The sequence below is a fragment of the Mustela erminea genome, chromosome 3 (genome assembly GCF_009829155.1).
Source record: "Mustela erminea isolate mMusErm1 chromosome 3, mMusErm1.Pri, whole genome shotgun sequence".
Classification (NCBI taxonomy): Eukaryota; Metazoa; Chordata; class Mammalia; order Carnivora; family Mustelidae; genus Mustela; species Mustela erminea.
Genome location: NC_045616.1, coordinates 129,637,684 through 129,781,862, shown reverse-complemented (window position 1 = coordinate 129,781,862; position 144,179 = coordinate 129,637,684). Strand labels below are relative to the sequence as shown.

The following is a 144,179-nucleotide window of genomic DNA, read 5'->3' as shown; positions in this document are numbered from 1 at the left end:
TTTTTTTGTGGTGAGTTTTTCCGCCTTGTCATTTTGTCCAGATAAGAGTATATGAAGGAGCAAGTAAAATACTAAATGAGTGGCAAAGACCCCAGGAAAATGCGCTTTAACCAAATCAGAAGAGACCCCAAATTGTGGGGGGATAGGGGGATAAAAAGAAGTTCAGAAAAAAAAAATTAAAAAAGAAAACAAAGAAAAAATATAAAAAAGAAATATATATATATATATATATATATATATATATATATATATATTAGATAAACTAGTTAAAAAACCTTAAAAAAGAAAAGGGTAAAAGTTTAAAACATTTAGCAGAAGAAAAAAAATAAAATTAAAAAAAATTAAATTAACCGCAAGATTAAAGAATCATGGGGAAAAAGCCATGAGTTCTGTGCTTTGCTTTCTCCTTCTCTGGAATTCTGCTGCTCTCCTTGGTAGGTGAACTTGGTCTTGGCTTGATTTCTTATTGATCTTCTGGGTAAGGGGGCTGTTGTAGTGATTCTCAAGTGTCTTTGCCTGAGGTGGAATTGCACCGCCCTTACCAGGGGCTGGGCTAAGTAATCTGCTCGGGTTCACTTTCGGGAGCTTTTGTCCCCTGAACGCCTTCCGTAGAGTTCCGGAGGACAGAAATGAAAATGGCGGCCTCCAAGTCTCCGGCCGGGTGGAGCCGAGAGCTCGGACCGCACTCCTCTGTGCGCCCTCAGAGAAAAGAGCCCAATCACTCCTGTCTCCCTGGCCTCTGGCCATGCTCCGAGCTCAGCCAGCTTGCGACTAGTTCAAGGTAACCCTGAGCTACGAGCTCACTCCTCACTCTGTCTCTGTAGCCAGCTTCCCTGCTCTAATACCTGCGAGCTCTGAGACACTCAGAGACCCCTGGTCCTTCCGTGACCCTGTAGGACCTGGGGCCACGCTGACTCTGCATGGGCTTCACCCCAGTTTAGCCTCTGGATGATGTCCCTCAGTGGAGCAGACTTAAAAGTCCTGATTTAGTGCTCCATTGCTCCGCCACTTGCCAGGATCCAGCCCCTCGCCCCACGGTCTATCTTCCCTTTGCTTTGGATTCACTTCTCCCTTGGTCCTACCTTTCAGAAAGTGGTGGATTTTCTGTTTCTAGAATTGCTGTTCTTCTTGTCTTTGATCTCCTGTTGGATTTTTAGGTGTTTGCAATGGTTTGATAAGCTATCTAGCTGATCTCCTGCTACCTGATGTAGTCTCAGCCTGCTACTTCTCTGCCATCTTGACTCCTCCCCCGCAAAATGTAATTCTTGAAATGATTTTTATATCTTGAACACTTCTCCTTAACTGTCCGTACAGACCTCTAAAATGTGCCTTATAAAGAAAATTACACCTGACAATAAGCTCTCCAAGAACCATAGATGTCTTAAAAGGTCCAAGAAAATAGGGATTGAAATTTGTAAGTGATGTTATTTAAAAAAAAAAAATGAGTGAAACTGACATCTTGTGACATTATAGAATTGTGAGATATTTTGTACCTTGGAAACTAGAGAAATGAAAATCTCAAGATAAAAAGATGAGAGATAGAAATCTGAAAGAGTCCAGTATTCTACAAATGTATGAAAAAGTTCTCTTGTGATGAGTTAGCATGGAACTAGAATTCCTAATAGTTGCAATGAGAATACTTGCTTGAAGATGTTTAAATATACAATACAGTTGCTATGACTTTGTAAGTGTGAAAATATTCTCAGCCCTTCTTATTAATCAGAACCTTTCATGGAACTTTAAAGAAAATGCAGAGGTCAGTGTTCTGTACCAGACCTACTGAAGGTCCTGAGCTAAGGCTCTTGAATCCATATTTTAAAAAATACTTGATGAACAGCTATGAATTAAGAGATTACTAAATTAGATGGCAGTCTGGTTTAGAACTACAGACCAGTAGCATTGGTATCACCTGGGAGCTTGTTAGAAATGCAGAATCCTAGGTCCCACCCTAGAACTACTACATTAGAATCTATAATTCAGCAAGATTCCTAGTGATTTGTTTTCAAGTTCCAGAAGCATGGTCTGGGTGAAACCAGCCATACTGGGATTCAGGGTTCTTGCATGCCATAGCTCTGTTCCTTACCAGCTTATCCAGGCCATTTATTCCTTGTGAGTCTACTTCTCCAGCTAAAGGAACAGATATAATTATACCTATCCAGCTTACTCTAAGACTGTTGCCAGGATATAAGATGGAATATGGAAAAATATGTGGAAGTACTTCAAAAGATTAAAAGTGCCCTGTTTATATAAATTGATACTCTCATGTGGTCAATAGAACCACAGATTTGTAGAGCTACTTGGCTCTTCAATTTATTCCACCTCTATATTTTGAGCCACATCCTTGATTGCTACATGTTTAAACCCCACTCACATTTGTTTAGCCTCCTACTAAAAATGCCCAAAGGTAGCATTACTTTTTTCTTACATTTTTTAAGTCCAAAGGAAGTAAGAAATTCGAGCGAAAGAATAGCCTATTTAGTATCCTTGGAGTGTCTGGTAATTTGCTGCATATATGAATGTAACTCCATATACAGAATTTTGCAAATTAAGGATTTCAGTAAAGCCACCTTGGCATTATGAGTCTTGCAGTCTCTTGTGTCATGGATAATTAGTGTTTGACTCATGGTTTCTTGATTAATGGGTCATCTTCTTGTGACAAGCTGCTCTGTGCCATTAGGTGATTTTAGTACTGGTGCTCTGTCATTTGTGTCTAGGAAAATAAACTACCAAGAGTATAATCTCCAGAACTTGTCTGGGTCCTGTTCTCCAACCTCCTTTGCTCCGTTGTGACACCTGATGCCATTTGGAATCTCCTGACTTTTTGCCACATTTTTACCCCGAGCTCCTCCCAACCTCCTCCTACCCTTACCCTCAATACAGACCTATACGATGCCTTTTTCTATGAGGCTGAGCATTCGCTAAATATAAACCTAGATTTGTCTCTAACTGCAGTCCTCATGTCTGGCTAGAGAGCCAGCTGCAGTCCGGAGAGTTTCTTCTGTTGTGTCTGCACGGGTCAGAGTATCTTTGCTTGTACTTGATGCTTCTGGCCATATCCTGTGCTTGATGCTAATTCTAATAAAGCTTTTCTTTGTCTCTTCTCCCATTCCCTTGATTTTCTTTTTTCTCTTTCTTTTCTCCGTTTTTTTCTTTGCTTTGTTTTGTTTTATTTTTTTTTCTTTCTTTTTTTTATTGTTTTATTTTACTTATACAATATAATGTTTGTGATTTTTTTTTTTTTATTTCCAGCATACCACCTGAAGTTGCGTAATACAATCCTTGCTCCATGTACACTCAGCTTATCCTTTCTGTTGTTTCTCTTCTCCTTCAGCCCATTTGCTGCTGCTCCTATTTCTTTTTATTTTTCTTCCTCTTCCTCTTCTTCTTTCTCCTCATCCTCCCCTTCCTCCTCCTCCCCTTCTTCTTCTTCTTCTTTTTCTTCTTCTTCTTCTTCCTACTGTCCTCACTTACCACTTGTGTGGAAACACTTGTGTTTCCCTTCTGGCTAATGTCTATCTCTAATTTAAGATCTTCTGGCCATTTGTTACTATAGGCAAACATGAGCAAATAAAGTGTTTGACCTCACTATTGATAAGTTTCTCTCTGTCATTTCCTGGATGGTGGGGGACACTATTGAACTCCATTAGGAGTTCATCGTCAATCTGGAGGATATATGTCCTTGAGTGCAACTGGGAAGTCAGTAATGAGGAAATAAAGCCAATCCAGGTTACATGATGTTTCCTTTGAAGATTTCTTGTCAAAAAAGTAGGACCAATGAGTCAGTCATCCAATAGGACTTTGAGAAACTGCAAAAATCCTTTTTGTTTATACCTCTGTATGGTCTTTATTACATGTAGGTTTACACATAGGATACACATATGGCATTTCCAGCAGAGATTTCCTTTATATATGTACAAAGTCAGATTATAGTTTACAAATCTTACTTTTTAGTTACATAGCCACAGGCTGATAACAACCAATGGTGTCAGCTTACAAGTTAAATGGTAACAAATTATTATTTATATCATTTGATTTAAATTTCTGTTGGCAAAATTTCATGGTGTCCTTGTTATACATGTTATTCTCTGTCTTCTTAGTGCTTAGAGGGAGTGGTAAATCCAAGCAGCAATCATAATAAGTATCAATTACTGAAAGATTTGAGAATTGAAATTAAAATAATTGAATAAAAGGCAGGTACATGTCTAGAATCCCACAAAGTTTTGGTTACTTGCATTTGTATTTTATTTTAAAGTGTGAGTAGATTTTGTGCAGCTATTTCCCAGAAATTTTTGTTTGTTTGTTTGTTTGTTTTTAAAGATTTTATTTATTTATTTGACAGAGCAAGAGAGCACAAGCCACAGAGCAGCAGATGGAGAAGAGGCAGGCTCCCCACTGAGCAAGGGCTTGATCCCAGGACTCTGGGATCATGACCTGAGCTGAAAGCAGTCGCTTAATCAACTGAACCACCCAGGCAGCCCCCAGAAATGTTTTAATACTAAAAATGTGCCAACTAGTCATGCTTTGAAGTTCTTATTGTCTATGACTTTGCAGTCCATCTTTCATGTTTATGGGGATTTTTCTTTTTGTTGTCTTGTTGCTGTTGTTCTTTTTTTTCCTCTTCCTTCCTCCCTTTCTCTTTTTTTCTTCTTTCCTTATCCTTTTCTTCTTCTTCCTTCTTCTTTTCTGGACTCAATTGGTATAGCTCATCTGAACCATGTCTGCCTCCTGGTAATCACATCCTGGTATAGTTTCCTACCACATGGAACAGAGATAACTTGTGTAACCTATAGAATACTGGGGAAATGGTGGAATGTGACTTCTGAAACTAGGTTATAAGACATTGTGGTTTCCTGCTTTCTTAATATGACTTGCTCTGGGGGAAGCCAGCTGCCATTTTGTAAGGACACTCAAGAAGCCCCATGGAAAAACCTATGTGTAAGGACCTGATGCTTTCTGTCAACAACCATCGAGGAACTGAGGCCTCTTGCCAGTAAGCATGAAAGAGTGAGCAATTTTGGAAACTGATCCCCCAGCCCCAGCCAAGCAGTCAGATGACTGCAGCCCTGACTGTCATCTTCGCTGTAATCTCATGAGGGAACCTGAGCCAGAATTCCTCAGTGAAGCCACCCCTGAATTTCTGGCTCCCTAAAACTGGAAAAAAATAAATGTTTGTTGTTTAAAGCAGCCACATTTAGGAGTAATTCATTATATAGCAATATATAACTATTGAATATGTACTCCACCACCAATGGGAAGATCTCTGACCCAAATGATACTAAATTAATACAAGTCCCGAAACAACTTGCTAAAGAAATTAGATCTAGTTTATATTTTTATGTGTCTCAAATAAAATCACTTTTCCTTCATTTTATATTTGAAGATAATTTAAGTTAAAAATAAATGATAATGCTATAAATTGGATATAATGCTATAAATTGAAAAGTTTTAAATACAGAGGCTATTATTTGAAGGCTTTAATAATAGAAATAGTTATTCTATCTCTAAATAACCAGAAATTAATAATCTCCACTTGGGTTGGCAATTTTTATATATATTAAAGAAACTAGAATAACATAATTAAGTGCCACTCGCCAGTATTTTCCAGTTCTGTGTAAAGTTAACTGAACATATAAAACATATTTTCTCCTGCTGTTGACTTTTTATTGTCCTGGGCCTGTAGTAAATGTAAGGCTGCTTTGCTTAAGGGTATAATTTTGTGCAGGAAACCACAATAAGGTCTGGGAATAATTGCCACAAAGACTAAGATTAAAAGATAAAGTTAACAAAAATCTTTTGACAATTCTATCAAAGTCTGTACTCTAGTAGAAAAATTCCAATTATTTCTTCAATGATGAACTCATTATTAGAGGAAATGCTGTTGCAGATTTCATTTTGTTACATAGTCCAGCAACTTTTCTACCTTCATATTTGTTCTTACTTTAGAAAAAAATAGAATATTAAATCTTTTTGGAACCAAGTCCCATTTAATTTTAAAATGAAGTAGCCATATCCTTAAGAGAGAAAAAAATTTAGATTTCCAGTTTTCTATAGCTTTAAATATTTTTATCATGCTTGCCCCTTCCCCTTGGTCTTCTCACAAAATCAATTTCCTCATTCCATTTTTCTTGATAACATTATGGGAAATAAAATAAATTTGGTTCAAATAGTGTGTTATAATTATTGGAAATATTCTGGTTCTTTCTTGGGGTGTCACAGAGTGGTCCTGAAGGCAGCCCTGCATTGGTTTTTGTGATCCCAGACCTCCCTAAATCAAAGTCCTTGGGGTCCAGAGAGAGCATATACATCCCCAGAGTACATCTTTTTGCATTTTACTCTAGAGTGTTGAAGTTAGTGTAAGGATTTTTTGTAACATACCTAAAAGTGGTCTGTAGTTAACAGCTTTAACTCAACTCTGCTGGAGTTCGTTGAGGAATTATGCTGTGGTCTTTTCCCCATCTGTATCTTTAGTTCAGTATAAACCCCTAGTCAAAGTGGGGAATGAACTCTTCCCATACCCTTCTAGACAGTGTGCTCCTTACTCCCTCACATGCCTGGTCTTGGGACAGTTCCCTAGAACACTGTCAACACTTTTATTTGAAGGTTTTATTGGAAATATTGCAGGGAGACAAGTTCTGAAGACAGTCCCTGTGGCTAGTTTCTTATCAGAAAACCATCACTGGATATGGCTGAACATGTTAATGTGAGAGATAGGAGGGAAGAGAGACTGATTTCACAATAAAAACAAAGCATTGTTCTTTCCCCCAAATATTTATTGAACACGTTACAGGCATGGAGCTCATGCCACATGCAGAGAAGGCATTTTAAGACTTATTTTAAGTAGACATTCAACTTCCTGAACTAATACAGGCATAAATGGTAAATAAAAGGCAGTATATTATGACATTTTTTGTTTGTTTTTCCAGAGGAGCCCTCAGTCTTTATTGGGAAATTATTACTAGAAAGATATCTTGCTCTTAATATGCAAAGTCAATGACAAAGATCCAAATTACTGGGTTCTATTTCAATATGTGAATCCATAGTTACTTGAATAGTTCTGCAAGTAGATGATGACTTAGATCACCATCTTGAAAATTCACTTTCCTTGTTCTGACTTTGTACAGAACAATGTTGGTGCTGAATAGAGAAATAGCAAACAGTAACTTCAGCTGGTTGAATTCCAAAGCTCTGTTTTCCACAGACACATAAAATTAGTTGAGAGTAGCCAACATTCTGGCCTGTACTGCGGTCTGGGTTTGCTGTGTCGGCTTCTGTTACTACATCCCGTCTGCAAACCAGGTGCACAAAATATCGTAAGGAAGTGAAGTCTGGTTGCTGGTAATTAATGGAGTTATTTGGTGAATGAAAGTCAAAGCAGTAGCAATGTATTATGCTAGAGAGTGTTAGAGAAGTTTTCCTGAAGCCAGGATGAATCTTATAAATGGGAGCTTCTAATCTTGGTGAACTGGGATATTCTTATACTTATTAAAATTCAATTTCTGATTATCAACCCTTGCTTAAATAGGGGAGGGGAAAAAGATTTTTATGGGGTGAATAAAATGTTCTCTGTAAAGCAAATATGGCAAAGCTACTCATTGTGATGAACTGTGAAAATAATGACCCACTAAACATCTTACTGTGCTTAGGGACTAAAATTAAGGCTGTGTCACATATCGCTTCTCAAACTATGTGTCTTTTGGTTAAGCAGGGTTCATGATTGGTGCAGGAATCTAGATTTTATTTTCTTCCATATTTGATACAGTATCTAGATAAAATCATGATTTAAATGATGTTTAATGATGAAAATGTGACTGTTTATTTAGAAAAAATGGAAAGAAACAGTAGTAGAAGTCATAGATGACAAATAATCATGATGTATGCTGAATAACTATGAATAAATAATTATTTTATAAAAAGGAAAATATTCTACAAGCTAATGAGAATTTTTAGAGGGTTTGTAGATCATGCGTTCATATAATAACACTAAGCTTCTTATTTCAAAGAAAATTGTGGGATAATAATCCCATTAATGCGAGAAAATTATCCTATTTGCATCCAATGTGAAATTGCTAAAGAAGAAATAAAAGCCAAAGCAAAGCCAAACAACAAAATAACTGTCTTACCTATTAGAAAGCTGTCATCTTTTTCTATATATTAAGTTTGGAGTCAAATTTCTAGCAGTTTTGGGTAGACCTCAATCAATTAACAAGTATTAGTCACCACTAGGTCTTCAACATTGGACTAGACTGAGCTACTGTGGTTTGTAACAGAATCATCTGGGCAATTTATAAATGCAGGTGGTGATAGGCACTAGAAATGTTGCTAACCCAGTTTCATTATTCTGAAAGAATTATCCTAAAGAAGTGAAACACCTAAGTTTTTATGCAAAGGGAGAGGAAATTATTATATAGTTCAGAAGACTAGACCTTTATACAGAAAATAAAAGCAAGTAATTGTTGGCAATTATAATTCTCCTCAGAAGACAAATATTACTTCTTATATTTGCATTGGAGCAGTATGTTGATGATTAAAATTCGGTTGATCAGTTAGAAATGACATATCCCTTGCCTAGACTACTAATACTAATTTTTTTTTTTTTTTTAGTGGTAGGCTCTTGTTGAATTTGATGGCTATTTGAAACTTTTTTTTTCAAAAGGAATAGTTTTTAAATTATTGTATGTAATTGAAAAATGAAAATGATTCCAACTATGCACCTTCAAATATGATATATATAAATTATATACAACCAAAGTAGTATAGATACCTACTTTTAAATGTGTTTTCTTAGAGAAAGTAGAGGCATACTTCTTTGGTTTCATCGATGGATGATAATTGAAGCCAAAAATGTTGATAAAATTACCCATGGGAAGGGTTTAGAAAATGAAGAATGGAGAAAGAGCAATGCTGGAAGACACACAAAATTGGGGGGGGGGGGATGAAAGAAGAAAAGCTCATGAAGGAGAAGAAGAAGCAATAGCCAAAGAGAAGAGCTGCCAAAAGTATTATGACAGGAATGGGGGGAATGTATTATCATGCACAGAGTGAGCAACATTGCTAAGTGTTATTGAGGTAAGGTAAGGTAAAAAAGGCAATCATAGTTGGCTATTTAAGAGAAATATAAGTAAAGTTCTCAGGACTTCAGGAAGTCATGGATCTATAAGACTAGAAACTATGTTTTGTTTTGGTTTGTTTTTTTTGTATGGATTTTGAAGTTCTCTAGGATAATAGCAAGGCTCAGTGTGTAAAAGGTAACTGATCAGGAGTCATTTGTCCTAGATGTGAGTGTGTTTTTAAGGAGTGATAGATGATCGTACTAAGTAAAAGTGGAAGATTGGTACTGAAATGCAAGATTAAGTCCAGAGGTGCCACAGTTGTGCTCTCACATTGTACAATGATCATCACAGAAACATGCTATTAAATGAATATGCCATGTAACATTTGTCAGGAAGAACATTATAAATAGGTTATTTCACATTATTTCTTATTAAGTGACTTAAATTATGATATAATTTAGAAATGTTTTAAGATATAAAGAACTAAGGAAGTGGCTGTTAATACTGGCTACACATCATATCCATTCAGGGAAGTAGAAAAAAAAAAAACAAAACCCAAAAAACAAAAAACAACCCCCCCCCCGCAAAACAAAAAACAAAAAACAAAAAAAAAAAACAAATTCCTGGTAACAGCCTAATCCAACTGGATTTTAAAAGCCCCCTAAGACTTCTGGCTTCAGCTCTGACATATAAAGAGCCTAGAAGTCATAATTCCTGTCCTTTTAACAAGAAAAGATCAGAACAAACTAAAAATCATTGATTTTTGTTGAACCTACCAAAGACTAAAGTCATAGGGAAAAACCACGGTCTCCAAATGTAGAGAGATTGATGATTCCAGATAATTACAGCCAAGCAGAATAAAAAAAATATCTAGATATATACTCCTAGGATATATTCTTTTCAAGCTGCAGAAAATCAAAGCTAAGAGAAAATTTTGAGGTAATGAAAAAGTCAGAGGGAATGAAACCCCTTACCTATAGAGAAACAGGATAAGAATTACAGCAGACTTCTCATCAGAAATCATGCCAACAAGGAGAAAGGAGACTGAATTATTTAAAATTTGAAAGAAAAATTCACTAACCTAGAATTCTATATCCAGCAAAATTATCCTTCTGTAGTGAAGGAGAAATTAAAGTCCCTTAAATGTTTTATTTTTTTTATCATTATTTTTTCAAATATTTTATTTATTTGACCAAAAGAGCATGCATGAGCAAAAGGAAGGAGCAGAGGGAGAGGGAGAAGCAGACTTTCCACCAGCCAGGGAGACCAATGTGGGACTCAATCCGATAGCCCTGGGATCATGACCTGAAGACAGATACTTAACCAACTGAGACACCCAGATGCCCAAGTCAGCCTTTTAACAAAATCAGACAAAGACATTACAGGAAAAGAAAACCGTAGGCTGGTATTTCTCATGAAAACAGATAAAGAGATCCTTAGTAAAATATAATGAAATTAGGATCAACAATTTTAAGAAAATGTTATGACACCAAGATTGAGGGGAATTTATCCTGGAAAAACAAGGCTGGTTCAGCACTCAAAATCAATGCAGTTAGGATATCAATAATTAAAGAAGAAAATCCATGTGATCATATTTATACAGAAGAAACGTTAGACAAAATTCATCATCCATTCATGATAAAATTCTTGACAAACTAAAAACTGAAGATTACTTTCTCAACCCAATAAAAAGGTCTTCTTCCCTCCTCCCAACCTCTCAAATAGAGTAACATAATACTTCACTGTGAAAGACCAAATTCTTTCCCCTTAAGGGAGAAAGTAGGAAAGAAGAGGGAGAGAAAGATGTGAAAATGTGAAAATGTGAAAAGGGAGAGAAGAAAATATGCCCAGTCTCATTTCACTTCAATTTTACATTATGTTGGAAGTCCTAACCAGTGCAACAAGGGAAGTAAATAGGTAAATAAATAAATGCCGTACAGAATGGAGAGAAAGGATTAAAACGTACTCTACTTATAGATTGCATAATTGTTTATGAAGAATGTACACAGAACCTACAAAAAGGTATTAGGCTTAAAAACTGAGTGTAGCAAGGTCAGAGGAAACTAGGTGAAAATGTAAAAATCAATTGTATTGCTATGTACTAGTATAAAGAATTTGAAATTGAACAAAATTCTAAAGTGGAGTTTAATGACTGGACACTCATTAATTTAGTAAAGTTAACTTATTTTTCCACATATAGGATGCTATTTAGAAGCTTGGTCAGGATTTGATTTCGATTTTCAGAGCCCTTCAAAGAAAATAATGTAGTCATTGGTTTGGACTTCTCATGGTTCAACATACTCTTGGTGTTATTTCAAATCTCTGATGGTGCACTCACAACTCAGCAGTTGTTATATGCAACACAGATTGACAAGAACTGTTGTTTTCAACAATAGATCTGAAATAGTTTTGGTTGAGTTCAAATAATTTGTGGACAGAAAAGGCATGTCATCTGCATCATGGCATCTCATCACCCAAAAACATGTGCTTAATAAGCTCTAAGGAAGGGACCAGAAAAAAAAAAAAAAAAAAGGAAGATTTCTTGAACAAGCCTGTTGAAGGTGACAGTTGAAAAGGCTTTCAGATCTCTTGGAACCCAGTGTGTCACTGTGAATTTCATTAAAAAAAAAAAAGAAAAAAAAAAGAAAAAAAGAAAATGTCTGTCTTTCTGAATTGCTTACAGGGTGAACCTATTTATAGATAATAACTTGAAAGTGAAGTGTAGATGTGGTCTGGATATGGTTCAGCTTTTATTTACTTTTAACTTAAATGTTAAATTTTCTTCAAAACATTGACTTGAAACATGGTGGATTCCTCTCTCCTTAATAAAAGATTTTTGGCCTCTGTTTTACAAGGCACATTATATGATATGGCCTTGCTATGTTCATAGGTGCCAAGCTATGTTCATAGCTGCCTTGATGATAGATGTATCATTAAGGGTGTCTCCACCAGAGCTATGAGGCATTGAGTATTTTTTCTCTGCCACATGTCTGCAAGGCCCTCAAAAGCGGAAATAATTATTTTCAGGCCACCACAGTGACCTAAGTAAAAACATCTGGTATTTCTGCAGTCAGTATCGTAGAAAGGTAAACACACTAAAAGCGACCCATTTGCAGGTTAAGTAGTTATTTTAGAGGGACATTATATATTCCATCAGGGTGTGGTTTTTGTTTTTCCCTAACGATTTTTCAATATACACTATTCGTTTGTTCAAATATTTGTCTCAAATATTCTTCAAATGTTTGAGAAGGTGGTACACTTGAGACAGTGAACCAAGATACTTAAGTAATTGTGTAGGAAGCAAAGTGAAGCAAATTACATGGAATTATTTCTAAGAACTAGTCAGTCCAGAAGAAACAGAATCTTCAAATACAGGGGCAATAAAGTACTCAGATTAGTTCTCTAGGTACAAGTAAGGTTGCCTTTTCATTGTGCCGTCAGAGACAGAATCTACATAAAAGACAGTTGTCTTCACATGGCCTACGGCTATCATTGTTCTATGAATGTCATGCACAATTTTATTTCCTACTTCTTTGTTTCAGTTAAGAATATAAATATGTAAAAACATTTAAAATATGAAATGTTGCCAGAAAGGTAAAAGGATATGTCAGCTCCTACTGTTCTCTTCTGTCAAAATAACTTTAAAATGTACTTGAGCTGGAAGAAAATGAGATTGGCCTTAAACGTTTCTATTACATATGTTGTTACTGTCTGGAGGGGTAGCATCATTTTAGAAACAAGTGAAAGTGAGGATTCTGTAAGTGAAGTCTAAGAACTTTATGTCAGCATTGGTATTCTTGTCCTTGAGTTCTGTTTACCCAAAGGAAAAAGAGGGCCAAAAAGCCCAGAAACATTTTGTGGGAAGCTTTTATAGTTCAAAACCAGTTTATTTGCTTTGGTGGCTAATTCTTTGTAAGCAAATTCTCCTATTTTCCCAGCCTCCGTAGCCACACCATTGTTCGGAGAAGTATACTTTCTGTATTATGATATTAATAACTAGGAGTGAATAGCTACCACAAATGTGGAAAAGAGGGAAGAACTTGAAACAAACATATTTCTTTTATATGAATGATGCCATTGGAAAACTTAATTTTATAAAATCGAAGGCAAGAGTTAGGACACATAAATGGCATCTATTAGTTTTTACAAGCTTGTTTTGAACTCACAGTTTAAGCTTGGGGATCTAGTTAGCAGAGTGCATTTTTTTTTTAAAACCCACAATCTCGTGCTCTCCATTCAGATAAAACCAAAAGAAATATATGTAAGTCCTTATGGGTTTTTACAGATGAATTTAAGTATTTGAACCATCTAGCAGATTTAAGGGAAACTATCACTTTAAAATTATTTCTTTGGACTGAAGGCTCTTGTGTGGCCGAAGAGGGATGCCGCTTAACTGCCCAAGGCCTTGTAATAGCTATGGGAACATACTCCTTTTGAGTTCATTGCCTCTTCAGTTAAACAGTTTTTGAATCAGCTTCAGTGGTGCCTTAGATTTCCATAACCCAACAGCAGTTTTGCATTTCTTAAAACACAGAATATGAGGTCACTGTATCAAATTACATGGTTTCATTTATAATGAAAATGATGAGAAGATGACAAGAAATTTTAAGACTCTAAAAACATCTTACCTAAGCTTGTCTTATCTAAGCTTGGATAATTATGTATTTCTTTTACCTCATGCCAGGGGATCAGAGAAGGAGGGGTAGCAAAGAGACAGATGGAAGAGACAATATACTATGGGGTAATCAATATTCTGGAGTGTAATGGGAGTTGGGGAGTGAGGTACAACTTGTAGTATAGGGTAGTCAACACAATGAAGGATGGATCCAGGGATAACTGTTTTGGGAAGATGTTCTGTTTCTGCGCACAGAGAATCCTCAGATTTAACATTAGGTATTACAGAACCTAACTTGCAAGATCATGGAAAGTCATAGAATAATTCTTGATCCTAAGTTTGGAACACAGTTGGTTCCCAATAATATCTGGCTTCTCTGCTTCCTACTATAGCATTTATTATTCAGTATGGGAGTTACATTTTAACCATACTGGATTTTGAGGTCCTTGAGCAATGAGCCATGTCTCATTCATTTTATACTCTCAGCACTTTATCACACTTAGTGATGATGGAGTGCAAAAATATTAAATGGAAATAATAGAATTTTTGTGCACAGGAAGCCCACAAGGGGAAGTATTTCAAAAATAAGCATGTTAAAAGTTACCTAAATATCACTGGTAGCAGTATAGTAGTAGTAGTGCTGGTAGAAGAAGAAATGGTTTTCAACTGTGGTATAGGATTCGGATGTCAGTGGAGTATGGTTGAGAAGTATTCTTTATTGGTCGCTACAAATGTTCATTAGTTCCGAGTTAATGGCTCTGTAAGTATCAAAGATGCACTTGATTGTTTAGATTCTGCTTGTTCCAAGGAGTCTTTCCAAGCATTCCAGGTCAAATGAACTCTCCTTTTCTCTTTTCTTTTCTTTTTTTTTTTTTTTTTTTACATGCTGCCACATTCACAGTCGAGGTGATAATCAGTGACAGTCCAGACCGCAGAGTTGGTTGTTACTGTGTACCAGGTACTGTTTCAGGCCCTGAGGATAGAGTGGAGTAAGATAGCCAAGGCCCCTGTTGGCATGCCATGTGTATTCTAGTTGGGGTACCAACACTGGGCTGAGACCTGATTCACTTCTAAATTTCTGTTTCACAGCTGTAGATTTTGTCTCCAATTCTTTTATTCCCAGGAAGACCACTAGTTCCATTAAAATAGAAAATTGTCATATACTTCCTTCATAGTATTATCCTTGCTAGGAATAAATGTTGAAAAATCAAAACCAAACAAAAACTAGTGGCTGGGATGAGACCATAGGTTTTCAATTTGCTGCTCTCAGTCCTAACATTCTTAATGCCCCTTAGATCAAGTTTGGGAAATGGAAGTGGGTTATTTAGGCATATTCCTAAATAGAAATGACTGGAGAACCTCTTAAAAGAGAAATGGTTGATCATCAGACAAAAATACTTACTGTCAGATCCACAAGTGATATTTGCCTCACAATAGTGGGTTGTCTTAATTTTGGTCAAAGATGGACTGTATTGTATTCACCTCATATCACAGTGTGAGAGAAGTTACAAGAAAAATAACATTTTTGAATTCTGAGTAGTGAATGGAATTGATTAGGTGTAATTCCAAACCTAAGGGTCCTAATTATTCTACAAGCTGTTGAGACGAAGCTGAATTATGTTTTCCCCTAGGATTCACAGGCCCAAGTTATGCTGGAATGGCTTATAGCTAGACTTTTGCATTCATTTTATAGGCTACTCATCCATGATAAGAGTGTTGTCCAGTACAGACACAAAAACACAAAGTTATATGCTAGCCACCAAAGTTATTTGATAACTTGAAGTAATAAAATTAATAAAATTACTTACAGAATTTGCAAAACACCCGCATTGTAAAATAAAATCTTAGAAAATCCAAGAAATATTTAAAATTAATTCAGTTCATTCAGTGGGAATTATTATAGAACATGCAAAAGATTAGATTTCTTCCAATTCATAGGATTTGCTTCCTTATGCAAGTGTGGGTGTGTAAATTGCTTTAATTGACACACAAAGGAAGATTCAGGGTGGAGTGACAAAACAATCTCTTTAACAAGGTGTACTGACCTAATATAAGAGAGTACAAAGAATATTGTTTCTTTAGTATCTATACTCATATTATCAAATGTTAAATCAAAACTAATTCTAAATCAAGCTCTAATTGGTAGTTTTCAGTAATACTGAATGAAATACAAAACATTCAAACATCTGAGAAAAATGACAAGAATCAGACTTAAAGAGATTGTTTCACTAAATTAAATGTAAGGAAGATATCAAATGGGTTAGTGTTTTGAGAGGAGGATATAAGGATGGCCAATCTGAAGAGCCTTCTGTACAGCTCTCAGCACATCACATTATGACTCCAGGAAAGAAAGCTAGACTCCTTGTCTCTGTGTCTTTATAATATCCCTTTATTCATGGGATAACATACTGTGTTTTTGAAATACCTAAGTTATTCATCACGGAAGGAACACTAGAGGGTGAGGGAAGAGCTTGACATTCTTGGAACAGAATTGAAATGCTTGTTCAACTCCTTGTATAGAATGACAGTATCTCAGAGAAGGCAACCCCAATAATTCCTCAACGTCATGGGAAACTTTCCTTGCAAAAGGAGGCAGGTGGTGGTGAAGTACCCAGAGGTTTTCCATCCTTCCTTACAGTGTAGGGGAAGAATTTGAATGTTGGGAGTAGGAGGATTGAATTTGAAACATTTCTGCCTCGTGTGTGCAGAACTGATCTTTTATGTCTAGAAAAATGTTTAGAGGGCGCCTGGGTGGCTCAGTGGGTTAAGCCCCTGCCTTCGGCTCAGGTCATGATCCCAGAGTCCTGGGATTGAGTCCCGCATCAGGCTCTCTGCTCAGCAGGGAGCCTGCTTCCTCCTCTCTTTCTCTCTGCCTGCTTCTCTGCCTACTTGTGATCTCTCTGTCAAATAAATAAATAAATAAAATCTTAAAAAAAAAAAAAGAAAGAAAAATGCTTAGAGCATAAAGTTGAAAATACTATATACATACCCTTCCAAAATATCATGTTTCTAATATTAAACACTACAAACATAGATGAATAGGAATGTCTGAAACCTGGGAAAATGGCACACTCTTTCAAGGGGAAGCCAATAGAAAACCAAAACAAAATGGGAAGTTCTAAGAAATAATCTCACACTCTGCATTTTATGGAAGGGAAAGGAAAGGGTTCACCAAGAAAGTTGTTTTGGCTTCAGGAAAGAAACTTCATTTTCTTATATAGAATGATATCATCATACTTGGATAAGTGAAAAAAAAAAAAAACATTTTTGGTGTCTGCTTGATTCCATTGACTTGATTCTTTTACTTCTTTTCTGGAAATTATTTAGTTTTTACTACCCTTATAGGAATGGTGAATTAAGCATTTTCTTCTTTATTTAAACTATTTTATTAAGTGGAAAATCCCAAATGGGATTATCTCAAATAGTTACTATATATTTATGAAAATAGTCATAGATATATAAAATTTATACTGGCAAGAATGTAACTGTTCACAAATGTTAAAGGTGTAAAGAACAAACAAAAGATTCTGATGGCTGCACCATTAATTTTATTTTAACATATGTCTTGAATAAGAAAAATACCCATTGGCTTCTTGGACTCTGTGCATATTGTTAAAACATGTACAGATTATCTGAAAAATATTATTTTTAAATAATAGCTTTCTACATGATTTTTACCTGTTCAAAGAACAATAAGGAAGAATGATAAAGTAGAATATGATTGTGTGAAAAGGGGAAGGAGGAAATGATTGTGAGCCATCTGCCACAGTGGGTTAATGTCAATATTAAAAAAGGTGATTTTTTGATATGCAGAGTCCAAGAAATCATGGGCCCAGAAACTGGTGGAGGAATTAATAACAGAACTGCATATTTAAAGACCTGGAGGCACAAAGGTCATGGCACATTCAGAAACCTGAAATAAGGTCATCATGGCTGGACCCTATGTTTAAGAGCATTAAGGGTGCTTCTAGAGTGGATGTAGAGCAGGCAATTACAACTGATCTGTGGTCATGATTTTTAAATATTCCTGTGATCTGTAACTACAGATCTGTTAAATAATGATTAGCAAGTCTAATTTTAAATTGCCTATCAAACAATTTGAGAAATTTAAGGGCAAGCTAATGTTTTGGGAGCATTACTCTAATTAGAAACAAATAGTCTTATAGATCCAGCTCAAATGATAAGAAAAATTGGAGTTAAATAAGAAACATACCATTCTACTTTGTTTGTACGGAATCAGCTATAACCCTCAAAGATATATAGCAACACTTGCCAAATAACATGGGTTTGGTTTTCAAAATTCTTGGTTCCCTCAGAAAAACAATTGGGTCTTGCTGTAATACTATTCATGATTTTGATAGAATTCACATAATGCTATTTGATTTTTCTTTATTCATTAATTTAAGAAACAGTTACCTAGGACATATCTTTTTTTTTTTTTTAACATTTTATTTATTTATTTGACAGAGAGAGAAATCACAAGTAGGCAGAGAGTTAGGCAGAGAGAGAGGGGGAAGCAGGCTCTCCGCTCAGCAGGGATGCTGAGGCAGATGTGGGGCTCCATCCCAGGATCCTGAGACTACAACCTGAGCCGAAGGCAGCGGCTTAGTCCACTGAGCCACCCAGGTGCCCTGCCTAGGACATATCTAATGCTAGGAATGACCTACAAACCTATGAAACACTCATCTTTGTTAACTAACTTTTACTTTCAAGAGTATTAATGGTAACAGTGAGTTACCATTTCACACCACCAGGTCACTAAAATATTTTTTTAAAGTTTTAAAAATACACCGTGTTGGTGAGAATGTGTTGGAATGGGAACATTGTGCAACTGTAACGATTACCGTTACTGTGAAAAACGATTTCATAATACCTGGTAAGGTAATAAATGCACACATACCATCAATTTTACTCCTGTGCGTGCATGTACTAGATGATGTGTTGTACCAGCAAAACTACGAAACAAAATAACCAAACAAAAGCTAGATTCTTTAATACTAGAACAATTAATTACTGATACCTTTATAGAACTGCAAACATAAATATGAATTAACTGCAGCCAATTTTTCAACATGGATGAGTCTCAAACCCACATTTGGGAAAAATTTACAAAATACATAGTTTGGTTTTTTCATATGAGGTTCATAAGTAAGTTAAACTAAACAGTAAGTTGCTTAGGAGTACATCCATATGTGATAAAACTATTAATGAAAAACCAGGCATTGGTTATCTCAGCACCCTCTTCCCTTAGTATCCTTTTTCTCCCTTTGATGGTAGGATTTATTTGGCTTTCTGCTTCTCCTCTTTCTCTTTACCTAATATCACCTGCTTAAACCTTACCCTATTTTGAAAAGCCAAATTTGATACATTTTCTCCATAATCCAGAATTTACACAGTCTTTTGTGTAATATATTACTATATTATTACATTATATTTTGTGAAAGATTATCTACTCGTCCAGGATTCCTTTTAGATTGCTACCATCTCAGAGATTATACGTCCTTAATTGTTTACAACCTCACAGCCTTTAGTAAAGCACCTAGAATATGTACAAATGTACTTTTTAATGGAATTGTATATTTAGACCAAAATTCACTTTATTATAAAACCCATAAAAGCCTTATAATGAGGTTGTAAGAGGGGAGAACACTTTGCTCTGCATTTTCAAATTTTAAACAAGATATAAAGAGGAGGATTGTTTTAGTGGCAAAGCTGTGAAAATGGAATTAGAAGAAAAGATTCACCGTTTGTGTGTTTGCGTGTGTGCTCATGTGTATGCACAGGCACAGATACTTGAGTTTTTAAAAGTAATAAATGTATCAAATTTCAATATAAAATCATGTAACAGTAGAAACATTTCCAAGCCTCTGTTTCCAAATTACCCTCACCACCCAATGAGTGTACTTTTTAATAAAGCCTTATTTTGAAGTTTACTGATAAAATTTTACTTTGGAGAAATGGACTGTTCATATTTTCAACAACTGTGCCATCTTTCCATGTCAGATTGGGTTGCATAGTTACTGTTTGAAACTTGTGATGAAGTTAAAGCTTGGTCTTGGAATAGAAATATTTCTATTATTGTTTGCTTGTGCATCTATCAGGAAGGTTATCTTTTTTCTGCATGTTTATGGAAAGCTTTTATGGTCTTTTGTTTATTTCATCTTATTAGGGCTAGTTGAATTACAGCTGGCTAATATAACCTAGTAAATCCGCTTAGCTGGCCACATGTAAAGTCCACTATATGCTAACATGCTGAAAACAAATAAGTCTTGAGGGTCTCACTGCCTTGATCCTCCCTTAAGGCATCTCACCTTGAGTGAGTATGGCCATCAGCCAAAAGGGCTACAGAGGTCTACAGTGTCCGTACGTTTGTTGGATTTTATGAATGTTTAGCTTCTGTTTACTTTTTCATTTAATATATCTAACAGTTTTTCATGCATCACACAGATAATTTTTACATTCTACTTTTGAGGTCCTATAAATTAATCTACTGATTGTTAAGGCAGTATGATGAAGAGATGAAGAATTCATAAAGAAACTTTTTCACAGTCAATGCACACATACGATTTTCCTCTCTACTATCTTGGGTTGAAGACCATGGTTTTACGATTACAGGAGTCATTTACTTAGGAAAAAAAAAGAAAATTCCAATCAAGTGTGAATATAAATGTGAAGATACTTGGCCAACCAGACTTTGAGACCCTCAACCAACAGTAATTCCCCAAAAGGACTACTCTTTTCCTGGGTTTCTTCATTTCTTCTTCTACTTCTTAAATCTTGGGCTTTAAAAAAAAATACTATAAAATTATATTTAAGTTGTAATTCCAACACAGGACTTCTAAGAAATATCCATATGAAAAGAGGTGAGAGGAAAAACCTCAGAAAAATGAAAGTGATCAGTCATGGAATTGTGAATTTTATTTTTTACATGAATTTTTGTCATTACTCTGAAGTCAGGCTTGGAAAATTTAAGGGTCAGGGGCGCCTGAGTGGCTCAGTGGGTTAAAGCCTCTACCTTCGGCTCAGGTCATGATCTCAGGGTCCTGGGATCACGGGCTCTCTGCTCGGCAGGGAGCCTGCTTCCCCCCTCCTCTCTCTCTACCTGCCTCTCTGCCTACTTGTGATCTCTATCTGTCAAATAAATAAATAAAATCTTTAAAAAAAAAAAAAGGAAAAAAAATTTAGGGGTCAAGTCAGTTTTTTATTTGAAACAAGTATCAGTAAGGACCTTTAAGAATTCAATTGGTTTTGCATTTATTGAGCATTTTCTGTAAACCAGAAGCTGTGCTAGGAGCTTTTTATGCATTGTTTCAGATTGTTATAATAAACTTCGAGGAGAGAATTATAATCCCTATTTTACCATAAGTAAACTTCCTTTAAAGTCAGCTAAATGACTAAGCCAAAATTTGAATACAGATATGTCAGACTCCAATACCCATATTATCTCGACTACACTGATTTTTCAGGCCTGTTCTTTAGTAAACCAGTTAAATCGTTTATGAAGAAGTGTGTTTTCACTTTACCTTGGGCATGGAGGGGGTCAGGAATGAGAAGAGACAAGAAATGATAATGATTTTCATCACTGGACAGTGAATGTACTTTTATACCACTGGAAAGAATGAAAGGTACTTCTTTCTCAAACTTCCTAACTTTGGTTTTAGCCTGACCTGCATAACTACATGTAAAATATTTTCTACAAATGGTTATTTTTTATTTTCTCGTATCTTTGAAAACTGTTGTATATGTATGTAGACACTATCACATGCACTTACTGAATCTGTAACTCTACATACAGGGCAACAAATCTGGTGCAAATTTCATGCTCAATTAAAAAGAAATCTTACAACTTTTCTATGTATTATGGAAAGATCGACATCTGTCCTCCATTTAATTAGGTCCATCCTGATTATGTTAAATGTGTTCTGGCTCCCGTTAAGAAAATTACCTAAATATACATGAAGGAGAACCTTGTTAAAAATGAATTGTCAGCAAGAAACAGGGGAGATTTAAACAAAGAAATTCCAAGTAAAACTTAACAAAAGAAATTATCTCAAACATGAATGCTCAGGCTGAATAATAACCCTTCCCCTTCATCTCTCGTGATTGATCCATACGAAAATGCAAATGCAATTTGAAACCAATAGTTTTGGAGCTTCAAGAGTTTGGTTAATTTTTCCTTCCTGTTGCTTTTCACTTTGGAACACCTTTTGGCTTCTGGGATCTGACTGGAGCCAGGAGGGGAAATGCCAAAATACTATGGGGAAAGGCTGTTCTTGGGGTAATTAAGACGTGATTTGAGGAAACCAACCCCTGCTATAAATTTTATGTCAAAAAAAAGTTCTGTCTATGAAATTTCTAGTGGGCTGAACAGAGGCAAGAATTTCAGATAATAACATTTAGATAATAATGTTAAAGTAGAGACATTTCCAAGCCTCTGTTGAGGGTCAGAATTCATGGGAGAGCTTGGGTTTAAGCTTTGGATCCTGAAAAGATTGTGTTCCCTTCTTTGTTTTGCTATTATTTCTGTGATTTTTTCCCCCATACTTTTTCTTTGAATTCCTGCCTTTAAAATGAGCAGCATTAAGATCTCCCTGTGTCACATCACTAGGGATAGACAAGCATTTGAAGGGGTGGAAATTCCTTTTATCATTTATTTGTTCATTTGCCCCAACAAATGTTTGCTTGCCAAATATGTGCCAGGAGGTAGTCTAAGTTTTGGGATATAACTGTAAACAAAAGGAATCTGTTCTTATGGACCTTAAATGCCAGTGGAGAATAAACACACAAATACTCAATATGTTAAATTATATAAAGGGTCAGGCATAAAAATGAATTCATATACAAAAATATTTTATAGAGAATGGTTAGGAATGGCCTTTCTGAAAAGTGACCTTTAAGCAGAGACCTGATTGAAATGAGTGAATTAGCCATATAGGTGCCCTGGGGAAAGAGTCCCACAAAGGAGACAGCAAGCACAAAGGTCCTGAGGTGCCCTTATGCCTGTGTATTTGAGAAGCAGTGAGAACAATATGTGGAGATTAATGAGCATGGAGGAAACAGTAAAAGTCATGTTCAGAGTTTTAGCAAGAAAGAAGTTCTCAGTTGGAGTCTAGATTATAAGCTGGTGAGTGAAAGAAATAGTAACCACCACATTCACTGAAATATTGGCCAGTCCACCATGATTTAGGAGTATACCTGGAAGGACTCTGCTACATGAGTTTAGAATATCAGACTATTCCTTTCACCAAATTTATCAGAACAGCTGGCAGGGATGCACTTACAAAGGGGGAAACCTAAAAGCTTGAGAAGAAGTAGAAACTGTTTGAAACAAGAGAAGGAGATAACTGGAGAAAAAACAAATTGCCCCTAAATAGGCTATACATTTTTAATAGTTCAGTCAAAATCCCAAAATGATGCTTCCTATTTCTCTTCTCCTCCCCTACCCGCTCTCTTGCTTTTCCTTGCTTCCAAAAGGCTACATGCTATATGATTTCATTATATCACATTCTTAAAATGACAAAACCATAGAAATAGAAAACAGATTAATGGTTGCCAGATGTTAAGGGCAGGGGGTGAGAAGGAAATGGGTGTGGCTATAAACAGCAATATAAAGGATGCTTGTGGTCATGAGAACGTCCTATGTGTTGACTCTCTTCTTCCAGTATCTTGGTTGTGATAATCTATTACAGTTTTGCAGGATGTTACCATGGGGGAAATTAGCCCAAGGATTCACAGGCTTTTGCTCTGTTGTTTTTTACAACTGCCTGTGAAATCTGTAAGTATCACAAAATATAAGTTGTAAGAGCTTAAAAATAATGATCACTGTGATCCCAGAGGACAGCTCGAGGCATCTGAACTCCGTCATTCACGCATGTTCCCCACGCATGTTTCCACCATGGCTGTCATAGTACCATATATTCTACCCATTTGTATCCCTTGGTGTAGTAAAGCACATGTATTTCTTGGTGCATTAAAACAACACTGTCAATCTTTAAATTCACTGATACTCTCCTCTGCAAGCAAACAGTTGAGAGCAGAAAAACTAACTCAGATGAAACCAGTTTTTAGAGGAAAAAGATGAGTTGATTTGAAAACTCCTGTAAACTAAAAAGGGGTATGAAACATTTTGGGACATTTCTGGTGAAGAAGGTAAATAAATTGTTCTCCCTTTTTTCCTCTTTGTTTGACAAGACACTAGCAGTACCTAAGATTATCCATTTCACCAAATCTTCTCCAACACTTAGTGTTACCAGAATTTTCAATTTTTCCTAATTTGATGGATGTGAAGTGGTTTCTTTATTTTCACAGAAATTTATAGGAGTTCTTGATACATTCTGCATATTAATCTTTCTCAGTGTTATGTGCTGAAAATAACTGTTCCCAATCTGAACTTTTTTTTTTTAAGATTTTATTTATTTATTTGAGATAGAGCAAGAGAGAGAGAGAGAGCACACATAAGTAGGGCAGAGTGGCAAAGGGGGAGAAGCAGACTCCCTGCTGATCAGGGAGCCCAGTGTGGGGCTCAATCCCAGGACCCCGGGATCATGACCTGAGCTGAAGACAGATGGTTAACTAACTGAGCCACTGGGGTGCTCCCCACTCAATCTGAATTTTGTATGAAATAGTTTTATACTGTAAGACATGTGTTAACATTTTGTTAAAACTGGCCTGAAACTATCTGGCATTATAAGATCATCACTAAAATTGTGGGTTGCAGCTGTAAGAATAGATAAACTTTAGCAGAGAAACCAAGTAGTCAAAAAATGGACCCACACACACATTTGAATTTGGATTATGAGTAGAATGATTTTATGTCCCAGCTTGCCTGGACAGTTTTTCTTATGCTTGACTAAGCATTATTAGTAACAATTCCCCCTTTAATTTTGAGAACTTTTTGGTTTGGATGAAAAAATGTATATGGTCACTATATATATATATATATGACAAGGATGGACCTAAAACCAAATAGGGATACCAGTTACTGTCCACATAAAATTTTATCCATATCCTACACTGTAAAAAAAAAAAAAAATTCACATGAATTGAAAATCTAAATATGAACAAAATCTTCAAAACTTTTAGAAAAATTATAAGAAAAGCTTTATAACATTAAGTTGGAGGAAGAATCTCTTTAAAATGACATGAAAACATAAACCATGTTAAAATGAAAAGTTTTTCTTTTGGAGAGCAACTGGACAATATGTGAGAAAGTTCAAAGGTGATAAAACCCTAGAATCCATCTCTAATTACACACTGAAAAGGCCTTTTGACCTTGAACACCAAGGGACTTGGATGAGATGTTTCACTGTATCAGTGGTTATAAAAATTTAGAAACAACCTTATATGTGCATCAGTTTGAGGATAGACGAATAAATAAATAATGCTATTTTCATAAAATGGAATGCCATTCAGCAGTTAAAACAAGTGTACCGTGTTAAAATTTCCAAGAAATCATGGAAAGATCTTGGCCTTTTTCTTTCCAAATTGATGGAGTCACCTGCTTCTTGCATTTTGCATAGCAAGGCTGCTGAAGACAAATGCAAATTTCATCAAAGATTATTTTTGTGAAAGTAGACAATGAGGGACACTGTATTCTTTAATATTTTAAGATTTACTAACAGGATCAGAATAAAAAAGTAAACAGAAACAACACCCAACATATACTATATTGTGTTTTAGCTGCCCAGGGATATCTTAGATATAATGAAGAGTGAGGTTTTTGAAAAAGTTGTTTAAGGATATGTTTTAGAACTTAAATACTTCCAAAACTGTCATCTTGTCCTGTGTTGAACTGATACATATTAATACAAATATACTAGTTTATGTAATCCTTGACAGCCTCCAGAAAAGAAACATTGCATATATAAGGTGAATTAAATGGCTTTTATGTTTTCTTGGGTTAAAATTGTTGTACCATATGACTATCTCTAAGATTTATTTTAATCTAAGTTTGTTTTTACATCAAAAGGCTGTGTATTGGGGCGCCTGGGTGGCTCAGTGGGTTAAGCCGCTGCCTTTGGCTCAGGTCATGATCTCAGGGTCCTGGGATCGAGCCCCACATCGGGCTCTCTGCTCAGCGGGGAGCCTGCTTCCTCCTCTCTCTCTCTCTCTCTCTCTCTCTGCCTGTTTCTCTCTGCCTGCTTGTGATCTCTGTCAAATAAATAAATAAAATCAATAAAAAAAAAAAAGGCTGTGTATTCTCTCTACCCAATTTCTGACTTGGGTTATTAAAATATTTTCTCAAATCCATTAAACTAATAAATCCAGTAAACTAATATTTACTGTTGTCTCATGGACATTTAGGTATCTATCTCCATTGGGCTTGAAGAATGTTTCCGCTTTTCATCTTTATTTTCACTACTGGCCACTGCTTTCCCACAGTGTTAAAATTGTATATCAAGAGGCTAAAGGGATATCTGTCCTAAAACCAATCACTCGCTCCCTGAAACTTACAATTTCATGTTAATGTTGAGGCCAGTCCAAGGACTGAGACTTGGGATTAGGACGTAAATAGTATCCAGAGTGGAGGGCAGCATGTTCTTTGGTCTGCTCTAGTTTTGCTTCTTCATCTCTGAGCTGAACATCTGTCTCCTAAATCCCATTTCTTTTAGCCTCTTTTCATGCCTTACAAATGGCAAAGCAGTTAATGGGAGCGTGTTAGGGCAGGGATGATGGTGATAAGGATTTTAGTTGAATGATTATTAACCCACTTCTGTCTACTTCCTTTTTTAATGAGAACCTGGATTTTGTTGTCAATACTATGGGTTGCACTGTTTGAGACTTCTTTGAAAAATTTCTTTAAAAAAGTCTTTCACAGAAATAACCATATTTTATATTCTGTATTTCTTCAGAGGCAATCCAGGGTGGGCTCATCAGAATATAAACTGGCAAATACCAGCATGCTGCAAAACAATGTGGAAGCCCTCTGACTTGTGAGAAGCACTGTACCTCATTTCTTTTGACTGGTTTTGCTATGTGGTAATTGTTAAGGAAACATCTGGTTACTGTCACATATTTGAGTATCCGATCTCATTGCGTGACATTTTGTTCTGTGACATTTAGTTCCCACTTAGGACTTGGAATTGAAAACCTAAAATTAAGTTCCATTTCCAACATAATAATAGGGAATTGTCCTGGATAATGATGTTTGAGGCTCTCCGTAATGGAATTTCAACATAGCACATTGGGGAAAAATAATAGCGAATTGTTATCAGTGATTTTCTTCACAAAAATACAAATACTTAGAAACTGTTTTTGGAGGGGCTGCTCTGGAACTCTTCTTAGTTTTGAAACTAGTATTCTTTGCTTTCTGGACTCATGGTAAATTGAAATGAATTCTCTTACTGTAAAATTCATCTACTTACACATCTCTCATTTTATACTGAATCCTCCCCCCACCCCCCGTTCCCGTAAGGAAACATTTAGGAATATGCCTTTAAAAATGTCTGAGTATACTTTTCTAACCTTTAGGTTGTCTACAACAGAACTGCATCTATCATAGGTTCTCTCAGCTGGTTCTTTCATAAAATAAAAAAGGAAGGATATTTAGACAACTGCCATTTTGCCTCTGCATGATGTTGGCACTTAGCGTAGTGCCCATGGACCTGTAGTTCATATCCTGGAACTAGATCTGCAAACCCATTCTTAATCACTTATGCTGTTAACTCTGTCCAAGCAAGTCCTAAAAATGTCTGCTTTCCTCATCAGTTTGTTCCTAGGAAGTATTCTGTGTGTATCCTTAGGTTTCTCCAGTGGACTTACTATTTATTTGTTATTTGAGTTAAAAACAGAGACAACCATTATTCAGAAGAAGGGCTAGTTGTTTTGCTACAGTTTTATCAAATAGTCCCTACCTTAAAAACAAACTATGCTTAACAGGAAGTCTTAGAACTAGTTCCAAGGGAAATAGACTCTGTGATGGGAGATTTGCATGTAGGAAGTTTATGGGGGTGTGCTCTCAGAATGAACACCTGTGAGAGGTGAAGTAAATAGCTCTAGGCAGAGGGGGAAAATGTTGATCTGAGATGAAATCACAACAGATGTCTCAGCTGATCCCACAGGGATGACCCATCAAATAAGGCATGACCCTTATTCCCAACTGAGCAAGGGGCCAAGGCTTTTATACCTAACGCTGAGTGGTCTTTGGATGTGGCTGCCACAGCAGGGACCAGGGGAAGCATGCAACTTGCCTTTGGCATCTAGAGAATGAGTACCTAGGTCCTGAAAAGGGGACCTGGGCAGTGTACCACCCAATAAGTATGCAGGATTCTAAAAGCTAAGCAGTTTGCTTGGAAACAGAGGATAGATAGGCATAGTTTCCCTCTTTTCCCAATTTACTTGCAAAAGGATGAAACATATAACAGAAAGAAGGTGGCTACACAGTGGAGATATGAAAAAAAATTTTTTTTTGTGTGTGTGTGGGGGTTGTTTGTACTCGCTATTCACTGTGGGTTGGATAGTTATCACTTTCACTTTCTAGGAAAGTGAGGCTTGCTTTCTGTCGACAAAAAACTGAAAAGCTGCTAAAACATTGCTATACTAAAGCATCTAGAATTTGACTAGAAACCCTTGTGCTCAAGGTATTTATTCTTCCAAGTGAACATCAATCCCTCTTCGTTATCAAACCAGACTTTCCATAGACGATGCATCGCCATATCTGAAGTAAGGAAGCTATGTCCATGCATATGTTCTTTTTATATTTTCTGTGCCTCCTTCATTCTGATGCCTCAGAAAGCCCATTTCCCCCCCTCCCAGAGGAGAAAATTATACTTTAGAACCAAAGTTCCTCCTCATGAGCTGGCCCACAGCCCAGTAATCAACAGTGCCGAGAGAAGCATGATTTTAATATACATTGATGATCTAGTCAGTGGTCAGAAAAAGGTTTTCTGGAGAAGAAAGAAATAATACATGAATTAAACCTGAAATCTGTGTAATGAAGTAATCTTCTTGAGAAATGTGGAGATTTTGAAAGTGACCCAGTCATTATTTTAGCACATTAGGAAATGTTCTATAAATATTAACAATTGACCAATGAGAGGGCAGAAAGTCAACTTGTATTGAGCACTTACTGCTTGCCAGTCGTTGCAGAAAACAGTTAGCAGATACAAATATTCAATCTTTACCACTGTCCCAAATATTAGGAATTATTATTCACATTTTTTCACTCATTTTTATCTTAAATGGGATAACTTTTGTAAGTTTACACTGCCAGAGAGTGGAAGAGCTAGGATTAAAAATGATCTCTCTCTGATTCAAAAGTGTATGCTATTCCTCTCAAACAACTTCCATTAAGAGAGATGCATCAGTAAAGGAAACACCTTCATTATCCTTAGAAGTACACTGAAACAAAATATAAACTTTGGACTATAAATGGTGTGGTCTTCATTTCTTTCTTTCTTTCTTGGCCAAGTGTCCATATAATGGAGGGAACAGTGATTTTGGAGTTAGGAGACCTGTATTCATTACCTCGCACTGAGCTCTAGTAAAGAAACTGAACCTCGGTCTTGTCATTTCTAAAATAAGGGCATAAAAGCAGAACGAGATAGCTCAACCTGTCAGCTGATTTACTGCATTTGATAGAGGAGACAGATTTTGAACAAGTTTTCCTGTGATGGGGCTACGTTGTATCCTGGAACCAAACTGTGATACTTTGAACATTGAATGCTCCTGTGGTTGTATGAAGCACTGACAGCACTGGGTTATCTGGGAGTCATTTTGTTTCCATAGCAGATGTCTATTTTGATGCTGACTTCTTGCTTATTTGATTACTAGTTGTACATAAGAAGATGGAAGTTCAGATGGTAAATGATCAAAGGAGGAGGAATAAACAAATTAGGAGAAACGGTTTGGCAAATGCGACTATATTTACAAAAGATCCTTGTAGTTTTGGGTACTTAACACAAACATTTCCTCGTTTATACATTGTTGGTTCCGGATGGATTTACTAAGGTTTTTGGAGAAGGGGGGTGGTTGAACTACTGTGGGATCATAGGAACTGATTCAGTAATATATTTGGAGTCAAAAGCTAATTGTGTAATTCTACTGGGAAAATTAAGTCTACAAAGATGGAAGCTAGGATTGTAAATGAGTGTGAGCACAGGTACCTATCTCTGGTGTAAACCGCTGTGGATGGGACGGGACAGAAAGTCACTTGCATCAGCTCATGCCCCTGAAAGGAGGTAGGAATTGAGAACATTTGATTTTAAGATGAAGAATATCATTAATATAAATATGGTCTCCTAATGTTCTCTGAAGTGGGCAATATTCATTAGATGCATAAATTTCAATATATTAGCCAATTCCATTATTTTAAGTCCTGTCTTTTTTATAGTCTAATTATAAATATTTCACATATGAGATGTTAATTCCTAAAATTGTCATAAATCCTCAGGAATTAATGGGGGCTACCATATGTAGATTTATATTTGTATGTCCGAAATTGATTGTATTTTGTTGTTCTTCTAGTAAACGAGGAAGGTCAAGATTTTAAAATATCAGAACTCCCGAAAGTATGTCTGTTCCTCACTAAGTTTACTTAAAGAGTGAACTCACTAAGTTTTCTGGCTTCCATCAGTTTCATCTAACTAGCATTTTGAGAGCATTTGGTCAAGTGTTGTTTTTTGAATCTATCATATTTGGGGCATTGAGCAAACTACAAAATTTGGGGGAAAAGTGTGACATTGTGGGGATATTTCATCTATGGGTTAAGTAAAGATTTATTGAGCAAAACCATACATTAGACTTTGCAGTGCCACCATGGCTTAGGAGTTGGTTAAGGTGTTTTGATATGATGCTTGGTGCCAAACAGTTCTGTGTATCATATGAAAGCATTATGATTCCAGGTGTGTCAGACATCCTCCTGGGAGTTCCGTGGGTCTTATGTTACAGACTCTCTCTTAGTTTCCCAGGGCTCCCATAACAAAGTACCACAAACTGGCTGCATTAAACAACAGAATTTCATGATCTCATTGTACAGAAGGCTAGAAGTCTGAAATGAAGGTATTGGCAGAGTTGGTTCCTTCTGAGGGCTGTGAGTGAAGAGCTTTTGGTGGTTTGCTGGTGATCATTGTTGTTGCTTGGCTTGCAAATTCCTCACCCCAGTCTCAGTCTTTGTGTTCATATGGTATTCTCCCTTTGTGCATGTCTGTGTCCGAGTTTCCTATTTTTATCAGGACACGAGTCATGCTAGATTAGGGGTCCATTCTGGTTTAACTTGATCTTAACTAATTACATCTGCAAAGGCTGTATTTCCTTTTTAAAAAAAATTTTTTTTTAATTTTTAAAGAAGATTTTGTTTATTTATTTGACAGAGAGAGACACAGCGAGTGAGGGAACATAAGCAGTGGGGAAAGGCAGAGGGAGAAGCAGACTTCCTGCTGAGCAGGGAGCCTGATCCAGGACTTGATTCCAGGATCCTGAGATCATGACCTGAGTGGAAGGTAGATGCTTAATGACTGAGCCACCCAGGTGCCCCAAGGCCTTATTTCCTAATAAGTCTACATTCTAAGATGTGGGGGCTGTTGGACTACAACCCTTAACAGGTCCTATGTTTCAGTTTTGGTTTTCTTTTTTCTCGAAAGTGAGAGTGAATGATTTCAATGATTAGGAAGCACAAATTTTATCACTAGGGAATATTTCTAACCATAGAGAGAAATAGAAATGAAACAATAAATAAAATCAGAAAAGCGAAAATAACAGTTCGAGGTACTCAATATTAGATGCCTCCAACAATCTCTACTAACATTACTATGGAGTCTTTTACTCATTGGAAGCAACTGAAGGCAGGTATGGGTCTAAATAAAATCTATCTTCTTCTGAGTTTAATAAGGAAATAGATTTCACATAGCTATTTAATATCACCTAGAGTTAAGAATGAGGAAAAAGAGAAAACATGGTTGATAATGTGTGATTTGACTATTTCTTAGGAGATTTTAGAGGATGGAGTGCAGAACTTTCTCCTAGGGTAGGATGAAGAGGAAAATTCTCCAATCTGACTTTAAAAATCCTATTAAATTTCATTTGTTTCCTGCATGAGGTTGAGCTTGCATTATAAAATGCATTTTATACTTACTATCAATTTATCAGGGAAATAAATAAGATATTGTTTGTAACTTATTTGCAATGTCATTTTTCAGTGTTTTTCTTTTGTTAGTTGGAAAGCTCCCTAAAAAACAGGTTTTTTTCTTATATCAGTTTCACGGATATTGGCTTAAATATTGTTAATGTCTGAAAATATTCATCATATCACTGAAAACAATGGGTATGGAAAATTCTGGCAGTTAAATACCAGATGTTAAAATATTTTTATTGTTGAATTGAATTGATAAGCGACCTCTAACCCAAATGCCTCCCGTAACCATAAAAGGCAGTTTTTTTTTTTTTTATTTATAATACCTATGAAACACTGATTTTAATTTACTGCTCCTTGAAAGACCTGGGAATATTTGCATTGTCAGCAGCTTAAATTGAGCACAGAAATGATAACTAATTTAGAAAATTATAAGATTATTTAGTCATTTACGATGTGTATAAGGTAATTAAAAACAAACTTTAGGAGGTTAAGACCTCACTGTAGTTGGTTATTCTACAGCTGGGGTCACTGCCTAAGTTGTATGAAGGCATATGTTCAATTTACAGTTGTAATGAGGAACATGGGATGTTTTGATTCTTCATTTGCTGTGCTCATCTCTAGAGGATGCAATTGCCTATATTAAAAAATGAACATAGGCTCTTTTGTAGAGGATAATAAAAATGTGTAAGATAATACATGCCACATGCATATAAGGTTGACATATGGCTTTTCTCTTTGAGTGTAGAATTGTTGCCCTTAGCTGATATCATGGAGCAGCCACATGGAAATATTCATTATGAGCCACTTAGGAATTAAACCAATTCCTTTGATCTCATTAGTTTGATCATGATTATTCCACTTTAACTAAGATGTGGTGTTTGTTAAGGTGTTTTCACTAGGTTATTCACTTGCAGGAGTATTTTGTGTTTTATTCTAATCAGCAAAAGACAGAAAAGAATGTTATGAAGTTTTCTTTTGTCACATAGTGAATGCATACAAGGCATAGTAGAAGACATAAAACAGGTTTTTTTTTCCTTTCTTTTTTATTCTACATTTTAAAAAATGGCATTTGAGTTGCAGATTTTTTCCTACATGTTGATTAACTTGAAAATACTGGTGCATACTTTTGAGGTAAATACTTTTGATGTCATTATGGTAGAGGTTGATATATAGTAGGATTACCTTTTGATTTAGTGAAAAATTGCATTCATCTCAATTATTATTCTGCAAAGTTTGCAGAATTATAATGATTCTGACTATATTCAGGGCCCTTCTCTTGACTTCAAGACAAAAGAAAACAAAACAAAACAAATGTAATCTTTCTCTCATAAAAAAAAAAAACACATAAAAGAAGAACATCTTGAAATGTCTCCAATTTGAACAAATTATATGAAGGCCAATTAGAATTAGTGAAAAATGTAAGATTAAACGATGCATGTTCTGGAAAATGGTATATGTTTGTGTCATTGGTCTCATTTAAACAGGTGTAACTAAGATCCTTTTTTGTTTTTGCCTCTGTCCAGCACTGCCCTTCCCTTGGTAACCCGTTCTTCATTTCTTCCAATTGTGTGGGCTGCCAAAACCTGCACCTTGCAGCTCTCTGATCACGTGACCCAAACCTGGCCAATCCCAATGTCCCTATGCCTTGTCAGACTATTTGCTCTGGAGGTTGGGGTGCTATCCACTCCTGGCCAATAATAGTCATACCTAAGATGTTTCCATTTGGGGATCTTGAGAGAAAGAGGTTTTGGGTTTTAAGAGTTAGAAAAATGTAAATTAGTGGCAACCAGTAGCCTAGCAAATAAAGCCAGTCAGAGGTAAGAGGAAATGAGTGCAGAGTTTAGTTGCTTCGTGTCCTGGTTCTGATGGAACTCAGACCTGACCGTTTCTTTCCAGTATCCTTCCAAAATGCTCCTCTTTTTTTCTTTACTGCTTTGTTTAAGTTGCAAAAGTCCTGTCAAGTGAAACAGACAAGAATTCTTAATCAACACGGTATTTGTTTGTATTACATGGGTTACTTCTAAAGCAATAGGTATTGTAAGTTATTTCATGGTTTCCTACAGATATTTTTATTTAAACAAAGTTTGGACCAGCTAGAAGGTAATTTTTTTTTTTTTTTGGCTGCATAATCATAATTCCTGAATTAACAACATCCAAATTATTGGAATTGTGCAGCATTAATGCTTATCAATTTAGATAGTGTCCATAACCTTGCTTGTGCTCTGGACCCAGCTTGCATAATTATATAGTTTTTTTCTTTCTACTTTTTAAATCAAATTCATTGGCCTACTCTCTCCCCTGGAAATCAGAGTTTGCCGCCTCCTGGCTTTCCTCCAAACGTCTTTCATTGTTTCACAAGCCATCCTTGTTTTCAATTCAGCCTTCTTCATCCGCTGTGTCAACTAGGTGGACCTGAATACTTAGGAAAAATCTAAAGCATTTGGTTGTTATTAGAGTAAGGATAGCTGACTCACACATGTAAAACATTAAAGAAAACTCACAAATGTTTGAATGATTTTTTTTTTCTTTTGTTGTTGTTTGGGACTGTGGGGCATTTCACCACATCCTGCCATGCACAGAACACTTGAATTTCTCTTTTTGTTAGCAGGTAGAGTTCGGTATAGGCTAATAAAACAAACCAGAACAATATTTTTATTTTCTTTTCCCAGCATTTTTATTGATTTATTTAAATGTAACATACGATACACTGTTCAGCCTTTTGGGAGGTAGGAGGAGGGAGGGGTTCTATATCTTTATGAGGCGTCTCCTCAGAACCAACACTCACATGGGCACACATTTGTGGCTGACACACCTTGACATCGTGGCCAGGGACCACACTTCCCACAGAGGTTGAGCTCCCAAAATCATGATGATTTTTTTTTTTTTAAACATACAATATTCAGGGCTGGAAGTGCTTTTTCTTCACTAGCACAAACCAGCTGCGAAGGGGATCAGAATTCTACCTCAATATCAAGCAAAGATGCCATTTTTAAATGCAGGAGAATCTCCTTTCTCCTTACCAAACTGTCCGTGTGTGTGTGTGTGTGTGTGTGTGTGTGTGTGTGTGTGGTGTTGGAGTAAGGGAGATGAGGGAGATGTTTTCTATTTTTGGCTTCTGTAAGCTTTGATATATTTTGCTAGAAGCTGTTTTAGTGTTTGGAGTCCGATAATGATGTCTGTTTACACATAGTCTCCTTGGTAATCTAAGTGGCTGTGTGAAATATGAATCCAGTTTGTTCCCTGTTTGCTGTTCGTGCAGTCATCTATTCCTGTATTTATCTCACCAAACGTTTAATTTTGGTTTTGGGTGGTCTGTGTTCATGTGTCAGGTGCAATTATTATTTTAGAATAAAAGAGCAAAGATAATCTAGTTCTGATAGCAATACATTACATTACAGGTCTCAGACTCAGTTACCAATTATGTTTTCACATACAGATTCCAACTACAAAAATTAAACATTTTTAGAATCTGATTTGTTAAGAAGCAAGTTGGAAGCCAAGTGCTATGAAATGCAACTTTAGCCATGAGCCCAAAACTCTCTGCCTCAAATGCATACCTTTTGAAATCCCAACTTTTTTAAGGAATGAAAAAAATAAGACCTTTTACAGGATGACTTTATGTAAGTTTCTTAATAAAACTAATTCTTAAATGACAGATTAACTGGAAGTGCTGGTTAAGCATTGACGCAATTAAGTTATAAGAGAGGATCACAAAACACCAGCCTTTCTAGAGGTTAAACTTTAGTAAAAAGACACATGTACTGAGTCTTTCCCTTGTACCAGAATACTGTGTCCAAACAATAAAAATAAACAGACCTTTTCAAAACAAGAAATATGAAGATAAAACTGCAGCATCAATATAATCTTATAGTTATCACTTAAAGTATTTAAAACAAATAGTATTTTTCTACACTTTTAAAAAAAATCACTACAGACACTGCAAATAAGGCTTATGTATTTATTTACTGGAATACAATGTGATGATGACTGGTATACTCCTATGTATTGTTTTCTCTACCTGCTCTAACAAAATGAATTTTGATATGATTACATGATGGAGTCTTCCAAAGCTCTTTACATTGACAAGAAGTAAGTTTTATTTGGTTTTGTAAAGACTAGATCATACAGCTCGAACAGATCATACAGCTCGAACAGGCTTCAGTATATGGTTACACATATACCAGGATATAGTTGCTCAGTTTAAGCCCCTGGGAGAGTTACACTTCAAATTCCTTGATAATTTCCTTTGGGGGAGATGCACTATGTGGGACTTATAAAGGGATCTTATATATGCAGACAGCCTCTTCATCTCTAACCACCATGACACATGGCAAAAAATCATTGGGAAATAATGAGGCTGGGCCACTAAAATTTATTTATAACAATTTTCCTTCTTTTAGTATATTCTTGGAGCCCCATTGGTGTATTGAAAGAGAAGACTTTGGCCTTCTGGTCTATTTCTTATGAAAGGAAGCCTTAGGAGTGATAGATGTTTTTAAACGATGGCAGATATCTCTCATCAAGCCGTGCCATGACACTGTCATATTTATTGTTGATGGTTCTTATTGCAGAAGTGATATTAAGTTAACTCATAGCACATGGGGCTCTCACCCTGCTTTCCTATCTCCTCTCCTATTCTTGAAGTGTTTGCCAAGTTTTAAAAACACTTTGTCATGAACATGCATGTGGTGTGCTGAAGAAAAAGAAAAGGTAAATCAGAGGGCAACTGCTGAGGATACTCTTTAAAACCCCAAAAGATATTTAACATCCTATTAAATAAATAACTTAGAACGAAATAGAAAGGGATGAAGGCAGAATGCACAAGCATACCATACTATTTGTTTTGTTAGAACAGTTTTACACTAACATGTTTACATTTTTTAAATCTTATCCAACTCTTCCATGATGCCATGCCCAAAGCGCCTTTGGTTGTGCATATGACGTGACCCAAGTGCTTTCCAGTAAATGCTTGCGTGTCTGACTGCTCATTGAATCGTTAGGCTTGCATGAGCAATGAAAGTCTTTGATATGAGTTCGTATTCCATAAATAACTTTCCCGAAGATCATTCAACAGATTGTTCCATGTCCTTTCAGTCCTATCTCAGAGGTTAAAAAACAACAACAGAAACAAAAACTTCACCAAAAACCCAGCCAACATACAATGTTGTTCGCTTAGGAGTAGTTTCCATCCCATTTAATCTGCCTATTATCTCGGTTATAAGGCATGACATAGAACTAATTAAAAGAACATCATATGTCAGCAGTGAGTACAAAACCTTCAAAGACTTCCTTTCTTTCAAGCGAGCAGACATCTGCAATGTGTCTCTGCCTTTTGAGCTACTGTCTTCGTGAAGAATACCAACTAGTCCTGGCAAAAGAACCTTTGGTTCTGCTGCATCCACAAACATTGCCTTCCTCTATGAATGTACCACCATTGGAAGAAAATGAGCTGAGGTGTTTTTCCTTCGTGTTTTCTGTCCTCTCCTAGGAGCTCCTTTTCCATTCAATGCCACGTACATTTGCCTCCCATTGTGCTGCCAGTTAAAGGATGCATATGTATTGTATCCATTTTCCTCTATCCTCTCCTTGAGCTTGCAGTCATTGTTAAATTCTTTCTGCAAGAGAAAAATAAAATCTTTTATTTATCTGATGATGGTACTTACTTCCATTTGACACACACCATCCAGAGAACTCCAATTCGAGAGTTTTGTTTGCTGTTGCCATTTGTACATTGGTTATGTATTTAATGCACCGTGTCAACAATAGAAGAGTAAAGCTCACAACCACAGAACAGAATCCGTGTTTGAAGGCTCATGATTCATTTTAATTGATCATCATAACCACATGTTAGGGCCCTTTTAAAAAGCTGGTGTGTTTTGACTCTGACATGGCTTAAGTGCCTAGAATGATTATTAAGAAGCAAATGTTTCTCTAACAGTATTTGTGATGAGTCAACGACAAAGAATAATCTTCTAATCCCTTTTTTTTTTCCCCGAGTAATGACCAGCGGTCTCGTGGGAAAAACAGAGTTTAAGAAAAAACTTGAGCTTATCAGCTTTGCAAACTTTACCTATAAATCCATAATAAATACACCCATATAGAAAACAGACCTTATAGCAAAATCATAATCATTCGAGATAACCAAGAGGCCAGGGAGGGGTGGAGGTATGTCTTCCTATTTTACAAATACTAGATTTCTCTATTTTGTAGGTAATATATAATTTTCCATAACTTGGAATTTTAATAGATTTACTCTTAGGTCTAGAAGTAATTGAAAACTAGGACATGGAATTCCTCACTTTGTGAATTACCATATCAAAGAAATTACAAACATGGTGACTATCACTACCTTCATTGTATAAACCTGAGACTTTGATCCTGGGAAATTCCACTCTATAGCCATAGTCCTTTGGCTTTGTTTCAAGTGGCCATGTGTTTTTAAGGGGATCTTGGGACAAGAATTCATGTTTCCTTCATTCCATAAATCCAGTATCTCACTCTGAATTACTGACGAAGAATAACCACTCATCTCAAAACTCTGCCTTTAGAAATGTCATTCTTCTCTTAGAGCCACACTAAAGCAGATAAGATGCTAAGGAATAGGGGCTTTTGCTCTTCTGGTTCTACGTTTCCCAATCCAAACCAAAGGTATTGTAGGGATCTTTAAGTTGGCCTCTCCTGGGCAGTTCAAATAGTTTTTCTCACCTTGGGATTTAATTTTTTTTTTTTTAACTCAATTCTCAATTCCTAAATATCTGTATTTTTAAGTATCTGGGTTTCTGTGAACTAGATCATCATTTTGAACATTATCAGAACCATCACAAACATAGTTTGTCTAAAACTATATGGCTTCGAAACAGAGATGATTTTTTATGTGAATAATTACATTCATTCTAATAAAAGGGATGCAGTTTAGAGACTGGGAGAATTGGGGTTATTTGAAATGATTTTATATTTGCAACAGAGCTATGTATAAAAAAGCAGCAGTACTTATTTTTCCCTCCCCCAAATAAATTTATAGAGCAATTAAGATTTGTTTATTTGAAAGAGAAAGCAAGAGCGTGTGTGCAGGAGACTCAAAAAGATTCCCACTGAGTGTGGAGCCTGATGCCAGGCTGGAACTCAGTACCCTGAGACTGTGACCTGACTTGAAGCCAGAAGTCATTTGCTCAGTTGACTGAACCACCCAGGTGCCCCTAGAACAATGTCTCAAAGTGAGATACACCTCTAGCAGACTCCTAATCGCAGTTGTTTTTTAAATATTTACACCTTAGCTCAAATTTATCAGAATCTCTGGAGGAGGGACCTAGGGATCTACGTGTTTATAGCATGTAGGCAAATCATCAGCATGAAAGTCAAAAGAAAAGAAAAGGTCTTGGGGGTCTGCTCTGGATGGATCTGACTGCTGAGGGTATAGTGTGGGACAAGGCAGCCCCTGTCCAATTTAAGTTCACAATATATCGGGGGAAGACTGTCAACAATAAGCACATTCACGAGAGAATTTCTGTAAATCTCATTGCAGATAACTGCATGGGGGTGCTATGATAGAAAGCAATGGGTCTCTACTTTAGATACAGAAATGGGATGAAACAACTCATACGTCTTAGAGTTCAGTAGGAAGTGTAGGCACAGTATGTGAATTGTGTTGGGACAGAAGAAAAAGGTTATTAAGTATTTTTATGACACTTTTCATTTAAGAATGCTCCATTTCTCTCTGATGTTACCTTTTTAAAGAGGTATACTTTATCAACTGAAAGTTATTTCAATCTTTTATCGCAGTTAAAATTGTTTACCTTTTTTTTCTCTCAATCTAAATTCATGTGATCTGGCTTTACTGTAAAGCTTAAGTTTTGACTTAGTGTTTTAGTATCTCTGCAAAGAGCATAAACCTGGTCCTTCCCCCAGTGATTCCTATAATAGTTAGATTAAGGAGGGACTCAGTCATGTTCATTCAAGAAAATAAAAATAAATGCCTCAAAAGTGATTATGCTATGAACCCCTAAATGGTACCACTTTTTAAAATGGCCCACTACTCTTCTAAGCTTAGGAGCAGAACTGCACATAATGGAAAAATCTTAAATTCCTTTAACCACCTCTCTCGCCCTGCCATGCAAAAGGCAGTTCCCCTAGAGAAAAGGACTGGCCCACAGTGTGTGTGCCTAACTCCCCAGTTATGAGTGGACCAAATGAAATACAAGACTATTCTATAATCAGACCAGTGGTCCTTAAATTGGGTTATCAAAGTGTTGCATTGGGAACACCTGGAACCTTGTTAGAAATGCAAATTCTTAGATCTTGGGACAGCTTTAATATATCAAAAAATCTAGAAGTGTGTTTTAATCTTCCCAATGATTGTGATCTAGTTTGGGAGCCACTGGCTCCGGGTAGGCAGTGCAATTGTTCTTACGCTAATCAACAAAATAAGGTTACTTACACATTTTGAAGTGATATTCCTTAATACTTGCTATGAAACACAGAGGTGTATGTACCCTAATCATGGGCTGGATACCAGTTACATCAGGGAATTAATGACTAGGTAAATAAAATTATGGAGTTGATTGAAGGCACGCAAATAGTGAATTTCTTAATCTGTCTCCCCATCTCATGTTTTAGCAGAATACAAAATACCAAGCCCCTGTTTTATCTTCAGCTTTAAAACACACACAGTGTATGGTTTCCTACTCAACTTAAGATCTTTGTTTTCAATGATTCTTCTCCAAGTTGTCTGTAGCACCCGTGCCAATCTGACCAGATGCTTCCGTGAGAGTCTGACCCATTACTAGTTCAGAGCATTGACTGACGAATGCCAGCAACAGCCTGTGTGGTAGGCTGATGGGTGAACAACAGAGGAAATTACAGAATTGTGAGAGCTGCTTTGCCAGCCCTCGAAACTCTGGTGACCAGCCTGTCGTGGCTCTCTTCACTAGCGATAGAATGATAACAAAGCTCTTCAATGTCTGAGGGAAACTTTCCAAAACTGTGGTAATGATTTACTGCAGTGGACTTGGAAAACTAAGGCAGAATACTTACTGAGCCATAGAGTTTCCCCTTCTTGTTCATGGCTAAATAATAGTTGCTGTTAATGGCTTTGACGGCAACAACTCCGATTTCCACTGACGTTATCTCTAGGATACCTAAAACATACAATTAAAAAAAAAAAAGATAAACTTAAGGGGTCACATACATTTAGGTGAAAGAAAAAATCAGAACTATTGAGTTTTATTTATGATAGTTTTAAAATTAGTAGATTTAAAAAACTGGGGGCACCTGGATGGCTCAGTCAGTTAAGCAAACGGTTCTTGATTTCCACTCAGGTCATAATCTCAGGATGGTGAGATCGAGCCCTGTTTCAGGCTCTGTACCCAGTAGGGAGTCTGCTTGAGATTCTCTTTCTCTTCTCCCTCTGCCCCTTTCCTCCCCCCATGCGGTTTTTTTTTTCTCTCTCTCTCAAATAAATTAATCTTTAAATAAATTTTTAAAAATTAAAAATTAGAAAAAACCCAAATCTCTTTTGGTGTGCCTAAAAACACAACAACTATATTGAAACAGGTAATAAGTCTTTAAAAGAATTCCCTTATATTTTACTCTCAACATATAAGGAAAAATATTGTTTTAATTAAAATGCTTCCTTTGCTAACTCTGCATTTTCAACCCCATAAATATTGAAACAACTCTATCTTAGCCTAGATTTCACAAAAACTTATCAGAGCACACATCTGTACTATGGTATTAAATTAAATCCATAGCATATGTCAATAATATGTCAGATTTGCCTCAATCTGTAAAAACAGTGGTAAACTATTTCTGCTTTGTAGGACACTTAGATAAACTAAATCCCTTGGCTACATTTAACTGATAAATTCAGTTTTGGAAAATGTGTTGACATTCTGTGATACAGAAAGACTAATCCCAACATCCACATTGTCTTTAAAATAACAAAATCACTACTCTGGGTTGGGAGACTATCCAGTATCCATCAGCATTTACAAAGGCCTTTTTTTTTTTTCCCCCTAGAAAGAATTGAAAACTGAGGGAATTTGTAACTGATAGATAGAGAACCTTTTTCCCTAATACACATGTTTGGTTGGTGCATCTAAAGGCAATTTTCTCTGAAAGGTCTATAGGTAACTATAGGGAAAGGATTTGATATTTTACCTTTAAGGTACAAACAAATACATCTGTTTATTTGTATTTTTAAAAACACTTTCTTGGGGCTGCCTGGGTGGCTCAGCAGGTGAAAGCCTCTGCCTTCAGCTCGGGTCATGGTCCCAGGGTCCTGGGATCAAGCCCCACATTGGGCTCTCTGCTCAGCAGGGAGCCTGCTTCCCCCCGCCCCCTGCCCACCCTGTCTCTCTCTGCCTGCCCTCTGCCTACTTGTGATCTCTGCCTGTCAAATAAATAAATAAAATATTAAAAAAAACTTTCTTGTTGTGAAAATAAACTATTATATTATATAAACTATTATAAAATTAAATAAACTATTTAATTTTCACAACAGTCCTCTAAGAAGGCATTGCTCTTCTTAATTACAGATGAAAAACAGGACATGAGATTGTCTAATTCACACATAAGATGTTAAAGTGACAGAGGCCAGGGGTGCCTGGGTGGCTCAGTGGATTAAAGCATCTTCCTTTGGCTCAGGTTATGATCCCAGGGTCATGGGATTGAGCCCCATATTGGGCTCTCTGCTCAGCAACGAGCCTGCTCCCCCACCCCCCCACTCTCTCTGCCTACTTGTGATCTTTGTCTGTCAAATAAATAAATAAAATCCTTTAAAAAAATAAAAAATAAAGTGACAGAGGCCAATAATGATGGATCCAACTCCTGAGCTTTTGGCTTTCAGACTATTTTGCCCTCTATGTCTGTTTGCCTCTCTACCACATCTCCCCACTCCTTCCCACTTTCCCAAGGGAATCCTGTTGGAAAACCATCTGACAAAATGATGCATAGAGATAACAGTCTTTAATAGGCATGCCACAGAGGAAAATGTCTAAGTATCAGGGAAGGGAATCTAATGTACTTTATGTCACAGAGAGAAGACACAGAGCAAGGCAAGAGGTTGAAATCTTGGGCAAAATATTTAGGCCTGTATTTATTTTGCCTAAGAAAAAAGCATTGTCAGGAAATTGCTAGCTGTTCCCTATGTATGCTTTTGTGACCAAAAATTGTTAGGATGAAAAGTCTGAAGGATGGTTTTAGCAAAGATTAAAGCAGGATTTTTGAAGGTGACAAAAGGAAGAATGTGTTACAAATGTTCCTCAGTCCTTGACCAATCATTTTTGAGAGTGCACCACACACGATTTATCATATTTAGTTTGGAAACCCCTGGGTTTTTCTGCTTTGCACAGATTGGGAACTCAGTATTCAAAGAATTCATCCATCAATTAACCAACTCTGCAACCAGTTAAGACTAGTGTGAAAAAGTTCACTATGCTTCAAAATAGAAAGTGGGAAGACCTAAATGATTTAAGGTTTTTTCAAATTCTGAAAAGAATTTTTTGGGTATGTCAGTAAAGTCTAATCTGATAATTTTGTGGTGATGAACAAGGGCTGTCTCTATGATAAACATCTGTTAATGAGAAAGTAACTTTCTGAGGGGCTCAAGTGTAGAGGGCTTGTCAATTCTTTTTTTAATAAAAAATCTCTCCAGTGTTCTCTGCTCTTTGGTAAGGATGATCAAGTTTGCTTATGAAAGTATTTTTGAAAAAGAGAACCAGGATTTTACTTGATGGTTGTTGGGCTAATGACTTAGCATTCTATATTTGTATATTTTGATGCAAAATTAAATGCCAATTGAAGGAAGACCTCCTAGGGGAAAATAAGTGAAAGAAACACAGATTTCTCTGTATTTCTTACCATTTTTGTGAATCTATAATTATCTTAAAAGTTATAAATTATTGTTTTATTACTTGAAGAAACTTATACCTGAAAATTATATTATTAATAGAAGGGAACAAAAATTGTATTTCTCATTCATATAAGTCAGATATTTTCTAAATTTGAAGACACATTCTTGTAGTGAAATTCTATTACTTAAAGTTTTAACCACATCAGTTTTGATGTCTCTTGAAAGATGAATACACCAGGTGGTAATCTAAATCTGTTTGAGAGCTTTTGCACAATTAAAAAACATAGGAAGACCTATGTGGAGAACGGCACTCTTTTAGGAAATGGGAACATAAAGCCAAGCAAGTTATGGCTTTCCTTGAGCAAAATCTATGCTGTATTGGGAGTAAAAGACAAATAGGTAGAGAATTATGATAGAACATATTAAGTGATAGTAAGAGCTAAGATAGAGGACATAAGGGGCAAAAATAAATGTAGTTCATCATATTGGCTGGGGCTCCAAGGCAGACTTACTATGTGGAGATGAGACTTGAATTGGGTTTTGAAGGTTGAATAAGAAGCATCCAGGTGAGAAAGGTGGGAACACATTAAGGGGGAGGACATTAAGGTGCAACAGTGCGGTATTTTCAGAAAAACCATGTTTGACTTACCAACTAGAGAACAGGGGAAAAGGCAGGAAGTCACAAGAAGCGAGGTTAGGGAGTTACGTAAGACTCAAGGTAGCAACCATCTTGTACTGATGCTAAGAATTTTGGCATATAGGAAGTATTTTATCTAAAAATATATAACTTTAAAAAACATACTAGAAAGATCCAATGTTTGGCAAATTTATTTAAGTAAATAATAGCAAACTAGAAAGTTTATTTTCAGTTATATTTGAAATCCTTAATAACAAAGTTTGACTATCAACATTACAAGTGATGTGGCATAAATCAGCTCCTGTTAATGGCACATTCTACGTTAAGAATGCATCATCACCATAGTAATGGGGAGGATTTTGCAAACTGATGAAATGCAAATGGAAATAACCTAGAAGTCACAGTTTTCACATAAATCATTTTTTCTTTTAGCTTGCCAAAGCATGAGTTATGTTTTGATGAATCATTGAGTAGTTAATCTGAGGAGGGCCATTCACAAGTTTCTTTCCCAGTTTATGCTTCTCATCATTCTCCAGAAGAGAAGTATCTGACCCATTTTCTTCCTGGCAATCCAAGACTACTTCTCTCTTTGGGCTATTAGAATAAACAGATTATTGGCCAATGTGATTAACTTTCTCCTGAAACATTTTTTTCATGGAGAAAGTAAAAGGCAAGGAAAACTTTAATAAAATGGTTATAGACAGGAGAAAGCTAGATGTAAAAAACAAATGCAAAATCCCATCATCCTCTCCTAAATGAATAAAATATGAATATTTAAAGAAATCCAAAAGATTCTTTGAGTAAATTAAATAATGTATTAAGCACCAACATGTAGGATTTGTGTTAACTCTTACTGTGGAGGATACAGACAAACAAGACACAGTCCTTACCTTCAAGAAGTTTTAAAACTGGGTAGAATAAGGACATGTATAATTAAAGTAATTACAATACAAAGAAAATATTCTGAGAGGTACATGAGAGAGAAAATACATTGTCTTGGTTTTTAATAGTAAAGTTGTTGTCCTGAAGAAGATGATTGATGTTCAAGGTGAACCTGTCAGGGGTAGGATTTTAGTAGGTGAGAATTTGAAAAGTTGGGAGGAATAGTCTATACAAAGAAAAATGAAGGAGTAAAGAAAGATAGGTATGGGGGAGGGAAAAGAATTCAGTGTTTATTTGAGCTATGGTTGGCTCTCCATACCAGCTGTTCTTCAAGGGGACCACTCAGTAAAAGTGTAGATTCTACTTCATTGAGGAGTGGTAGTGCTGTCCTGGGTGAGGAATGTACTTTTCAGAACCTGTTGTGAAACATCGAAGCAGCTCAAGAAATGTCAGAGCCTCATGAATTCAGAATCAGTCCTATTATTTTGTTCTAAATATTTTACTCAGAATTATAATCCTGTGTAGCTTGATAGTTTTATTTAATGTGATGAAATATATTATAATTAATATAATGTAATACACAAATCCTAACTTCACCGAACTAAATCTCTTTCTCATGAATTGTTGTCAAGTGTCCCACATAGATTATATTATATCCTGATATAAAAAAGCCTATGGAACTCCCCAGAGGTGTTATCACATTTATGCTATACACCTCAGAGATTTTGTAGCCATACTCTGGAGTGTGGTCTTGAGAATCATCATAGATCATACCTTTGTAAGTGTGTATCTCTCTCAAAGATCCATAGCAATTGCCGTGGTCATCTTCTTCTGTTTATTAGAGCAGGGTATATATACATAGTTCATAATATGTGCTCAATATATTTTTATTGAATGAATCAATGAGTGATTATTCTAGCAACGGGCTGAGTAAAAGAACATTCAGTATTCATTAAATACAGAATTTTTCTTTAAAAAAAACTTTTTTTAAAGATTTTAATTTTATTTATCTGAGAGAGAGAGAGAAAGACAGAGATAGCACAATCAGGCAGAGGGGCAGAGGGACAGGGAGAAGCAGACTCCCAGCTGAGCAGGGAGCCTGATGTGGGGCTCGATGCTAGGACGCCAGGATCACAACTTGAGCTGAAGGCAGAAGCTTAACCAACTGAGCCAACCAAGCACCTCCAGAGTTTTTTTTCTTTTGATAGTGTTGTCAAATTTGTAAAACTTTGAGATAATAAGTCTACATCCAAATAAAATGAAAATAAAAGTAAAAGGAAATGCCCAAATGAGCATACTTTAAAGGAAAAGTCATTGAATTACAAAAAATAAATATTTGTTGTTTATAAGCAGTTATTACAAATCTGAAACTACTTTAAATTTTCTAAATAATATATGTATGTCTCTTCAACTGTTATTAAAATTGTGAGAAAGAGTTCTCTAACAGGATCTAAAAGGCTATCTAGAGTGTGAGGTCTTAAGACAACATTCTTGGTTAAGGAAAGCACTATCTGGGGTAAGTTGAATTTAAAGACAGTAATAGCACAAAAATCAGTGATGATAAGGGAGTGACTATCATGTGTCATATACTTTAATATTCATACCTGAGTCTCAGAAAATATATCCGGTAAGCATTATGTTCTACACATATTGAAATTGCACCTTGGAGAAATTAATAAATTGATGAACATATATTCACCTAGGGTATGGTAGATTTGGTATTTGGATCTAGGCCCATTCTCTTTCCACTAAATCAGGCTTTGCTGAATAAAGCTGAGGATAGCAAAATAAAAAAGGCAATGATAAGGAACATTTTATCTATTTTGAATACTTCTCCATATTTTAGCAAACATTTGATTTGTAGATTTCAAAAGTATTTTAGAGAAGCATACTGATATAGTTAACACAAAGCGATTAATTTCCATATAGATTAATTTTCTAGGTGGCTAAAATTTTACAGCTCCTTAGACATTATTTATTTAAATAATAATTTGACACCTTCATCTCCAAGTTCATTCACTTCTTTGTCCATTTATAGAGATTACTGATAATGTCATGCTTTTCTTGATGACTAATGGACTTCAACATCATCTCTAATGACTTTCTCTGGTATGAAAGGAGAATGCTCTAAAGAGCTTCTGAGCACCTCCATTAAAATAAACTGATGATTCAATATGAAATCTGGTTAGAATTGAGTCAAAATTATGGGCAAAACTTGGCGGTGTTTTTTTCTGAGTACAGAATATGAGGTTTTTTGTAGAAATCCTAGGATCTCTTTTTGATAGATTCTCCATTACATTCCAGAGAGTGACATTCTACACAAATATGGTACAGAATTCTGGGGAAACAAAAATATTTAGGTTTATGTCTAGAACAAGCTACATTAGTTTTATCTTTCATATTTATGATAAAACATGTAATAATTTTCTTATGTTGTAAAAATTATAATTTGCAAATGATCTAATGGGGTATACTTTTGCTTCATAAAGACTGATGTGGAAAAAACTACACAGCAATTATTATTTCAGCTGGTAGTTCACTGATAACCCTTGAATTGGTTGAAAACCTGATTCCACTCATAATTTTTGACAGTAAAATGCTACTTTACATCTAGAAAGTCCAACAGATTCTAGGTTTATAAAGTCACGTTCAGAAAAAATACATAGCAGTTTTCTAAATAATTTTTATCATGATAATTAAGAATATTTCAAATAATGCTTTCATTTTTCTTTAATGTGAAACAGTTAAATTAATTAAGGTCTCAACACATGATGTGAACTGCTGAACTCTCACACATCACAAAGGATCTTCCTGAATACTATGCTAAAAGTCTTGACCAAACTTAGGCTTGTCTTCCACCTGCACTAGGCTGTGTCCCTAAAGGTGACCTCAGGTCCCATGCTGAGTCTTAAGAAAATGCAATGCTGTCCATTTACAAATCATACATTGTCCCAACCCACCTTCCCAAACCATTTTCAATAATTCCCTACTACTCCCTTCTGTAAATTTCACTTCCAAAGTTTCTCATCTCTCTCTCTCTCTTTTAATCACCTTCTCCACTTTCCTGTAATCCCTCTCTGTTCTCCCTTAAAAACCTCTATCACCTTTGTCTTAGTTGGAGTTGATTTCAATTAATATCATAGTTTCTCTCCCTCCCTACAGTAGTTTGTCTTGTCACATTTAACCAGCATCTGGTGCTATTCGTTTGCTGGGTAGTTGCATGAGCTCAAATAACTTCACAGAGATTATGGAGTAGAAAACTCTCCCCAAATTGATAGTTAGCATGTGCCCAGCAAAATAGTCCATGAGTGGTGAATGCAAAACGGAAGAGGAGAATGGATTTTTGAAGACTGACTGGGAAAGAAGAGCACATAGCTCAGGGGTAACAAATATGTTAATATCTCTTAGTTTAAGCACACCTGTTCGGGATTACGTATTTGCTTGGTTTTCAACAATTTCAAAAAGTGCACCTAGATTCTAAGTTAACTGTCTTGAAAGAATGTCAAAATGTATCTAATTGCTCTATATTGAGAGTGACTGGACAGGAACATTTGTTACACTAGTTTTATTTTTTGTATTATCTACTTATTTTCCCATTTCTCTCCACACTGCCCTCCACTGTCTGTCTCTCACTCATAGTTGTGCATGCACGTGTGCACACACACACACAGGGTAGCTAATAACTTCACAGACACATGTGCACACACCAATTTTTAAAGAGAACATCAAAGTCATATTTTATGTGACAAAATTAATGGAAAGGTTTAGGTGTAAACAGGAAGGAAATATCTCTGAAAGAGCAAAAGAACTTAGCTGAACATGTCAGCTTTGTTACTTAACCAACTGTATGACCTTGAATAGGTCATTTATAATTCCTGAATCTTGGTTTCCTTATTTGCAAATTGGGGCTAATTGCCTACAGCTCACAGGATTGCATAGAATCTGGAGCAGTGGGTAGGTATTCAATAGGTATTTACTGTCTGCTGAATCGGGATGGTGGGGTGTCAGCCAGTTTTTCATACCAGTGGTTCTCAAACTTGAGCCTGCATTACAATCATCTGGAAAGTTTGTTTAAATACAGATTGTTGAGATTTTTGATTTAGTAGATCTGGGGTGGGGCTAAAGAATTTGAATTTCTACCATTTCCCAGGAAATGCTGATTCTGCTGGTCCAAGGACCACACAGTGTTCTATACACTATGATTCAGAGACAGAGAAAGCCTTTGATATGAAAAAGCATTGACAGAAACATGTGCAGAGAAGCAGATCCACAAACAGGAATAGATACAAAAAATGACAGCAGCTTAACATCAATGAAAAAATTTTAAAGAATGTGGAAAGGAAGTGCTAGGTTTTTCTTTTGTGTATTTTTGATAGGTGTGGGACTCAGCATCTGCCTAACTATAATTATGTGGATTTGGAATTTGTGTACAAATATACTTCATTTTTGTCTAGAGACCTTTTTTTTTTTTTTTTAAAGATTTGCAATAGGATTACCATAATCTCTGTTTTCTTCTCCTCACTAAGGTTATGCAAATGTTGGTTGAAACTTAAGTGCCTTCATTTACTCCCTTAAGTATTTTACATGCGTTTTCAGTGGGCTAATGGTGTCAACAACTCTAAAAAATTGAGGGACCATGTGGCCCCTTTGAAGTCACACTGATGGACATGAAATTGCTACAAATCAGTAGGGATTCACTTGATCCCATATTTTCCACCCAGAATTCAATGCATATACTTGTTCTAGGATGATCTCACCACTTTTAAAAAGAGGACACCGCAGTGGGCTAATCATTAATCTTGGCCCACCTTGAACTGTTTTAGATTTCAAATGCCCTTTCAGCATAATGCAACAGAGACATTTAGTTTCTCCATCATCCATAATTCTTTCGGATACCCTTGACATTCATTTAGAATTGCAGACAGAAACAGGACCTATGTTAGCAGAAAATTCTTACCATCTTTAATAAGAAGATAGGCATTTTTCTCAGTTTGCTAAAGATCAGTGACCTTTTACATTTTCAACTGGTGCTTCAAAGATAAATGCAGTCATTAGCTTGGTCTTATTGAGGAATATAGTGGTAGATTCTAAAACATTCCTCAATTTAAGACTATATTTAATTGACCAGTATTGTAATTTAACCATTGTCAGTGACATACCATGAAAAGTATCAGAAACTACTTCTGATAGTCCCAGTTGTAAATAGTCCCAGTTGTAAATTAATTGTCAAAGTGTGTTAAAGATTAATATCATACTGCATTTTAATTGCAAATGAGATGTGATGTTGGAGTCTTCCATGTTTTTTTTTTTGTTTTTTTGTTTGTTTTTTTTTTTTAAAGATTTTATTTATTTATTTGACAGAGAGAGATCACAAGTAGATGGAGAGGCAGGTAGAGAGAGAGAGAGAGAGAGAGAAGCAGGCTCCCTGCTGAGCAGAGAGCCCGATGCGGGACTCGATCGCAGGACCCTGAGATCATGACCTGAGCCGAAGGCAGCGGCTTAACCCACTGAGCCACCCAGGCGCCCTGGAGTCTTCCATGTTGATCAACAAATGTTTGCAGATGGTCATTTAATGTGTCTCTCTACTAAATAGATTTCGTAAATGTGACAATTTCTATTTTTTTCCCTCTCCAGAGATTGTCTTTTGTCTGCTTCATTGAATTATTTCAAGAAATAATTAGTTATCAACTTAAAAAAAATATTTTATTTATTTATTTGACAGAGAGAGATCACAAATAGGCAGAGAGGCAGGCAGAGAGAGAGGAGGAAGCAGGTTCCCTGCAGAGCAGAGAGCCCGATGTGGGGGCTCGATCCCTGGACCCTGGGATCATGACTTGAGCCGAAGGCAGAGGCTTAACCCACTAAGCCACCCAGACGCCCCAGTTATCAACATTTTCATAGTGCCATGTTTTCAAACGTTACTTTCTGTGTTTTTAGTATATATTCACAGTGAGACATAGATTAGATGAGATCGGGTGTGTTCAGGGTTGCATGCCCAAAGACAAGACATAGTTTAAATGTTTGTAAGGATGAGAATTTATTTGGAATCTTTGAGAATTGTCCACAGTAAGTGTTGATATAAATTTAACCAACTTGCAAAGTGAGAAAAGATTGTATGGCTAACTTTGCATGAAGTAAAGACTTAGAAAAGCTGGTGTGCCCTTAGAAATGGGAATCATACCCGTTATTCTCAACCACCAGCAACTGGAAAACAAACAAGCTGCTTACAACAACAAAATGCTTACATGTTTGAGTCATTTGTTGTGACCCAGGATAACTGACTTTGGATCCCAGTTTACAAGGGGACAGATGGTAGGAAATAGCATAAAACAAAGGAGTTTAGAAAAGGAGGCTGAAGATAACGTCAGAAAAGCCCAGTACAATTCATTTGAATGGTAAGAAGGCCGTGGGTAAGGCTGAGAGTAGATACTGAAAATATTTCTTCCCAAAAAGTCAACTTATTTCTGGACCAGAAAATATATTTTATGTAAAGTCATAAAGCTATTTAGAGTTTTGCCTTTCCCTCCTTCCCCCATTTTTTTAAGTAAAATCGGTTCTTCAGGATTACGTTTAGAAAATTAGAAATCCTCGTTTCTTATCCAGGGCATCCTAGCCACGCCCCAACTTTGGCCCTATCTTATTATGCCTCCTGCATTTCACATTTGGGGAAACAAACCTGACGGAATCCTCATGTGGCCTTGAGTCATGTGTCTCTTCACTTGAGCCATGGAGAGAAGGAAAGTCTGCCATTACGTATAGGAAGGCCGTTAAATACTAAATGTGCAAGAGTAAGGGACAGTTACTGCAATGTTTTTGCTGTTGGAAAAAAATCTATGGAGAATACAAAATAGCACTGGAAATGTGTTAGCTCTAGTAAAAGTCCACTGAGTTTCTAAATTAGATCTACCGTGGTAAGGAGGTGTGGGCAGGAAAGTTAGCTGTAATACTTCCTCACCTCCCACCCCCCCCAAAATCCCTCAAGTTATTATAGATTATTTTGAGAAGTGTTCTATATTCAATCTAAATTTCTGATCAGTCTAATTTAAAGCACAGACTTTAAAGCCTCAAAAATCAACTAAAATTACTAAATAAGAAAACCTCGTCTCATTTTTTTAATGATAAAAGTTTAGATCATATAAGGGTTAAGAAAAATTTAGGTTTGGGGGCACCTCAGTGGCTCAATGGGTTAAAGCCTCTGCCTTCGACTCAGGTCATGATCCAGGGTCCTGGGATCCAGCCCCACATCAGGATCTCTGCTCCGAGGGGAGCCTGCTTCTTCCATCTCTCTGCCTGCCTCTCTGCCTACTTGTGATCTCTGCCTGTCAAATAAATAAACAAAATCTTAAAGAAGAAGAGAGAGAAAAAGAAAAATTTAGGTTTTAGTAAACTGTAGAGTCTGAGAAGAGCTTGGCAAAATCTAATAGTTGTCTGGTTCATCTCTGGTTCTCTTCTGTAGTAGATGACACTAGGAGATCCAGGGCCATTGAGGAGCTTACCAAGCACCTCTAGAAGATTACTTAGGACTGAAATAGTCCATGTTCTTTCTACTACACCATGAGGCTCCTACAAACATTTACAAATTGTTGGCAGCCAGGCAAAAATTTTATATCCACTTAATGTTTTATAGACTAATTTATCTTGTTCATTACCCAGAAATAATTCATTCTAGTTGGGCTTGACCACTGTGTTTTATTTATAAAGGAAGAAAAACTTAAAAGCCAACAGAAAGGGTTGAAGAAATTACTTCATGGCATATTTCACCAAATGAGCACCATATCAGTACAGATACTTAGCCTAAAGACATTCCTATAAAATGTCTACCACATTTACTAAAGTTTTTATGAATTTCCTTAATATAATTACATATAATATAGACTATCTTTTCTCCTCAATTTAATGAAAACAATAAAGTGGTTCAGTAGAACACATCTTGGTGTTGGGTTTCTGGCAAGAAAAAGTCTTACTTGATGCATTGAAGAGTTCACAAATTTGCTAAGCACGAACACCCCTAAGTAGTTTAAAATACTTAATGTACAACAAGTTTTAGGATTCAAACTCAGGCTCACTTTGAACACATGTATTGTAAATTTTCTAAGCTTTCAATGTGGCATGAAATAATTTATAATTATCATCTTAACTCTTTCAAAGATTTTTTCCATTGATACTTAAATAGTGGGTAATTATATTGTTAAGAAATATAAATATTACTACTAGTATATATATATATATATATATTTTATTTGACAGAGAGAGATCACAAGTAGGCAGAGAGAGAGAGAGAGAGAGAGGAAAGCAGGCTCTCTGCTCAGCAAAGAGCCCGATGTGGGACTCGATCCCAGGACCCTGGGATCATGACCTGAGCCGAAGGCAGCGGCTTAACCCACTGAGCCACCCAGGCGCCCCATATATATTTTTATCTAACTGTGTGGAAAGACAGTTTGCCTGCTTTTTATATACTGCCCAAACCAAAAATTTACCATATATGAAATTATGTATTTCTGTGACTTGTGATTTTGGCGATGAGGAATTCTGGCTTCTGCTGAAAAGGGGGCTTAATCAAGATGGGAAGCTCATGGCCTTCTGGACTGAAGATTTCCCCTTTATGGCCATACACCAAGGTTAAAGTGATTCTGTATCCCCAGAGTCCATAGAACTGCCCTGCCATTGCCACAACACACAGCTGGCAAAGAATACAGGTCTCTTAGGCTGGAAATACAAGACAGCATCACACATTCATTTCGGATCATGAATTAAAGGACATCGCCAGTATTTTGCAGAGCATATTGGAAGGAATGCTTTCATAGAAATGAATGTAAAGTGTTTTCTTGTTACTTGAAATTGGTATTTGGAGAAAGCATAAAAACAAAGATTAAAACTCCATGTAAGAGTCTGACATTCTAGCATAGACAACATCAGAAAAGCAACATGGGAGAAGAGGAGATGTTCTAAGAACAGATACTGTTACCTTAGCTACATGTGGGGTCGCAGAGGATGGGGGGTATATTATTCCTTCTCTAGTGAGATGCAACTAACGATTGATATTAGAACCCAGTGCATATCCTTTATTGTTCTTTGTCATTATACATGAGAAATGGAATGCTATGTATGATTTTTAAACCCTTACTGAATATTTTTGTTGTTTTCATTATATGTTGAGTTAATAGCTATCTACAAAGAAAATATTAGACAAGAAGAATTATTTTTGGCACATTGTATCTTTTTTCCCATGGTGAATGATGACCAAGAGTTATCTCAATAGCACATCTTATTTAAAAACTAATGCTTAGTTTGGTTTAAAATAATATGCTCTTGGGGCATCTAGGTGGTGCAGTGGGTTGAGCAACCAACTCTTGGTTTCCATCTGGGTTGGGATCTCAGGGTCAGGAGACTGAGTCCTGCATCGAGCTCCACAGTCAGCACAGAGTCTGCTTGGAACTCTCTCTCCCTCTTCCTCTTCCCTCCCACTCATGCTCTCTCTCTCCCTCTCTCTCAAATAAATAAATAAATCTTTTAAGAAAAATAAAATAGTATGCTCTTGAGAAAGTGCACATATCTTTTAAGAGAAAACATGAGCTATGTGATCCAAGTTTGAAAATAAAAACTGATGGTTTTTAAAGGAAGATTCTATGTAGGTGGTGGTCCCAGATGATCAAAAGGAACACTTTGGAGAACTTAAAAAACAATGCTGAGAGGCAACTAAGTAGAGAAATATATATGCATATTTTAGACAGGTGTTATTTTATACTCTTCTTTGTGTGAGTCTTAGTAAACTTTTCTCATCAAAACATGCTGAAAGTTTAATATTGAAGACTAGAAGATAGGTTACAACTACTACGTACTTGAGTTCTTAAATATATATTATTTCTAGGATCCAGATTATAGAAAGAAATAAACAGAAAACCAAAACCTAAAAGTTGACAGAGGAGAAACACTGAGAGAAATTAAATGATTGAACTGATTTGATCCAAACCATGCAAACTGCAAATGTTTTACTTTGCTCTTTCAAGTAAAGAAATTGTTAAAACCTTTAAAAATTGGGGGGAAAATAGTATTCAAAGAAAAGTGATCTTAAACCTCTTTGTAGCATACCTCAGTTATGCCAGAAAAAATGCCACAATATTATGTTTTGAAGAAATGTTTCCGTTTATGTTAATTTATCAAAATCTGAAAACATTTCCCCAGAAGACTCAAATAATATTATTCGATTAAAAAATCAATTTTAAGAAAGAATTTGAATTGACTTGCTCAGTTCAGACTAGTTTATACAGTATTGTCAAATAATTATTAAATTCAACTGAAATAAGATAATTTTTAATAATTCATGGTGATTAAAATTTTGGTGCATAGATATGGTATAGGGAAAAATGGAAGCTAGAAATTTGAAAATAATTTGTCATATCGCCATGAAAATGGCAAAATACAATTCTAGGTAAAGTGGTTGGCTTTTTAGCAAGTGAGGTTAGTAAATTAACTGAAACATCTATGAAGAAAAAGTAACATTAAGTAGTTTCACACTATTCAATTCCTAGTGTAAATATTTCCACCTCTCCTACTAATTCTAGATGACCAAAAGAAAACTCTGACTGTAATATAATTTAATTTACTACAGACTGAAATATTTCAGTGTAGATTATTCTTGGGTAAGATTCAAAGTAAACTCTGTTTGTTTTCATATAAGAAGCTTTACAAATGATGTCCAGAGAGATTTCAAATCTAGTGTCATAATTTAATTTTAGAAGGAGATATATTTAAAATCTCCACATTTTACCAAAACAGACCCAGAAATTCAGAACCCATAATACAGTATACATTTCTTGGTCCGTGTTATTAAATAGATAGATGAATAGAAATATGCACATCTGTCTTATACAAACAGACCAGTTTAAATACAATTGTAACTAAGAAAATTAATCAAATAAATAAAAATAGACATGAAAGCTCACAAAGCTTGACTAAACTATGGTAGCATGGAAATGGGGCTCAGGAATGGAACTCTATTAAGCAATTTTTATTTATGGATAGGTTACCGCTACTCTGTCGCTGAACTTAATTCTTGATGCATTGATAAAAGAACTGGACTAATTTTCTTATCAAGGAGAAATGTTCAGTATGCAGATTTCAGATTCTTTCAAAACTCTGATCTGGGGTCATTTGGCAGAAGTGAGAACTATGGTGAAGAATGAGGAGAGTGAAGTTGGCCAGAGGTAGGAAGATTCTCCATTTGCCCTGAGTTTATTTATTGAAAGCATGACTCTTCTGTTTCTCCCTGTGGGCCACATCTGTACTATCAGCACCTTGCCCAGCAGATGCCCAGTAGATAATCATGGAACAAATTAGATTATTTATTTAAATTAGATAAATTTATTTATCTCCATAAATTCATGTGCAAAGCACCTGTTGCAACATTGGCAAACTTACTTTCCTCTGGAAAGAGGAAAGGAGGGAAAGCTATTGGCAGGGATTCCTTCTTATTTTGAGGGTGCCAGTGCAACTCTGAGTACTCAGGTAAAATCCAAAGCCAGTTCATGTTCACCTTCCAGGGCAGACAGGAATGCAGAGTGTCCCCCCTTCACCGCCCCAGTTTGTCTTCCCATTCTCAGCACGGTCTCCAGTGCACCCAGAGACGGGTCCCTCACATTCTAATTGTGTGTATATATATATTCAACTCAAAAGTGATGAGTTGTTACCTCAAGAGACTGATTACCAAATATTACCCTATGAAAATATTTTAAAAATATTACATGTTGGGGCGCCGGGGTGGCTCAGTCATTAAGCATCTTCTTTTGGCTCAAGTCATGATCCCAGGGTCCTGGGATGGAGCCCTGCATCGGGCTCCCTGCTCAGCTGGAAGCCTGCTTCTTCCTCTCCCACTCCCCCTGCTTGTCTTCCCTCTCTCTCTGTGTCTCTCTTTGTCAAATAAATAAATAAAAATTTAAAAAAAATGTCATGTTCACTGTGTAAAACCACCTACCAAGCATAAAAAGAGCCACTGTGACTTACGTGGTATCAGAAGAGAAAGAAAAAAATGAAATCGCAACTGAGTGCAGAATTATTCTGCCCAGTCGTTTCCTACTAAATTCCGCTTGCTTCAACCACAACAAAAGGGCCACTTTATTCTCTCTCCTTACATAAGTGTGCAGTCCTAAGAACGTGTGTTTGAAAAGCTTTAAAAAAAAAAAAAAAAAAAAAAGTCCCCTAACCATAGAGCCTAGTATCTCAGTCCACACCCTGGATGTACTTTGCTTCAGAAACTTGGTCAAGGATGTTAAGGCAATGAAGTCTGCTGCAAATGTCCAAATATAAACAGGTCCTTGTTGACTCTAAAACCCTGAGGGATGTTTTCACCTTGAGTGCTTAACAGCTTTCTGACATGGTGGGAGATCCTATCTTCATTCCTCTAGCCTACAAACAGCCTTCTTATCCCTCTTTGCTTTCTTAGTCAACACTTTAAGTTCAGAGAGGATGACAGAGTCTGCTCTTTATGTGGAGACTTAAAAGCTCCTAGAAGAGTCCCATCATTTCACGCCCTTCCTCTTTCATCATCATCAACTCCTCTTTTTATTGTGTCTCTAACCTGCCATTCAACAAAAACAGCTGCTAATAATTATGTTTGTGGTACGAGGCTCTTGTGATCTAATTGCACAGACTTGTGCCACATGTCTTGTCCAGTTACACAAACTTGATTTCCGAAAAGAGCGCTTCAGAGACATTTGCTTAGCTGTCTTCCCACTCCCAGGCTTCAAGGGCTGCACACACGATCCTGGTAAATGCCTGTGCCTCACCATTGTGTTCATGTTTTATCTTCTTTCACCTTCATTCAACTCTTCCAAAAATACTGGCATCCTTCTAGAGTGAGGAGTGTACGACTTATTGGAACCTGATAGTTTCCTTTCTTCAATTGCCCTTGCTAGCTGGCTATGCTGTAGGGTAATCACCTTGGAAGGTCAGAGGTATTTTTGACTTTTAAATTGAAGCGAAGTATTGACACACTAGGTCTTTTTTTAGACAAATAGACAAATTTTTTGACAAATTTATTAGAAGCAGAAAAAATATGTAGTTAACTTTCTTTGGAAGATATATTCTCAGACAGATTCTGTACTTTCCCCCTAATTCTGACCATAGACTGACAATCTCACCTACATTAATAAATACTTTTAAGCAGTTTAAGGAGAGGGTGCCTGGGTGGCTTAGTGGGTTAAAGCCTCTGCCTTTGGCTCACATCATGGTCTCCAGGTCCTGGGATCGAGCCCTACATTGGGCTCTCTGTTTAGCAAGGAGCCTGCTTCCTTCTCTCTCTCTCTGCCTGCCTCTCTGCCCACTTGTGATCTCTGTCTGTCAAATAAATAAATAAAATCTTTAAAAAGAAAAGAAGTTTAAGGAGAAGAAACCCATATAAGGAAAATTATTTCAAGTAGATTCCTATCCAGAATAATTTGTTGCTATATGTGAAGAATTGATATTACAGATGAAGATTTTGCTCTTACTTTGAGCAAATAAGTATATGTCATGGAATTCTTTTGACTTCACCAAGTCTAGTTTTTATTATGTTTCTTGAAGCAGATGTCTTCCTATTTGGTTGGTGTATTTTGATGATGGGCTTTTAACCAGACATCACTGTCTTCTTCATCAACATCTCCATCCTCAACTAGCAGCCATATTCACATGGTAAGTGAAAAATATCACAGAATGAGCATACATTCAATATCAGAAACATTTGTTTTGACATCTATGGCTCAGGCCTTCTAAGCAGTCCTGGCAAAATCACCATCTAGTCTCCAACACAAAACAGCTGTTTTAGGTGGCAAAGTCTTGTCGAGCGAAAGAGCCCAGCCCTTCCGAATGGATAACTGGCAAGGTCTTGTTCCGGTTCATCTTTCGTCTCTACTGAATCTGGACAAACAACTGTGAATTTGTGCCAGATTCCTCCTCCTGTAATAGGCAGCCTGGCTTCCCACGGAGACATAGAGTTTTTAGAGCCTTAGTATCCCCAGGGTATCTGCTAGTACAAAGCTGGCTTCGGATAAGCCACATTAATAGCAGTTTCCTCTTGTCATTCTTAAGCTGTCCTTTTATATTTATGAGCTCATTCGCAGGAGTTAAATGTTTTGCATATATTTTTACTACTTCAATAGCTGACACTTACTCAAAAACGGCAGGTTCTTTAATCCTTTAGTCAATAGCTTTCCAGCATTTCCCAAAGTATTGGATTTTCAAAAGAAAGTTGACTAAAAAGACATTATCAACAAGGTGCAAGGAGACAGTGGTAGTTGATACTTCTCTTTCTCAACATATGGCTTATGTTACAACTGAGCAGGTCCTAGCTTTTATCTCTGGGAGCTGTGAGGTTGACTATGTATAAAGTCTCATTGTCTAATTAATCCTTACTTAAAATTCTCCTAAGTAGGTCTAACATGAATAGGAAGTTGGTTTCTGTTAGTTGTTCCACTTTTCAATATACCACACACCTGGGAAATATTCAGTTTAAGACCAGGTCCAAGCCTTTTGGCATTAACTACCTCTAAACGTTAAGGTATCACCGGCAATTTGCCTCTGCTTCAGAAAATTAAAAACATATTTGAGATATAAACATGAGTATGCCACTACTATTACTAGCAATAACTGAGAGCTGTTCTTTTATATAATGGGGGGAAAAAAAGAATATTCTCAGATGAAATAGATAGCACAAGTCCAAATGGTAATATTCTTTTAAAATAACTGCATATGCATTTTTATGTGAATGCTAAAATAAAGTTTATTAAATGCTACTGTTTTTCTTTATGGTTATTATACTGTTGTTATGGTAGGGAAAACACAGACCCTATAGAAATAGTATATAACCTGGTCTCTCAGGAAAATAACAAAACAATTTAAATTGCTTATAGGGTAGGGATTATTAGCTCAGTTGATTAGACATTGCCATTTTTTGCAAGATTACAGTCTGTTTAGTTTAAAATAGGAAAACCCTACTTGGATCTTGGATCTTTTATTCAAACTGATTTGATCCTAGCAATTATATTTTGCATTCATATTCTGATCATTAAAAATGATCTTGTGAGTAACACTTTAAATAGTTATGACTGGTAAAATGATTACTGTTGGTTATGACATCATTTATACAGGATTGCTAAAGGTCAAAAGAGACATGGGTGAATGGGAAGGGACCCTGAAAAATTTATTTGGGAACTAGATTTACATTTTTTTTTTTTTTTTTTTTTTTGGTCAATGTAGAAATTAAGCAAGATTAGATATTTCCTTAAAAGTGTATGCACTTATTTTAGAGCTTCTTTCTTTCTGGAGTCTCCCCATTAAGACTTTGTTTCACTACATTTTTTTTTTTTTTAAAAATCTTGGAGCTTTGCCCAGTAACTGAGACTCTAAGGAACTGCTTGCATAAATATCCATCCACATCCCAACGCTTAGGTCTACTAACTTTACGTGATTTTAGTTTTTATTAAATAATTGCATTGATAAGAGAAAAAGGAAGAGGAAATTGAAAATGTAGCTTTGTGCCTTTAATTAGAGACTCAGAAATTGTTCTCATACAATTTCCATGTTTGGTTTAATGTTTTCTAAAAAAGCGCTGACATTTAAAACATTCTTTAAAAGGTCATTTTGAAGACATGTGAGCAAGTTGTACTGAGGGTGTTGTATGTGCAATTAGGGTTCCTTTCTCTGTAAAGCCTTGCCAGTGTCTTAGATGAATGAGGATCTACCAGCTCAGTTTTCATCACCTTCTGTATCTCTGGGTCTGACACAATGTTGTTGATCCCATTTTGCATGCAAAAAACCACATGGGACTGAAAATTAGAAACAGTTACCAGCCAAGCTATTATAACACACATAACCAAAGACCACCAAGAGCAGAAATCATGCTAGCATCATGCTAAAAGGAATGCGAAACAGTGCCATAACTATTACGATTACTCAATACTTAATGATTGGTTGATAGTTACATGTGGACACTTTGGGGCTAGAGCTGGAGACATCTAGGTTTTGTTTCTGATGGTAGTGCTGTTGAATATAAATAACTGAAGGAAAAACAGTACAAATGCTTCCCTTTCTGTCTTCCCTCTTGAGATAATAGTGTTAAATCCAACATATGTGTAAAGCACAAGTATAACTCCATTTTACCACTGAATACTACAGAGTTATGCTTAGTGTTTTGTTAAAAATGTTTTACTCTTGGTAGGGAGTCTGTTGATAGTAGTTCCAGCTTTGGCTTGGCACGTCGTGAGCTAAATAAATTTGGAAGAGCCGGCTAACCCCTCAGAATCTCCTTCCTCATCTGGAAAATAAGGAGGTTGCCCCAGAGGTGATTATCAAAGTCTTTTCCAACTTTAGAAATCTATGATCTACGAACAAAAGCCAAAAATACAATTTAGGATTTGGCACCTGATTTTCTACTACGCTGGTACCATGAACAGCTTCTTTCATTAATCTCACATGTTGAATTTCTCTGTGTAACCTGGTTTGACTTTGTGGTTTTTTCCTTTAAAGGAACTAAGTATACTATCCCTTTGGCAACTGCAGGTGATTCTTAAAAGAACTTTTCATCATACTTGGGAAGTAAATGTAGTGCCTAATGGTGCACATGCCCTACTGCCCTCTAGTGGGTGAAACCATATCTTCCCTAGCTCACCCACAGACTAGGTTAAGAGAAGGCATCTCAAACTAATCACATGAGGTGGGGGGAAGGGGTGCTCAGCATCTGCATTACAAATTTCTGAGTGATTTCATTGCTGCTGGTCCTAGGACCGCACTTTGACTGGGAAGAGTTTAAATGATGAGTGTTCTTTGGCACATAATTTGTTCAAGTAAGGAAGGAAACCCATTCGGTGTGAGCTGAGCAGTAAGTTTGTAGTTAGTAGAAGATGAAAAGGAAGAAGAAGAATGGGGGAGGGGGAAGGATTGGAGAGTAAGAAGGAGGAGGAGGAGAGGAAAACAAGACCACCAGATTGAAAGGGCTCATTTGGCAAAACCACATTGCTCTTGATCACTAGCCATCTCGGGAAAGTTTCTAAGTCTAGGCTTAATATGACTATTATATTAGGACTTAGGATACCACTAATAATTGATTATATTTTAATTAAAAGATAGGCCTACAAAAACTTAGGACTAATTGAACCTAATTTGGAAGACAATTCTATAGTTATGTAAAAACACATTAGAATCAGTCTAGACAGAAAATATTCCCCATATTTGTGTAATTTATTGCAGAAGGAAGCTGAGTTGATGGAACAATGAGTACATGTGTCCAGATGCACTGAGCTATTGCAGAGTGGGATTACTTTCTAGACAGAAGAATAGTCTAAGTTTAGCAGCAAAAAATTATATCTATGTCCAAAGCACTTGTACTTGACTCTGTGCCAAGCACACTGTGGTCCTTACCTTGATGGCCCTAGCTTATATATATATAAGCTGAAATTGAGAAAGATCAGAGTCAAGGTCCAAACTCTAAAGATGCATCAAATGTGTAGGCTCTTAACTGCTAGATTATGTTGCATTTCGTTGGTTTTCAAAATGTTAACTCCAATTGACTAACAGATGAAGTGAGTCCTTACCTTTTTGTGATTAGATTTCTGTATCCTCAGCAGCTGCCTCTCTAGTGCATTGGGAGGAGATGATGCTAAGACTGCCAGTTTGAATGATAAATGATGTGTGCCTGGATCCCACTATCTCGGCGTTTGTATTTTATGTGTGGGGAGTTGACTGTAGGAAGAGGGAGGAGCTGGCAGGAGGAGAGAAGGCAGAGCCTGACCCTCTCATCTGTTTTTAGGTCTGACTTCCTATTCCTCCCTCCGAGCTTTCATTCTCCAACTCTTCTGGGCCTCACTTTCTTTTCAGAAGCAAATGGTCACAGGTACAAAAAGGTGATTATCATTTCTTTGGCACCTACAGTTAGGAAAGGCACCACTTCCTTACACTAATGCTGTTACTACATATTTATCTCCCTCACATTCTGCTTCCAGTAAATCTCATTGTCTTGAAACTTTGTGATGCCCCAGATCATGTTTCTAAATGAGGATTCAAGTGCCGTCTTGTTTTGTCTGTAACCTTGGGCCCTCCATCTTCTCCCATTTTGCCGTATTATCCCTGTAGTCTAGAATGAGAATTTCTCTGAAAAATACTGCTGCTTCTAGCCTTTTCTCAAGGGTGTTTTGAATATTCTTAGGAATCATCTGCAAAGATTTCTTGAAACCCAATACCAACCTAAGTTTTCTCCTGATTCACTGAAAAGAAATGCTTGCCGCATTATCATCCCAACTATGAAGGGGAATATAATCACTTCACACAAAAACTACACTCAGAAATACCTTAGACACTTATCAACAGAAGTGTCTTTAGAGGTTACATTGAAGAATGTCAGTAATTTGGATTAGACAGACTGGATGTATAAAATAGTTAAATGAATTACCTTGCTTTTTACAGCAGTGGTTAGCCAGGTGTTTCTAACCCTAGCCTAATGTTTTTTCTACTAGCTCTAGAAAAACGATGCTATGCAAAGTAGCTTCTACCAAGATGTAATGCCAGGAGAACAAGAAAACTGATGCCTGATATTGTTTAATCAGCTTGCAAATAAATATTCTGGTTATAAACCAACCTCAGAAGGGCTGAGTAGAAATAATTATAAACACTGAGAGGAAATAACTGAGTGTTAGAAAATCTTTATAGCACAGAACTTTTCTCTTTCACTAGTGCCAGAGTCAGAATTTTAACTTAAACATAAGGAAGGGTAAATAACAGCAAGCAAATCATAAAGATCAGAATACTTTGTCTTTTTCTAACCACAAAGTTATAAGGACTGATGCATACAGGTGGGAATATGTGAGTCACAACAAAACAATGATAAGTAGTCGTTCGCCAAGAGACTTTTGTGCATCCTTATGAGAAAAAAATGACCTACTCCACTTTCCCTCAAGCAAGCACTATTAGATTGGAAAGGTCTCCAGATCTCTTTTTTTTTTTAATCAAGAAGTTTTGATAATTTTGATCATTTAAAATCTTCAGTTTTGACTGTATCCTTAGTCCTGTTCACAGCTAGTATTCTACTTAGTATATATCTTGGTATATAATAAAAGAAGTCTTTCATATTCAGTATACCTTATCAAAAGAAAATGTAAACAGCCTTCTTGGGAATTCTCCTGGGAGGAAACATTCAGATTTTATGATCCCAAGGCTACATGCAAAATACAACTTTTGACATGCTAAATTTATTTGTTGATTTACAACTTGAGCATCATTAATATAAATCAGTGTAGTTCTATTTGTTTTGTATTAATTTATTGTTTAGTACATGGAAACTGATCATGGAAAACAAATCATTCATACAAATTTACATTGTAGTGGGTATTTACCCTAAAGACACAAATGTAGTGATCCAAAGCGGCACGTGCACCCAAATGTTTATAGCAGCAATGTCCGCAATAGCCAAACTATGGAAAGAACCTAGATGTCCATCAACAAATGAATGGATAGAGAAGATGTGGTTTATGTATACAATGGACTACTATGCAGCCATCAAAAAGATGCAGTCTTGCCTCTTGCAACAACGTGGATGGAACTAGAGGGTATTATGCTGAACGAAGTAAGGCAATCAGAGAAAGACAATTATCATATGATATGAGGAATTTGAGAGGCAGGGAGGGAGAGTTGGAGGGTATGGAAGGGAAAAATGAAACAAGATGGGATCAGGAGGGACACAAGCCATAAGAGACTCTCAATTTCACAAAACAAACTGAGGGTTGCTGGGGGTGGGGGGCTAGGGCTAGGGTAGTTGGATTATGGACATTGGGGAGGGTATTTGCTATGGTGAGCGCTGTGAAATGTGTAAGCCTGATGATTCATAGACCTGTACCCCTGAGGCAAATAATACATTATATGTTAATAAAAATACTTGAAAAAATTTACATAGTAGTGAAGATATATGCTTAGATGTTGTCTCTATATCAAGCTCTAATCTACTGTTTTCCTCCCTGTTGACTATACGTGTTGGAAAAGTACAGATTGTGAAAATGGAAAAAATAATTCTGTCAACCCAGTTTAGAATATGCTTTATTACATAAGCAGAACCACTTTAATAACTCATAGTTTATATTCTTTAATATTAAAATATCGGAATATAATTAGTGAATGTTAATAATGATAATGACCTCAATACTAGAGGTGACCTTCAAATATCCTTAGAACCTATGTTCTTCATTACCTGACTCAAAGTGAGAAAAGAATTGATTTTAGATAAGATAGAATACTACCTTTACTACCACTGAGTTATCAGCAATTTCTCTAGTGCTAACAAGGATCTAGGATCTACTGGTTGTAATTGTGAATGCTATTTAATTTTCTAAACCGCATAAGCCCATGCTTTATTAATGATCCTATTTTATTTTGGAAAAGAAAAAGCATACCACTGACCCTGAGATATGATGAAGATAACACAAAGAGAAAGCTACCATTACATCTTAAATATTAATCAGATTCAATAATACACTATAGAAGATGCCATTGTGGTTAAATTAGATTTATCCAGAAATTCAAACATAGTTTAATATTGGGTAACTACACCCTCTGATACAACTGGTATTTAATATTAACAAACGGTGTGCATGGCTGGCTCAGTCAGTGGATCATGAAACTCTTGGTCTCAGTGTTGTGGATTCGAGCCTCATGTTAAGTGTGGAGATTACTTAAAAATAAAAATTAAAAAAATATATTAACCAAGAAGTTCAGGTTGGTGAAATACAAAATTGAATAGAAATTAGAAGGATAAATATTGAAAAGAAGATGCCATACTATCATTACCTTTGGGTTATAGGATTACCTAACTACAACACCCAAATAATCTACCGAAAACCTTAATGGTACTTTAAGTTGGTTCAATACAAGATATTTAAAATTAATAATTTTTCTGTATGCCTACCAATATTTAAAAATAATCCCTTTATAAATCATAAGAAATAAAAAAATAAGAAGCAATCATAAGCAAAATATGCAGGACTTTATAGGAAGAAATAAAATATTGAGAGATACAAAAGGATGACTATAAAGAATTATGAATATTGTAAACATTTCACTCTTTCATTTATTATGTACTTGATACAATTTTGATGTTTTAACTTAGTAATGTAGTCTTATATCACATTAGAAAAAATAGTTAAGAATAACAAAAATTTAACCTTAAAAATATGTAATTTTGAGGAAAACATTTTCTGTCAGGTAGTAAAATACATCATACAGATATAATAACTTCAACAATGTGACAGTGGCACAAAGGTTAATGGATGGGATGACAGCTGGGACCTTAGTTATCCTACATATAAACATTTCCATCAAGCAGAGGGAGTGTGGACTTCTTTTGGAAATATGACATGACCTTTTATCACTTCTCAGTTTACTCATGAAAATGTCATTTCCATCCTGACTCTTCAAGTTGTTAATCCTTGTTCTGCCCTCAACTGTTTGCATACATTAGAGGCATTGGGAGGACGTCTCAGGTCAAATATTTTTAAATTTATGCCTACCCAATATCTTTAAAAAATCACAGCAGTATCAAAAATTTTGAGGAATATAGGATTCATTCTTATAAGAATGATTTTTAAAACTATACTTAAACTTACCAGAAGGCTAAAACTATGGGCTTGAAAATAGTATGTTAGTGTAAAATAGATTTCTTTTTTAGTGTTGCTCCATTTGTTGCAAAAATATAGTAAAGAATACATTTTACCATATAACAGTGTCCTTCCTTATGGTTTCATCAAGCAGATAATCTGTAATTTTTAAGGGCTTTAAGTTTTTTTATACTTGTGAGTCCTCAGTCCTACAGCATACTAAACTTGTCTGTTCTCACTAGCTGCTTGAAAACCCAAGGGACACTATTTACCGTCCATTCCTTGTATAATTATGTTTGAAGGTAAAAAATTCATGTTAACTGATTCTTAACTCCATCTGTAATTTCAACTGTTACTTTTTCTTTGCTTTATTTTACCTTTATTTTATCCTTTATCTTTACATGCTTTTAAAATCAATTGGAAATAAACATAGTGTAAGAAAATAATAAATAATTAGTGTGTCAAATAGAGTTTATGATTCAGATAGCAAGAAAAACAGAAGATTCATTATGGGATGCTGGGCAATTACCTAAATATTTACATAATGGGGAGTGATTGGATCCTGTCCTCAAACTGATGTTATACCCTGAGTTGGTGAAAGCATTAACTTTGAAGAACAATACTATCATGTAATCAGATATAAAAATATAGGGAAATAACCTGTCCTGGGGCATGAGAAAAGATAAAACACAAGGATATACTCTCAAATTGAAAATGAAAGATTTGAATATAAAAAAATAATGATTCCATAAATTATTCTATGCATAATAAACAAAGAGATTTAGAAAGAGAACATTTCTACTATAAATTTGACAAGGAAACTAACCCCAGTTGACTACAAGTTACATAAATCAATGAAAAAGGACTAAAATTCAACAGAAAATTAGGCAAATGACATCAAAATACAACTCAAAAGAAAAATACAGGTTTTAGGCATACAAAATTCCCTTAGTTAATAAAAGAAATTCAAATTAAAACAAGAAAATTTTTGCTTATCACATTAGCTAAGATAAAAAAAACCAATGAGAGCCAGTGTTGGTATGGGTTTGGTAAACTGGTGATAGGTGTGTAAATTGGAACATTCTTATTTTTTAAGAATTTTTTTACTTGGCTTTTTTGTTTTGTTTTATTTTTGTTTTTTTTTTTAAGATTTTATTTATTTATTTGGCAGAAAGGGAGAGAGAGCCCAAGCAGGGGGAGAGGCAGAGGGAGAGGGAGAAGCAGGTTCCTTGCAGAGCAGGAGAAGTCCAATACAGGACTCAACCCCAGGACTCCGGGACCACCACCTGAGCCAAAGACCGTGGCCCAACCCACTGAACCACCTAGGAGCCCCTAAATTGGAACATTTTAAAGCAATTAAGCAATTTACTGGAATAGCCTTAAAAAAACGGTTAAACCCTTTAACCAAATAATTTCACTTTTAGAAATCTGTACAAAAAAATTAGGAATGACAAAAACAGATTGGTGTATTAAAAAAGTACACTGAAATCATTATATGTAGTAATACAATGGAAAACAATCCAAATGCCCAACTAAACATAAGTGTTAAATTATTATTGTATGACATTATTGTTATATTTCTACTGGCAATCAGAAAATATGTTCGAAAAATGTTAGAAATAGCATCATTTAGTGATAGGATTTGCTGGTAATGTAAACTCTAAGTATGATACTGTATGATCGCGTTTCTCTAAAAGCTACTATTCGGTACCTATCTTATATATTACTTACAATTATCAGAAAGGAGGAAGATAATCTAAAATAACTGATCATTTCTGAGTGATAGCCTTATTGGCAATTTTCCTTTCCCTTTTCAATCATCTGAATTTTCCACAGCCAGTACTTTAAACATTTTTTTTTTTGAGTGCCATGTAGTCAGAAAAGATGTCTTAATCATCGAAATGGAGAGATACTAAAAGACATAGAAATTATGAAGCTCTGCGTAGACCTCCTAGAGTTCCTGAAGTGATGGGAGCTCCTATTTGCCATTGAAAGGAGATAGATGCCCTATCTGTATAGGAAGATGGGGGACAGATACCATTCAGATTGACAAAAGCACCTGTCCAGCGTGTTTGGCTTCCCAAGCTTTGATGTGTTTAAAAGATCAGCTGAGCTTTCCCCTTGCCTTCTCTCATTGCAGCACAAGTTCAAAGAAACGTTTATTATGAAGAGGCTAAATTGTAACAAAAGCCTCCCTTCACTTTGAATTACAATGTAAAGTTTATCTGTAACTTTATTTATCAGAAATGCCCCAATAGCTGAGTTTCTCTATTTCATTAGCTATTTGTGATTTCAAGTATCAAAGACAAATAATAGAGAAATTTTATTGTTATTTCCAATGAGGAATGTTATAAGGTAGAAAATTAATTTAGAATAGCAAACTGTATTTAGATTAAGATTATCTAACTAGCTACCTACTAATGATTTGAAAGGGCATATTACTAATATGTGGATAGAGTGTGGATAGAGGTTCACGTAAAGCCAAATCAATGAACCTAATTTTCTGTTCATTTAACACAAAATATATTTAATTTTAAAAATTTCATTTCCTTTTACCATTTCCTTTCTATAAGCAAACAATGAATATGGTTTAAAGAAGGTATTTTTTGAAAACTTCTAAAATATTGAATCTGTCTCAAAACAGAGATTAAAATCCAAGCACAAAGAACTTTTAAAAATTTTGTTTTTAGAATTTGGTAGTATAGCAAGTATAAATTAACCCAGCCCGCAGAAATGTTACACATACTATAATGTAACTGGGGTTTAAATTTTAAATGTAGAAATGACATTTCTGTTCTTACAATATATTAAAGAAATGTGGGGTTGAGGAAAATAGGAAAAACACAAAATAAAAATAAAACTTTAGTATACAGCACTTTGTAAGAGAAATTATCCTTCTTTATATGAATGGGCTATGTTCTGTCCTACCAAGAGAATTTTTCATGTTGTATTATTTGCTAATTCTCTGAAAGGCAGTGATAACCTCCTATCAATACACTACATGTGAAACAGAGACCTGTTAGGCCCATGCTGAGAAATTTCCACTTATTTATTCTTTTCCCACTTTGAAATTCTTTGAACGGTGTCCTCTTAAAGTTTTCCTCTTGCCATTTGACCCCTATCTTTAACATCTTGCTTTCTGCCCTTTGCTCTTAAGCTTCTCACCTTCTCACTTTTGACTGAATTCTCCCCCTTTTTCAGGCTTTTTATTATCTTGAACAAAGGACTACCAGCCAGTTCAGGCCATCTGCCCCCATTTTTTTAATGCTCCTATCAACACCCATCTCTTGCTTCTAAAGGCTTAGGTCTCCATTCTTACATTCCTTTTTAAAGTAAGTGCAACCTTGTTCATTTCCCTTAACTTTACATTTGTTTTCTTCCCTATTAGGCTAATAGGACAGAAAATGGTAAGAAATTAGAATTTATGAAAGACTAAGAAGGAAGGATTTTAGAATATAGACATGATCTTTTCCCACTTAAATTGCCACTACTGCCGAAGTGACCATGAACTTTTCCACTTTACATGCATTAACTGCTTTAGCTAGTTAAGGAGGAGTGGCAATAAAGAAAAGAGGAATATTTAAAAAAAAATAATAGTAGCAGATGAAGCTGAAGTAATGGGTGTGGGGGGAAAAGCAAGAGTATGCATCAACATAGAATTTGGAAGGTGACATGAGAGTGACCCAGAGAAAAGAAATATCATTCCTTGGGCTTGCCTCTTTCCCCGTCCTTTCTAGGATTGCTTAAGAACTATAAACTTGAGTGAGAGTCATAAACCTTTGAAATCTACCCTTGTACTCATAAAGTGCCTCTCTTTTCAACTTCTCGATACTTTCCTTTAATTCTTTAAAAACACACCCAGCACTGACTTAATAACAAAATATTATGAGACATAATAAAAGTTAGAAAGTTAAAGAACATGGCATATGCAGGCTTTAAGACACAGCTAATCCCAGGACACAGTTAATTATTTCTGTGTAATGATGGCATTAGATGTTATCTTTTGCCAGTGTGATAGTTTTACTCTTCATTATTCTAAGTATATTAACATACCTGATTGCTAGCCCATCTCTTTCACTTTATGACTGAAAAGTGTTAGCAAACATTAAATTCTGAAAGAGAATGCCTTTTGAGAATTTAGGCTCCAATGGGATAGCTGTTTTCGATACACAGTCAGTCTTCTTTCTAAGAACTAGAATCTACCACATTGGATAAATTTTTTAAAAAAGGATAAAAAAGAATTAGGATTTTATGTATTTTCCTCTATTCAAAAGAAAAAGAAAAAGGTGAAGTCAAAAGTAAAATCAGCCCGGGAAAAAAAACAATCTACTTCCCTATAAATACCCTAGATTAACATGAGAAGCTCTGTAAATTAGGATGGATTAATGTGATGATCTGATTTATATCACTATCTAATAAGGGAAAATTTTACTCTAATCAATTCTTTGTTTCTATTTTTTACCATCTCTGGAGTCTGTCTGATGTCTGGGTTCCAGAGTGAAAGTTTGCACATGAATTGTTGGTGAAATAAATGGCAATAAATATGTATTAATCTAATAAATATGATGGTGTAAAGTTTTTTTTTTAATTTAAAAAAAATTATTAATTGAGAGAGTAAGGGAGAGGATGAGTGAGAGAGCCCAAGCAGGGGGTGCAGCAGCAGGAGAGGGAAGGGGAGAAGCTGGCTTCCCATGGAGCAGGAACAGGGACCCCCAACTGGTCAGATCCCAGGGTCTTGGGAGCATGGCCTGAGCCCAAGGCGGACGCTTAACCAACTGAGCCAACCAGGTGCCCGATAGTATCAGGTTTTATAATGGAATTTGCTTCTTTCCTATTTATATTATGCAGAATCATTGAACATGTTTTCTTGGAATTTGATGTATATAATAAATACTGGGCAAAATAAAAATTGCTTAGATTTAGCTTTTAAGGAATTCTTAGGAACAGGAATTTAAAGTAAAACTCTATCACTCAGTTCTACCTATTAGGTCATGGATCTGATTTATTGATTCCATTGAAAGGCCAACATAATACGGTTCACGATTTTACATATTCAGGTAGATCGATGATACAGAAAGAGACAGGGGGAGGAGAGGAGGGTAAGAAAAAGAGAAACGGAAGGTAGGGAGGGAAGACATAAAATGACAGGACGTTGGTCAAAACAATAAAAGCTTTATAATGTCCACATTACAGAACACCCCCATGATGAGGGGATTGTCTTAGAAGATATTTCACACCGTCACTTGGAGACCTTAATCAATCAGAGAACTATCATTGTAGCTGAGCACTGCTATGGTAGGACCCAGTTGTAAGAACAGAAACATGACTGCCTTTGATCAGAAGTGATGGAGAAGAAGTTACAGGATAGTGGATTGACTGTAGAATTTAAAATCAGAAAGACCTGAACCCAGTTCTACCTTTTATTATTTTAGGTGATACTAAACAACCCTACTTCATAAGTTTCATATAAGGAATAAATTATTTAATACATATAAGGAATAAAATATTTAATACATTTATTTAATAAATTATTTAATAATTAAATAAAATATTTAATTATTTAATACATTATTTGTTTAACAAATAATGGCTATTTTTATTTCTGTATTCTAATCCAGTAGGCTTTGCAGAAATGCCATTTGGTGACTATAGAGGCAGAGCTGGAAAAGCAGCCCTGTCTTTTCTAACATAAGCTTTAAGAACTAGGTATGTATCCCTTAACGCCATTGTTCCTTTGATGTGTGTGAAGTTAATCCTATTTGGAAGCTGGTAGATGCATATTTTCAGTCTGTACCACATATTGCTATTTATTCCTTAGTTGTCTCCTCTCTAAAATTATATTTTTTTAGTTTTAAATTTGATTTCATAAACATCACAGAAAAATCGATGACTGCTTGTCAAGTACCATATATCATTGACTGCAGGAAGTAGCCATCACACTCTTGCATCTAGACCTTGCTCTTAGTTCAGTCATGAAAATTCATTGAATACTGTATTGGGCACATCCTGTCAAGGGGCAAATACAGTGGCCACGAATACATCTGTAAGTATACAGGTCATAGTACAAACAATAACTACAACAAAAGTTCAAGGGAATGAGGATTTGGATTTGGAAAGCGACAAAAGATTTTATGGAGAAAGCAGAATCCATTATTCAAAATATTTAGTGACTGCCAACTCTAGGTCAAGCTGTCTAGTAAAACATAGGTAGGAGGAGGGAGCTAAGGGACCCTTAGAATAAAGGAAATAAAAATTCTATGTAACATTGCCCATATTAAAGTTTGTCTACATTTTAAAACAATCAGTTAACACACTTTGAGATATTTCAGTAATTTAGGCTGAAGAGTGTTTCTCCTTAGAGTTTAGTATTGTCTGCAAACTTAAGGGTGTCACTATTTCTTCTGGATGAGTAAAAAATCTTGTGTGCAGACAGTTCAGGGGAAAGCTATAGATTAAGGAACAGGAGAGTTGGACAGATGTGAATCCAGACATTGGGACCAAGAGGACAAGCCACGAGAACAGGATTTCTGTTGGAAATCTGGGCAGCAAGTGAACAAAGGGATGTCCGTAGAGAACAATGAGAAGGGCATGTGCATGACAACACAGGAAGGTGTCTGCTTCTTTCCCAGCCCAAGTCCTTGAATGTGGTCCATCCTTACAGTCCAGTTTAGGGGGTTGCGTAAACTGTATCCCTGCATGGGATACATTCAGGTACCATGCTCCATTCAAGACAAACTTGTTAGCAAAACAGCATTTGGAGCAATTGTACTTTTCATTAAGTTGCTACAAAACCATTTGAAATTTTTAAAAAGGTTCAATGAATGTTTTTGCTCCCTAAATGTAAATCAAACACAGTAAAAATGCCAGATTAAAGTGGAGTTATAATTGGGCAATAATTTTTCGTTTTACCAAAATAGAGTTTTCTTATTTTTTTTTTTTTAACTCCCTGACCCACTTCTGCTTCCAGGAATAAAAATATTTTGTATTTCCAACACTTAGTATTAGAGAATCTGAGTTTTCCTTCAAGATGATATTCTGTGAAACATTTGCTAATAATAACAGTTTCAGCATTGTTCTGATTTTGGTATGTACAGGGTCAGTGGTTTCTAGGGGTCAGTAAAGGGAAGGAAGTGTTCGGACTTTGAAAGGATCTCATCTGAAAAATAACTTTTTTGAATTTGGATAAAAGCACTTGTAAACTCCTAGCAACTTCCCTGATTCAGGCTACAGTAGTAATTACAATTACTTGCTGGCTCTCTTCTTTTCATATTGTATGGGCACCTTCAATCTGTGGCCATGGGTACCTTAGGGATTTCAGTTATTGTGATCAGTGGCCACATTACACACGGCCTATAACCTAAATATGCCTCATTTCCCAAGCATGTGAATATTTTGTAGTGATAAAATTTATTTTAAAGCATTCATACTGGCTTTTTATCACTATAATGTAATTATAGTGATTCCACATAGGAGTCTGCAAAATATCTTGACCTTTAAAATGGTCTTCTTCAAGTGCCAAAGGATAGGGAATTACTGACAGTATATTATTTGTTTTATTGAAAAAATAATGAATGATAGAATGAGGAAATAAGAAGATTCAATTTGAAGATACATTGGGGAAAAACAAGTAAAATAAAACTGAACCAAGATTGTATTTCCCAAGATATAGAATTTCAACCATATTTTTTATTCTTGTTTGTAAGAATATTAATACATTAAAATTACCATTATTATTGAAATTCTGTTCATATTAGCTCAAGCAAATGGCCATTACCATCATCAATTTCAACCCAGGATTATTCTCTGTAATATGTTTGGGTATCTCTCATCTTAAAAAAAAAACCTACCTTTTTTCCACCTAGATTTCAAGTATTTTTATAAATTTTATTGTTTTTAATTTTAATTTCAGTATAGTTAGCATACAATCTTATGTTAGTTTCAGATGTACAACATACTGATTCAACAGTTCTATAGGTTGCTCAGTGCTCTTCATGATAAGTGTATTCTCTTATCCCCATCACCTCTTTGTACCCCATTCCCCTACCCACCACCCCTCTGGTAACCATCAGTTTGCCCTCTGTAGTTAAGAGAGTTTTCGTTTGTTTGTTTGTTTTGTTTCTTAAATCCCACATATGAATGAAATCATATGTTATTTGTCTTTCTCTGACTTGTTTCTCCTAGCATTATACTGTCTAACTCTATATTGTTACAAATGGCAATTTTTCATTCTTTTTTGTGGCTAAATAATATTCCATTGTATATATACATACCACTCCTTTACTCATTCTTCTATCGATGGATACTTGGGCTACTTGCACAATTTGTCTGTTGTAAATAATGATGCAATAAACATAAGGGTGCATATATCATTTCAAACTAATATTTTTGTATTCTTTGGGTAAATACCCACAAGTGCAATTCCTGGATCATAGGGTAGTTCTATTTTAACTTTTTGAGGAACCTCCATACTGTTTTCCACAGTGGCTGCACCAGTTTGCATTCCCACCAACAGTGCATGAGGTTTCCTTTTTTCTCCACATCCTTGCCAACACTTTTTGTTTCTTATCTTTTTTATTTTAGTCATTCTGAGAGGTGTGAGAAAAACAACCTACATTTGACCTCGGGGTTTTCCCAAGTTTCTCTCCATTTTTTTCCTACCTGTCTCAGCAGAACATAAGTTGTCTATATGTCCCACTTTTTATTCTCTTCCTCAGATCAACAGGACTGGACTTCCACTTGGCACCTTTGCATTAGGTGCCAACGATTTCCATGTTGCCAAGTTCCAATGGTCTCTTCTCATCTAAGTCTTTTGTCAGTGGCATTTGGAGTAGCTATTCTTCCATAGTTTTGTAAACAGTTTTCTCCTGTATCTTCTGGGATATCACACTCTCTGGATTTTTCTCTTGTTCTTTTGGGCACTCTTTGTAAGACAGCCATTCTTGTAATTTTTCCTTTTGATCTACTCAATAAAGAGGTTTTGTGTCGAGTCAGACCCAGGTACAATAAATGTTTGAAGAAAAAAATGAATAAATGGATGAATCCATCCCCTCTGCTTCTTGCTGAAGTCAGGCCTGTGTCATGGTATGTCTGGTTTATCCTCCTTGGACTATGTCTGCCTCACTTCTATCTCTCCTTCATGTCACCATCTAGGAGATTGTGTAAGTTACACACTACTGCTTAAAACATGTTGGTGTATGGCATGAGAATCCCTTACTGATAGCATGACTTTTGCCTCGCTGGCCTTCCTTACCTCCTGTCTTACCCTCGAGTAATACTGAAGTACTTGGAGTGTTCACTCATCTCAGGCTGGTTTAAACACTTCCCTTTCATCTTTGGTAGACCCTTAATGTATCCTTCAAAAACGTGAAGGTATGCTCTGTATGGTGATTCACCCTTGGCAAATCTTCCTTCTTTTGCTGAAAATCACTCCTTTTTTGATACACCTTTTATAGCTTAGCCGTACTTTGATTCCTATATGAGTATATGGCTCTTGGTTTCAGGGACTGTGACTTACTTTGTAACCTTACACAGAGCATAAGTTCTAGCTGTAGCACATAGTTAGTGCTCCACCAGTAATTGTTAATTAACTATTAATTAAACTTATGCCTTTAGAGCAGGATTCCATTATAATGATGGATGGAACCCAATGTCTCTAGTTCAAGACTTTTATTGTTCCTATGGAGGAACAATTTCTTTTTTCCATTTTTTTTCTATAGAACAATTACTTTTAGTGTCTGGTAATATGGCTTTATTTTTGTTGGGACCATGTTTTTATTAAATTTAGAATGTTAAATACAGGGAGTCTTCTGTACAACCATTCTGCAGTGTGTCATTTTTCTTAGGGGTGTCATAATGTGGTATAAAATGTAAATGGAACCCATCTGAGTGAAAATATTTCACAAATATGAGGATAGTTAATAGATCCCAAAGATTCTACCTGTCTTCTGGCTGAACCACAGGTGAAATAGTTACCAAGGCACTGCTAGGCTTCCAGAATTTCCTTAAGGAAATGTCTTAGCTAAAGAGTTGAGCCTTTAGAGGTGGGCAAGCAGTGAGTTATTAAAAGTGTAATTTTCTTTTATGAAACCAATAGTAGGATGAAATCTAGATATTAAAGCTAATATTAATAAAACTTGCTGGTGAAATAGTCCCTATCCTAATAGAAGCAGAACTAGGGACAGAAACAGGGTCCTGTCTTGACCTGCTCAGCTGCTGTAACCAAATACCAGACTAGGTGGCTTATAAACAGAAATTTGTTGCTTTTGGATCTGGAGGTTGGAAGTCTGAGATTAGGGTGCTGGAATGGGAGTGAGGATCCTTTTCTGGGACACAGACTTCCGTTGTTTTCACAGGGTGGAAGGGAGCTCTGTGAATCTCTTTCACAAGAGCGCTACTTCCATTCCTGAGGGCTCCACCTTCATGACCTAATCACCTCCCCAAAGGTCCCACCTGCTAATACCATCGACTTTGGAATTTAAGATTTCAACAGACGAATCTTGACAGGACACATTCAGACCATAGCAGGTACTTACCATGGGATTTGCATTTTATAGTCTTTCTGTTACTATGCATATTAGGGTTTGCCCTGTCTTCTGAGATACAAAGAAAATTCATGTTTAACTGGAAGTCCTGTAGTTTTTCTGGCAACCCTTCTTGGGGAGGATGCTGGGAAGTGATGAGTTTTGCTTCTCTTCCTCACCTCTGTCTCTAAATTCTTGCTTGCACTAAACGCTCGATCTTATTTGTCAATTTCAATCTCACTTTCCATGGGTCTTCTCTTCCGGACGCCGTACACTGACTGCATTGTGAAACTGGGTTCCTTTTCTGTGAACTCATGCAAGTCATCGTATATGTAGTGGGCTTCCTTTAACGTTTGCAACTAGGGAGGGGATACAGGTCATAGTAGTGTAAATAATTTAAGATTAAAAAAAGATGTGCTTGTTTTCCAGGCTACTTCAATCCCAGTCTGCCCTCCTCCTACTTTCCACTATGAGCACATTTCTCACTATCCACTTATCTCAGTAATCTTTTGCCTCCTTTGTATTTTGTTTCACCTCCTCTTCATTTCTGCAAGCTTCTCACTTCTCTTGCTACTTACCCTAGCAGCCAGATTTCTATTAAGTTCACATGCAAAGCCATTTAGTTACCTCATCTTTTTTAACATTGTTTTACAGGCCTTAATTTTTTTAAATGGCAATTCTTCCCTAAGAAAAAATACCTGTATGTGTATGTGTGCTCATATGTATCTGTATCCCACCACCTTTAGTAAGATCCTGTTATTTCCCTTGCTGGAATGTAGCCCCTATTTTTGAGTTAAGTTAGACTTTGTCTAGGTGGATATGTCGTATCATTTTGATTCATACTTTGTTTTGAAAATAGTTTGGTACTCTAATTTTGCTCTGGATAAATATCTTTTGAAATCATTAGAAAGCTCTTTGGGAATATGTGTCAGTAACTTTAAAAATTTGAGTACTCTTTGACCTCAAAGGTTGGCTTCTAGACGATCATTTGAAGACGGTGAAGTTGAGTTGCTTGAGAGCACAGCATTTAGAATTGTACAAGCAATCCTAGTTTTGCCATCTGTCAGCTGTGGAAAACTAACTCTCATTTGTTTATCTGAGAGATTGGAATTAAAAGGATATTAAAATAGTAGGATTATTTTGAGTATTTAAGTAATGATATATATGTATTTCCTGACTATGTATAACAAATCTATGATGTAAGTGGTTAAGTAAATTATGATATAGCTACAGGTCAGAATCTTACAGGAGTCTTAAGCTACTATTTATAAATATAAATTTATATTCAGCAATATGAAAAAGTGTTTATGAGGAAAAATGAAGCTATAACCAAGATAAAATGTACTATGCCCAACATGATATCCACTAGGAATATCCACATAATACAGAATATCATAGATACAGAGAAAAGAATAAAAGAAAATTGACCATAGGACAGCAGTCACCTCTAGGTACTGAAATTTTGAATAATTGTTATTTTATTACCTCATTATCTTCATATTTCTAACAATGAACATGTAATACTATTAGCAATGAGAAAGTTATGTTTGCATAAACATATGGATAACATACACATATGAAATGCATAAGTATTTGTTATATATGCTCTTAAATTATATATCATATAATTCAAGAAATATATCCAGTTTAAAATTTTCAGTAAGAGTTTTTAAGTGAAGAATACTTTTTTTTTTTTAATTTTTAATTTTTTATTTTTTATAAACATATGTTTTTATCCCCAGGGGTACAGATCTGTGAATCACCAGGTTTACACAAGTGAAGAATACTTTTATTCATGTTTCATTATAAGGGAAAAAATGAGTATCTGGCTTTAGCAGAGAGCTTATAAAATCACTGTGGTCATTCTTGGTTTTGATTCATGCTTTAGATGGCAGTGCAGTTATTTTTTTCAGAGGAATATTGATTTTTGGTAAGTTCCATATTGAGAAAATTATGTATATTTGCATCACTAGGTAGCTTAGAAAGTAATGCCCAAAGAAAACTTATATGTATTATATTGCAGCTAAGAATTTTTTTTTTTTAAGATTTTATTTATTTATTTATTTGCAGAGAGGCAGGCAGAGAGCCCGATGTGGGGCTTGATCCCAGGACCCTGAGATGATGACCTGAGCCAAAGGCAGAGGCTTAACCCACTGAGCCACCCAGGTGCCCCTATAGCTAAGAATTTAGAAAATACTTAAAATAGGCGAATATCCATTGGTTATTTCAGGTCAGGTCAGATTGCTTTCTCTGGCATTGTTAAACTTATAAACAAAAGCTAATTCAGTTTAGCCCATGTTAAAATTTAAATTCTCTTGGATTTTAAATACTCTTATTTTCTCTCTTTTGAGAGAAGATAACAATCCATGATATGAGTTTTTTATTTACCATTCTCAAAATATACTAATCAGCTGCATGAGGCATGCTGTAAGACATGACAGTGTCTTCCAGTTTTCTTACATAAAAAAGTGCTATGTCATTCAACAATAGATAAGTGAGCAGATAGATACTAGATAAAATAAGTCAGTGATTCATTCTTGTACTATTTGTGCTTTGAGGCTGTGCTTGATAAAAGACAGGTCATGTTCTCTGATTTATCTTATTTAACATAATCTACTTTGTTTTTAAAGTTACGTGGTTTTCCAAATATTTAACAACAGAAAAATCTCTGAGGATTTGGGAATTACAAGTAAAACTTGAGTCAGATGATCATAAATGCTGTGTTTGCTTAATTAAAGAGAAACATGCTACAATGGGTGTTTTCCCTCTGAAAACCATGAGTAGGTATTTTTTTCAGGGCTCATTGTTGGTGTGTCTTTCTTTCTCTCTTTCTTTCTTTCTTTCTTTCTTTCTTTCTTTCTTTCTTTCTTTCTTTCTTTCTTTCCTTGAGAGACAGAGTGCACACACCTGTGAGTTGGAGGGACGGAGGGACAGAGGGAGAGGGGGTGAGGGAGAGAAAATCTCAAACAGATTCTGCACTGAGCATGGAGCCTGATGTGTGGCTCAGTCTCTTAACCCACTGTGCTACCCAGGGGCCCCGGGAATCACCTCCTTAAGGAAAGAAGACATCCAGGTCACCACTGACTAATTTCTATGCCAACATTTCCAGTGCTACTTTGCTATTACTAATAGTTTGTTGTTTGGAGCTACTGGACTGAACAATGTGAATTTCAATTTTTATAGATAGGATTTAGAGGAATATAGTTACTTGATTCAATCTAATAATTTGTGCCTTTCATCAAATTAAATACATACACACATACACAGATACACAATCTAGAGTTAAATATTTATTGATTTATGCCTTACTTAGTATTTTGTACTCTAAGTTATGAATTTTCTGACAACTGAGAACTGTGACTTCAGTGGTAAAACTTAGAAGCTAGTGGATATTTGTAGACTCAATCAATCATTCTATTATTAGTGATTCCATCTCAGGCTGAGAAGGGCCAAAAATAATCAGAATCATATTCCATGAAAGAGGAGCCCATTTGGAGATACACTGACAGGTGAGTGGGTGACTGTCGTTCAGCACTGGTCACAGCATTGGGGCTGATTGAACAAACACAGCACCACAACACTGACCTAGTTAATGGGGTGAAGGCTTTGATAAAAGGCTTTGATAAAACTCTAGGGAGTTTTCTGAAGTTTCTGATGCACAAATACAGGGTGTATTGAAATCCATTGTCAGAACTCAAGGGTTCAGCAAAAAAGCTGTTTGTACACAATACAAAAGCTGCCACAGGGAACTCATACCTGACCTTCCATTTCTCCAAAAGACAACACACAAAAGGCAACAGAGCTTCTCAGAAGTGTCAGAGCATGACACTTCTCTGGGCCAGGTTGCAAGCCAGGCTCTTACATGTTGGGAACAGAATTTCAACTGTGCATTTAAGAAGCTTTGCCTGACTCCTTCCCAACTCCTGTCCGAACTTTGAGATTACCGATTCCTGAGATTGGCAGTCGAAAGCCCAAGAACATCAAAGTGTTCTAAGATGCACACCAGCATTAATTTAGATCACCATGAGCATATGATTTATATATTACCCTGGGAAAATCCTAGGTTCTGTAATTATGGGGACTGAGGAAGTTGATCTCTCTATGGCTCTTTTTCTTCATCAGTAAAATACAGATATTAAGGTACCTAGCAAGTGATTTTCTGAGATTTAAATGAGTTGATGTATAGTGTGTGCTCAATAAATGCTAACAGAAGTTGTTTTGTTACTATTAAAAATAAACTTTAAGGCTTCTTATTATTATATCTTAGGTATGTCACAAGAATGGATGCAATACTTAGAAAACATGTTTTGGAATTTTTAAAAAAAGTTCTTTTAATGTGACATAGTACCATGTGTAGGTAGAATTAAATCACATAGGTTCAGTGTGCTCATCTTTCCTATAGAGTTAAATACTGTTCATTTCACAGGGATCTTGTAATATTTATGAATTAAATCATGTAGGTACCTAAAACAATGTCTGGTCAATACACTCTTCTTATTTATTTGGTTTCCATTTCTGTAAGTCATTCTCTCTTTTGTATCCACCAAAGAATCCAGTGCCAAAGATATATTTTTGACTGTCCAGACAGTCTCACTGTTGTTGTTTGTTTTACTTTTTTGTTGTTCTTGAGAACTATTTCATTGTTCTATTTTTCTCTTTACATTCAATAAGCTTAGAGCTAAATGTTATGCTTAATAGCAACCTCTAGCATAGCTTTTAGTAAAACTATTGCCACAAAACCCTTATTATGTAATTCCTATTCTTATTTCCTTTTTTAGTGGTGGTGGTTTGCATTTGTATTTTTTTAATTGCCTCAAATCCTTTGGTAATTGGGTAGAAATAATAAAGGAAAGAAATCCTGAGGGTACTTTGCAAATGTCACAAGAGCTTCTCAGATACCGTCTAAATAGAAGATTCTGTTAGTAAAATTGGATGTATCTGGAAAATTGTTCTTCAGCAAAAGAAGCTGGGAGGTAAGGAAATTTGTTGGGGCTTTACAGTGTCTTCCTATTAGCTTTAAGAGCCAACTGTCTCAACTGTCTTTAAGCCAACTGTCTACTAAGTCATCATTAGGGAGAGAAAACTGAGGTATTTATCATAAAAAATAGCTCTTATTTTCCTTGCTAGAAAGCAGCTATGTTTGAAAGAGTATTTCTAGTTTACCCAGCTAGCTCATATATTTCCATCTCTGAACTGAAATGAATCTGTAACAAATGCACCTATTTCATAAGTAATTTGAAGATGTTCCCCTTTATTTTTGTCTCTTGCACTGGTAGTAACACAACTAAGTATAAAGCAAAGCACAGTAAGGTAGTGAATAAGAAGCTGTAGGGGGATTCTTCTTAGTTTAGGTGAATTAGAGTATGTTAGATCTACCTTACCTTTTTTTAAACTTGATTTATTTATTTTTTTTAAATAAACATAGAACATATTTTTATCCCCAGGGGTACAGGTCTGTGAATCGGCAGATTTACACATTTCACAGTACTCATCATAGCACATACCCTCCCCAATGTCTATATCCTCACCACCCTCTCCCGTCCTCCCTCCCTCCAGCAACCCTCAGTCTGTTTTTTGAGATTGAGTTTTTTATGGTTTGTCTCCCTCCTAATCCCATCTTCTTTCATTTTTTCTTTTCCTACCTCCCAACCCCCCAACATTGCATCTCTACTTCCTCATATCAGGGAGATCATATGATAGTTGTCTTTCTCCGATTGACTTATTTCGCTAAGCATGATACCCTCTAGTTCCATCCACGTCATTGCAAATGGAAAGATTTCATTTCTTTTGATGGCTGCATAGTATTCCATTGTGTATATATACCACATCTTCTTGATCCTTTCATCTGCTGATGGACATCTAGGTTTTTTCCATAGTTTGGCTATTGTGGACATTGCTGCTATAAACATTCGGGTGCATGTGCCCCTTTGGAGCACCATATTTGTATCTTTATGATATATACCCAATAGTGCAATCACTGGCTCATAGGGTAGCTCTATTTTCAGTTTTTTGAGGAACCTCCACACTGTTTTCCAGAGTAGTTGCACCAGCTTGCATTCCCACCAACAGTGTAGGAGGGTTGCCCTCTCTCTGCATCCTCGCCAGCATCTGTCATTTCCTGACTTGTTAATTTTAGCCATTCTGACTGGTGTGAGGTGATATCTCATTGTGGTTTTGATTTGTATTTCTCTGATGCCGAGTGATAAGATGCATTTTTTCATGTGTCTGTTGGCCATCTGGATGTTTTCTTTGCAGAAATGTCTGTTCATGTCCTCTGCCCACTTCTTGATTGGATTAGTTGTTCTTTGGGTGTTGAGTTTGCTAAGCTCTTTAAAGATTTTGGATACTTGCCCTTTATCTGATAAGTCGTTTGCAAGTATCTTCTCCCATTCTGTCATTTGTCTTTTGGTTTTGTTGACTGTTTCCTTTGCTGTGCAAAAGCTTTTGATCTTGATGAAGTCCCAGTAGTTCATTTTTGCCCTTGCTTCTGTTGTCTTTGGTGATGTTCCTAGGAAGAAGTTGCTGTGGTTGAGGTCAAAGAGGTTGCTGCCTGTGTTCTCCTCAAGGATTTTGATGGATTCCTTTCTCACATTGAGGTCCTTCGTCCATTTTGAGTCTATTTTCGTGTGCGGTGTAAGGAAATAGTCCAATTTCATTTTTCTGCATGTGGCTGTCCAATTTTCCCAACACCATTTGTTGAAGAGGCTGTCTTTTTTCCATTGGCCATTCCTTCCTGCTTTGTCAAAGATTAGTTGACCATAGAGTTGAGGGTCTATTTCTGGGCTCTCTATTCTGTTCCGTTGATCTATGTGTCTGTTTTTGTGCCAGCACCATACTGTCTTGATGATGACAGCTTTGTAATAGAGCTTGAAGTCTGGAATTATGATGCCACCAACTTTGGCTTTCTTTTTCAATATTCCTTTGGCTATTCAAGGTCTTTTCTGGTAATGTATAAATTTTAGAATTCTTTGTTCTATTTCTTTGAAAAAAATGGATGGGATTTGATAGGGATTGCATTAAATGTGTAGATTTCTTTAGGTAGCATAGACCTTTTCACAATATTTGTTCTTCCAGTCCATGAGCATGGAACATTTTTCCATTTCTTCATGTCTTCCTCAATTTCTTTCATGAGTACTTTATAGTTTTCTGAGTATAGATTCTTTGTCTCTTTGGTTAGGTTTATTCCTAGGTATCTTATGGTTTGGGGTGCAGTTGTAAATGGGACTGACTCCTTAATTTCTCTTTCTTCTGTCTTGTTGTTAGTGTAAAGAAATGCAATGGATTTCTGTGCGTTGACTTTATATCCTGACACTTTACTGAATCCCTGTACAAGTTCTAGCAGTTTTGGAGTGGAGTCTTTTGGGTTTTCCACATATAGTATCATATCATCTGCAAAGAGTGATAGTTTGACTTCTTCTTTGCCAGTTTGGATGACTTTAATCTCTTTTGTTGTCTTATTGCTGAGGCTAGGACTTCTAGTACTATGTTGAACAGCAGTGGTGATAACGGACATCCTTGCTGTATTCCTGACCTTAGCGAAAAAGCTTTCAGTTTTTCTCCATTGAGAATGATATTTGTGGTGGGTTTTTCATAGATGGCTTTGATAATATTGAGGTATGTGCCCTCTATCCCTGCACTTTGAAGAGTTTTTTTTTTTTTTAAAGATTTTATTTGTTCATTTGACACAGAGAGATCACCAGTAGGCAGAGAGGCAGGCAGAGAGAGAGAGAGGAGGAAGCAGGCTCCCCGCGGAGCAGAGAACCCGATGCGGGACTCGATCCCAGGACCCTGAGATCATGACCTGAGCCGAAGGCAGCGGCTTAACCCACTGAGGCGCCCACTTTGAAGAGTTTTAATCACGAAGGGATGCTGCACTTTGCCAAATGCTTTTTCAGCATCTATTGAGAGGATCATATGGTTCTTGTTCTTTCTTTTATTAATGTATTGTACTGATTAATTTGATTGATTGATTTGCGGATGTTGAACCAACCTTGCAGCCCTGGAATAAATCCCACTTGGTCGTGGTGAATAATCCTTTTAATGTACTGTTGAATCCTATTGGCGTATTTTGGTGAGAATTTTCGCATCTGTGTTCATCAAGGATATTGGTCTGTAGTTCTTTTTTGATAGGATCCTTGTCTGGTTTTGGGACCAAGGTGATGCTGGCCTCATAAAATGAGTTTGGAAGTTTTCCTCCCATTTCTATTTTTTGGAACAGTTTCAGGAGAATAGGAATTAATTCTTTAAATGTTTGGTAGAATTCCCCTGGGAAGCCGTCTGGCCCTGGGCTTTTATTTGTTTGGAGATTTTTGATGACTGTTTCAATCTCCTTACTGGTTATGGGTCTGTTCAGGCTTTCTATTTCTTCCTGGTTCAGTTGTGGTAGTTTATTTGTCTCTAGGATTGCATCCATTTCTTCCAGATTGTCAAATTTGTTGGCGTAGAGTTGCTTATACTATATTCTTATAATCATTTGTATTTCTTTGGTGTTGGTTGTGATCTCTCCCCTTTCATTCACGATTTTATTTATTTGGGTCCTTTCTCTTTTCTTTTTGATAAGTCTGACAGGGGTTTATCAATCTTAGTAATTCTTTCAAAGAACCAGCTCCTAGTTTCGTTGATTTGTTCTATTGTTTTATTGGCTTCTATTTCATTGATTTCTGCTCTGATCTTTATGATTTCTCTTCTCCTGCTGGGTTTAGTCTTTCTTTGTTGTTCTTTCTCCAGCTCCTTTAGGTGTATGGTTAGGTTGTGTATTTGAGATCTTTCTTGTTTCTTGAAAAAGGCTTGTACCGCTATATATTTTCCTCTCAGGATGGCCTTTGTTGTGTCCCACAGATTTTGAACCATTGTGTTTTCATTATCATTTGTTTACATGAATTTTTTCAATTCTTAATTTCCTGGTTGACCCATTCATTTTTTTTAGAAGAAGGATGCTGTTTAGTCTCCATGTATTTGGGTTCTTTCCAAATTTCCTCTTGTGATTGAGTTCTAACTTCAGAGCACTGTGTTCTGAAAATATGCAGGGAATGATCCCAATCTTTTGATACCAATTGAGACCTGATTTATGACCCAAGATGTGGTCTATTCTGGAGAATGTTCCATGTGCACTAGAGAAGAATGTATATTCTGTTGCTTTGGGATGGAATGTTCTGATTATATCTGTGATGTCCATCTGGTCCAGTGTGTCATTTAAGGCCTTTATTTCCTTGTTGATCTTTTGCTTGGATGATCTGTCCATTTTAGTGAGGGGAGTGTTAAAGTCCCCTACTATTATTGTATTATTGTTGATGTGTTTCTTTGATTTTGTTATTAATTGGTTTATATAGTTGGCTGCTCCCACGTTGGGGGCATAGATATTTAAAATTGTTAGATCTTCTTGTTGGACAGACCCTTTGAGTATGATATAGTGTCCTTCCTCATCTCTTATTATAGTCTTTGGCTTAAAATCTAATTGATCTGATATAAGGATTGCCACTTCTGCTTTCTTCTGATGTCCATTAGCATGGTAAATTCTTTTCCACCCCCTCACTTTAAATCTGGAGGTGTCTTCGGCCTTAAAATGAGTTTCTTGTAGGCAACATAAAGATGGATTTTGTTTTTTTATCCATTCTGATACCCTGTGTCTTTTGATTGGGGCATTTAGCCCATTAACATTCAGCGTAACTATTGAGAGATATGAATTTAGTGCCATTGTATTGCCTGTAAGGTGACTGTTACTGTATATTGTCTCTTTTCCTTTCTGATCTACCACTTGTAAGCTCTCTCTTTGCTTAGAGGACACCTTTCAATATTTCCTGTAGAGCTGGTTTGGTGTTTGCAAATTCTTTCAGTTTTTGTTTGTCCTGGAAACTTTTAATCTCTCCTATTTTCAGTGATAGCCTAGCTGGATATAGTATTCTTGGCTGCATGTTTTTCTTGTTTAGTGCTCTGAATATATCATGCCAGTTCTTTCTGGCCTGCCAGGTCTTTGTGGATAGGTCCGCTGCCAATCTAATGTTTTTACCCTTGTATGTTACAGACTTCTTTTCCCGGGCTGCTTTCAGGATATTCTCTTTGTTGCTAAGACTTGTAAATTTTACTATCAGGTGTGTGGACCTATTTTTATTGATTTTGAGGGGCGTTCTTAGCATCTCCTGGATTTTGATGTTTGTTCCCATTTCCATATTATGGAAATTATCTCCAATAATTCTTTCCAATATACCTTCTTCTCCCCTCTCTCTTTCTTCTTCTTCTGGAATCCCAATTATTCTAATGTTGTTTTGTCTTATGGTGTCACTTATCTCTCAAATTCTCCCCTCATGGTCCAGTAGCTGTTTGTCCCACTTTGCTCAGCTTCTTTATTCTCTGTCATTTGGTCTTCTATGTCACTAGTTCTTTCTTCTGCCTCATTTATCCTAGCAGTAAGTGCTTCCATTTTTTATTGCATATCATTAATAGCTTTTTTGTTTTCAACTTGGTTAGATTTTAGTTCTTTTATTTCTCCAGAAAGGGCTTTTATCTCTCTGGAGAGCATTTCTCTAATATCTTCTATGCCTTTTTCGAGCCCAGCTAAAACCTTGAAAATCATCATTCTGAAATCTAGATCTGACATATTACCAATGTCTATATTGATTAGGTCCCCAGCCTTCCGTACTGCCTCTTGCTCTTTTTTTTTTTGTGGTGAGTTTTTCCACCATGTCATTTTGTCCAGATAAGATTTGCTTTCTCCTCCTCTGGAATTCCGCTGTTTCCCTTGGTGAGTGAAGTTGGTCTTGGCTGGGTTTTTGTTGATCTTCTGGGGGAGGGGCCTGTTGTAGTGATTCTCAAGTGTCTTTGCCCCAGGCAGAATTGTACCACCCTTACCGGGGGCTGGGCTAAGTAATCCGCTCTGGTTTGCTTTCTGGAGCTTTTGTTCCCTGAGCGCTTTTCGTAAAGCTCCAGAGGACGGGAATTAATGTGGTGGCCTCCCAGTCTCCGGCCTAGAGGAGCCGAGAGCTTGGGGTCCTGCTCCTCAGTTCGCCCTCTGGCTGCGCTTCGGGGAAAGCCCTCAATCGCTTGCACTTGGAGAAAAGCGCCCAGTCTCTTCCATCTCCGTGGCCTCCGGCCAAGCTCCAAGCTCCCCCATCCTGCAACTGGTTCAAGGTAAGCCCGAGCTGAGAGCTCACTCCTCGGCTTTGTGGCTGTTGCCAGTTTCCCCGCTCTAATACCTGCAAGCTCTGCGACACTCAGACACCCCTGGACCTTCTGTGACCCCATGGGACTTGGGGTTATGCTGCCCCTGTGTGGACTTCCTCCCGGTTTAGCCTCTGGAGCGATGTCCCTCTGTGGAGCAGACTTTTAAGAGTCCTGATTTTGTGCTCTGGTGCTCCGCTGCTTGCCGGGAACTGGCCCCTCCCCCTGCGGTCTATCTTCCTGTCACTTTGGATTCAGTTCTCCACTGGTCCTACCTTTCAGAAAGTGATCGATTTTCTGTTTCTAGAATTGTTGCTCTTCTTCTCTTCAATTTCCTGTTGGATTTGTAGGTGTTCGCAATGGTTAGATAAGCTATCTAGCTGATCTCCTGCTACCTGATGTGGTCTCAGCCTGCTACTTCTCCGCCATCTTGACTTGCACCTACCTTACCTTTTGAATGTTACAAAGTCCCCCCCCCCTTTTTTTGAAGAATACAAACATACTGTGTAACAAAGAATATATACATTTCTTAAATTGCACTCTTGTGACATTTCAATTTCCTTTTCAAGTTAAACTCTTAAATGGAAATTAGAGAGTGGGTGATATGTTCAATGTTGATGTTCTCGGTTGTTACTAAATGATTTTGTCTAGCATATATATTACCTTAGAATTGTAATTGGTGACATTTCTCATATTAAGAGGAAGGTACATTTTTAATTAGAAGTGCTTATTAAACATATAATATGTACTATATTGTATTTAAAATAGTATGTCTTCCCTGACTCTCCAGCCACCTCATATTAAAGGGCAGTTAAATTGGCTTTAAGTCAAATAACCACTTTTCTCTTACATCTAATTGCTCATGAAGAACTTGAGAGCCCTCAAAGTTTTGTTCATTGTTATAGCAAAACTTTTTAAACATCATCTAACATACATATCTAAACTTCCTATTCTGTTGAGAAGGTGTCCAGATGGGCCCCAGTCCTCATAGAAGTGTTAAAATCTATGAAAGTGGTAGGGTGTTTGGTGGTAGCACCAGGGGACATATGGGAATTTGTTCCATGCAGCTGGTGTTTTAATACTAAATCTGTGATAGCTAAAACCCAGTGCTACTGGGTCGGCTACTGCCTGCCCTGAGTCACACTATCTCTTCTCCAAAACACATGTAACATATTAACAATCCGATAATTAGTGCACATTCCTGCCTGCTCCTTAAAACCTCACTCCCAGAGGCGGCTTTGGTTGGATCTTGGTTTTATTAGGTTTTATGATTCACTAACATAGTAATACCAGTTCCCTTTTTCTTCATTAGGCTTTCTCTCTGGCTAGGCAGTGTTGATGTAAACTTGGATCTTAAAAAGGCAGTGACTTTATTCTCTTTACATCTACCCAGTCTCTAAACTATATGTCCATACTCTGCAGAACTACGATCAAAGCAGCATGAACAGGAAAACAGGGTTGACAAGAACACTCAGTGAACTTGTGTTTAGCATGGGGAAAGTGGTGTAGGGAAGAAGACAACTGGTTTAGGAAGTGTAGTCTTTGGCTTCTGGATTCTTCAGCATCTGCCAAAACATTCTACTGCATGCAGCCCCAACCTAATATTACAAATGGTCTTCTAAATGGAGTATTTATGGAAAAGTCAAAGTATATTCCCTTTCTACATGGAATAATGTTTTTGTTGTGGACATGTTAAAGCACTGAAAAGAAAGAGAAAAAAGCTTACAAGGCTCTGATATGAATAGTCTTGAGTAGCAGAGGTAAGCTCGCTGAGGACTCAAAAGTGTAAACATATCCTGCTATGTCTACACTAAAATGGTATCCTTTACTAAGAAAGTAGAGAAGGAATCAGCACCTCAGGTTTCTGAGATTCAAAGTGAAGGATGGCTAATTGTTAGTTTACAAAGGTATCATAAAACAAGGAGATTCCAGTGGCCCATGTTTTTCTGGAATACTTGAGCAACACTCAAGTAACAGTAAGTACAACACAACGTAGAAGACTTCTTATGTGCGATTCCTCATGGCTATTTTAAGAACAGGGTGCATTTATTTTAAAGCATCATGATTCAGTTTTCCTAATCTGCATTTTATAAGTAGAATAAATTGAGATAAATTATCCTGAGTGGTAATTTGGGTCAAATATTTAAAGCACATCAGTGCTTTCCCCAAGAGGCCTGATCCACTAATGCCTTAACAAGGGAATGCTGATCATACAACTCTCAGCATCAGGAAGGGGTGGGAGGTGAAGTTGTTACAGTCTCCCCTAGGAAATTAATGATGGGAATCTTAAGGATGTAATTTCAGTTCCATTCCTAAACTTTTACCAACTCCATTCCAGCTCAGAGTCCATAGGTCAGCCAAGAGGGACAATAAAGAATGCTCTTTGCCAACTTCATTTTAACAAATTTGAGAATCAAAATCAATTAGAAAGATGACCATTAGCAATTCAGTTGAGATTGGCCAACTTCTCCCACTGAAAAAGAGTGGTTCCCATGGGCAATATCTAGATAAGGGATCTCACCCCTTTATTATCAACAAAAAGTTGGATATGTTTCAGTTTATCAGAAAATCAACTCTCTCTGTTCCCTTTGGGGAAGAGAATTAGACCCAAATTCAACTTAGATTTAAGTCTAAAATAACTAATTTTATTAGCTGATCTACCTAACACTTTATTACACAATGCATTCAATGTTGTAAACATGATTTTTGGCAATCTTTTACTTCAGCTCAGGAACTGAGTTGGAAAACACTGGACAACATTTGGATAATGACAATCTCATCTTGTCTTCTTTGGAGAGTAATAATGTAAACAAAACAAGCTCTTTACTGGCAGCCAAACGTAGTGGATTTTGTGTCTGTTCCTCTTCTAATATCAACGTCTTAGGGATATTTCCTAAATGTGTTTCTGGAGGCCAAAATGCCCCATGTTTTTACTCAGTGTAAGGATATTACACAGCATTATCAACTCTTTCTTAGTCAGACTCTTCTCATGAAGAATATTTCTCAAGAAAATCATTAATTTATCTGCTGTTTTTAAAAGCAGTTCTAAAGTTCTCTGATGCTTTAATGGAGGGAGTGTCCATGAAAAGGTGTCCAGGATGGTTTTAGTTGTTAGGAAGGGCAAGGGAGCCTTATCAAACTGATACGATATTACTCAACTGCTACTCTGAGGAACCAAGAATGAGGTGAGAGAGAAAAGAATTACACACTTCAGACTAACCAGGTGACCTTATAACCCTTTCCCTGCAATATACTTTGCTTTCAAAAATCTAATGTTTCACTTCTTCCTGCTCCAACTGCCAAAACTTTTAGAAGGATCGTTACAAAGAAAAACTACATATGTATATGTGTAGGTGAGGGAAGCCATTTAGATCACTAACACTACCTGTAATTTCCCAAGGTCTGGTGAAAAACAAACACTCTAAAGCAATTTGGAAACATGATGAGTTATTTTGATTTGGCAACGACAAAACTCTAGGGTTGGAATAATTAGATGTTAGACTTGAAAGGGGCCATGGAAGTAATCTACTTCAACCTCCTCATGTTACAGCTGAGGAAACTGGAATCCAAAAAGATCAAGCAATTGCACAGTCACACAGTTCACTAGTACTGGGATACAAAATTAGATATCTTGTAATCTATGTGTGTTTCTTTTCCCATTAGTTTCCAGATTTAAAAATGTATATGCAAATGGATACCAATGAACTTGATGTCAGAGACATGGATGGGATTGATCATTTCCAGTTGAAATTTGAGCACTTACAGGGACACAACGTATCAAGTCATTTAACCATCAGAATAATCCTATAAGTGAGATTCTATTAGTATCCTATTTGAGCATAAGAAGCACCTGAGGTTTAGTTAACATGTCTGAGGTCACATGCTAAGTGGTGAAGCCATGATTCAGAGTGGATCCAGGATCCTTGATCTTAGGCATTGTGCTCTTAGACCTCTCTTTGTAAGGTGCTTAAGCAGTGTAATGAAAAGATGCCAATTGAGGGAAAAATTCTCCTCCTTTCTTCACATTTTGGTAAATAAAGGGTTTTCTTTATGAGCCCAGTACCTTTTTACTTTCAAGGTCCTCAGGACCCACAAGCTTACTGACCTTTTCTCCTACAGAGGTCATTCAGAAGACCTGTAGGAATTCTACATTTCCCTCTGTTTCCTTCAGAATGTGCCATACCCACCAGATGATAAGATGATGAAACAGAGCTGGAGGAAACATGGACCTGATGTATTCCAAAGGCTGAGTGACTGCAAAGTCAGGAGACTTGATGGAAGACAAAAGCATTTCCAGGCCAGCTTAGACTCTTGCGCTCTCCCTCCCACCCCCACGTTTTTCTGCCCTTTTTGTTGTTGTTGTTGTTGTTGGACACTGAAAGAGTGTCACAGATAAGAGGGTCAAGATAATTGAGAATTAGGAGACTTCCACATGGTAGAAGTTCCAATAAATAAGACACAGCATACCCAGGGGAGGAGACATTTAACCTGTGCTTGTTGGCTAACTTCTTTACAAAAGTTCTGCAGGTTAGGAAGGCTCCCAGCCGGACTCCAGCACAGACTGTGGAGTTCTGGGTCAACAACTGGGATGCTTTCCGTGTGGTGCACTGGACTGCTATCTTGGGGCACATGATCTTAAATTAAGAAGTCTTCTTTGAGACTGAGAATGTAGATTCAATATTTTGATCCTCTTGGTTTTCATTATTTGGCTTAATAAGTAGAGATTTGAATAAACATACATTAAGCAAACAGAGGGCTATTTGAGTCAAAATCTCTAAAAACCAAAAGGACTTTATAGAACACAGACAGCTAGCTGCTTTCTTACTCTGCTAATAAAGGACTCCCTCCAGATTGTTTATGTAGCATGCACGGACTGTCAACTGATGTGGATTGTACAGGAAACTTTCAGACATAATTAACCTCAGTAGCCTCATAATGCAGTTTCACCTATAATCCACAGCTCAGCCTGTACCCCTGAAGAATCTCACAGCTAGCTCACTCCAGGATTGCAACATTTCATGAAGATCTGTGATTAAAGCCAGACATATAGACAGTAAGAAACCATGTGGTGCATATTATCTCCACACATCAGTTTTAATGGTACATGCTCTACCCATGAGAACGCTATAAAGCCAGTACATTGTACCTTAAATTGACATATCTATTTTAAAAGCCAAGAAAAAAATGGATATTATATAATTAATAGGACTTGTTTCCCAAAATAGAAAATTTCAGAATGATATTCACCAAGAAAGACACGGTGGTACATTTTTTTCTTTCTGTATGATGCAATATACACAGGCCCAAGCCTCCAAACCTTAGTATGCACAAAGGCTCAAGTCTTTCAGCTGCTCATTATACCCCAATGAGAGCCCCCTAGCAGGATTCAAAGTTTTGGAAAGGTGGGAGTACCATCTTGTCCTTCTTTTGAACTGTACAGAGTACATTGCAGAGTGCTTAGACTTAGTTTTGTGCTAGTAAAGTCTTCAGGGTTTTCTTCCTGCTATTAGGTGTGCTTGGAACTGGCACATTTTTACTTCATGGATTTTGTAAAAAAAAATTATATTGACACACTAACTGGATGGATGGATGGACGGATGGATGGATGGCAAAAAAATCAGATACATATTCGGACACTGACATGACATTTTGGATCTCCTAGGGGAAGTAATCCTTAATTATTCTATCTGGCATTTGCTATTAACCAGCTTTTCAGGGAACTCACAAAACCTTCCACTTTATTGGCAAGAGAAGTCTAGGTTGGAAGTACCTTCTTTGGGGCAATTGTGTAGACTGCATCGGAGGGAGGGTGTTGTTCATTGGACATTTCAGTAGGGACCTATACAACAGCACATGTAAATTGTTTGCATATGGCAGATACTCTTTAATGGTCGATTACCTTGTCCCTTAGTTAAGGTAGTTTGTGCTGGCTAGGTAATTGTGGTCTAATCTGGCTGGACTAGAAAACCTCATTCCAGCTTAAAAATACCAAATCTATATTTAGCCTTGTGATTGTTTTGAAAATACTGTTTCCCTGGAATAAATTTTCTTTTTGGATTATCTGTATCCTTTTATGAACCCTTAGAGTTGGCCTTAAAATCATCCCAAATCCTCAAGTCTTAGAAACCACAAAAAGGCTTTGTATTGACCAGTGTTCATTCAACACTTTGGCTCATAATGACATTTCATGATTTCATGGGATGACATTTGCCAAGACATGTTCAGAGGATTTTGAAGTCCAAGTGTTACAATTCATTATTCCACTATAAAATGACATTATCTTAATCACATAAGACTCATCTTTAATTAAAACAGACTTTGTTGTTTAAAATATACTTCATCAAGAGAAGCAGTTTTGTAGGGTAAGAAATTTAATGTATTAATTGGACTTTCCTATTGGGACTGACATTTAAAATATTCTGATGACTTTTGATATATCAGTATAGCTTTTCCTGCTAATATCTCACATTCTTTTCCCTAGGGCAGCCATTCATTCTGCGAATCCATCTGGTCCTAGATATCTGAACATAGTATACTAGTCAGAGATCTATTTTAAGCCATGGCCACCATCTTGAATTCCTTGCCATCTCAGCCACTTTTCTAGATTGCATTCTTCCTTTAAAGAGCATCTCTCAAGCCCCCGTGGCTTCTTCATGCCTGCCTCTGTATGGACTTTACACACCATTCCATCTGTATTTATAATTAGGAAATTTTATACATTCTAACAACTATACTACCAACCTTGTCTCCTATTTTAGATTGTAAGACTCTTAAGCTTGGGGCCTGGACTCTTGTGTCACTTTGTGTTTTGCTGCAATTACTTAATGTTTTCAGCACATGATGACAATCATTATCACTACCACTAAAAGTAACAAAACACCTCTAGCAACTCTATCTCCAGTTGACTGACTGTCAAAGAGTATTAAGGGCATAACCTTATCTAGAAAACATTCTGTCTTAATGACATTTCTAGATTTGGGTCTTCTAAGGAGGATGGATGCTGATGAAAACACGGGTGAATTTCTAGTTTTCCATACTGCCACTTTTTCTGAATGAAATGTCCTCCTCGTTATCTCATTGACCCAATACAGAATACAAACCAAAGTGTCCTGAAATGTCTATACTAAAAGTTATTGCACTTACAAACATAATACAAAAGTTTTAAACGGAAAGAGTCGCCTTGCAGAGGCAACTGTATCAAGATTATTCTTCAGTGTTGAAATCTTGACTGGAATGATGACAATCAGAGTTTGCTAGTTCAGCTAAAAACAGCTTCTGCTGTCCCACAGAAGCTCTCTGGGCCTTCTTAGTTCGTAGTTTATTGCTTTCTGAGTTCAAAAATGTTTTAAGTTGGAGGAATAACAGCTGAGACTTTTCAGACACTCATGAGAGACTTCTATTTTAATGCTGAGGCATTTGAAGGCCACTCAAGGGGTCCACCCATCCCACTCCTTCCCAGGGGCAGTGTCATAGATTTGAGAATTCTGACAGTCTCCAAAAACTACTGGGTGCATGGAGATGACCCATAGTGTTAATTAGGAGAGCAAAGCTTGGTGTATCACTCGGAAAGCCCATTGGAGAGTAAGAGTTCCACTCCAGATGACTGATCATCAAATAAGAATTTGGAAGGGGTCAGAGCATCTGGAATTATCTCTCCAGATAATAGCTCTGTTTAGGAGCTGAGCCAGGGAGGAGAGAGAAGTCTGTCTTGCATAGTCTGGCAAAACTTAGAAATATTGGGCTTCTACAGATTCTTTGTGCCTTACAAACTCATTATTATGTTGCAGTTAATAAATCTGCATTTGATATTCTCCTTCAATTTACTTGAATTCTCACTGATTTCAGTTTGTCTGCTCAGCAGTTTTGTAGTTTCCACCTCCCGAGCACCTCGATGTCATTTTTCACTCACTTATATCTGCATTTGCAAAAAGTCTTCCTCTCAGATACACCCCAAACTACCTCCTACTGCTCTCTCAGTTGCTCCCTTTACCCAAGGCGATCTGTGTTTATTTTGTTCAAATTCTGTGCTCTTACACTTTCTGCTGCCATTTCCGAAAGTCTTCTGGGGACACTAATACTCTCTAAGAAATCTTACTCAGCCACAGAGCACACATAGCAAAGGGACAGATTCCATAATGGTTGGGTCTCAGCAGACTAACGTGGCATCGGGGCTTTGCTATTCATGTCCTTATCAACTTCAGTAAATTATCTTTTAATTCTTCTGAAAAATGAAAAAAAATCTGTTCCATACTATTTTTGATAGAGTTAACCAACACATATGTGAAGCTCCTATAACCCAGCATATAGCATAGCAACTATTCTAGTATTTCCTCATATTTGACAGTATTAACGTTCATAGCAGCTGTTTCTATATCCATTTTGTCATAATCTCTCTCCCATATAGAGAGATCCTAGAGTAAAAATGTGCTATATGCTAGAGAACAAATCTGCATTATACTCCTCTTTGCCTTGTATATGCTACTCTCCCTCTATTTACAATTTCCCTAACCTCTTGGAGATATTCTGTATATCCTGTCTTCTCTGCTGAAGAGATTCTTCCCTGGAGGAACACGAATTCCCATCATGCATCTCTGAGTGTTCCTGCCCAAGACATTCAGACCAAGGCAGACTTAACTCTTCTCTCTATTTGTGCCTTCACTACACTGTTCTTTTGTTCTTAATGTACTGTATAATTATGTCTGTGTCTGTCTCTGGTTCTAGACTGTGAGCTCCATTTGGGAGACCGCAGTGACTAATTTTGTTGTCCCCAAAATATTTCACAGGGCCTAGGATGTAGTGGGTACTCAGTACTAATTATTGCTAAATAATAAATATACTCCTGAGTAAGTATGCTCTGTAACTTGTCCAGTATTCCACAAAACTATCAATTTTCCTGGAGTTCAGCTGGGGGAGAAACAAGAGAAAAAGATAATTTACCTAAAAATGACATGTTAGTTAAAAAATCTGTTCACTTCCTTCAAATCTCTAAATGCCCATCATTTAATGCACTCTTACTATAGTTTTCAGCTTGTAATAGAAAAAATATGGCTCTTTAAGTAAAAACCTGTATTGGAATAACTATTGAATCTCAGTTAAACATAATTCTCTTTTAATAGCTAATTGTGAATGTTACCAGGAAACTTAAATAGTAGTAATGAATTAAATATTTAAGCTTTCATAAGGAAAGAAAATTATGAGAGAACCAGCGAGATTCAGCCATTAGGTATTCTTGGAATCAACAGCCATTAAAAAATCTATAGGCTGTAAGGTTTAAAGACGTTTCAAGTAAAGCTTGACTCCTATAAATTTTCTGTAAGAATTTGAACCAAGCAATTTTCAGAGTATGAAGTTTGAAACAAATTATTTCAGAAATCCAAGAAGCACCAAAGAAGTTATATTTTTTTGAAAAGTGAAAGTGAAGTGTGAAGGATTTGTCCACTTTAAATGTGACTTTCCAGTAAGGTCACTGAAAATATCTTTCTTCATCGATTAATGAAACCCTCTTCACCACATGAAGAAAATAATTTTTAGCCACTTGGTATATATTCTATGACATTAAGAAATTTACTAAATTAGAAAATAGAATATCACTGTCTACATATCTACTTGTAATCACTCATAATTTTGCATACACTTTCGGTCTATGGGAATCTTAGTCATTCTTTTTGATCTTGTCAGTTATTTTCTTGGTTTCCCCAGATAAATGTCTCCCCCATAATTTTTCTCTCCAGCTCTTTCATGTACTCCCAGCTACACAGATAAGATAGCCCTGGATCACATGGTAGTGAGGCAAAAACTTGATTGGTAATAAACACGATTTCTTGAATCTCATTGTAAAATTCGCTATATATTTCAGAAGCTCTCGGCTTCAGAGAATACTATAAAAAAAAGAAGAATTCAAAAATGAGACAAAATAGATAAATAATAGAGAAGACTTCAAGGCTCAGATCTTGGCTATAGACCAGGGATTAGGTGGCTAAGAGATTTCTAAGTTTATTTATCTAAGGTACGTTTTCTTCTTTTGGAATTTAAACTTTTAAGAGGAAAAAAGAAAAAGAGCATTTCTTACTGTGACTCTTTCTAAAGTAAAGATGGAAAATGACCTTATGATGGGAAACTAAAGGCCTTAGAAGGATAAAGGGAAGATGGTAGATTCTGTCCTCTGTGAGTGAATAGACACCTCGGTGATCAAAGAGGTGACAACTCAGCAATCCTACGTATAGTAGCAGGAAAATACACATCTTACATTTAGGAAATTTCAGGATACCTTATAGGAATTGAATACTCTTATTATCCAGATACAATCTGGTTGTCAATCTCTCAGCCCATGGCCTGTGACAATACAATTTTTCATTGTTACTACTGGGACAGGACTACTGCTGGCATCCAGTGAGGAGAGACCATGGGCATTGCTAACCCTCCGACAAGGCACAGGACAGCTTCCCACAAAGCATTATCTGACCCAAAATGTCAACAGTGCTGTGGCTAAGAAAGCCTGATCTAGGAGAAATAGAATAGTACAGCAGAAAGATTACTAATTAGAAATCAGGAAGAGAATTCTAATTTAAGTGCAATATGATTAGTTTTTTCATACGTATAATGAAGATATTATTCCTACTCTGCCTGATTAAACGAGCTGTTGTGAAAATCAAATAAGTTCATATATGTGAAAGTGTCCTCTATGCCAAAGTATCCAAATGAATTCAACCATTATGTCAATCCTTTTGATTTAAAGAAGTCAAGGTAGAATTATGACACTATATACTCTGTGGATGGTTTTCTATAGATGGTTTTTATATGGAAAAAGTAAAGTTGCAGGATATAAAATCAACATAATCAGTTGTGTTTCTACACACTAACAACCAATAATTTGAAAAAGAAATAAGGAGAACAATCCCATTAATAACAGGATCAAAACAAATAAAATACTTAGGAGTACATTTTATAAAGAAAATGAATGACCTGTACAATGAAAACTGCTAAGGCATTAACAAAAGAATTGAAAGAGACAGAAATAAATGGAAAATGTAAGGATTTTAATTAGCTTACTTAAACTCAGTTACTTCTCAGGAGAAACCAAGATAAAATGAACTAAAATGAGAGAATCAGAAGGTTGTTAAAATTTTTCCTACATATATGTGTGTGTGTGTGTGTGTGTGTGTGTGTGTATATATATATAATATTTTGTATATATATAATTTTTTATATATATATGAAAAATTTTAACTTAACCCTCTGATTCTCTGAGGTGTGTGTATATACATATATATGTATATATACATATATACATATATATACATACACACACACATATATATACATACACACATATATATACACACACACATATATACATATACATACACATACACATATACACATATACATATACATATACATACACATACATATACATATGTATATGTGTATATGTGTATGTATATGTATATATGTATGTACATATGTATATGTATATATGTGTATGTATATGTATATATGTATATACATATGTATATGTATATATGTATGTATGTATATGTATACATATCTCTCTCTCTCTCTCTCTCCAGATATTATATTCAAAGCTAGAATTGGTTATTAGTGAGAACTACTGATTTTCCAATTAAGATGATGTTTAAATATCAGTGTGGGTTTAAGATACCTAAAATGACAAAGAATGTGGTTTGTGGAGAGACGGGGGAGGTGACCTAAATGACCTCTGAAAGCTCCTTCCGTTCCTGCAGTCTCCACTCAGACTTTATGCCCCAAGATTAGCGTCAGCAGTCTCTGGCAGGTTGTCTTGTGAGATTCCAGACATTGCCACATTGGGAGCCCTTCAGTTAATTGTCTTCTTTTTGTCTCTTCATGCCCCTTTACTGGTGGTCAATTCTGTTCTCAGGTAATTTGCCAAAGAAAAAGCTTCCTTTTCATTATTGTCTTCCTTCCCCCCCCCCAATAAATCCTGATTCTGTAATGCTTTTTTAAAAATACATTTGGAAGGAAACTCAAAACCTTCTTCTTGCACCTCCCCCTTCTTGCTCCATAAAATCTGTACTCCACTGAGCCATGACTAACATGTACAGTATGCTTGCAATGAAAATTGTTTTTCCCTTTAAATGTCCTAACTCCAGATTTTCACTCTTATGACTTTAAGCTTGATTAGGACATATGTTAAAAGTAAAGATCTGTTTTCATCCCTGTCCCAGATCTCTTCCTTTGCCACTAAGGTACTTAATAGAAAAATATCACCTTACCATGGGTTTCAGTTAGTTTCAGCATGGAGAACCACCTATATAGATAATGCTATTAAAAGAGAAAAATACCCAACATTGGAAGGGGAAAGCAGGCATAATTATTAGCCAAAAGAATGAGGGTTGTGTGGATTTGGGCAAAAAGAGTCAGAGAATATTTGACTCTTCTTACAAAGTATTAAAAAATATGTTAAAAAAGGAAATATTGAAAAATAATGTAGCTTAGGCATGATTGACCACAGTTGGACAATTTCTGGGTACATAGAATTAAGAGAAATTCTTTCCTTCCCTTCTGTCAACATACCAATCACCTATGGTTTGGTACTTTTGTAAACAACTCTTCCATCATTCAGATCATATTTCCAGATTTAACCAATCCACTATAAAGTTCATTCTCACCACTCTGTATCAGTTATTTCCTATTTCATACTATTTTATTTTTTCCTTCTTCCCCTAATGGAAGCCAACTAGAATAATGAGGGCAAAAGGTTATATATACATCTGGTCCCTCCATTTAGCATCCTGGTTTATCTTTTTATCTTTGTGGAGAACAATGGTGAAAGGTGGGTGGGGGTACCTTCTTGTATGTACTTTCAATGAGAAAAAAAAATTCAATATTTTGTACATATGTGACATCTGAAGTAACTCAGACATGGCAACTTTAAGGAGATCATTGCTTCTTAGTTTCATGTTTAATTGTTGGGGCCAGGAAAGAAGGAGGTGAAGAAAGAAGGCAGGACTTGCATGGGCTGACACTCTGAGGGACCGGGCTAGAGCAGGCATGGCTTTCATTAGATTTAAGTGAATTAGTCTGTTTCCTTTAAACAGGGGAGATTAACAAGCCACCAAGGGCCTGCTGTGGGGTTCTGACACTTTTAGTGGCTTGTGACATATGATTTGTGAATATCAATTTGCCTTCAAAAGCAGAAAGCACATCGACCATTTGCATGAGGTATGCCAAAAGCTGAGTCTAGGTAAGTTTGGTTGAAATTCATTAAGAAAGACATTTGCTAAGACAGGGGAGTAAATCTTTTATTTGATTCAATATATGGATCATTTTTAAGTTCTCCTTGGATTTAAAAATGGCTACATGTAGGTATAGGGGTTTAATTTGAATGACTTTCTTTAATAAAGAGAATACCTCGAGTCTTGAACTTGGAAACTATGGGGACATTAAATAAAAAGGGAAAAGTAAACTCTTAACATTATGCTTTCTTAGTGAAAGAATATATCTTTGGGAAGTTTGGCTTCAAGATAAGTACTTCCCAAGCTGCCTGAAAACACAGTATTTTTTCCTCATAGGCGATTAGGTCAAAAGTATTATCTTTGATCGTACATAAGTGACATAAAGAATTAAGAGCTGAAAGAACTGATAGAAAAATAACTTTGTACTATAAAACTTTGTTTTTTAAAACATTTCCAGTTTATCATTCTTTAAAAAGTTTATTGCTGGAAAAGTACATTTTTTCCCCCTGTTTCTGTTTTAGTCATCGTGAGTATCAAGACATGGCCTTTTGAAGCTGCAGGTACAAATTGGTAGATAGCAAGAAGAGATCTTCTTTGGTCTTTAGGAGGCAAAATTGGGTCAAGAAAGCATAGAACACTGCATAAAACTCCAGCTATCAGGTTTAATTTCCTAATGTCCCATACTGACAGTTTGCCTCTGCTTGACTAAAGGATTTCAAATCTGACTGGTTGTAAGTTGTATCCTATGGAAGGGTGCTGTAGCATACTGATTAAGCGCATGCTCACTGGGGCCACTCTACCTGGGTTCGAGTCCCAGCTCCACCTCTTATCAGCTGTTAAGACTGCAGTGAAATTACTCAGCCTCCTGGCACCTTTAGACTTCCCCATCTGCAAGCTGGGGTGACACTCCTGGTACCCACACATAGGGTTGTTCGAAGATTAAATGAGTACACATGTGAAGTATTTAGGACTAACTAAGATAGGACTAACTAAACAACTAACGGCATGCCACTAGTTGTTATTCTTTTATCCCATTCTAAAAACAGAATTGAAACAATCTCTACAACCCTGGAGCTAGGTATCAGTAGCTAAGACTGTTCCCCCGTTTTATGCCAATCATTCAATGTTGCCTAATAAAATCACTGTTATATTGTTTCTTAAATAAAACTTTACCTGTGTTTTCAGTGGATTCTGTTGATATCCAAAATGATAAAACAATCAGTGGGACATGAAGAACCCATATGTTGATTAATACTGAACTGCCTCCAAACATTTTCAGTGATCAACATGGAAAAACAGGGGTTTTCCATGCAGTTAATCTAAGAAATTGTAAGAGTATTACTGAATGTTTATTATGTTTAAGGTAAAATAAGAATGAATTTAAGGATATAACTTTTTCTAAGTTTGTTTTTTTTTCTAGTTTCTTTCTAGTTTTACTGTAGGACAAAGGGTTACTATTACTAGTTGAAAACTTTAATTCAGTTTAAGTGTCAGTCACTGAATAAGACCATGGGATAGTAGGAAGGCCCAGAACAGGATGCTTTATTCTATAATCCTTGTCATCAAAAAGGAAAATGATATAACAGTTTATGGATGGCATATTTCTAGTGAATAAAATCAGCAGTGTTCAATATGAGATTTTTTTTTTAAAGTTGAAAAAATTTGATGCCTTCTTTTTTTTTTTTTAATTTTTTATTTTTTATAAACATATGTTTTTATCCCCAGGGGTACAGGTCTGTGAATCACCAGGTTTACACACTTCACAGCACTCACCAAAGCACATACCCTCCCCAGTGTCCATAATCCCACCCCCTTTTCCCAAACCCCCTCCCCCCAGCAACCCTCAGTTTGTTTTGTGAGATTAAGAGTCACTTATGGTTTGGCTCCCTCCCAATCCCATCTTCTTTCATTTATTCTTCTCCTACCCACTTAAGCCCCCATGTTGCATCACCACTTCCTCATATCAGGGAGATCATATGATAGTTGTCTTTCTCTGCTTGACTTATTTCGCTAAGCATGATACGCTCTAGTTCCATCCATGTTGTCGCAAATGGCAAGATTTCATTTCTTTTGATGGCTGCATAGTATTCCATTGTGTATATATACCACCTCTTCTTGATCCATTCATCTGTTGATGGACATCTAGGTTCTTTCCATAGTTTGGCTATTGTGGACATTGCTGCTATAAACTTTCGGGTGCATGTGCCCCTTTGGATCACTACGTTTGTATCTTTAGGGTAAATACCCAATAGTGTAATGTCCTGTGTTCCAAAGAAGGCATCAAATCAAAACCACAATTTGATGCCTTCTTTGGAACACAGGACATTAGGGCAAAAACATCTTTGGCCAGATACCTCAGAGGGAACAGCAGGCTATAACAAATAATTTAAAACCCCATGAAATCTTTTTAGACTGTGAAAAACCCAACCACACTACTTGAGGTTGGTCAGTACAGTAGCCATCTCAGATTAATAAATTATGATTACATATAGCTCAACTCAGATGGACATATTCTGGCTCATCTTATTAAATGACTTTGAAGCTTTCAGTATAAAGAAAAAATATGTAAAAAGAAATAAACATGGGAAAAAAGATATATCAAAGGGTGTGCTAATTGTTGATTTTTTAATTAATATTTCCAGATTCATATTCCCTGTGACTTTGCAAGAGACATTCTGTAAGTTATTTGAGCTGTAAATCTGGTCCAAGATGTCTTTTGTAGGAATAAAGAAATGTCATGAACCAGAAGGGAAGCCATCATTTGCATATTCATGGAACCCCCAAGGTGGGCATATCACACAGCCTTCACTGTAGTGCCTGCCAGTTGGAATCACCTGAAAAAAGGGTCATATATGCGAACTGGTGCTGAGGTAATTTCCACAACTGAAGGAAAGAGAGCCTTACCACAGAGAGGAATTCCTCTCAATAATGCCTAAGTCATTAAAGAGCTGCTGGGATTTGAAAGATCATTTTCGGGCAACTCTAGACTATCATCTGGATTCTAGCTTCAGGATTCTAGCTTTGGAAACTGTGCAGCAAAGTCAAGTGATTACTTGGAGGTTTCCATTCCAGCTAACACTCTTGAGATTAGGGGTGCTTGTACACAGATTCCTGTGGTTTCAAAATAATAATAATAACAAAACAAGTGGGGAGGAGCCCTGAGTCACTGAAAGTTTGTTTACACCATTGTCATTTGATGTAGCATCCCCAGCTCTTGCTCATAAATAGCAGTGGCAGGGCACCCGACACGGGGAGAAGACAAGAAGACAGCCAGCTTCACACTGGTGTCACATCATCTCTCCGCTCACCCCAGACTTGGCCCATGTGCCTCGGACCTTCACACTCCGTGAGCTGAGAACTTACCTCACCTCAGGTTTACCAGGAACTTCCAACCAGAGAGTGTTTACATTCCAGCATATGTGTTAACTCACTTTTAAAACGACTTTCTCTTTACAAAATAGACTGGCACTTTCCCCATTCCCCGAATATGTGCAAAAATGGAAAATAGGCAAACATGCAGTATGCGTCTGAAACTCATTCTGCCAAATTTTTTAGATTATTCCAGCTCGAAACACCTTTGGCCTTTTATCTCCTCACCTCCACACCTAACTTAGTGTCATCCTTAATTTGACTTTTTCTTAGAGGTTTGTTGGTATTAAGAATCACTTGAAAAAAAAAAAAAAAGAATCACTTGAGGTGTTTATTAAAGTTCAGATTCCTGGGTGTGTACCTCTTACCAGTTTCACCTGCCCCTGTGCGGTCCTTGCAGAAGAGGACCCCTACCATTTGCATTTTGAGCCAACACCCTAGTTCATTCTGATCATGTGGTCCAGAGGCCCAACTCTGAGAATACTTAATGTTGCTTTAAAAAAAAAAAAAAACTAGCTATTTCAAATCTGGCCTCTCTTGCTCTTTTTGTTCCAAATGTCTTTTCTATGTACTTATTAGAAGGAATCTTATTTTTATTACGAGAAATCGGTAGGGACTGCCTCTCAAGTCAGAGCTGACAACTGCTATTGTATTGCTAAGCATGTTTTGGAAGCTTCCTGTAGATTTGGAGGGACCTATGTTATTTGTGCAGTCCCAGAAACTAGAAGTAAAAATCTTCAAATGCCACCAGGGATGGGAAGATTGATCCTCCTGCCCAGCATGTTCGTTGTGCTGAAGATAACTGTGGATCAGACCTTTTACCCAGGTCCCTTGTAGGACAGCCCTATTCCTAATTGCACCCTCCTTTCCCAATATCACCACCATTCCCTCTCTTCTCAAATTACTGTAGCCCCAACACTCTGTTAACTCTGAGTGTGAAGGAGAAAAAGGAGTGAGTGCCATCAAACTCCAACTTAGGAGGTGTCATCATCAGCCTAAGCTTGGAAAAAAAGCCCCATTACCCTAAGACATGACGACAAAACACATATCTGCTGTCTGCAACTTCATAGCCCCATACTGCTGTGAGAGGAACTAATTTTCTGTAAGAGGAAATGCCAGTTTTAGAACCATGCTTTTTTCCAGCTTTAAAATTTTAAGTGATATAAACAGTCATGATAATAAATTTTAGGAGAGTTGCACCATTATGGAAACATTTTTGTGATGTGAAAAGCTTAAACTAGGATGTTACTGAATTTTATCCACAGTGACAGAGGATAGAGGATGCAGGGTATAGTTTCAAAGAGAACAAATATGGCTTCAATATATTGAGAGACATTGAAATACTTTGGAAAGTACCACTTGTTTACCTTTTAATTATATTATCCATTTATTTTTTTTCTAAGATTTTATTTATTTATTTGACAAACAGAGCTCACAAGTAGGCAGAGAGGCAGGCAGAGAGAGAGGAGGAAGCAGGCTCCCCGCGGAGCAGAGAGCCCAATGTGAGGCTCGATCCCAGGACCCCAGGATCATGACCTGAGCTGAAGGCAGAGGCTTACCCCACTAAGCCACCCAGGTGCCCCTATATTATCCATTTATTAAGTAGATCTTCTCTCACCTTAACTCTAAAAAAGCATCTTTAAGTTGGAAAGGTTTCCATGGGCTTAGCATGTGGTACAGGAGTGTGGCTCTTAGACCACTGAGGAGGAAGAGAACAGATACTCTTTAATCCACACTGAATTTATAACCCAGTGGAAAAGTCAGGCCACAGTTCTGCATCAAACAATCAAAGCCCTTCTTTGGCCCTGGTAGTGACCAGCAATCAAGCTACTATGTGCAGATAAACTGTATTTGTTAAACAATGTTTTAAGATATATGGTCATTTAAACTCATTGTCAATATAGATTCAACTAAAATTTGAGGTTCTTTTATAAGCTTGATAATTGGCTAGATACTTTTACAGAAATTATTTTACTCTTAATTGATCAGATGAAGAATCTAGACATTTAGACAATTAAGAGGTGGATAAAGTGTTCACACTGACATCTGAATTCATGCTTGGTACTGTCCATCATAAGACACTATTTTTGTCAAATTATCCTTAATTTGGGCCACATAAAATGGTCACAGGTGACTGTATTAGTTTCTTAGGGCTGCTATAACAAATGACCACAAAGTTGGTGGCTTAAAACAACAGAAATTTATTTTCTGACAATTCCGGGAACCAGAACTTCAGGAGTCTAATATCAGTTTTACTGGGCTGAAATAAAAATGTCGGCAGGGTGACATTCCTTCTGAAGGCTCTCTAAGGGAGAAACCATACATCGTCTCTTCCAGGTTCTTGAGCCATATTCCTTGGCTCATGGCCCTTCCTTTGTCCTCAGAGCCAGTAGTACAGCATCTTCAATCTCTCTGCTTCCATCATCAATCATCCTCTACCCTCTGTGTGTGTATGTAATCTCCCTCTGCTTCTATTTTGTAAAGACATTTGTGATGGTGTTTAGGGCCTGCTTGGATAATTTAGGATAATGTCCTCACCTCAAAATCATTGATTTAATCACAGCTGCAAAAACACTATATGTGACAATGTCCAGATGTTCCAGGGGTTAAGACCCAATATCTTTGGATGACCATTATTCAGCATACTATACCACCTTCTGGACCCACACAATTCACATCCGTCTCTCATGTATACTATATTCGTCCTGTCCCAACATCCCTCAAAGTTTATACACAACATAAACTCCACTCCAAAATCTCATTTAAATATCATCAGTTAAGAAATCCCAAGTCTCCTCATCTACAGTATCTAAATCAGTTGTGGGAAAGACACTGCTCCATCCTGGGGCAAAATTCCTCTATATCTCTGAATCTGTAAAACCAGAAAATAAAGTATCTCTTTCCAAAATACAATGGTGGGACAGGCATAGTATGGCAGTTACAGACATTTCCATTACAAAAAAAGGAAAGTGGAAGGAAGAAAAAGGAAATAAAGTGTCACCAGTCCCAACCAATTTCAAAATCTAGTAGGGCAAATTCCTGTAGATTTTAGTGCCTTAGAATAGTCATCCATAGCTTATGGGTCTTACCTCTCGGCCAATGGTTAGGGTATCTGCCTCTACACCTGTGGTTCTGCCTTCTGTGCCAAAGGCTCTGCCCTCGTGGTGATCCTGGTGATCCTTCCTTCCTTCCTTCTTCTTTTTTTTTTTTTTTAAAGCTACCATGTGTTTGTAGCCAAATAGTTTTATTGGCCTGTTTCCTGCCTGTACAGTTGTGGGAATCTGACAGCTCTGTCTCTTTCAGTTTAAGCTGGCAGTGTTTCTGCTGATACAACATTCTCACAATCTTGTGGGTCTCCTATGTATGTCATAGGCATCCATGTTGGTAGTCGGAGGGTCTTCCTCAGATCCTCCTTTTATAATCTCTATTCCTAGCGTCTGTTGAAATGGCTGAGGGAGCCTATGAGTCATGTTGCCAATCTTTCCAGCACTAGATAAAGGCTCTCCAGCCAGCCCTGCCCCCAACCTCGGGCCTTTTCTATAGAGCACACTTCCTTACTAGTGTAGCTCCTAACTGGATAGGCTGAGGATTTCCCAAATCATCAAGTTCTGGTTCTGTTTTGCTCAATAGTTCTTTCTTCACTTTATCTCTTTTCTCTCACATTTTACTAAAAGCAACAAGAAATCAGGCTGCATCTTCAACACTTTTCTTGGAATTCCTCACAATTACATTTGCAAGTTCACCACAGGCGAGTTCTACTGCCCGCATGACTGTAATACACAGCTCAGCTAAGTATCTGCCCCTATATGACAAAGACTGTCTTTCCTCCAGTTTCCAGTAACATGCTTATTTCCTTATTTCCAGTAACATCCTTATTTCCTCTAGCTGTCATCAGACTCACTTTTTTTTTAAAAGATTTTATTTATTTATTTGACAGAGATCACAAGTAGACGGAGAGGCAGGAGAGAGAGAGAGAGGGAAGCAGATTCCCTGCTGAGCAGAGAGCCCGATGCGGGACTCCCAGGACCCTGAGATCATGACCTGAGCCGACGGCCCCAGCTTAACCCACTGAGCCACCCAGACGCCCCCAGAATCACTTTTAATATTCATATTTCTACCAATATTCCATTTGTGAAGAGATATGTATTCTTTCAGATAACATAGGCTTTCTCTACTCTGCTCTTTACATCCTTCTGAGCCCTTGCCAGAGTGCTTAAAAGCCTATATTTCTACAGAAGTCTGTTTAAGACAAAAAAGGCTTTCTCCATCATGTGTCTCAAAATTCTTCCTGCCTATTCCCATTATCTAATTCTGAACTCACTTCCACACTTTTAGGTATTTGTGATAGCAGTACCCCACTCTGAGGTATCAAATCTATATTAGTTTCCTTTGGCTGCTGTAACAAATTGCAACAAAGTTGGTGTCTTAAGGCAATAGTAATTGATTCTTTCACAGACTGGAGGCCAGAATCCCAATATCCACTCGACTGGGCTCAAATGAAGGTGCCACGCTCCTTCCATAGGCTCTGGGGGAGACTCTCTTTCTCTTCCAGCTTCTACAGCAACATTCCTTGGCTCACATCTCCTTCATTCATCTTCAGAACCAAAGCATCATATCTTTAAGTCTCTTTTTCCCTGTTTCCATCACTGAACTGCCTTCTGTGTGCGTCTGATCTCCCTTTGTCTGTCTTTTATAATAAGAACAAGTGACAGCATGTAAGGCCCATCTGGATAATGTAGGATTATCTCTTCATCTACAAAGCCTTAACTCAGTCACACCTGCAAAAGTTTTATCATAAAAAGTAGCATTCACAGGCTCCAGGGATTAGGACTTCGTATCTTTGGATGGCTATTATTCAGCATATCATAGTTGTTATATCCTAATATTGGTATGCTTGCAAAATCTGGCCCTTAATCTAGGCAATGAGTGTATCGAGTAAAAATATTTTAATAATAATTTAGTTCATTGCACTCATTTTGTAGATGAGGTGTCTGAGGTCAGGTTAAAGTAAATGGCATGCCTAAGATTGCACGACTTAGACTATGAACCATAGTTTTGACACGACTAAGACTATGAACCATACACTTTTACTCCCAGTCTTTGCAGTACATTCTTCTTCTCTAAATGAATTACCAAGAATTGCTCATTTCTTAATTGTTACCAAATATTCCAGTATCCAACTATAACTCTGAAACAAAAAGTATCTCACAGCCAACATCAATTTTTAAAAGATAATAAAGTCATCATTTCTATCCACTGACCGTAGTCAATAGTAGCTTTAGGAAAACTGGAGAAATATGGGTCCAATTCAAGGGATTACATAATATTTCCATCCAGAAGTTTGTGTGAATTTGAGTACTTGACATTCAGTTAAGTAATGATGGCCCTAACATTTTCTGAGTTCTTAGAATTGTAGAACTTAGAACCCAATGTAATTTTAAAAGGTAATTTACTTAAACCACATTTTTTCGGGTAAGTGGTATATTAATCATGCTTTCCAGACAAAGTGACAGAACCAAGGAGTCTAAGTGATTTGTACTGAGGATAAGCAGTTAAAAACAACAATTTTTAACCCAGTAAATATATAGAAAGGACCCATTATATGCCAGACTCTGTATTGAGGGCTTGCATGTGAAGGTGAGTATAATATGTACAGTCCTTACCCTCAGCATGTTTTCTGTGGATCAGGAAACTAGATGGGTAAACTAATCACATGTGAGAGTGTGTTAAAATACTAGAGACAAAGTGCTTGGTGAGAGTTCAGGAAGGTATCCTAGAGGTGACATCTAAGAGGATTTTGAAAGGAAGAAGTGCTAGGGGCAAGGGAAGAAATGTCACTCCAGCTAGACCCAGTTGTATATACAAGGTCTGGACATGAGGGGACAAGGAATGTTCTGGAGCTAACATCTACTCAGTATGTCTATAATGGGGAGTATAGTAAGAAATGGGGTTGGGAATCAGTAGGGAAGAAATACTGAGAGCCTCACAGGACCTGTTAAGGAATGTAGAACTTGTTCTTGTTCAAGGACATTGTGAAGAAATTAAAGTATTTAATAGGGAACTAGCTTGTGTAGGTTTGTGCCTTATACAGAACAAACTGGCCTTCAAGAGTGAATAGGGTGCTACCGAAAATATGCCAGGGCAAGAGGTACATGGTGAGACTGTCCCAGCACCAAGGCAGAAGGTCTCTTTGCTGATCCTGGACTAGGTTTGAATCCTGACTCACTTATGCTATCGCACTTGAGCCTGGCATCATAACTTTCAGACTCGGTTTTCTCCTCTAAATATAGTATGGGAGTAACAATGACTATTCATTTTATAGAATTTTCCTACGAATCAACTCAAGAACATATAAAAATGCCTTATAAACTATAAAATAAAGTATAGTAGTATGATAATCAGCTTTCTGTCTAATCTTATATTAGGCCATGACTTAGGGATCATTTCAGAAAATGAGATAATTTTAAAAAAACACAGCAGTCCTAGCATAAAATGGTAATGAGAGCTAACATACTGAGCTCTTAAAGTGTGCCAAGCCCTGTATTGAGAATTTCACATTTATAGTCTCAGTTGTAAGCTTACAAACTCCTCCTGCCAACACTGATGAGGTAGGTGATGTTATCTTCACTTAATTGTTGCAAAGATCATGATGTAGTAATTTGTCCGAGACCACAAAGCTGCCGAGCTTTACAACCCCGATTCTGTATCAAGAAGTTGGTCTCCAGAGCTCATGGGCTTCATCTTGGGTATAAGTTTCATACTTGCTGTCCATGTCTTAAGCCTCATTTGTTTTAAAAAATTTAAGTATATTCTTTTGCAAGAAAAGGAGCTGTATCTACTTTGTTTCTTTTCCTAATCATCTAAACCAGGTAAGCCTGAGCTAATTTAGAACAGTAATGACAAGAAGAAATACACAATGGGAACAAATACTGATGAGGCTTCAATAGTAGCCTTTGGGAATCGGCTGAGAAATGACAAAACCCTTCCCAGCGCTATGTATATTTTAAGAACTTCTGCAGTAGAGACTATTTTAAATTTTTAAGCAACGATGAATGCCATTTGGGGTGGATCAGAAGAACTATTTTGTGTCCCTAATATAAAATCAGTTTTGAGTTTTGGTTTGTTTTGCTGATCAAGCTAGAATTTCAGTATGTTTAGGTTACGTCTATTATACTATAATTTATACAGCCTTGTAAAATATTGCTCTGCTTTCTCTTTGTTCTTCCTTTACTTCATGAAGTAAAACAAATAACGAAGGTCAATTTTAAATGAAAAATCTGTTCATGTAACATTTTAGCAGAAAATTGAAGTTCTCAAATATAAGGGTATTTATATACCATACCCCCGCCCCACAGGGCAGCACTTTCTAGTGTATTTTACTTAGTGTTTCATAAGGTAGCCCCAGCCTGTAAACTCTGCTCCACCTCCTTTGCCTACCTGTTATTGGCTGGAAATTTCACACAAGGTTCTGTGCTCTCTTTTAGGACATTCTTGCTCCTCTCCTTCTGTCGATGTCTAGCTGGAGTCCTTATCATCAGTGTGATACTGCCCCTGTCATTCATGCATTGCATGGGTTGCTGTCCATTTCGTTTCTGCCCTGCTTCTTTGATGGTTGGTATAAATGTCTTATATTATATCTTCCAACCCCTTGTGAGGATCTCTGGCTAGATTGTAAACCCTTTGAGGCTATGGACCAAAAAGGCCGCAGTCATGGGATGAGAATCAAGAACCTTCTACAGAATTTACTGAGAGCTGAGCCTCTCTGATAATCCTGGCTCAAAATCATATTATAACTTGGAGCATAATTTGTCTTGAAATATCTCACCTAGAATCACTTTTCTCTTTTTTCCTTTTCTGCAATAATCTCCTTTCCTCCAATCTCCATAGTTACCTATTTCATCCCTGTTTGTTTTCCTTTGTTCTTTTACAATATGTCCTTGAACTCATGTGTTATCTTCTTAATTTTCAACTCTTCTCTCTCTCCTCAAATTATCTTCAGTTTTCAAATATCTGTTACTAGTTTCTTAATAAACCAGATCTTTGCTCATTCCCCCCAAACTGTAGAGCATTACAAATACTACAATTGCAAATCTTAAATAATTTCAGATGTTCAAATATTTCCCTTTAATAAAAATGCTAGGTGTATTCCTCATTCCTGCCTTTCTTCAGTTCCAGTATTTTTACTTCCTTCTTCAGCAAATAATCTGCTAGTTGCTTTCCTGATCCTATTCCTTAAAACAAAGGGAAGCATCATCTTTACATTTTCTTTATATAATACCCATTTGATGAGGCCTTATTAGGCACCAGGCACCATTAATCTAGTCCATTCATTAAGTCTGACTTCAAACTTCTCACCACACCCCAGGCTCAGTGCACTGATTCTGTACTTCTTGGAGGAGGCATCACTCGCCATCCTCTTCCTACCCCCAACCTTCAGATGTCTTTTAACCATGAGGTTTAGAATAGTTCCCAGTTGTTTTCTTTTAGAGTATACTACTTGTTTCTTCCTCGCATTTACCCCAATTTTTCATCACATCTTTGTTTACTTGATCTTACTTTCTTTTGGTCACTGTCTTTAGACTATGAGAGCAAAACCATCGTTTTTCAGTACTGTATGTACGTGTCACACAGTATCTGACACAAAGCAGGCACCCAATTTCTGCTGAATGAATGAATAATCTCACTTAATTGCGACCACATAGGAAAGAGGAAGGTATTGTTAATGTTATTGTTTTACTGATAACAACTTGCCCAAGTCATACACTGTTGTCTGGCAGTTCAAAACCTTAACTACACCCACTTCTGTGTCTTCAAAGCGCATTTTCAATCCAGGACCATACTTGTAATCACTTTTAATCAAAGCCCACACTTTCAATCCCTCTTTCCTACTGCCTCTTTAGCAGGAACTCTGGACTTAGCCTTTCTGACTTTGATACCGTGGTACGATTACTTCTGTAGGATTCTTTTTAGATCGCAGGTTCTCATTTCAGTTAATTTAGCATGCCATCAAATGCCTGTGCTTGGGTTATATTTCCTTCACACCTTTCTTGTCATGTCAGCCCTTTTGCAATGCTACTCATTAGCTTGATCTCTTTCCTGGGAGTTCAAAACCCTTGTCTCCATCACTCTAGCAAAAAGCATGTCCTCCTCCTTCCACAGTCTGTGTCTAAATGCTCTCTGGCTTCTTCTGCTTTTCCTCTGGCTTCGAACATTCTGATTATATGTCCTTTACTGTCTCTCTTGCTTCAGCTTTAAAGCACTTCTGTCGTTTTGTTTATTAAGTTTTTATTCCATAATCCGATCAACATGCTTAGCACTTCTTTTTTCATATTTGTAGAATCATACCCCTCTACGGCAATGTTCCAAAAAATGCCCTAAAAATCTGGCTTACTATATTGGTAATTACTGTTATTAATAACATTGTAAATATAACTCACTTTAGATGAGAAATAGTTTGTAAATTAATATCATATGTCACCATTTTCCCCATGTTACAAAATATTAATTTTTCTTTTAATAATTCTATTAATAAATCGAATAAATTTAAGCTTTGGAAATATATCTACATCTGTATATTTATATAATTTGAAACCAATTGTGTTTTTTTAATTTGAAGTCAATTGGAAAAAGAAGCTTGACTTTTAATTACTATGGTAGCAGAGCAATCTAACATATATAGTCAGATTCTGTATATAATAAAAATAAATTTAATTCAGCCATCAGTACAAAAAGCCTCTTCCTTGAAAGAAATACGAACACACCTGTTTCTATTAACTCAAATTCTAACTTCTGTCAGTGTCTTAATATTTTTCTAACAAAGATATATGCATTTCTATATTTGGTCAGGTCGGAGTATATATATGCATATGTATTTTACATTTTTTGACAATCATTATTAATAAGAAAACGAGTTTTATTTTTTAAAGCTACATTTGGCAGGGATGAACAGAGAAGCTTTGTAATTTAAGGGAAATCATGAAGTTGGAAATAATAAAAACCTTTATGGTTAGCATTCATCTTCTTTGAAATAAATGTTGACTAAAATAGAAGAAAAATAGTTATTTGATTCTCTAAATCGTCTTTACTTTCTCTCACAAGAGTCCAAAGACAGAAAGGTAGGGAAATTGACAAAGTAGCTAGTAAGTGTTACATGTACTAAAACAAGTTAAAAGAAAGGTAAAAGGAACCTGTAAAAAGAGAGTAATTGGAAACAGAATACTTAATCTGGGGCAAACTACAGAAGGATGATTTAATAACCAGTCAGCATTCATTCACAGAAGGTACTTTTCCGTGGTTTGCCTATTTCACTAAAGGCAAGGCTATAAGAAATTGACCTGAGTGCTGGGATAAGAAAGAATTCACTGGAGATTCAACGTGAGAAGAGACTCCTGATGGGGTCTGTGGAATTTACATTGCTGAAGAAATTTATCGCATAGACTATAAGTTGTCTATCTTGGATGTTGCACAGTCAAAGAGGTTGAGGCTGCTGACTCCAAATATGACATGCTGAGCAATGATAATGGATGACTTTCCCTGGCCTAAGTGGAGTGGAAAGGGTTTGGAAGGCAGCTAGGCTCACCACTATACCACCAACGCGTGGAAAGGGGTTGGAAATCAGGAAAAAGTCAGGTGGGAGGAGGGGACAAGGAAAAGAGGAGGAAAATAATGAAGGACTGAAAAGGCATCATGGTTTCTGAAAAAGTATCAGAGGCAGGGCTACCACAGGTGGCTAATATTTCAGGTGTATAAATGTCTCAAGACAGAACTATTGAGTCTTTAAGCGTCTGCCTTCAGCTCAGGTCATGATCCCAGGGTCCTGGGATCAAGCCCCGCATCGGGCTCCCTGCTCTGCAATGAACCTGCTTCTCCCTCTCCCACCCCCACCCCATGCTTGTGTTCCCTCTCTCACTCTTTCTCTCTGTCAAATAAATAAATAAATTCTTAAAAAAAAAAAAAAGAGAGAGAACTATTAGAGGTTGATGAACCTTGACTTGTAGAGACTTTATGAATATGTCGGGTTATCCTCAAACAGGGGAAAGGCATCAAACAAGGTTAAGGATGAAAACCAACACATACGTTTTTCAGTAAAGCATGTTAACACCAGGTGCTTGAAAGAAAATAATGATTATAGAAAAATGATCTTTTTTTTTTTTTTTTTTTTTTAAAGATTTTATTTATTTATTTGACAGAGAGAAATCACAAGTAGATGGAGAGGCAGGCAGAGAGAGAGAGAGGGAAGCAGGCTCCCTGCTGAGCAGAGAGCCCGATGCGGGACTCGATCCCAGGACCCTGAGACCATGACCTGAGCCGAAGGCAGCGGCTTAACCCACTGAGCCACCCAGGCGCCCGAAAAATGATCTTTTTAAAAAGTTCTGAACTTTGCAGTTAAACATTGCTATTTGGGATTAAGTTGCAGTTAACCCACACTATTCATAAATAAGTGACAGCTGTGGTGCAGTTATTAGGTTATATTTAGTTGACAGTTACCTGAAGTTGGGGATCTATTGACTTAATCAATACTTTGCCTCTTCTATTAAGGTTAATTAAATGGTTCATTAATCGTTCCATGTCATCTTTCACTGTAGGAAACATGCCAAACATTTGAAAATTCCTCATTAATGATAACACACATACTGACAGATTAGATATAGGTAAAGGTGGACAGATTTAGGCTAAAGAATTATTAGGTGAACTATAAAACGAGGCAATGCTTTACTGCCAGCACTATGAATCTTTCAGATGGTAATTGGATGCACGTGTTAGCAGCAGTAAAAAGTCACTGTCCAGTTGTCCACCTTACATGGGAATCTACTCGGAGTGTCTTCTTTGATTTATTGTTCCAATTAGAACACAGTGTTCAAAGAAAGAACACAACTGACCTGATTTTAAGGCCAGGGAGCCTTTCAGGCTATTATTTGGTGGATGACCTGACTCCCTTTTAGGTATCTTGAAACTTTCTATTTGTGTCAACTCTGTACTGATTAAATGTTTGGTTTTAAACTGATTCTATAAAACATTGACATTTTATATTCATTAATCCTTGGCCAGGGTGTCACTGATGACTTCCCAAGATGCAGGTACATTTTCTTTCACTAAATTTAGAGGCCTAGTTCTAGGCTGCCACTTGACATCCAGACTAACTGGCATAGGTAAAGGGAGCAGGCACTGGGGGCTGGGGTGGGGGAGAGAGGGTTGCGGGGGAAGAAGGCCAGTGATGAAAAGTTAAGTATTTTTGATTGGCAAAACCAAGTAACAACACCACTGGTCACATGGTAAATGTAAATGAGTCTAAAATCATTGCAATACACCATAAAAAATGAAGATATTTCTGCATAAAAGACTTGAGACAAAATGAGGTTCATTATCTTCTAGATTGTGATAAAGCTGTATTAAAATTACATAAACATAAATCTTATGTCTCATCATACTGGAAAATTGAAAAAGAACTTAAATTCTGGGAGGGAAATGCTAATGTTTTACTTATATTAAGCAAGTATCAACTCTTAATGCGAACAAATGTTGGAACAGTAATACTAAAAATGTCATCTGAATTACTCTTCATTGCAGAGTTCACAGAATTAATGTTAAGATAGATTAAAATCACTTTGAACTCATACACATGTATTACTCTTCTTTCTGAAGGATAATAAAGAAATATCATTTGTACTACAATTTTGGATAAGTGTCCAGACATTTAAGGCTTAGGAAAGATGTAGATATTCACAGGCAGCTCATAAATGTGAGGAACATTAGCTCCATTTCAAATGAGCTGTCAACTTTTTTTCCAGCATTTTTGGCTTGTGGGAAGTCAGACATTTGGATAATAAATGGGGTTTGCCTCTGCACATGAAGGTAACTCTGCAGGAATTTAAAGTGCTCATTCATATTCTACTATAAGTTCATTAAACACTAAAAAGATGAACTGGGATAAGCCTTTTTGCTCTAAACCAGACAGTAAAAGTATAGAAGAAAATGTGCATGCAATGGAGTTTCCTTGGCTCTGTGAGACACAATTTTTCTTTTAAATTCTGTGCTTAATCATCATTTTGAAAACACCTGTTCTTAAAGAATGGGCCATACCTTTGCCTAATAGAATCCTAAAATACCCAAGACCTACCTAGAAATTGGCATTTCTCAGTTCTCAGACTCTAATATTGGCATATGATTCCTGCCAACTGTTTTCTTGGGTTTCTTCTAGTAGGTTATAAATCAGGTTTATGAAGAGGAAACTCTGTAACTGTGCATTTTTTAATGGATTTATGATAAAGCCATCAAAGTGGAGGGTCCATATGGTAGGAATGCAGTAAAGGCAACGGGACAGTGTCATGTAAACATTAAATACAGTGCCTTCCACCTTCATAAATCCTCAGTGTGCATGATTAAGTGCTGTCAGCTGTAAATTATGCAACCAAACTCTAGAAATGACCACAACTTAAAGAGGATACCAGTTGTATATAGGTTTTCTTTCCAAAAATCCATTGTATATTTATTAGGACATGATATTCAAATCCCTACTACTTTCTCGCCCTTACTTAACTTCCTATAATAAGTCCTAGTCCTGATTTAGAAGTAATAAGGCAGACCTTTAATCCTAGACAGTAATTTGTCATTTATATGTGGTAAAATACCTTTTAGATTTGTAGACTCATTTTAAAGCCTTCTTTATATATATATATAGCTTGAGGTCTCTACGATTTTGCCCTTTTTAGAGTCGTATATCAGAAGTTTCTGCAACAGCCCAATTTCACACTGGTATTTACAAAAAAAACTTACTTTATTACACGTGGGAACAATTAAACATTTTGCCCTCAGCTGTAAACAATTACTATACACAATGACATTCATGGGTTTTTCTTAAATGGTCATGTATTTCTAATGCCCTTTTCAAGAGATGAGATCTGTGTACATGTATTTTGTATTTCCATAAGCAGATATATGCCCAAACAAAATATGGAAAGAGATATTTCACTTAGAGAATGCACTAACCTTGTCTGATACCGTGTAGCCACCTGCAGTGAGGACACCTTGAACATGTTTCATTTCTGTTCCTCTCCCAATTTACTACTGTTCCAGGTTGAACCTGAAGAACTGTCGGTGTTCATAGCAAGAAGTGGTTACGATTTTAGAATTTGTTGTTTAGAGTTCTGAGGCATCTAATTAGAATATTATTGGCATCAATGTTGCCAGTGGTGGAGGTAAAAGAAATAACCAAATAGATTTGGTTTCCAATTGAATGACCTTGGATAATTTCCTTTTTTCAGCTTCATCTTTGAAAAGATATGGATAGTTATACCTTAATTATAGGACCATGATGTGTTAAATGATCTATATATTTGAAGAAATAGGCACATGCTACACTGATTTCTCTGTTGTTTCCGGAACTCCTTTTCTGCAAAGACTCCCAAGCACTGTGGCTTTCTGTTTTGAGAATAGCCATTCTTGGCAATCTCAAGTTTAGGGATACATTTTCTTTTCACTAGACTCCCCTTTTCTACCAGTGACAACCGTGGGAGAAGCCCACAGTCCACTCACATCCAGAAGTCAGTCCACCCAGTCCCAGTTGCAAGGGTATCTAACAGCTGTATCCAGCTTTCCTAGGAGGCCAGAACTGGAGCTGAGTGGTAATGTTTCAAGGGCAAAGAGCTAGATGTAAAGAATGATAAAACAAACTTAAATGAGCCTAAGCAAACCTAGTGACAGATACACTACAGCTATTCTAAATTATTCAAGCTTTCTTAGACTTCTAGCTTAAAAAACATAATTCATCTTTGCTTCCTTTATTCTATTTTCATATAATGGCATAGAATCAAACCAAAAACCTTCTTCCACAAAAAAAAAAAAAAAAAGTTATAATCACCTAAATTGCGAAGAGTTTCTTTAGGCATATAATATTTTTAGAACCATCCAATTTCTGGGAACCAGCTTTGGAGGTAGAAGTTAAAAACGATTTTGCAATGCTTATGGGTGATTTCCTTACTTCCCTTTTGTTAGTATTTTGCTGGCAAAAAGCCAGTAAAGCAGTTGTTTAATTACCCAGGACATCCCAAACATGTAACCTCTTAGATAAGCTGTTATTGTATTTTAGCAGCAATAATACTAGGGTCAAAAGTAACAAAGAAAATTAAGCTTCAAATAAGCAAACCTCAAAAGAACAGCTTTGTATATTGAGAATAATTAATAACTTGTTTAGGAAAATGTTACTGAAAAGTGGTTTTTGGACAAGGAACTGACACTCTTCAGAAACCCTAATATTTAGCAGGCTACCATTTGGTGGGCTGGCTGGCTGGTTACCCTGTAGGCATGGCAAAAGTTTGTTCACATGTAATTATGCAACATTTAGACAATATCTTAATGATACCATGTAGTTCAGCTGAATCAGTCCAGCTGGAAACTGTAGCAGTGTTCTGATTACCCAGCCACATGTGAAATTAAGACTTTTTCAACCTCTACTTTTCACTTGCTATGTTTTGATACAGATGTTCTTGGAAAGCCTAAATTATTATGGTTTGACATTATTTAGCAGTAAGCCCTACCCCCTTTCATTTTCAACCATTAATTAACATTGTATTATTATATAAGATATGATATTTTAACAAGGGCTGTTGCTACACTTTATCATATGGAAGAGATATTATTATATTTTGGATAAAGTGGAAATTCTCCACACTAGTTTTTATGCAATAAAAATTATATACTCTTCTCTTCACAGATAAGTCTTGTTGTAAAAATATATTTCTATGTGTATCCGGACAATCATTTTATTAAATAAGCACACACAATTATTATTTTAGAAAATATTAATTTCAGTTGTGTAAACAACCTAGTATAGATTGGTCCTTGTTTCACATTATAAAGACAGTTAAAATATACCAATAGCAAAATCAAATTAGTTCAGAAGAAACAAATAACAAATGGAATTTTGCTCAAGGTTAACACTTTGAAAATATATTTATCTCCATGAACTAAAAATACAAAGAAAGGTTTCAGTCAATGGGGATTTTTTTTTTTTTCTTTTTAAACTCCCATCTCACTCTTTAGCAAGTGTTTAGCTTACTTCTTCCCCTATCATCCTACCTGGATGACACAACTCTTTTGTTTTAGAAGTGAACAAAGGTATTAAATTTTAATCAACAACTATAACATCTATGCACAGTATCTAATGAATTCAGGTAACAAATGACTTTCAAACAAAAAAATCATAAATGACATTATTTCAGCCCCTTTCTATGAATCAGAATGGAAAAAAATAGGACTATTTAAAATCTCTATATTAAACACAAGATGGAATACTTTAAAATACTTTCACAAGTATTTTTATTACTTCTAAACATACTGCTAATTTTAGTAAACAGAAACAGCTGCTGAAGAGGAACAGAAATTAATGCTGAATATATGTAGATTCCCAAATAAGAAGTCTTAAGTCTTAATTCCTATAAATCTTTATTTAAAAAGAAAATGCTAAATTCTGATTAACTGTCTTTCTCCTTAGTACCAGATACTTTTCTGGGCCAAGGTATCTTGGAATGTCCAACCCTTGTATTTAAGTCAGTTGCCAAGAAATTCCCAAACAACTGACACAGAAAGCGTAATTTGGAAGGACCATTGAGATAATGCTAAATGGTCATTAAAGATGTTTAAATGTCATTGTCTACTGTCCTCAGTGTGCCATTACATAGCCTCAGGATCCTTTCAAACAGCAATCAATAGAGAGTGAATAAGTCTCACCACTTGAAAGTAACTAGGAAAGGAAGCCAAAGGAATAATCTGGCTTTGCAGGACTGATTCAAGAAGAGACACAATATCTACCCCTCCTCTTCTAGTTCTCCCTCCCTCTACCCAGCCCACAGCCCTGCAAGAAAGAAGTGAAAGAGCTAAAGAAGGAAAGAGAGAGAAGAAAATGGAAAGAAATCCAGGGATGAGGCGGAGGGCGTAATTCGTCCTGAGCAGAAAACATCATCCAAGGGGACAAACTATAACCATGGAAACAGACTTATGACTTTTACTTTGAAAATAAAAGAATGACAATGAAATTTGTGTGAGGTCTGTGTGAATCCAGTCCCAGATGTTTACAGAGCTGTAGTAGTATGGCTCTGCAATATGAGAGGTTTCAGAAGAAAGGAGTACAACAGGACACCACAAAGCAGCGCATATGCCATTGACAATGCAGACGTGAGTGAGCGTCATGTTACCAAGAGAGAAGGCAGGCAGAAGACAAATAGCAGCGGTGGTGCCTGAAAAGCTAACTTCGTGGACTGCGATCACTCAAACCAACATGAGGGGGGAAAAAAAAATCAGAACCAGAAAAATGTTTGCACTCCTGTCTAGATAGGTAGTGGGGTAAAGACATCGGGGTGGGGAGCCAGCAGAATTGACTTTTCTTTCTTAAAGGTCCCATAAAGCCCCTATAATTGACAGCGGATAATTATTTTCAGCTTGAGGAAACTGTCCCAAAACTCTTAATAAGATTGCCAGCGAAAAGAAACCAAATGTGTTTACTCGAGCCATTTCCAGAAGGGAGGGAGAGGGGACCTTGAGATGGGGTGCGGAAGGGCTATGGAGACGGAGAGGGGGCATCTAGGCACAGCAACAACTCTCCAGCGCCCTGCGTGGTCCTGGGAATGACAAGCCGGAGAGACGGGGCAGATAGGGTGGCAAAGAGTCGGGGGGTGTGGAGGGAGCTGCGCCAAGGAGAGGGGGTGCGGCTGCACAATGTATGGGGGGGGGGCGTGATTTAGTGTGAAAGTATTCCACTTAATCATTTTACAGGGGTTGGGGACGTAAATATTTAGCTGGCCACATCTGGAACAGATTTTCCCCCCCTTGTGGGGTGGGGGGTGGATCATTGGAAGGAGGGGAGCGCGCGTTTGTTACTTACTGTACGGGCAGTTCTCCTTCTTGGTACCGCTCACCTTCCCGTTCTTCTCAATCTTAAGAAAGTACTTGGTAAAAGAGAAGAGCTTTCTCCAGCGGACGTCTCCTTGGAGGTGATTGTAGCTCCGCACATGCCTCCCCGCACTGGCAGGGGAGGAGAAGGAGGAAGAGGACGAGGAGGAGGAGGAAGAGGAAGAAGAAGAGGAGTTGGTGGCCTCTGGTGACACCATGTCCTGACCAAGGGCTTGGCAGGTGACAGGGATGGAAGACACCAAGAACAGCAACAAGAAGCAGCAGCAGCAGCCAGGCAGGTGGGGAAAGGCTGAGGCACAATGTGTCAGTATCCATTTCCACATTGTACTGAAACTCTCGGCACTGGAAATTGTCTCATCAGAAGGAACATACTGGAAGGGTAAGACCTGGTGCGAGGCAAGGAGACAGCTGGAGGTGGCGGCCGCTGCTTAGCTCCCTCTGGGCGCGGATCTGGCCAGAAGTGAATGCACCAACATCCATAACTCCTCGGAAGGGCCGGCTGCCTCCCCTGGCTCCTTTCTCGGATCCGCTGCCTTGCGCCTCTCGAGTCTCCCGGTGAATGGTGGACGTGGGTGGCCGCAGTAGCAGGAGCTGGTGGTGGCGGTGGTGGTGTTGGTCCCCAGCGATCTTCACTCCCCTAGGAGTTACTTTGTTCTCTTCTTCACTCCTTTCTTCACCATGGTAGATGCAAAAAAAAAAAAAAAAAAAAAAAAAAAAAGGTCTAAAAAACAGATGACAGCACGGTGAACAAAACCCACAGAGGTCGGGGTGGGAGGCTGGGGGAGAGATCTGCGCCTCTCCGGGGTTGGCACCTTCTCGCCCCTCTCGGCAGAGCCCCCGCCTGCTAGCCGGTTCTAAAAGCGCGTCCCTTTGGAGTTGTCAGAACCGGAGGCGAGCGAGCTGCCGGTCGCCGTTGCTTGCTTCCCCCTCTTGCTTTCTCTTTTTGGTGGTGCCTGTTGATTTGAAGCCTCCAGAAAGTCACTTCTTGTTTGGGGGAGATGGCGGTTGGTGTTTTGTTTGGCCCTGTTTCCCTCCCCCCCCACCCCACCACCCCCTTCCTTTGGAAAGCCCGCTTGTAAACAGGTTGAAGCCTGGAGTCTAAATGTCAGTGATTCTAAGCCAGAGGTGGGCTCTGCCTCTGCTGGTCAAACCTCATTTGCAGGGGTGGAGAAGCGGGGGGAGGGGGGTCAAACGGCGGTGGGACATCTGAAACCCTCGGCTGCTGGGAACGCCAGGGAGAGGGAGGGGGAGGGGGCCGAGGCGGGGTGGGGTGGGGGGAGAGTAGGGGAGCAAGGAGGAGAGAGCCCGATGCCTCCGCGGAGCTGGGGGCTGCCGGGGCCCTTCCCCGTGGCCCCGCGGCCGCAGCCTCCGCCCCGCGCCTCCAGCTCCGGCGCGCTGCTGGGAAGCGGCGGCGTGCGGGCTGCGCGGGCCACGGGCGCGAGCTGCGTCCTCGGGCTCTCCGAAGTTTGCCGTCCTCCAGCCTGAACCGGTCCCCTCTGGGGAGCCCCCTTCTCACTTGTTCTCCGGCGTAGGAGCTTTTCCCCCCTTCCTCTGGCAGGGAAGCACTTGTGAGCCACCTGGAGCTTGCCGCCTGGCCGACTGCGGTCCCCGCTCCTCGGCTCCCAGAAGGAGGGGCGGGCTGGGGGAGAAAGCAGAGGATGCTGTGGATAAACCCTCTGAAGCGGCAGATTATAAACTGGTCGGAGTGAGCACAGAAAAGGGAGACATAATTAGCTTCTTTTCCTCCTCTTCTGCCAGCTTCCAAGGAGGTCTCCGCTTTAATGAATCACTGATTTCTCGCTTCCGTTGCTGAAGTAAAAAGTTCACACTTTGGCCCTCTCTGCCTTTTAAGCTGAGGGAGATTTATCGTCACCCTTAAAAGTCGCCTCTCCCTTGGCGCAAATGAACTAGGGGACCGAAAGGACCAGTTTCTAATTGCTAGCGTGAGTCCTTTACTGAATCACGCGTGCACTTCAAAGCGAACGCACTTTACTGAGATTGCGAAGATTTACCCATAGGATTTGGCCGAATGTTCTGCTGTTTTCCATGCGATTTCCTTTGCACTTGGCCATAATAGGGGCGTCCTTCTTTTTCCTATGCTTACATTTAATGTTCAGAGGGCTCTGTTTTACGATAGAGCTGCACTACCAGTTCTCCCTCCTCCTCGCCCTCACCGGGTCGCCAGCAATGCTCACGGTCCACGTATACATAGAACCAAATCCCTGGCTAGGAAGCCTTGCCGAGAATGAAGAGGCAGGAGACGCAGATAACTGTGAGAATCGGTTCTGATCCCAGTCAGAGATAGTTCCTAGAGGATCCCTACAAGAATTGCTGTGTACTGGGTAGGGAAGGGTTGACTGGGAGGAGGAACTGAAGATGTCATGGCGTCAAATATTTGTGTTCTGGAAGGCAGTTAAACATCAGTGTTATGTTGAAGCATATGAAATTGCTGTATTTTCTATTTTTTTGACCTTCCAAAGCGCCAATTTCATATGCTTCAACTTAATAGTTAGACTGCTGTTCTAAGATGGAGAATCGCTTCAAGGTGAACTTGGGAGTTTGACCTCTGTAACTGTAATTGGAAGGGAGCTAATCAGAGGGGCTGGGGTCTGTATGTACAACAAGCCAGAATCCCTACAATGTGCATTGGACCTTAGTCTTCATTGTGAAGAGGAGAAAATACAGAGAAATAAAAAATCTAACTTTAGCGATGGGCATTAGCAATGATTGCCCAATTACGTTGTTTAGTGACCTGAAAAAAATGACTACTTGCATCTGCTTATATTTTCCTATGCATTCAGAGCCTTTGAAATAGAACCATGTAATGCTAGAATCAGGATTTTAATTGCATTTGTTTATAACCAATTGCAATGCTTACTGAAAAGATTTTGACAATGTGGTGAACAGCACAGTAGGTTTTTTTTAATTTAATACAATTAGTTTTGATTTTTGTAGCCATTAATTGGAAACTTAAATAAAGAACATACGTCATTCGTATGCTCGAAGTTTTGTTCTTTCATTAAAGTTTGGATGTTTAAAAATGAAATCACTGTGCTAATTTTAATTTTCTAGTTCACAGTTTTATACCTGACCTAACGAATGCTTGAGAGAAAGCGTAGTGTTTCTAAGGGATTTGAGTTTCAGTCCAACTGTTCAGTAGAATCCAAATGTTTGAACTGACAAAACTAATTAAAACTGCATGTTTGGTTTTTTTTTAATGTTTGATGAAACCATACAGTAAAGATTCTGCTGTAAAAAGTTATAAAATAAAGGAAGTTGTAATTTTGAGGTTTCTCTACACTGGACATCAACACTATTGATGCCAGCTTGAGATCCTCTTAATTTTTTTTTTTTTAGACTCACAAAAGACACCCCCTCCTACCCTGAAGGTAGTTCCCCCCTCTATTCCCCTCACCCCCACATCTACCGACTTTCTGCTCCAGCAGAGAAAGCTGTTGGGATCTTTGTGAGAAGTTTCATATTTTCATTCTGTTTGAAATGGGAAAAAAAAAAAAAAAACACATCGTCAGACTTCCATACTAAAATCTAGTTGCAGCAGGTGCAGTGTTTAAAACTTCCAGAGTCCTTCTGCTGTTCTTCTGTACAGCGTGATGACAGGAAGGGCATTCACAAAACAGCCCAAAGGAAAAGCTGACATAGCTTTTTAGATTATATCTCATTCTTCTTTTTCTTTTCTGTACAGCCTTTCTTTTATAGCACAGTTGAATCCCTAAATACTCCTCTGCTTTGCATTGTTAGGTCACCTCTGAGGTTAGCCCGAGAAAGCCTGAGAAAAGTTCCACAGGAAAGATGCACTATTTAACGGAATTCAATCTCTCCCAATAGATTTGAATCACTAACATAAATGTATGAATGTAGATTATATCTCTGTAATGAGGCCTGAATCATTCTCAGTTACTTCAAAGGACTGAAATTCTACCTTCCTTTTTTAGCAGCAATAATCACGTCTTAATGGGTTCCTTTATTAATTGTTTCTCTGCAGCGATTGAAAAGGACAGTACAAGGTTCAGATTGGAGTGGTGCCTAAACTAATTCTAAAAGGCTGTTTTTCTTTTTTTCCAACCTCTGGAAGGCATGCTTTATTTCTATGTCCTAAACATACCCAGTAATATTGGGCTAGCTCTTTATTGGAAGAAATAGATGTGGCCTTTTGTTTAATGTGATGTCTTAAGAAGCTACTGAAGCTTTTAAAAGCAAGTCCGTGGCAGCAGCCACTGAAGAATCCTAAGCTGTGACTATTTAACCTCAGAGGAGCCGTTTGCGTATGTACTTCCAGATCCTTCGGTAGCTCTTCTGTGTGAGCGGTTTACGTTTTAAGTATGTATTTCCTGGATCCTTTATGTTGCTTGGCACTATCTGTGGTTCGGTGACAAGATGTGTGTTCGGTTATGTGTGATGTAATTGGCAGTGTCAGTAAGCCGCTTCAAATAATAAGAAGTCAGGTCAAAAGTCAGCCAGGCTGTTCGACAAAGTAGACATGTGCAGGCCTCATTTTTGAAGTCTGCAAGGGTAGTCCTTGTGACTGTGTGTTCCAGCCCATGTTCCCTTTTGGATGTGGGAGAGATGCCAGGGTTTTGTTTTTTTGTTTTGTTTTGTTTTATGCTTTATGTATTCAGTGGAGAGAGAGAGAGTGTGTGTGCACGTGCGCACGAGTGAAGGGGGAGGAGCAGAAGGAGATGGAGAAGCAGGTTCTCCACAGAGCAGGGACCCCGATGCAGGACTCGATCCCAGGATTCTGGGATCATGACCTGAGCTGAAGGCAGACGCTTAACCAACTAAGCCCAGGAAGCCCAGGAAGATGCCAGTTTTAAGGCATCGTTGGAGCGTCTGGTCTTTCCAGGATGTAGCTAGAGATGATGCTTGTCGTCAGTGATATTTGGGCCAAAGCAAATAGTGATATCTTGTTTTTTTAAGAGGAGGTTTCAACAGAAAGGAAGAGAGGTCTTAAAACACAAGAGAGTGGTATAGAACTTGAGAGCCAGGGGGAAACTTAGCAGTAGTTGAATCCAAGCTCATTTACTTTATAGCTGAAGGAACTGATGCCGAAGTCACTCAGTGGTAGAACAGAGTTTAGAACTCAGATGCTGAGTCTGAATTTTAACAACCATAGGCTACTGTCCTAAATTTTTTGGTAACACCTGCCTAGTCTGTTTTCTCTTTCCCGCCTCTTGGCTTCTCTTCTTCTTATCACTGACCACTCATCACTCTAATGTCTGAGTTGCCAGGGTGGAAATGATAAGGGGTTAGGAGGCTTTACTTATGCAAAACTAATAAATCTTTGCTGTAATAGATTAGCCAGAGAAAAGTAATAAAATAAGTTGGTGTTGAATTATTAATTGGGTACCGGTTGACTAGCCGAATAAATTTTGATGTACATATTTGGCAAAGGGGGCTATGTTATCAAAACTTGTAAAATGAACACAATTAGAAAGCAATGCATGCCACATGCTTACAGAATAATCAAGAATTTTTTTTCTATATAATCTGAATTTATAAGTGCTCCTCCAGGAAATTCATGGCATCTTCTAAAACAGTGGATTTATCATTTGATTCTGCTTTCTCTATTCCAGGATTAAATTTTCATAAAATTTGATGTTTCAAAGCATAGGTATTGGCTTAAATAATTTTTTTTTTCCCAGGGCTTGACACTAGATTAAATTTTGTATTCCCAGGCTTTCAAACAGGCTTAACAATCTATTGTTAAGAATGAAAAATGGCCAAGGTAGGGGCAAAGATTTTTTGAAGGAAAAAAAAAATTAGGTAAGAATGTTTAAGTTATCCAATAAATCACCAACATTCTTGGAACCTCAACTCTGCCTATTGGCACCAAACGCACCAAACATAATTCCACAAAGCTGCTACTTGTCTCCTGCCAGCTGAGGGTAAACAGAACCTTCCCTTGACAAAGCTGTGAAGTATGAAGCGTTCTGTTTGTTTTCTGTGCTTCCAGCTGTCCCTTTGTAGAGCTGTGCCTTCTTCCACTTCAAGCCCTCTCGGTTTCCTAGTCCTGTATCCTTGATCAGAATTTTAAACCCTCTGATAAGTCATTTATGGTTATGATTCAATTGGCAGGTCGTCATGTTTTCTTCAAAGTTGCAGTACCTTACAACAAACATTTGTAGTGAGTTTCTTTCTTCATCCATTCATTAACTGGTTTTTATTTAACTGACGTTTATGGAAACCTATTATGTGCCAGCTGGGTATTGTGTGTGGTGCGGGATTTTACAAATAAATAAGACAGAGCAGCATTTCTTGTAAGAAGCATGAATGAATGAATGAATGAATGAATGAGTAGAATGACTTCAGGTACTTCATTATTAATGGTAAACAAAATAAAGTTATCTTAGGACTCAGAAAGCAAATGAAGAGATTTGAGAGGAGGAAAAAGAGCCTCTGAAATTTTTTTCTGGTTGTCCTACTGTCTATAAGAAGAGCTGTTTTCTGGCTTCACACAGGATCAAGATTCAATCTTTTCTTGCTACGTGACTGGGCATTTGGGCTGCATCTTTTCTGCCAACTCAACCTAACTTGCTCTCCTTACCTTCTGCTCTCAGACATTTGGATGCTTATTTTATGCTTTCCAGCTTACTTTAATTACTTCCCAGTAAGAGTTCCCTTACCTATATACTCTTCTATGTGCCTCCTATTAAAACTTATGTATTATCAAATATAATTTGACCTGAAACGCATTCTCCCTACATGACAAATTTTGTCTCTGTTAAATGGACTTCAACAAAGATTAATTCTCCAATAATTACTATTAGAAATATTATTGTGTTGGGAGAATGTGATATTCATGGCACTGGATTTTTCTTGGATTTGTCCCCAGATCCATTTCCAGCCCTCTTCTGCTCAGCCCTTGGCTGACACCTGTGCCTCACCAGTGTCCCTTGGACAATGACTTGCTGTTGGTTTTGTTGTGAGAGAAAGAGATCGGCAGAAGATCAGGGCCCAGGAGAGAGAGAACTCTGGGTATTTCTTCTCCTCCTCCTCCTCTTCAGTTGACCATAACTTTTCTGGCCGTGGCCACGTTCTTCCAGATCCACATTTCCTACTGGATGACCCCTCCTGCAGGGTTCCAACTTGAATGGAGTCCCTGCAATATTATTTCCTCCCCTTGCCCTATAAGCTTAAGGAGTGGTAAAATTTCCTTTCTGTTGCTGGTCTACCATCACTTTTCCTTGCTTGTCTATTTCACTGACCTATACCTCTATAACTGGTAACTTTGTTCAAGTCTTTTCATCTGAATCAATTGGGATGAATTCTGTGTCATAGTCAGGACAGTGACAAGAATGTACATCTTTTGCAGTGAGTGACCAGTGTGTGGTAATCCATTTTGTATAGGTACAAGGTAACAGAAGAGTGTAATTTAATACAAAGTGCATTGGGGAACATCTTGTGCTTGCTTGCTATGCTCTATTCTTTGAACTACACAAAAGATAATGACACATGGCATTTGTCCTTAAGAAATATATAATTTAGTATTGAGTTATGATTAATTATTGCAGAGATTTTTTTTTTAATTTAGTGAATGTCTTTGAGGTCCAAAATCAAAGTTTGCTAAATGTTCAATAAAATACTCTCACACAAATAACTTCAGAAAATTAATCCAGTTAAGTAGAAATTATGTTCATAAATAACATGTATCTGTGGAAAGCTATAGTAAAGGCTCCATATTAAAATTACCTTAAAAAAATTACCTTTCTTCTTTTCAATTTATTATGAACAATATAAATGTTTCCTAATCTTTAAAGTTAATTTTTTGTGAGCAAATTTGTTACATTGAACTTTACTTATAGTTTAGTTAGAAAGGAAGGAGGGAGATAAATAATATTATTTTCTAGCCTACTTAGTTTTCCTCCAAAGACTATTCTTTAAAACTGAAGATGCAGCCTACCTTATGCGTAAAAGCTGAGTACAGTACAAAAACTCCCAAGATAAACTATATATATAGATAATTTTGTGGACTGATCACTGCCCAGATAATTCCATACATTTCACAGACAAATAACTTCTTACAGAAATGAATATAACTCAGGATTTACGGAGCATGGATCAAGCCTTTGTCTTTTATTCTCTCTCCTTATCAGCCTGAATGATGATAAAACTGTGAACCTTTATAGGGAGAAAAGACTTGAACTTCCCAATCCTGCTGCCTTTACTTCACAGGTTGGGGGTGGGGGAGAAAGAGGAGGAGGTGGAGCAGACGCAGGATAAACTGGAGTGGCGGTGGGGGGGGGGGGGGGTAGGGTGAGACGGGTGGACAGGAGGAGAAGGAGGCGCTGGCCTGGGAAGGTGGAGCAAGCTGCCGAGCCTGAATGTTGAACTACCGCGCCTGCACTGAACTAGCAGGATGCAGGAAGGCTTCACATACTTAGAAGATGTAATACACTTGCAGGAACAGCAGTGGCCTCTGCTGAAGCTGTAGGACAGGGAGGGAGAACATTTCATAATCTCCAGGGCGTTTAGCATGTTTGGAAAATTCTCAGAGTTTATTCCAGCTTGTGCCTTTAGAAGAGCATGTCCTTGTGGTTGAGAAGATACTAGACTATCCCTAAATTAGGAGAGCATCTCAATAACTTGCTTGAATCCTAGCTAAGGGATAAAGAGCCTGCCCTCAGGATAAGAGTTTAAAAAAATGTCATTTTGAAATGAATTTTTTGCTCAGGTATGTACAGAGGCTGCTCCTTGTCCCTACCGTTCTGGCTTCCACATTCGTTTCAGTTGTTAGTGAGGTTTGGATATTCGGGTTTGATATATTTAAATTTTATAGGCAGAGGGAGAAAGGGCTTAGAAACTTTTTGGCTAACTTGTGAGAAAGAAATATTGTTTTGCCTTAAACCAAAGACATGCTCATTTGTGGATGGATTTGGATATATTCTTCCTACTTTATAACACTAGAGAGCAATGTTTTTTGGACTTATTTATCTTGCCAGTGTTGTTTTTACTGTTTTATCTATATTTGCTGTGGTTAAAAATAGGGAAGTGTATATAAGAAGTGGTTTAATCTTGTATTTTCTGCAATTAGAAACATAACTGTGAGAAGTTACTTAACCCATTTCTTAAACACACACACACACACACACACACACACACACACACACACACACACACCCCTTCAAGTACCTCTTATTAGACATGTAGTCTTTTTTGAATTTTGAAAGTCAAAGCCTGTCAGTTTATCTGGAATTGACTGAAAAAATAATTTTTTTAACTCCAAAGCATCAATTAGGAAGATGGGCCAAGAGCTAAAATGACCCATTTTCATTCCCCTCCCTAGTTTTATTGAGAAATAATTAACATGCATCACTGTATATGTTTAAGGTATGCGGTATGATGGTCTGATCTCCATATATGGTGGATGTTCTCCGTAATAGGTTTAGTTAACACCTATCCTCTCGTATTGATACAAAAAGAAGAAAAGAAAAAATAGATTTCTCCTTGTGAGAGAACTCCTGTTCTCGTAACAGCTCTCTTATCATATCGCAGTGTGAACTGTAGTCATCATGTTGTTCATTACATCCTTGGTAACTACGTATAACAGGAAATTTGTACCTTTTGACTACCTTCCTCCAAATATATAAACAGCTTGTGCACTTGTTTGATATTCACTTATAACAGATGAGTGTTATTTACATCAATTAGTGCTGGGTTCTCTCTGTGCTAGAGGCCAGCTTCTAGATTCACAGAAATAACACCAGTAAAAGTATTACTTAGTACAACAGAGAAGGTAGTCCATTGTAATTGGAAGGCAAATTTGAATACTTGATTTATCAGAGAAACTTCGGTACTTAAAGAGTAGGCATGTGAGTTCTTCGTCATTGACAAATAAGACAGGGAAGCAGAGATGAGTACTGACCTTAGACATAGGTGCTGAAGTCCAAGAACCTGCTCAGTTTGGGGGACTAGGACTCATCTTCTGCCACTATCCTATGAGTAGAAAAGTTCTGGGTAGGTACCCAGATGGAGTGCTTTGAACTTCAGAAATGTCGATTTCAAAATTTGGGGCTATCTGTATTGGAAGGATCTCAGGAGTAAGGACAGTGGGTCTTTTTACATTGATGTTTTTGTATCTTTCTCTTTCAGGTGCCTGATTTTATTCCTCCAGAAAGTTCTGGGTTTTGAATACATAGTCAAAAGCATGCCCTCTGTTTCTTTATTCCCTTCCTAAATGCAGACACTTGTTCGGCACAACAGCCTCTTTCCTTTGATTATTGGTACCACCACAGTAACAGTAAAGAGAGCTTTTCCCCCTAACTTGGAGGCTGTGCTCTATGTGTCATGTTACTCTTCCCCTACTTTTGCTTGGAACAGAGACCTGACTCCTGAGCTAGCTTTGTGCAAAGATAAAATGCGATTTGGTTTTTAGCATAGAAACCTAGGGCTGGATGGATGCACATAGGTTCAACGTAATGAGTGGAGAAAAAAACTTTTTCGAGCTACTGGAGGATATTCCCAGTGAGCATTCCGAGCTTCCTTCAGTGAGGATTCTTAACGCCAGATCCCAATCTGCGCACTAAAGACCTGGGGGATGATGCCAAGTCAGTTTTAGAGAACAAAGGGGGTTTTGACAGAAAAAAAGATCCCTATTTACTCACTGCTTTAGTGTTAGAATACGGGGAACAAACTCTGCAGCCATTTTGAACTCCGTTTTCATATTTTGTGTCAGTTGAATTTCTGCTAATGCATTTTTAAATTGGATAAAATTTTAAATTGGAACAAACACAGTAAACCTAAGGAGAGGATCACCCATTCTCAAAGTCCAAAATAAAATTGTCTGTGAGGTTAAAAAAATTATAACTAAGCAAAGCCAGGGGGAAAATGTGACTAGTTTATCTTTTGGTAAATAAGCAAGGGAAATGAAATACAGACAGCAAGGAAGCCACATATTTGGTAAAGATAGAAACCTCAGATTTTTTTTTTTTTTAAATAAAGCAACTTCCAGATTTAGCAATATAAAGTATAATTAGTTTTGGTACTTAGGAACATTTTATTGATAAACATTACCCTTTTAGGCCTACTGAAAAATACACAAGACTATATCCACATGACAGCCCGCAAATGTTTTAGGAAGAAATTAATTGTGTAGAGTTTTGGGAGCCAGTTTCATTTACATAATTTTTTTGTCTTAAAAAATTTGTTTCTGTCATTTGGAGGGAATGTGTTTTTTGTTTTTTTCCCCCACTCCCTCCTATTTGACTTGTCTTTACTACCAAGTGAATTTTTCAAATCCACCCCACTAAGTGACTATTAGGGAAAATTGGAAATTTGTGGTTGGCCTTATGTTGGTGGAGGATAAAGAGAAAGCTATGTATCCCTCTGTTCCCACCAGGAAAGAGCAGGAGATGGAATTAAATTACAGTTGAGAAGAGGAGGTTAAGGTGAGATATTTTATCACAGAGCCTGTTCCCTACAGGCGCCCACTGGAGGGAGGGAGGGAGCGTGGCATAATATGGAGGGGCTTTCATCTAGTTCCCTGTCTTGCACCAAAGTAGCTGTGTAAGACTGAGAGCCAGAGTCCAGGAACTTTCCTCTTTGGTGGAAAGAAGTGGGTGAGGCTCAAGTCTAAGAGTGTGTGAGGTTCCTGGGGAGGGGGCTGGAAGATTAGACAGAAATGGGACAGAGGGGAGTAGTTGTCCCCCCCCACCCCCACCCCCACCGCATACACAGTTTGCAAAAGAGACAGCATCTTAACACCCTTTAGATAAATCATCCCTATTTCCTGATAATGTTTTATTTTCAGCACTACTGAAAGCTAATAAAAAGTAACATGTTTTTATTTGGGAGGGAGGTAATCTTTAACCAGTAGATTTTTAAATGATTTTTCATTTCAAAAGGACTTAAAATTTATAAAAAGGGAAGGTAATGTGTTTTAAATCAAACAATATTTTGAAACTCAAATCAGTTTTTGCCTTAGCAGCTGTGTATACTGTGTGCTATTGAATGTTATTCTGGGTTTATTTTCTGACAATTTCCTGGAGCTGTTTCTTATAGGAAAATATACAATTTTTCAGCCTTTACTTTCAAGATTTTCATACTGTTGGATGCTGAGTCCGTCCAGAAACAAATAAGATGTGGAATGACAAATGCTTGATAACCTGTGTTTTAATTATCTCCACTGATAGTATCAACTACAGTGTTCACATGGGGAAGGAAGTACAATTCAGAATATTTGTCAGTGCATATTTATTACATAATCATATGAAAAAAGAGGGAATATATGAGACCTGGAAGTTAGGACATCTAGATTATATTTCTGATTCTGACACAAACAGTTGTGAGGCCTAGGACTAATATTTAGGAAAATGGATAAATAACTTTTGGCTTTAAAATTCTCTAACATAGGACATCTGGTGGTTCAGTCAGTTAAGCGTCTCCCTTGGGACCAAGTCACGATCTCAGGGTCCTAGGATCGAGTCCCACATTGGGCTCTCTGCTCAGCGGGGTGTCTGCTTTTCCGTCTCACTCTCCCTCTGTACTCTCTCTCTCTCTCAAATAAATAAATAAATCTTTTAAAAAAATTCTCTAAAATATGAGACCCAGAATAATGAAGGTTGTATTTTATCAGCACTTCACCATGGCAATAGAAAAATGGATGATACTTAACACTGAATGTGGGATCTTGTTACTCAACTTATTTTCTAGAATCATGGAATAATGGAACAGAAATGCCCATCTAATACCAAATGGTCTCTTCATTTTTTTCCTATAGTTGCACATGAGGCAACTGTGGTCCATGAAGGAAAAATTACTTGCCCAACATTATCCACCAAACTAGAGAGAGAACCTTTAGAAGGTGTGCACCCCAACTTCCCATTACTCTCATTATATCCATCTATGGCAGCAAAAACAGTGTAAAACAGGTTAGTTTGTCTGTTTATTTTAGAAAGATAGTAATAGAGTAAGAAATATAGTAAATGCAAATGTGAATTAAGGGGTACTCTGTCTTAAGAGCTTTTTAAAAATCTCATGTAACTTAACTGTAAAAAGACTGGCAAAAATCTAGGTTATTTAGGATGGGAAGGGGTTAGAAGTCAAGTCCCTGATATTTGATTCAAGGTAAGAAATCAAGAGTAACTGTAGGCATCCTTGATGAGCTCACTGTGTTTGATTATTTATATTTTTAATATTTTGTAGTCCCCAAAGACACTGGAATGATCAGCAGTTGAAAGTTCTGAGTCAGTAGGATATTTTGAAAAGAAATTGTCAAAAAATTGCATGAATGAGCAGAACAATGATAAAATCTTTCATCAGGTGATTCTTAGGAATTTATCCCAAGGAAATAATTCTTGGCCTTCCCTTTCGTCTGTGTAGAAAGGTGACTTAATTTTTAATATCAGTCTTACTCTTCAACTAACTAGACTTCATCCCTAACTATTTTGGTCATGTCTTCTCTAGGGTACTTCTTTAAACAGAAAAGATTGCTTTCATTGTTACCAGACATTTCTTGTTTTAATATACTTTATTTACTTTTTTTTTTTTTTTTGAGAAAACTTACCATAGACTTTTTTAAAAAAAGATTTTATTTATTTATTTGACAGACAGAGATCACAAGTAGGCAGAGAGGCAGGCGGGGGTGGAGGGGTGGGGAGGCAGGCTCCCTGTTGAGCAGAGAGCCCGATGCGGGGCTCAATGCGGGGCTCAATCCCAGGAACCTGAGATCATGACCTGAGCCAAAGGCAGAGGCTTCAACCCACTGAGCCACCCAGGTGCCCCTACCATAAACTTCTTAAGAAAATCTTAGTCTAGGGGCACCTTGGTGGCTCATTCATTGGGTGTCTGCCTTAGGCTCAGGTCATGAACCTAGGGTCCTGGGATCAAGCTCCGCATTGGGCTTCCTGCTCAGTGGAGAGTCTGCTTCTCCCTCTCCCACTTCACCTGCTTGTGCTCTCTCTCTCACTGTGTCTCTCTCTGTGTCAATAAATAAATAAAATTTAAAAAAAAAATCTTAGTCTAATGATATCCTTTTATCCATATTTTTTCTCAATATGATTATTTATCACTCCATATACTTCCCTAACTATAGTTTTCTCCTTTTTTCTTATATATCCATGCTTAGAGTATTCATACCTTGAATTCCTTTTTTTTTTCATACCTTGAATTCTTAACCAACACTAATCTCTGTCATTTAAGTGGCTATGCAGTTAGATGAAAATGAATCAATTTTGACTTTATAAATTTCCCAATACTATTTTCATAAAATTACTTCGTCATTAATTTTAGCAGCACCACATTGCACAATTCTGGAGCCTATCATTCCTCTGTTAGTCTATGTGAAAAATATCTCTTGGTATTTTGCAAGCAGAGGTTTATGTAGCAGACGCTATTGGCTGCTATCCAGGAACGATCACCAGCTTTTCCCGTTATGACCGGCTCTAATTTATTTGGTGAACCCACCCTTCTCCTCAAGGCCATGGAACTCATTGAATCAAACATAATATACCATTATCTTTGTTGGTAATTGGATTTAGGATAGGCATATGACATAGTTCTGGCATAAGGGAAGGCTTCTGGCAATCTTACCGATAAATAAGGAGATCCCTCTTTTCTTCAGCCAGCCATTGTCATAGGTAGATGCAGTCTCTAGAACTGCAGCAGAGTTTGTATCTTGAAGGGAGAAGCAGACAATAGTGAGAACCATGTGGATGACTGAAACTCTGATGGAAAGCCAGAAACTTTTTGGTCTGAAACACCAAAATACAGGATAATGACCTTGACCAATGTAAAGTGAAAGGGCAATTCTGGAAGGTGGAGGGCCAGAGAATGGGAACACCAGATTCTCTGTGTAATTTTGATATAATTATCTGGCTAAACCCTATAATACACATATGTAGAATAGACCCTAGCTAAAAATAAAATAACTGAGCTGGGATTTGAGCTACTAAAGAATTTGCATCCAACTTGAATCTAATTAAAGTAATCAGTCAGGAATATAATAGAATCCTCAGCCTATCATTCATAATATCTAGTATATAACCCAAATTAACTCAGCAGGTGATTTCTAGGAATTTATCCCAAGGAAATACTCCTTGTCCTTCCCTTTCATCTGTGTGGAAAGATGACTTCATTTTTAATATCAGTTTTACTATTGAACCAACTAGACTTCATCCCTAACTATTTCGGTCATGCCTCCTATACAAGACTTCTTTAAACAGAGATGGTTGCTTTCATTATTACCCAGAAGAATCAGGAAAATGTGACCCTTTCTTAGGAAAACAGACATTCATCAGATACCAATGCTAGGGAGACCCAAATGTTGAAATTAGCATAGAAAGACTCTAAAGAGTTTGTATTCAATGAGGTAAACTGAGATAAAGGAAAATATACTCACAATGATGAAAAAGGTGGGAAATCAAAGTAGAGATCAAAAAAAAAAAATTCAACAGAAGAAACAAATAGAAATTCTGAAGCTGAAAACCGTAACTTTACTAAAAATGTCACTTCATAATAGAATGGAGATTCCAAAGGAAAGAATCAGTGAAAGTGAACTAGATCAATGGTAATGATCTGAAGTATATAGAGAAAAACATTTTATTTTTTTTTAAGTTTTATTTATTTATTTGACAGAGAGATCACCAGTAGGCAGAGAAACAGGCAGAGAGAGAGAGAGAGGGAAGCAGACTCCCTGCTGAGCAGAGAGCCCGAGGCTCCATCCAAGACCCTGAAATCATGACCTAGGCCGAAGGCAGGGGCTTAACCCACTGAGCCACCCAGGCACCCCGAGAAAAACATTTTAAAAACAAAAAAGAGATTCTGGGACTTATAGCATTATATTGTAAGTTCTAATATATATATGTAATTGGTACTCCAAAAGAGAGAAAAGAGAAAATATGGCAAAAAGAAGGAGGAAAGGGAAAAGGAGAAGAAATAGTGACTAGAATTCTGAAAGACACAGATTTATAGATTTATAGAAGCTCAGTGACTCCCAAATTCACATGAGCAATAGCTGTATATCTCTTAAGTAATTCAAATTATTATAGAAAATTTTACCACAAAATAAACTACAGGCCCAGATGATTTCACAAATGAATTTTAAGCAACACTAATGAAGAAATAATCCCAATGTTACACTAAACATTTCATGAAAAAGAGGACAAATTGCTCCCAAATTATTTTATGAGACTAATAGTCTGAGACATTGAAAAAAAGCAAACTAAAGACCAATATTTCTTGGGAATATAGACAAATAACTTACCAAATATTAGCATAACAAATAGTAGCACAAAAAACATTCAATCTTGACTACACAGTGTTTTAAATGCCTTTTTTAAAAAAGATTTTATTTATTAGAGATAGAGAGTGTGTGAGCAAAGAGGCTTGGGAGAGGGTGCCTGACTCAGGACTCAAGCCCAGGGTCTCTGGATCATGACCTGAACTGAAGACAGAGGCTTAACCACCTGGGCCAAGGTGCCCTTAATAAGATAAATATGTAAATCAAATATGTTAAATCTTGACTAGGCAGGGTTTACTTTTAAAATATCCTATTTTAACATTTAAAATAAATATTAAATCACTGTATTAAAGCAAAGAAAAATATTTGAATAAATGCAGAGAAAAAAATTGAGAAAATTCACCCATCTATGACAAAAATTCTCAGCAAAGAATAAAATGAGATTTCCTTAATCTGCTAAATGACATATGTAAAAATAGATAGCTGATATCATACTGGTTGATAGAATAATGATTATTTTTTCCTAGATATTGGAAACAAGGTAAAAATACCTGTTGTCACCACTTTTATTTAACATTGATTGGAAGTCCTGGGTAGTCATTGGAATAAGACAAGATATAAACCTTTTAAGATATAAAGATCAGAAAGAAAGAAAATTGTCTGTAATTCACAGGTAATATGATTATTTATATAGAAAATCCTAAGGAATCTATAAAAAGTACTGGAAATTAAATTTGACAATGACATAGGATATTATGTTAATATGGAAAAAACCCTATGTACCTTTACAAACTAGCAGTAAAAAATTGAAAAATAAAGTATAAAAAATTTTTGTTGGCAATCATGTCACAATATGTAGAGTACTTAAGGGTAAATTAAGCAGTAGATATACGAGATAGCGACACTAAAAACAACAAAACATTCTTGAGAGGAATTAAAAAGACCTACATAAATGGAGCGATATACCTTGTTCATAAATTGAAAGACTCAGTATTTTTAAGATGTTAATTGTTTCAAAATTGATCTGTAGATTCCATGTAATCCTAATCATAGTCTTAATAGATTTAATTTGTAAAAATCTAAAATGATTCTGAAATGTGAATAGCCATCTAAAAATCTAAAATATTTAAAGCACTCTTCAAGAAGAATAGAAGATTTAAAGACTTACTGTAATTCTGCATCATCAAGACAGCATGGGACAGGCCAAAAAAAAAAAAAAAGTGACAATGGAATAGAAGAGAAATTTGAGAAACAGATCCATACTTGTATGGTGATTTGATTTTCACCAAAGTTACTTAAGCAATCCAGTGGTAAAGGAAAATATTTTCAACAAATGATGTTGTAATAACTGGGTATCCAGATTAAAAAAAAAAAAAAAAAAGACTTAATTGAGATTGAGGATTTCCAGGCCAGCATGTAAGCAGCTTAGAAGTCATAACAACTGTCCTAACAACAAAAACTGGAAAAACTGAAAAATCAGCAACTCTTCTTAGATTTTTTTTTAAAGTTTTATTTATTTATTTTTAGAGAGAGTGCAAGTGAGGGGAGTGGCAGAGCGAAAGGGAGAGAAGCAGATTCTCCACTGAATATGGAGCCCCTCATGTCTCTGAGATCATGACCTGAGTTGAAATTAAGGGTTGGACACTTAACCAAATGAGCTACCCAGGCACCCCTCTTAGATCTTTTTAGAGAAATAAGATCATAGATCAAACCACTGACCCAAATATTGGAGAGACAGGCAGATACAAGGAAACTTGCTAGAGCAGAAATGCATGAGCAGATCTCTCCATAGGAACCAGCACCAGGGCAGGAAAATATGAACTGTTATTGACAAATTGCTGGAGGACAACTCTGAGAGTTAAAAACCATGGGGACCCAGACTTAAAATTCTCCACAGAGATCTTACTTTCAGGAACGCTAGCAGGTCCTCACAGTGAATATTGGAGAAAAATCTTCTCCAGCTTCCACAAGGGGAAGAAACAGAAACCATGTTTAAATATTCCAAAGTATTAAATTCTTCTTAATGAGGTTTCTATTCAGGAAAAATTATTTTATAGGAGTGTAACCTTCTGAGTTTTATCAGAACCTAATTTAACTATTGGAAAGGAAATGTCCAACTTTGGCAGGCCCTAGCTTTCTATATAGAAGAAGGGAAATACCAAATCTAGTCCCCATGTAGCCATCCTGTTCCATCTAAGGATAGGAAGGTGTACTGAGAAGTCATGGTGAAGTTCATAGTCCAGGGGTGTAGATTCATCAAAAGGCAGACATAATCATTGGTCCACAAAAAGCTTTTCTTCCCCACAGCTTACCATTGCATTATTAAAGGCCTATTTACCACAGTCCCTTTTAACAAGTACATCATGTCTGCCTTTCAGCACAAAATTGCCAGGTATGTTAAAAGGCAAAAAACATTGTTTGAAGAGACTAAACAAGTATCAAAACCAGAGTCAGATAAGGAAAGAATGTTGTGTTTATCAGAGATGGAATTTTTAAAAACTGTATTAATATGCTAAGAAATTTTATGACATGATAGATTATATGCAAGAACAGACAGGTAATGTAAGTAGAGAGATGGAAATTCTAACAAAATAAAAAATGCTAGAGAACAACAACAATAAAACTGTAATCAAAATGAAGGATACCTTTGATGGACTCATCAATAGACTGGACATGGGTGAGAAAAGCATCACTAAGCTCGAGGACATGACAATAGAAACTTCTAAAACTAAAAAGCAAAGAAAAAAAAAGAATGAAAAAACAGAAGAATATCTAAAAACAGTGGGATAACTGGAGAAGATATAATGTATGCACATAGGGAATACCAGAAGGGAAAAAAGAGAGAAAGGAACAGAAGTAGTAATTAATTCCCCCCAATTAATGTCAGAAGCCAAATCACAGATTCAGGAGCCTCAAAGTGTACTAAGGCATATTATATTTAAACTTTAGAAAATCGAAGATTAAGAACATTCATTTTGGAAGAAACCAGAGGAAAAAATACCTATAGAGGAACAAAAATAAAAATTACATCTGACATCTCAGAAACTATGTAAGCAAGAAGAGAATAGAGTGAAATATTTTAAAATGTTGAGAGAAAAAAACCTGCCAACATAAAATTATATACCTTGAAAAATTACCATTCAAAAGTGAAGAAGAAAGAGACTTTTTCACACAAATGAAAACTGAGAGAGTTGTTTGTCAGTACATCTGCCTTATAAGAAATGTTCAAAGAAACTCTTCAGAGAAAAGGAAACTGATGTAGGTAAAAAATTCTGATCTACATTTAAAAAAGGAAGAACATCAGAGAATGAATAAATAAAGGTAATTTTTTTATTTTTCTTATTCATAATTGATATAACAAATAACAGTCCAAAATAATGGCCCCTCTGTATTTGATTATATGTATGCTAATATATACTATTTATAGGAGGAATTAAAGATAACAATGATACAAAGTATAGGAGGGAGGAATTAGGAATATTTTATTATTAGAAGATATTTGCACTACCTGTGAAGTGGTATATGTTATTTGACATGGGACTTAGATTAGTGGTAATGTATATTTTGATCTATAGGACAATACTAAATATGATTGATATGCTAATGAGAGAAAATGGAATAATATAAAATACTCAAATCCATAAAATATCTGAAAAAATGTGGAGGATAAAAATAGGAACAAAGAAGAGAGCCACAAATAAAAACAGTAATAAATATACATATTGGTCCTGCAGTATCAGTAAGATCTTACATGGCAATGGTTTGAATGTACCAACTAAAATACAGATGGTCAGATTGGATCAAAAAGCAATATACAACCATATGTTAACTACAAGACACCCACTTTAAATATTAAAATACACATAGATTAGAAGCAAATTAATGGAGGAAGTTCTACCATGGTAACACTAATCAAAAGAAAGCTGAAGTAGCTATATTAGATTTTAGAGCAAGGAAAGTTATCAAGGATAAAGTTGGACATTTCATAATGATGGAAGGGTCAGTACTCCAAGAAATTATAATAATTTTGAATGTGTGTGTCACTAACAATAGAACATCAAACTACATGAGGCAAAAACTGACATACTACAAGGAGAAATAAATGGATTCACTATCATATTTGGAAGATTTTAAAAACATTCTATCAGAAATGGCAGTTAAGGACAGAGGATCAATAAGGACATAGTTGATCTCAACAGCATCATCATTCAACTAAATATAATTGATATTTATGGATTACTTCATCCAACAACAGCAGACTAAATACTCCTCTCAAGTTCACATAGAACATTAACCAAAATAAGTCACATTCTGGGTGATAAAACACACCTCAACAAATTTAAAAATAGAAATCCTGCAACATTTGCTTTCAGGCTAAAATGAAATTAAACTAGAAGTCAGTAACAATTAAAATAACTGTAAAAATTATCTGTAAAAATTATCCCTAAATACTTGGAGATTAAACCACACACTTCTAAATAAAACATGGTTCAAAAAAGAAATATTAAGAGAAATTTAAAAATATTTTGAATTAATTGAAAATACAACTTACCAAATTTGGGGGATGTAGTAAAAGCAGTGCTTAAGGCAAAATTTGTAGCATGAATGAAGAATAAAAGAATGAAGAATGAAAAGAATAAAGAGCTAAAATTAAGATCTAAGTTCCCACTTTAGGAAACTAAAAAAATAAGCAGATTAAAGAAGAAAAATAATAAATATACTGCAAAAAGCAATGAAATTGAGAATGAGCAAAACCAGAGCTAGTTCTTTGAAAAGATCAATGAAATTCATATGCCTCTAGCCACATTAATTTAAAAAATGAGAACAAGCACAAATTATTGATATCAGAAATAGGAGTCATCACTACAGATCTAATGGATAATAAAAAGATAATCAAGGAATATTATGAATAACTCTCTGCCCCCAAATTTGGTATCCTAGATGAAATGGATCAATTTCCTGAAAGATATAATCTGCCAGAACCCACAGAAGAATAAAGAATCTGAACTTGACTTTATCTATTAAATAGGCTGAGTCAATAATTAATAACCTTCCAAAATGGAAAGCAGCAGGCCCAGATGGATTCACTGGTGAATTCCATCAAACATTAAAGCAA

At 36.9% G+C, this 144,179-nt stretch overlaps 1 protein-coding gene across 1 annotated transcript; it reads right to left on the bottom strand.

Moving 5' to 3' along the window:
- Positions 1-35,679: 35,679 nt before the first annotated feature.
- Positions 35,680-124,098, bottom strand: FGF10 (fibroblast growth factor 10). Its single transcript, XM_032337449.1, has 3 exons — positions 122,843-124,098; positions 40,766-40,869; positions 35,680-37,350 (listed from the first exon to the last, which is right to left on the bottom strand). The coding sequence occupies exons 1-3, from the start codon at positions 123,192-123,194 to the stop codon at positions 37,153-37,155; spliced, it is 654 nt and encodes a 217-aa protein (XP_032193340.1). The 5' UTR covers positions 123,195-124,098; the 3' UTR covers positions 35,680-37,152.
- Positions 124,099-144,179: the final 20,081 nt, after the last annotated feature.

Coding starts and splice junctions, on each gene's coding strand:
- FGF10 (XM_032337449.1), bottom strand. CDS start 123,194: ATGTGGAAATGGATACTGACACATTGTGCCTCAGCCTTTCCCCACCTG. Junction 40,870..122,842: donor GAAGGAGAACTGCCCGTACA/GTAAGTAACAAA, acceptor TGTATGTTTTAG/GTATCCTAGAGATAACGTCA. Junction 37,351..40,765: donor AGGGGAAACTCTATGGCTCA/GTAAGTATTCTG, acceptor TTTCTCTTGCAG/AAAGAATTTAACAATGACTG.